The following is a 141,913-nucleotide window of genomic DNA, read 5'->3' as shown; positions in this document are numbered from 1 at the left end:
GTGTTGTGAAAAACACTGCTGGGGCTTGGGCACATTTAAAGATGCATTTGATGTTGAATATGGGGTTAATGCATAAATACATACATCAGCCTCCTGCACTGAAGGGCACCGCTGCTTTCGGCATCATCGCATTGTTCTGAATACTTAATTCTTCTGAAAATATATACATATGTATTTATGGTTTCGTGGTAAATGTTGCATTGTGGCACGGCGCGCTCAATTTGCATCTGTGTCCTTAACCCCTGCTCACTGTCGAATCTGGAACACAATAGACTGTGAACTGGAAATGGAGGATGGGTGAATCTGGATGCAAATAACCTCCGAGTTAAATCAAAGCCATCCTGGAATCAAACCGCCAGCAAGGCTTTTTCCTTTCTCTGTCAATCCGCTGTGACATTTGTGATATGGGCAACACTTTCAATCCGCGGCTGCCTACTCCATTGGCCACGTAAAGTTTAATGAGCACCTTTTGTGGAGTGATATGAATAATGTATACATTACAGAGCTTTAAAGCGCCTATGGTGCATCTGTCTCCAGGATGGACGGAAGCCACAGAGAAGAAGGACTGGGGAAAATTAAAAAGCCTGGGGGTAAAGGAGAGAGATAGAAAAAGGGAAAAGTTGAAGGCGGCCACATTAATTTGAATGCCTCAGTGTGCTGCTACCAATGCAAAATAGAACTCATCAGCAATCGCATAGAAATTCAGCACCCCCCACCCCCCATTACTCATCTGTGTCAACCTGCTCTCCTTTTGGTTCTGAGCATGCGGTGACAAGAAAAATGCTCACTTGGAAGCTCTGCAGCATTTGAGGGATCCTAAGCACAAATAACCACCATCAGGCTGGTGTTCCAGGAACGGAGAAGATGGATATAGAGTTTATTTTAAAAGAAAAGCTCCCTTTTGTGACTTTAATGTCTTCAGAATCTACTTTTGCCAGCATCCGGGACAGGATCTGGTATCACCTTTTCATGAATGTATCTCATCTTGATGATCAGAGCCTCCCGTTGGTGTTAACGGTCATTAAAATGCATATAATGGGGTGAGAAAACTTCCACAGAATTGAGGGCATCTTATTACGATTTATCTCTTCTGACTGCACATAAATTACCTGTTGGTACTTTTAACATATATTCCCAGTGGAAACAAGTCGTATCTGTAGTGCAATCAGGGTGTAGAGGCACAAAGGTCAAATACGATGTCTCCAAGGTCATTTTTTAGTATTATGACACACCTATATGCTGATCTTTGGTGTATTCGGGGCATTACTTGTACAATATTGAAATCTAAACAACAACAATGTAAAGAATAATCTCGTGTCAGGGTGAGGAGGAGGTCAACTGTTGCATGCAGGACGTACTAGCCTCGGGGGCTTTACCGCCACAGCTCTTCCTGCATCATCACAAGCCCCTCAGTCCACAGCGCCTTGGCCACCCCAGGCAGCAGCTTCCTGCTCCAGACCCTCCCCACCCTAATTCCAATGATTGGTGGGCTTCTATCGTCTCAGAGATCTGCTCCCCTGTTGAATAAGCAATGGAACCTCCCCACCTCACTTGTCTAAGCCGAGCAGGCCTGAGCGACCGGTCCCTCCTTTACCCCCCACCACACACACACGTCCCTCCCGCCCCTAACCCCAGTATCCATCTGCGCAGATTGACCCCCCTACCCACCACCACCCTCACGCTCCCCTCTCAGCCCTCGTTCCCAGCCGGCTCCAGCACACAAAAGAAGGCTCTGGCTTAGTGGCCTTGTGATGGATGCATTTTCATAGGCCAATCTCTGTTATCTTGGTGAAACAGGTCTCAGCCTCCATTCTCTCAGGGCTTTACAGTTTTTTCTCTGCCACTCACCCCACCCACGCCTTTCCTTCATTTTTTTCCCACCTCCTCCCTCCATCCCTCCATCCTCCTTCCCCATTTTCCGAAGGTCACGCATTAATACTCCTGAGCATTGACGCTGACCCCGTGACCCTGGGCTTGAAAGCCTAGCCCTCTCATATTGAGCATCCAAGCCCACGTCCCAGCATTCTCGCCCAGGTCTGAGCGAGGCAGCGTGGATCCCCCCCCACCCCCCACCCCACCAAGGTCAAGGACTGGCTGACATAGGGCCCCAAAACAATGGGAGACCCTTCCTCTTCACATCCACATGGACGCCCCCTGGGATCTTCGCTCTTTAGATTGATTGGCTACGCGGAACATCTCCGAGTCAATCAATTTCATTTGTTTAATGCAGATGAGACAAACTTGAGAATTTACCCAGAGATCTCAATATCTGCCAGAAAATTGAAAAACCTGACAAATAATGATTCTGTCAATCACAATCCAGGTGTAAACAAGCGCTCTGTTTTCCTGTAGCTCTTATCAAATATTGCCCGTTATCTTTAAATGAAGTCTTGAAGAAAACTGGCTGCCATTCCATCTGTTTAATGAATTTACCCTGTTTCTATCCCGACGTTATCTTTTTATTTACTTGTAGATGAATGAGAGCCAGGAAGGTGCAAATTATATGTAAAGCTAGCGGCAGACGGTCTCGCTTTCGGCTTATTTGGATTTGGATTACAATGACAACATTTCTTGAGTAAATAAAACCATCTATCAAAACTTGCCTTCAGTCCCGATGAAGCAACCGTGGCTCACCCCGGGTAGAAACTGTGGTGTTAAAACACACTCCGCCATGAGCTCCATCATTTTTTTTTTCGCTCACTCGGCAGTTTGCTGCCTCCTCATTTCCCTGCTGTGGCCTCCATGTATCATATATCTCTCTGTTTTTCCTGCGTGGCTCTTTTTGAGCCTGGGGTCATGGGGTGAAATAAAGCAGACCCCCATTTTGAAGCTGACAGGGTCTCCAAAGTCTGAACCCGAGGGCAGCACCTCCCCTCCCCTCCCCTCCCAGCCCCAGCCTGACAGAGGCCGCGTCCGACAAAGGTGCAGTTTGTTACAAGCTTCTAGGGGAAAAAAAAAAGAAACACTACAGGGAGGGTTATTTGGTGTTCCTTTGACCCTTTAAGCCCTCTGAGATGAAAAGGCTTTCAGTTTTTACCAGACAAGGAAGACCACTTCAGCACGGAACCACTAAAGGCTTCAAAGCTCAGCAGAATTTTTAATCGGAGACAAATTACTGTATATTGTGGTGTTTGCTGCGCTCGGTCCAAGCGGGCAAAGGGGCAAAAATAGCATTATCCTCGCGGTGGGGGGGTGAAGCTTCCATATCTGCTGTCTTTTTAAATCAGGAAAAGGCACCACTCAATTATGACCAGAGCAGTGTTGTGCAGGAAAGTAAAAACGCAGTGAGTGTACCATCTTAAATCACACGGTAAATATCAGAACCACTATGCTGTTTAAGGGCATATTCAGTCTTATAAAAACATATCGATCATTTACAGCACAAGGGTAAGAGGGAGCCCATGAGCACGATGTGCCTTCTGCCATTTACTAAACATTTTATCAAATTTTACAAAGGCTGCTTAATATTTAAAGCCTCGGTCATGCAGCCTAATGGTGCAGGGCAGGAATAAGCTATTCAGGGGTCAATTGTTTTATTAAGATTAATGAAGGGGAGCAAGGGGGGACATCATATCTGCACTGCCTTCCCTCTTTCTCTGAGCGCCGGTGAGGCATATTAAAAGAAGCGAGTGAGGTTTTGCCACTTAGCTAATCTACATAAGTGGCTTACGGATGTATTTGTCCAGGACGTTTGGGGTGATTTTTTTTTCCCTCCCCACCATCTATTCATTTTTCATCAAGCAAAGAACTCACTTCCTCGCAGAATATATCAAGAAAAGCCTCAGTTCGTTTTACACCTCGCCAACATTCAAGAGCGCGAGATTAGCATTGAGGGGAAAAGGCAGACTGTGCAGTTTTTGATGTTATTATATGCTGTAAAGCCTTGTAAAATGTGCAAGTAATCTTTTTTAATGCCACGCTTTTCTTTATTGCATGAAAAAATGAGCAACTGTCCTTTTTTTCTCATCTGGAAATGGCAACCTGATGGAATTAGAGACCTGTGTAGGATTAAAAAAAGAAAAAAAGATATTGATAGACAGAAAAATAGATATTCCAAATAAAGTGTTAAATGATTTAATTCCCTCTCTTTTGCTGATTTGACATTATGGTGGAAATGTTTCTGGTTGAGAGTGGAATGATGTAACGTGCTGGGGAGCAGTCTCCTGACACATGCAGATGTTATGCCGGGGTAACTGCGAGAAAACGCAGAGCGTGCATTAGCGTGCTGATCCACAGCTGCACAGTACCTGTGATTAATTACCTTACATGCTACTGCAACAGTCAAACATAGATCAGAGGAAGATATTGGATTCATGGGCGTTGAAAATTGTTGGGTGGCAGGCTTGAAAAACAGAGACGTCACATGACAGCAGGTCCAGCGGGGTCATTTCCTTTCCAATAAAGTGCCTTTTCTTCTTTAGACGGAGCAGAATGCGGACAGTGTTTTCGAGGGCCATCTTCAGCCGCCATCCTTGCAGATTGCGAGCCTTTCATGTGTCAGTCACTCTCCTCTTCATGCGCCTCACATGTTGAGCTGCCTGGGAGTGAGTCAAGGCTGTGGCTGACCTGGAACGGCCAGGTTGGAGAGGTTTGCCGCACACTGTGAGGGCTGCAAAACAACCTACAGCTGAAAAGTTGGTGGGGTACTTGAGAAAATTTCAGAGTTTAGAGGCCCTGAAAGCAGGTGACTATCCAATAAACCGATCTCTGGAGTCACATTAGACCTGCTGACGTTACAGGTATGGTTTCATATCAATGTGAGGCTTATGTTGTAGCTCATCTGCATTAACAAATAGCAGATGATGTAGATGTCAGGAGAATAGAATATGTGCCTCAACATGCTCTATATTTGACAAGTAAGGGCGGGCTAAGTCCACCGTGTGGATAACAAACTAAAAACTTCCTGCATAACATTGATAAGCACCTTGTACTTTACACTAATCCTCTCTGTTCCTAAGGATCGGGGTGGTTTATATCAAAGAATGTTGCTCTGGATTGTACGAATACCCAGAAGACGCAAACCTTGATGGATCTTGATGTGATCATACTGGTTGAGGATGGAGAATGACCAGTAGAGAACTGTACAGGCGGGTTTAATGCTGTGGTTGGACTTCACGGGGAGATGCTTTCGTCTGCGTTGCTTTCACCGATGAGTGAAACAGTCTTGGACCATTCACAGGCAAATGATCAATAATTCTGATTGCAGAGGGGGAATATTGTCGTTGCGATGTCGCCTCTAATGAGCCCACCTGTTGGCATCACGAAGAAAACAATTTTCCACTTGATCGCGTATGTAAACTCACATTAAACGTAAAACCACATGTGAAATGTGAGGCAGCTGCAGCCCAGAATTATGCAGCATCTGGTAAAGTTGAGCAAACGTACAAAACAACCCGTTTCCTCCAAAGAAATAGCAACTTGTCTCTTCTCACAAAAGAGGAAAAAGTTGAAAGCCTGGAGCATCATTTTCTATTGCTGTGAACTTATTGAAATTTGAAACTGGAGCTCAGACCGAGACGCCCAGAGTAACTGATGTTGCATTTATTAGATGTGTTTGGCTCACTGTTGGGAATATAAAAACCTGTGAAGTTTGAACTATGCGGAGCACCACAAAAATGGAATATGGGGTGTTTTGTTTCTGCACTGCAGCTCACTTCAAAGGCTTGTCCTGAAAATGAGGAGGACAGTTATTGATCCAATCCTTCAGTAAATCAGGAACTGATAACTGGACACTGCAGAATGCACTTTTATGTCTTCTCACTTTGAAGCTGTCCAACCTCAGAGAGGCGAGGTTTTTTCACCACAGTGCTTCTTAAAAGTTTAAAACGCACACTTTCACTGATATTTTCTTTATCGGCCTGTGGCTCCAGTTCCAGGAACTTTTATTACCAAGAATTTTTTTTCCTGGGTTAAAAAAAAAATCCTGGTAATTTGTGCGGTTTGTATTTCCACCGCACTGTTCAGGAAAAGGGATTCAAATCAGGCTGACGAGGAGTAGTGCAGCTGTTGGGCCCAATATTGTTCATAATATTGCTCAATACCGTTTTATTGTTTATTGTATCATTGTTTACTTTTCTTTGACTTTTCCTGAAACTTGTTGTGAACAAACGGGCTTTTCGGCTCGGTTGTTTGGAGTTGCTGAAACACTCGAGAGCCTGGACCCCATCGCCTCTCCACCGGCTTCTTTTCTTTCACTCAGTTTCCAAATAATCGCAACACAAATAAAGTGAAGCTTGTATAAATAGCAATAAAGGCACCAACTGTGTTCCACCAATGAGCATTCTTCAGTACACAGCCCTCAAGAATCTAAAAAGTCCTATTTTTTGGTCAAGGAAAGTTTGGAGTTGGCGGGGGGGAATTTCTTTCCTGTGAATATGCGCTGAGGTTTTTCTAAATTGCGGCTAAACAATTAAAGGCGCTGCGGTGGAAAAGGGGCTATTATTTGTTCTCAAAGGGCTTGTTGGGAATCAGTTTTCCGAGTGTAAATATAAATTAGTGGGGACGACCAAAACGCTCCTGTCTTTGTTCTGGATGAGGCTGAACAGGTTCCAGGACAGGTCAGGTGTAACTGAAAGGAGAAGCCTGTCCGTTTGGTCTCCGCGCTCCCCTCGCTCCCACCGGGGCCTCTTTAAACCTCAACATCTGTCCCGCTTTACCACTCAATTGGTGGAGAAACCCCTCGCATGACGGACACACCGCGGCGCAGGCCAGCGTTTAGAAACTGCTTCCAGACATCTCCGAGCGCTGTCACGTGTAATTGTGTGCGTTCGCCTTCCCGTTTATTTGCCTACGATTTTCCACAACTGATCGCAGGTGTGTTTGCGCGATCGCTACGAGAATATTTATACGGACAAAGCCCACAAAGAACCAAAGCACGATGCAGTTCGGAGGAAAATATTTACAGAGGCATAAACTGTTGTCGCTGCTCTGAAAGCCATTTGTTTCCAAGCGTCACGGTGAGACGCAGCAAGTTAAATTTAGATGACGAGCTTTTTCACAGTTTTATTTATGTAGCCTTCGTACGTGGGACCAAACCAAGCAGACAGGGTCCAAACAGGAAGCCGAGTGATTCTGCAACACCATTTCAGACATAAACTCATGCTAATCCGAAACGGGATGCTATATATTTTGCAAAGGATGTTTGGAGCAGCTAGCACATAGTAACCAAATGCCAGTCTTCCATGTGGGAGAGAAAACCCGTCTCCGTGTGTTTGATTGGTAAGTGTAGGCCTCTGCTGTCTGCTGCACAGCCGATTTCTACCCTCTAACTAGACAAGAGGGACCAGAGCAAAGAGAGAGACAGACACGAAGCGTCAACACGTCTGCACAGTCGGTGGGTCCGGAGTGTGTGAACGGGGGAAAGGACGGAGCTCCATCTACACCAGCTGTGTGGAATGAAAAGCAGCTTTGGTTTGTCAGTTTTCTGACTCGCGTCGTGAACCGGGAGATGCCCATGGCTGCTCGTTCTACTCCGGCGCGGTCCACTACCTGCCATTTCTCCCCCCGTCTACTAGGCAAAAGATGGGGAAGACACACAAATCCATACATGCATACGCAAACTGGGGGTCCCTCAGGTGTGTTTGTGTTTGTGAGCATTTGTTCCGAATCAGGCACCTGGCACCTTCTGGGGGAGGGGGGGCTTTACCAATAGGCCCCCCTGGACTGTCACATGTCTGGATGCAGACCGGTGCCCATCATGGCAATCCCATCACCCCCTCGAACCTCACGGCCCAATAGGCATTTCACTTTTTTATACACACACACACACACACACACACACATCATGAAAGCTTGTGAATACTTCTCCACTGATTGAATATTCCAGACAGGGTTGGAATTTAAATTCACCGCTGGTTAAGTTGGACCCTCTCTGCCGACTGCTGTAATACCCCATAGCAGGTATAATCAAAGTAATTACAACAACACACAGGTGTTCCACGCCGCACGCCACTGCACATGCAACACAAGTCGATGACAGTACACGGAATAAACGGGGGAAAAATCAAATCATGTCCCATTATAGCTACTTTATAAGCAAACATGAAATGCACAAACAAATTGCTTTTTTTACATATTTTTTTTTAATCATGGACACTTTATGCTCCGTCACTTCAAGATGCTTTGCTCCCACTTTGCCGTTATTATAATTTAAATCTGTAAGAGTGAATTATAGAGGAATGGCATGATTTTTTCCACGCTCAGCGCCGAAGGAGAAGCAGATGGAGCTACGAGTGCTGCCAATGGGGCTCTCTCAAAATAAAAGTCCATCATTATTCTGTCTACAAGGGTTTTTGTTTTTTTTACTTTTCACTAAAATGGACCAAAACACCTAGAATTGTAGTCCGCCAGCGGTACCGCTGGTTTAGTTGGCTCGGATCAGGCAGCAGAGAAAAAAGGCATACAATCACATTAAAAGCTCCCCATCTGCATCCTCCAAATCTCATTTCTTTGAGAAAAAAAAAGAGGGTGGGGGGAGTGTCAAAGAAAAGAGAAGGTGCAATTACCACAAGCATCGTCTGAGGGATCAACTTCACTTCAAAGAGACCCGGGCCCTGTGTCCCAGGCTCCACACAGCCCCGAGTATCAGCGCCGTGCGAGTGGGTAAACATGAGCAGATCACAAGACTTTTAATAGCAGCCAGATCTGAAGAGGTCTCCACCTTGCTCCTGCCTGGAAGGAACAGCCTCTCCCCTGCACATTCAGCTACTTCATTGAAAAGCACGAGTGCTCAAGAGCTTTATCTCAACAGCGCTTCCTGCTCCCGAGGACCAGCGCACAACGCTAAACCGCCACGCAACAGCATAAACACACATTTTGCAACTGTGCGAGTCCTTGTGCGGTAGTTGCCGTGTGGACACAGCGGTCGCGGACACCACTGCATCTGTCTGTGCTGCTGAATTATTGCAGCGCTCACTTTGAGACTTATTGCCAAGAATTATCTTGTTCCAGTATGTGGTCGACTTCGTGAGCAGGATTTCATTCATCTTTTTTTTGGGGTAAAAAAAAAAAAGCTCCATGTCTGAGCCCTCCCTCCCCGAAACAGGCTGTACCAATCCGAAGCTATGTCTACTGTATGTGAAGTGCATTTAACGCCCACTAATCTGTCAGCACTGGATAAATACGATAAGGATAGCTAAGAGTCCCTTGACGGTATCGCAGGCCTGACGGCTAAACAGGATTAAACAGCTTTATGCAAAGACTGAATAGCAATATTTTACAGCGCTGACCCCCCCTCCTCCCCTCGCCAAATACGTAAACACAGCATACATTAGTAGTGGGTAAAGCTGATTGTTTTCCATTATCCATAGGCTATTTTCAATCACATGACAGGGTTCAGAACCCCTTGTCAGGACGCATTCATTCTGTTCAGATGTCATTGAACAAGACGCTGGGTCCCTACCAGCTCTGGCTGTGTGTGTGTGTGTGTGTGTGTGGTGTGTGTGTGTGTGTGTGTGGGTGGGTGGGTGGGGGTTATGCGGTGTATGACCCCCGCACTCTGACCTCCCCCACTGGGACAGCAGGGCAGGAAAAAAAGAAGCTTTCCCTGGAGGGATCAATAAAGAATTACATTAGCATACATGATGTATATCAAAGTAAATCTTGGACCGACATGTCTTCTGCATTGCTAATTCTCTAAGTCTCGGCACACTGTGGATTGAGGCAGGACCGGTGGTTGTCTTTTAAACCCATAAGATTGGTGAAGCAATCAACTGGGAAGGCTGACATCTGTTGGCCGAGACCAGTAACTGCAGCAGCGTGGATCGTGTAGAACGTGAAGGGGGCAGATGTGAGCGGGGTGTTGCTGCAGGACCGTTGCCCTGGTAGAACAGTGCAGAAAACACTTAAAGAGACACAACGGGTGAAACTCTCAAGTCCCGAACAAGATGAAAAGATGCCTCCAGGCTAACCTCACAGCTGAGGCAGAATCATCCGGAGTGCTTTTAGTGTGTCTCTCTCCTCGGATGTCGTTTGTTAAGAGACTACACCCCTTCATGCCTGTGTGAAACTTAATTCCCCGCTCTGTCCTTGAGCAGTAAACTCTCACCCCTTCCCTGGCGGCTGAGAGTGACCCCCCCCACCCTCTCCGTTTACAAAAAAACCCACACACAAGCATAGCTCCGCTCACCTCTCTGACTGCCTCCACACCAGATGTTACTTTTCCGTCTGTGATTTATCACACGGTTTAGATAAGGGCAAACAAATAGTCATTGCAGTTATAACTGCAAACACCGCTTTTCTGCCAAGCTTATCACAGGTCAAATACAAAGTTAGCCAGAGACGGGACGAGGGAGCAGGGAGAGCAGGGAGAGCAACCTTCCCCCCCCCCCAAAGAAAAGTCAAAATAGCATTTTTCTAAACACAACTGTCCTTCTGCCCACATGCAACTGCGACATAACACGTAACCCCGAGCCCTGACCTGTAGGAATGTGTGCTCTCTGTGGAGGGCGATTAGCCGGCTAGCCCTTTGGCTCCCCTAACACAGAAAGCTCATTGTGATAAAGCCCAGTCAATGTTTGCTGACACACGTTATCGCCCGTCCCCTCTCCCTGGGCCTCGGGTCGGATCGAGCCGCCGCCACTCTTTGCGACGATTTAAGGGAGCTGTTTGAACAGTGACCACCTTACCACACAAGGGACGGCAGGGGGGTTGGACTCGTTTGACATATGAATCTCAACGTCGGCAGGTTTTATCTGCAACGACGACCGTTTGTTTTTTTGTTTTTGTCTTCGAATCTCCGATTATCACGGGACAGGACGATAGGAAGGAAGAAGGTGGGGTTTTGTCAGTGGCCCTTGATACGTCTGTGAGAGAAGGAAAAGAAACACTTATCTTGTTTGTGTGCATTCAGAGGAGGTGAGGTGATAAAGGAGAATATTCCTCAAGGAGGATCAATAATTGTTATTCAGCCCCGCGCGGGTCCCTCTATAGGAAGCACCGACACTGTCCTAAGAGTCTGCTGGCCGTATTGATTTTAATTTATTTTTTACTTAGTGATGGATATGGGACATGTCACGAAAGAGAGGCATTGGTCAAATAATTACCAACATCTATTCATTAATTGGGAGGCAAAAGAGATAGACCACTCAATATTCATTAAGGCCTGCAAAGACTTTGCAAACGTGCTGTCTGACACAAGGGTGTCAGAAAGATATGTCGATGCCGTAATCACGGCATGCAGATTTGGCTCCTGTGAAGTGGACCCGGCACGAAGGTTTCGGTGAAAAAGAGAAAAGAAAGCTTCTTAAATCCTGATTTTATTGCATTGATCAACCAGGACTGGAAAACATAAAGTTTTCTCATTTCCAAATGTTTGTTCCAAATGCCAGGACAGGACATTTCAACGCCCGAGACAGTCAGCACTTTCTGAAAGGCTTACAAATTGGATCCTTGCTTAATCCTTTCACAAGTTATGGAAATCAACCTCAAAATAATGAGCGGCGATTGGATTCAAAGGCTGTAAGAGCGGCCTAATTAACTGAGCATGTAAAAGTGATCAGACCACAGTGTTTTGGAGTTGCAACCCTGGAAATTTTGGCCTCTGCAGAATACAAATGAGTATGGAGCAGTTCCAGAATCAGCGCCCTTGTCATCATATATACTTTGTTAATATACAGCATCAAAACACGTGCAGTATTTTTTTTCTGCGCCTGAAGGCAAACTGACTAAGTCCCTGCTGGGCTCTCTCAGACAGACACCTGTGGTTATTGAGTACATGACAAAAAAAAGTAATTATCTTGAATTCAAGCTAACCCTTTGAGAGAACCAAACAGCTGACGAAAGGCTGAATAATCACACGGAGAAAATTAGCCTGGCCTAGTTGTTTGCAATTTGGTTGAAGACTTTTGAGACGTCCGAAGTGCTCAACTGCGTGGCCAATCTCGTGTTTTGTGCGTGATTTACAATGTAAAGCTGCTGCTGTCTGTGTGAGTGAGCACATCCAAGAGGAGCTTTTGTGAGCTTTGTTGGCCATACTGTAAATGGCAAAGGGGTAACCCCCCCCCCCCCCCCCCATCCCTCCTTCCACAGTTGAGTAACTGGAGAGTGGAGAGGGAGAGTTATTGCTCACTGCAGGAGGGCCAGGCCAACAGCATTAAACATTAAGATAGAGTAGATTTGGTTTTCTCCATGCCACAGTGGCTATGTTTACTATCCTTTTCTGTCCATATAAATTATCCCCACCAAAGTAAGCTGAGTCGAATCTTTCGTTTCTCAATTATGGCATTTATATTGGTCACATTTTGGCCACTGAAGCTAGCCATAATTTAAATAAAGATGTCACCAAGTGTTACCTGTATTCGGACACTCTGATAATATAAAGCCGCAGGATATAAGTACCAAACTTTACCTGAGGAGAGCATCATTATACATGAATACAAAAAGAATCTGATGGATGCAAGCACACAACCTGGTGGGTCCCCATAACTACAACTGCTGTCCATGGAGGACCTTTTCGGAGTTCCCATGATGCTAATTAAATGATTTAATCTTAGGACAAGATGCGATCATTGATAGTATTAAATGGAGACCTGTGATCTACGTGCTGAGATAAGACCCTCATCTCATTTCATCCGAAGATCATCTGTAACCTTGACTGATGCCGTCTCATCGCCGCCGAAGGTGGTCGGATGACGCCTGATTGATGTCGGCGCGCTTATGTAATTGTGAAAGGCAAGTTTTGCCTCTGCTCAAGTAGGCTGGCGTTTACACGTCTGCGGGGTGGGGAAGAGGCAGCGACTTCCAGAAGCTTTCTGTGTGTGTCTCTGTGTGTTTGTGTGTCTGTGTGTGTGTGTGTCTGTGTGTGTGTGTGTGTGTGTGTGTGTGTGTGGTGTGTGTGTGTGTGTGTGTGTGTGTGTGTGTGTGTGTGTTGTGTGTTTCACATCACATGCCACATCGCAGCCTCCTTTTCCCACACAGTCTGGGCCAAGGTCGTGGTTAAGTTATGATTACACTATGATGCACTCAGCAGAGACACGTAATAAAGAGGTCTCTGCTGAACCGTAAAACTGTCAAGATATATCACAAAAGTGTCAGATTCACCACGCATAACATCGCAACAGATAAATAAATAAGACTCCCTTTCTTCCACTCTCCTCTTTAAGCTATAAAGCCTCTCCACTTGACAACAGCTGAGTGTTGCATTTAATGAATATACAACGAGGTATACATGCGCGGATGGGGAAGAAATGTACAATGGCTTTAAAATCCTGGCTCTGCTGTTCTGCTGTGCTCAGTAATGATCAATTATTTGGCCTCAAACTGGCATTTCTTTGCTGCGCAACATCACCAAAGGGAAGGAACCGCTTTCATCCGCAGCCGTTGGGCTGCACCACTTATTCACTGATGCACCAAACCGAGGGAGGGCCTCTTTCTCGAGGATTACCAGGACTGAACCTGTGGCACGGTACAATTTTCTGTTGAAAATGTGCATTAAGCTGTGGAAATACGAGCTCTAAAATGATAATCTAATGCCTTATGATGTAATCCGCTCTCAATAAATGTATATTTTTCCTTCTATGTTCACATAAAATATATATTTATATATATTTTTTTATTTATATATATATAAATGTCTCCCTTTCCTTACGGTCGCTATGGGGACAAAGACATGTGACGTGTTGCCACACTCTGTTTGAAAGCACGACAATCAATCGCACTTCACTACAAGGAAGCTGCACTTTGGTCCAATCTTTAAGCCTACAAGCCCCCCGCACACACACGCACACACACACACACACACACACACCATCAACCAAACTCGCACCACAATCCACTGGACCGACATGGGGAGGCGGCCTGAATGCACCATCAGCGCTGAGGTTTGGCTGGGCCGGTACGCTGTGGGTATTATGTTTCAAAGAGGAGCGCAGGGGTCCTTTTTTTCTCCCCTAACAACCCCAAAAGTCCCCTTTTTCCCCTTGTGCTTCAAGGTTTGCAATCAGACAACTAGAGTTGTCGCATCTTAAGTTTGGGGGACGGCAGAAGAGGTCATTTGAGCAATGACAAGAAAAAAAAGTTGTGGGGGTGGAGGGGGGTGGAGGCGGTGAGTGAAAGAGCAGAAAGGAGAGAGGTGCCGGGGGCAGGTGAAAGCTGTCGCCATACAAGGTGGCGATTAGGAGAAAGTGGCCCGGTGTGAGGCAAGAGGAACATCTGTGCCTATTACCACAGCACACAAAAGACCAGGAGGGGGGGGCTGGAGAATATCCATGGTCTCCTACATGTGCAGGGCCCCACTAAACACCACACGCTTGATTTCAATGGTCCAATTTGAGGCTTTCAGAGCCGCCTGTCATTAGCATTTGAAAAAGCGAGGCAGAAGCCGGCTCACTGAGTAACTCGTGGGATGGAGGAGAGAGACTTAAGAGGGTATAAAAGAAGACCCCCCCACACACACACACACACACTTACAGGCACATGCCTGTTCAGCGGGTGATGCTGTGGAGTCACGTTGAATGTTTATTCCAACCTCCCTAATAAAACAGGGGAGAACTGAGCACAAGTCCGGCTGATTCCTGATTCCTGTCTGAATGAAAAGAAACGGCATCCATGAATCCGCAAATTATTCAGCACCAAGAAACTATTTTATTTGGACAAACTGACCTAAGAGTCTATAGGTCACCAGGTGTAGGCTTCGATAAATGGAGTAAAAGCAGCCTTGCAGGTCCGAGCGACACAAAAGTGAATCCTAACTACCGGTTTGAAATGGGTAAATCCATTCTTGGCCATTTTGGAGGCCAAACTATAAACTAGATCATATAAACCTCGATTGGAATCACAAGTTTGTAGACTCCTAAAAAAGCTTCCTGGTTAGCTCAGGAAAATATATGGGGGGGACAAACGATGGACATTCCTGCAGGGCTTTCAGGCAAGAGCACAAGAGTCCTTTGGTTCCTCTGATGGGGGCAGGGTCAAGAAGCTGACCGAATAGTATTACATCACCTGCAGGCATCTTAAGGCTTCAGTGTCTGAGAAATTCAGGGTTCCTCCCAGAGACGTCACTACAGTGGCCGTCTTATCCGCTCAGAGCCTGTAGACGCCCTCTGCTGCTGTGATGACTCAAAATCTGTTCATGCCTTTCAAGAAAAAGAGCTTTCTGTTGCTGCGGAGGTGTTTCCATTGTGTCTGACATGCTGCCCCGGTGTGTCACTACATGGGCAACAAGTCGGTGCGGTGGGAGGTGCAGTCTGTTCCGTCCTCTTAAAACACCTGACTGTGAGAGGAAGGGAGGAAGTCCATCCTAGAAGGTAAAAACAGGATTCTCACCGCCAGAACTTTTCCTTTAACTCCCGTCAAGTGCACGCTGCCGGAGAGAGACGCACGACAGTTAGCAAGGCGCCACGGACTCATTTTCCCGTTGCATCCATATGCATCAGCGACTCTGGCGTCTCAGGGCGGCAGATGAATGTGACTGGACCATTTTGAATTTAGAAAAAAAAAAACTGTGTCAACCTGGTTCAAAAACGGCTAATGGGAGGCCAAGGCATGAAAAATAAAACACTGGTTCTGGTGAGCAGAGCATCAGACCTGGGTACTAGATTGCACTCAGTATCCAGGTTTTTTTTAGTATTCTGGAATTGAAAACACTTGGGAGGAAGATGTATTACTTATTTAAATGCCACAAGGCATATATCTGTTTACTTAAATATTCCAATTTATTCCAAGACGGTAAGTGCCTTGCTGAAGTGAATTATGGATGGTAAATCAAGACACTGAGTTATTAGTTATGACACCATAATGTTCTGTCTTTGTCAACATCTCTCTCTCTGAGATTGCTATAATTTAGCTAGGGAGTCATGAGCGAGGCTAACTGATCTTGGCGCCGAGACTTTCTTACTTCCGACTTGTCAAATAAAGAAGCTCGGGTGACACATCAGCTTTAACTAATTGACACAATAGGATTTCCTTTCAGCATCACTTTAGGACAAACGGGCTGCTCGATGAATAACGATTCATCAATATTCCGCTAATCCTGTTGCTGGACGGCGTTTTACTGGGCGATTCACCTGAGTCATTCCCATGATTCCAGTCATGGCCAGGTCCACGCTAAGCCACCTGGACCCTGACAGGAAGTGACACATTACTGTCTCGTTTTTGCACGTTATTATTCAAGGCCCAGGGAGCGGGAACAGACAAGTTTGCACCTCCTGCTAACCCGTGGGGATCTGCGAGGGTACGAGTACAGCACAAAACAGGAAGTGCAAACTTGGCATCGACAGACAAATTCCCAGTGAAACTGGTGCATTCTGGCTGTTTGTAAAATTGATTTCACAGCAAAGCGAATGGGAATAATTCATAAGACTGGGATTTACAGTTGACTGAAACCCAGGGTCACTTCAGAGACAGCTCGATGTGCTAGACAGCAACAGGGATGCTTCAAATTTGTTTGAAATCATAGTTTTTTCAAGCCACGATAACCTTGTCTGTGAGAAACATCTGTGTGAGCAGCAGCGCCGCAGGGTGGGATCTATTTAGCAGAAGCGAGGAACTTTTGTTCTTTAACCACAACAAGAACTAACAAGAACTTTTGAATCCAATTCAGTGCAACCGTGTTCCCCTCTGAGCCCACGTGATTAAAAACACGCATCTTTAAATGCTGCACAGCTGCAAGTATCTCTATGTTACAGATGGGATCACAATAGGTGACAGCCAGTGGGAAATAACCACCCCTCCTCCCTTTTATTTACCATAAGCTTGAGGTAAATGTGCGGAGGCATAACAATACATTATGCATGTCAGAGAAGTAATTTGGTCCTATCTGATGAAATCCTGCATTAGTGAACATTAAAGCAGGTAGGTTCAAAGGCAGGGACGCAACGACGGGGGGGCAAATGTGAATCTATGAAGATCAACAGGGAAGAGCAAGCGGCACGTTAACTTGTGCTCTTGCAGGCCTTCCAACAGCTTGTCTTCACTAGCGTTAGCCGTAAAGTGAGTTTTGAAAGGAATATTGAGATCCGTCCCATTTTCCAAGGGTTTCAGGACACATGAATGTTTGAGACACCACTGAGGTGATGCAAGTGGGTCCCATTGTGCCGCAGAAGCGTGCGGTCTGAAGGTCATCAGATCCGTCCATCAGCCAGTCCGAGGCACTGCCCCAGTTGACCACAGGAAGCCCCGTGTGAAAAAAACACTGTCAGCATGTTCATCTTTCCAGCACAGAGCAAATAGGGAGCATTTGAGTCAAGACTGGTTGGCCTGGGGGGTCACAACATGGGCAAAGGCGCTCTGAAGAGACACGTGTGCTTTGACAGACTGTATCTGCGCTTCACTGTCCAGACTTACAGGATAATGGTTATTTGCATCCTCACAGATTGTGATCAGTGCACGCAGCTCACCCCTCCACGAGTGCAGCAGTGCAGGCGGCGGCTCAATTCCCTCGCAGCGCATGACGTAAATCCTCCACGGTGCACATTTAATGTGATGCCATTGTACTATCGACATCCAGGGATGGACTGGAGGCCGATGCTGATTTGTTTAATATCTAGCTGAGAGAATTCTATTGACTTTCCTTTATTTCCTCATCTGTTCACAAGATGAAAACATATCTTCCCACCCAGAAGCTTTGACCCACTATGCCTTTGAATGTTTTTCAGAAGGACACGGTCTACCTCGCATGGGTGTGCACGTCTCTGTGCCGTATATGTTTGTAGGGGTGTGTGTGTGTGTTTAGCTCCATTCAAGACTTATATCGATATAAGCCAGGCTTAATCCTTTCACTCTGATGGCTTCAATGACAGCAGCACGCCATCAGATAAGAGGTCATTGAACTGCAGCAGACAACTCTTCATTCAGAATAAATGGGGTGCACCCAGAGTGCACCTGACTATGTGCCACATTGCTCCGGTCATAATGAAAATGTAATGCATTTTGGAATCCAGCCGCCATCACGGCCACCCTGAGCTGCACCGATTCTGTTGATAATACTTGTCCAACTTGTTCAATTTGTTCCCAGACACGGTACAAAAGAGGAATTTCAAGACTCCGTATGTACGAAGCGGTTCGTCGGATCCCTTCAAATTCAAACGATTCAATTTATCCCTTTTCTGTTATTCTTTGCTCTGCATCATGAGGGGAAACATATGGTGGGGTGTTTTTTGTGGGGCTGTTTTGCTGTTGACTGCAGGGATTTGCAGCCTGAAATTGGAGGGAAACATACAGTAGGTGCACCTTCTACATTCCAAATGTATCAACCTTGAGGCCAGTATGTGGTACGGTATCTATCAAAGTCGATGTCAGACTAATGTTCTTTCCTGCATCTTGGGCACAGCATGACCATATGGAAGTGGAGATGTTTCCTTTTTCTTTTTTTCCCCCTTGCTAACCAGTTGCGTTGAAAGGAGCCCATATTGTGAAGTAAGATTTATTATTTTCCTGCAAAAGGAAGGGAGGAGAAAAGCATGTAATATCCACATGGCTTTGAGATTTTTCTGCTTCCAATCCTGCCGAGCAACATGAAAACCAGCGACCACGGTCGTGCTTTGATTGAAGGTGGGCTGACACATGCTAATGCCCCGATTGTGTTTTCATTCGGAGCTGCTACTTGGCGGCGCCTTGTCGTTTGATTTCCTCATGCATCGAATCGCTCCGTGTGAACCGCCGCGGTGTGCGTTTCTGCCTTCTGATGCCTCACCAAGCACCTATCTTTGAGCAATCATCTGGGGACGAGGCTGGATGTTTATTTTGGCAGAAATCCCATCATGCATTCATGCCTATTTCCTTTGGTCTGAGAAGTGGCCCTGAGTGTCATGTTATACAAGAATGAAAAGAGCGGGCATGCATATACAACACACAAGATGTCCACAGCTTTCACTTCAGCAATTTGTACTTTTACTCATATGTGCTCTTGTAGAAACCTTTTTGGTTCCGTTCTATACAATCTTGATGGCTCAAAGCCGTTAAAACCACCTCTTTTTAATGGCAGCATGCTAATGTATCACAAGAGAGCAGTCCTTTGAATTTCATTGATTTAAATTCAATCCTAACTTAATGACAGTTTGAGAATAATAGCGAGGGGCACATGATGAAGGTGTGCGGTGGCTGTGTGGTGACATCTTTTGTTCATTTTTTTGTTTCTTCTTTCCCTTCCCAGATTGGCAAGATAATGGCAAGGGCTGCTGCTAAAGAGGGGGGGGGGGGTCAGAAAAAGTGGAGCTTAGTGCACAGGTTATCTTTCATAGTGTACAGGATAATCACAGAGTGGTGAGAGCTCGGCAGCAGCCGAGACATATCTTCTTCGAGATCAAGGTCAAAACAACTCAAAGGAAGGTGGAAATTCAGTTTCAAAAACACTCACAGCTGCCTGAAACATATTGATCTAGCTCCTCGCCCCCTCTACCTCTAAACTCATTCCTCTGATAGACTATGGTAGAAATACATTATTTTCTTGTCATGGGCACCACAATGGATCACGGTTAAGAATATATTGCACTTAAAGGGGAGAGGAGAGGGAGCGATGTTAAGAGCCTGGTGTGCTCTATGTGGAGGAGCAATCTAAGAAGTGACCTCTGCAGCCAACCCCCCCCCCCCCACACACACACACACACACACACACACACACACACACTCTCTGAGATTTCCATCACTCACAAAACGCGTGGCCGCCAATTAGGCGCATGAAGAGCCGAGACATCGGAGATCGCCGATAGGTGAGGTGGTTCTCAGAAAATGACAATTTGTCAACGGTGCAATAGCTATAATTAGAGTTTGGAGTATGGATGAGTGCCGCCCGTCCAGCCTGGACTCCAGCACGTCTTTAAAAATGCATGGCTGTTTCATACAACAGAATCACTCTGCAGAAACTTTACACAGAGATCAATAACCGTGCAGACTAGCGTTGAGCCCTCCGAGGCGCTGCAGTAAGCTCAGTCACTGATGTATCTGAGCCGAGTGGCCTTTGCAACAAAGAAACAGCAACTGCCTCTTATTCCTTTGAATTATGCCCTTGGAGCGCGGAGCAGATTCCCACCAAAGAGCATCTAACCATTTGATTGAAGTGCTTGATGTGAAGCAAAATTGTTATTCTTAATTCACAAAGATTTCCAGATGAAGTCATATAAGGCAGGATTTGGCCAGTGGCCCATTTTGCATTTGAATTAAATCCTCTCAAAATGATAAAAGTCCATTTTGGTGCTTAGCAGGCCAGTAATGGACAGTGAGCATGTTTATGAGGCTCCACATTAGAAGCACTGTCAATAACAAGCACTATAAACCCATTTATAGTCACGTATTGAATTTGAGTCTTCTCCAGCTGGCCTCCTGCTGGATTTCGCTCAGACATGGACGCTCCCAAGTCTCCCACCTCTCCTCCTTTGTTCTGAGCACAAATCCTTCTTTTATTACCCAGACAGCAGCATAAGGTCCTGACCCCACTTCCCCGCCGTGCCTTCCTCCATGTTTGATGCCTTCCTCTTCCAATCCTGGATTATTGTAATACTCTATGCACTTGCTTTGATGTAATAACTATGTGCAACTTGCTGCCAGGGTGGAATTTGATGGAAGGATGACCCGACAGATGCAAACGTGAGAGAAGACAGCTCGTGTCAAACGCATCGGTGTCTTGAAGCATCTTTAAGAGACTCGTGGAATTTGTGGCATTGTTTTTCTCTTTATGGATTTTAGAGGATACTACATGAAGCAATTTCAATCTAATTTATCAGTTTACATTAAAATATTGAAGATAAGTGTGTAGAACACCACAAATATTCCACTGCAGCCTGTTTTGTGACGATAATAATGAGAAACTTTCCAAAAAATAAAACAAAACCAAAAGCCACAGCAGACTTGCCTGTCTAAATGCATGGATTGAGCAATATAATCAATTTGCCAATGTCAAATTAAGGAATAAGTGGCAGCTCTGTAGTGTATGCAGTACAGTCCCGCTTATTATTTTCTGCCAGTTTAATTTATTGACCAGGGACTTAATTGATTTAGTGACAGTGTTCTCAAAGTCACCTCAGCTGCAACGTTTCAGAAGAGCACCATCAGTGAGCAGCTCATCCAGGTAATTAAATGTTCATCAGATAAGGATGAATCACGGAATTATTCCCAGGCAGGAAAAGAGCTAAAACATTTTGGATGATGGAAATTCTGATTACTCATGTAGATTCTTTCCATGTCTCAGCTCTTGATCTGAGCTGAGACATGGATCCAGAACATGTCAGTCTCTGCAAAGTTGCCTTTTATTTTCTGAGAACAACCCAACAGCGTTGTCCCCTCTGCTTTGCTTTGGACTCATCCGTCCCGGGCGTGCACGTTCCCAGCCTCCATCTTCACCTGTGCGCACGCTAACACGGGCCTGCGGTTGCCGTTTGGTGTCATAATTGAGTGCCGCCCACGGTTGTCGAGCTGTGTCAGTGTCATGTTAGCTGGCGTATCGGCGAGTCGAAGCTGGTGGGATCAGGAAAGGTCAGAGTGGCGGCGTCTGCCCTTTCACATGTCCACAGGACACAAACAGCCCCTCATGACTCAAAATAACTGATCTGCACCTCCAATTTGAGCCTTTAGAACATTAATTTCACAGACTAGTTGCAAGGTCTCCTTTGTGAACCGCTGCTGAACGCGCACGGTGGGTCAAAAATGTTTGCCCAAGTGCTCCTGAGGCCGAGTGCAGCTCCACAGCAGCAAACTCCCGACAAGTCCTCCAAATTAAACAACCTAATATGTCACTTGTCTGTGCCCTCAAGGACAACACATGAAAGCATTTCCAGCCGGCCAGCGGTGGGACAACATAATTTATTACACACCTTCCAAAATCAATGTTGAAAAATAAATCACTGTTGCCAACATGACAACACTGTAGCTAATAGCATTTTAGTCGAACGCCCCACAAAAGCACCTTTTCCACACATCTGCAAACTTGATTTCCCTGGATATTTCCCTTTTTCGTGTGTGTGTGTTTATACATCTGAACGTCACTTGGCACAACAATCGCCCTTCTTGCAAATGTGAAAATGAAGAACGCGAGTCGTGATGCATGTTAATCCGTAGCGAGGGTCCGGCACCTTGACACATCAACGCGGATCGCCGCGTTCCTCCGCACTTCCCACCTGAATCCACCTGAATCCAGCGGCCCTTCGTGTGTGAAAGTTCCTGAAGCCGCAGTGATAACAGTGTTGGGGAAAGGGATGAAGGCTGACAGGTGGAGAGACACAAACAGGAAACGGCGCTGATCCTCTGTCTGCCAAACCCTTCTGATACGTGTCCAAACTGACGGGGCTGAGACAAAAAAAGAGGTGTGTGGGGGGGGGGAGCAAGTCCCAATTTATTTCACTCAGCTGCGAGCCTTTCATTTTCGTGACTGGCGCCGGTGCGCTTATCAACTGCATAACTATTAGCCGCCTCAAATCAATGTGTTCATTGCTCTCTCTTGCCTCCATCACTCTCCTCTCATCCCCCCCCCCCCCCTCCCCTCTCATTCTCTCCCTTTCTACCAGACAGGTCAGATATTAGAAACCTGTATTATCAGGTCTTCCCAGGATGCTGGTGGAAAAGTTGATTTGCAACGCCCGATTGAATCTACTTATCCTTCATCCCTTTCCAGCCCCCAACCAGCTGCCCCAGCAGACAGGAGCCCAATAGCCTATCTATACCGAGGTGCCAAGGAATAAAAATATCTATCTGCAGAAAGAGGGGGAGGGAAGAGGAGGCCGAGAGAGGGAAAAGAGGAGAGCGACAGTGAGTGTCAGCCCACCTGTCACGGCTTTGGACATCTAGGTGTTGGCAGAGAGGGGTATAAATGTTCACTTTGGTTCTCTCCCATCCCAACCCAGACCCCATCCCCTTTGCAAAGCTTTATCTACTAGCATTATACAGCCATTTATCAGCAGCAAACAAAACATGTCACCCCCCACCCCTCCTGAATACCACCACCTCTGCACACACACGCAAATGGAAAAAGCTTTCAGGCGATGTTGGTCAAAGACGGTGCACAGAGGAAAGGTCACAGAGGGAATTCATTAAAAGACTGTAACGTGTGCTAATTGAGGCTTTAGTCACAATAAAGAGAGCGACCAGAAATATTCATCTGCCGACCCGGCTGTCAGGGCCACAAAGGGAGACATTTGGGCTTTATCTGGGTAAATAGAGTGAAGATGAGGGATCAAGAGGAGAAAGAGGTGAGTGGGCGAGGTGATTGCCAGGGAGGCAAAACAGTGGCAGCAGATGGGGGCCAGTAGCCGACGGGAGGACGTGTGGGCCGGAGTGCTGCTTAATTTGTGAATGCAATTACTGTAGACCTCCCAAGTCTGAATGATGAATCAAATCGACGCTGCGGTGGCCTGCGATCATTCAGCATGCTTCCCATTCAAAGCACAGAGTAATGGAGAGCAAGGCAGGTGTCCCCGGTGAAAGAGGTGCATCACTACTGAGGGCGCCGGACCACAGGTCCTGCTGCAGCGTCTCTGCCCCCATAAGCGGAAATGGAGACGTCACTGGACAAATATCGAGGGGATTCTGTGAGGACAGAATGAACGCTATCTCTGTAAATTCGACCCGGTCCTGTTTCTCTCAGCAAATTCCCAGAGCCTCCTCCAGTTGGCAATTAAAACCTACCAAAGGAAGCGCCATTAGCGCCTCAATGACTTTTGTGGACGCTTTCTGACATCTGAGCCAAACAATGTTTGACATCCGGGTCTTGGAAATTTTTAATGGAGTTCAGTTCGCAATCAACCTGGCCGAGGGGAGCAGCGTGAACTCTGACTCTGCAGTATTGATCCCCGCGCTGTGTTTACTGGCTGAGGTCACCAGAATCCCTTCTCCAGCCTGTAGAGGGGTCAATAATGTCAATACAGTAAATTAGGTAATTCTGCTGTAAAACATCCCTGGATGGTCAATTTCCATTTTAGCTAACTTTATATGGCCGAGACACAATTACGGCCACATGTCAACGTGTCAAAGTGTCACGTACTGTCACGGGACGGAGAGCCGGAGTGAAGGGTGGGGGGGGTGCAGGGTGCATGGCTAAAGGGGGCGGGTCTATGAGTAAACAAATCAGCCTTTTGTCAAGTCCAGTGATAAATCACTTGTCTATAGAAGATGGGGCATTAATGGCAGTTAACCCTTTACTGGCCTTTAAAGGCGTGAAATAATGCAAGTTACATTAAAGAGATCCATATCAATCATATTAGTTATTGTCGAGTGTTTTAAACCTGAAATGGGCCACAGTATCCTCAATGGCAGATGAAGATTCCAGGACTTTTTAAATCCTTAACAGTGTCCAGACACTCTGACATTCCACATCCTCGATTCCCACGAACCAGCGCCTCGTGTTTCCGCTGCTCTCATTTCAGTTTCAAAGTAGAGAGCATCATCTTTGGCAGCGTTTCTGATTTTTTTCTTTTTTTCCAGAAGTTAAACTGTTACAAGAATTTTCCAGTAAATAATCAAATCAAATCGAGGAAGCAAAAGAACGACATGACAATATTTCGTCCAGCAACAAGTGAACTACCTAATTATACGGAGGCTGCGTCATAATAAGCACTCAGTTATTCGTTCATAAACACTTGTTCCTGAGGAAAAAAAAGATTATTAAACCAGCGTTCATGAGAGATTTTATGCGTAAAGGAAACATCCAATCAACATTGAGAAGCAGGAGAGGGGAAATGGAGGCTGTAAGTTGACATATTTCCTGAAATACAACCCACAGTAAAAAATACTTCTCTCAGACATAAATTTCATTCTTTTTTTTTTAAGCCTGTCAGCAGAGTTTTATACGTCAATAAATCTGAGAATCATCCTGGAGGAGATGGATGTGTATTATATCTGTGCCATTTCCTCCTGATTTTCTGCAAGACAGGCCTTAAATTGAGTGTTAAAAAAAAGAAAAGAAAGAAAAGGTGCTCCAATTTTCCAAAAGCTGCTCCCATTCTAGTTCGGACACAAAAGACCGAGCCACTGGTGGATGTCGGTGAAGTTAATGGTAGACGGTGAGGCTTGTATAATCACTGGGAATTGGAGGGGGGGCTTCAAACTCTTGTAAAGCACTCCAGACAGACGCGCATCACACCAGGCCTTCAGAGATGGGAGCCTGGGTCGGGCCTATTGCCTGATGCCACAGGGGAAATAAACGGCCTAAAATAGGCATGGGGGCAGGAAATGGATTTTATTGGAGAACTAATCAAGGGGGCCATTTTAGTGGGGCACAATTTAGTTTTTGATTGGATTCCTACTGACATCGGGGTTATCAATGTGTCTCATACTGAGAGGTGTAATTTGATCTTTGATGTCCACACGGTGGTCTTGATGTATGTCCTGCTGCATGGGCAATGACTGCTGTGCATGTCTGTTGCTGCGGCGAGTACATGCGTTTGTGTGTGTGTGTGGGGGGGGGGGGCAGATGCCAGCGTGCAAACTGGGGTTTCATGGATGTGAGGGGAGGAGGTGTGGATTAAAGTGGCCGCCGTTTGACTGGAGTCCCCCCCCAGAGTTCAGAAAGAGTAAAAATTTCCATTAACTACGAGTAATGGTGTTGGAGGAGAGCCCAGCGTGCGCTAGAGCCCAAAAGAGAGCACTGGAGAGGGCCGAGAGTTTGGGGAAAACCACAAGCGGTGACGTCTTCCTCTTTGTGTCAGCACTTATTTCCTACAAAGGCCTGAAACGATTCTTCCAGTGAGTGAACGATGCTACCTGCTTCCTTTATTAAACATCCTCCAACTCGAATGGACTGTTGGATTATTTATGTTCTCCAGCCATAACATGTAACCAGTGTCCATGTGCTCCTGATTTCAGGTTATTGTTTTTCTGATCCTTTGATCAGAATGTGTCATCATGGTTACTGTGATATTGCACAGAACTCAAATTTCATGATTTTCTGTTTGGATGAACAAATAATCAGCCAAATCCACCAATAAATGAAGCTGCACAGTGTAAAGATTCCATTTTGAGCCGTCAAAAATGGGAAAGCTTTCCCCCTTTTACACTACATTGTCGTCTCTGTGGGATACAGCTCACTCTCTTATCTGCTCTCCTGGGCAAAAAACGTATACCTGACAGGATATGTTAGACATAGAGAAGAAATTCAGCACCATTTATTTATTTATTTTAAATCTGATAGATCGGGTTTATGCGGGGGTTGGAGTCTGTCTCTGCAGGTACTGAAAGAGAGGCACGAATACACCTTGGACAGGTCATCAGCCCATCACAGGACCCACTTGCCTTTCTCTCACACCTGCAGGTAATGTAGGATCTCCAATATTCAAACCTGCGTGTTTCTGGACTGTGGAAGGAAAGTGGAGCATAAAAACTAAAAAAAAATAATAAGACAAGCACATCATTTCTTGCAGTGGAAAAACAAGGCAGGATTTTATGGCAGGAGCTTCGTTCAGCTGTCAAACCATGGAAGGATTCCTCCCAATAACAAAAACAGATGTTGGCATTAACATGTGCATTCATAAAGGGACACCTTACTTGTTAGGGACTAGAATAAAATGTTAGTGGGGGTTCAGTCCACAGAATAACTACAAATATAAAACAAAGACACAGCAGCAAGAAGCAAGCAGAAAAGCTTTAGAATGAAGGAACAATGCAAAACCGTACAACCTTGCATCAGTATTTTATATTGTTATATTGTAAACTAATTGCACAGTGATTACTAAGAAATAATTCAATTTCTTCCAAATATAACTGTGACCACCTAACAAAAGCCTATACATTCTATACATTTTAGTCATGCACTCTTTCCTTCAAGGCTTTTTATTTATGCAGGTGCATGATCTGTGTTTGCAGCAGCAGGAGCATGAATAATACATGTTGTCTTCCAGCCATTCCATTGATTTTTTTTCTTTTTTTTTCATTAAAAACTTGATAAGTTGCAAGTACCGGCATAAGTCTGGTGATCACTTTGCATCCTCACATTATTATAAAGATGAAATTGTGTTCAGAGTCAATTAAAGGAGAGAAAGGGAGGTATAAGAGCAAAAAACAATAAAATATTAAGTGTAGCAATTAAATACATTTTTACTCATAAAATTAGATAAAAATATTGTTTTTTTGCAGTGTGACTCGACGTGCTGATCCTGCCTGTTTCAGAGAGGAAACCCCTACAGTAAATATACATATTAATCACAGCTCTAGCTGGAGCCGTTCACGCTGCCACGCCGCTCCAGTCTCGATGCGAGTGGATGAAGGCCAGAAATGCAGCACAGCTTGGCAGCTACCGACGATGATTAAAGCAGCGAATTGGTAGTAACTCACAATATGAACGTGCATCTGTGAACAGCGTGTACCGAATTAGCTTCCATTTGAATACTGGCTTCTAACCCCAGCCTGGTGGTTCCATCCGTGCCAGCAGAGCGCCGAGCAAGCGTCGGAGTTGAATCTGACATCTGGAAAACTACAAAGTTGTTCTAATTTCTAATATTGTTGGCTGGCTGTCTCAGGGTTACACTTGACACTATAGTGAAAGCTTTATTGACCGACTGCAGCCGCCGAAGGTGGAGGAAGTGATGACAGGCTCCTGAAGATGCACCTTCTCTTTTCCAGCACCCATTATTGCTCCCTCCGAGTTCTGACATTGAAAAGAACTTCTAATATCCTGTTACTGTCCTGTTTGCAGCGTGCAGCACTCTAATCCCATTTAAGCTGTAGCCAAGGCAGACCAGTGCCAACCCGTCGTCAAATCCAGGCCGCTTTGAACCTCCAGCCAAGCCTTTAAAGACAGAGGAATGTGGCAATGGGGGCTCGTGCCAGGTGTACGCCACGGTGTAATTAGGCCTGAGCTGAATTATACAACAGCATATAAAATACAATGTCACTTATTAGCAACACATTTGAGGGTGTTACAGCTACGCCGGTTGCAGATATGGAGGAATGACATGGAGAAACACCGGCTAGCAATTAAGTACAAAAGGTTCAAACGAGCCGGGGAGGGGGAAAAGGCAACTTGAGCGTTCCTGTGAGCAAGAAACACATGTTCCGAAGTAGGTGTCAACAATTTCTAAGAGGAGATCGGTCAGAAATCTGCCTCTAGAAGTACAGAAAAACCCAAACGGCCTCTATATGCAACTATTTTCGTACGCGAGGCATTGTGATTAAAAGCACTCAGATGCAATGCTCCGTGTTTGCATGTGAAAGAAAGTTGATGTCACATCACTTATCTATTGTGGAAAACTGTGCTGCTCCTCTTGTCAGCTGCAAATAAGCCCATCGTATCCCGCTGATAAAAGGCAATCAAACAAAGTATATAATAGTGGAGTCAGGCATTAATAGCCTGTATAACTACCGCCTAATGCTGAAATAATTAAGAATGTCTCTTACTGGGAACTGGCAATGCAATTATCACCTTGATAACTGTGCGGCACAAAGAGATTCAGAGGAGAAAGACTGAGAGCGCCAGAGAAGCAAATAGCTAAAATGACGAGGATAATGCAATTAGAACACGGCCAAGAGGGGAAGGAAACAAAAGAGGGAGCGCCTCAAGGCTTTTTTCCAACAGGCTTCACATGTCTACACACTCCATTTGCATTCTTATAATGTCACACAATTATGCTAGATTAGCATCCAAAACTGGGAGCTTGAAGCAGCACTCACATTTGGTGCCACACTTGTGGCACCATTACCGCCATCTCTCCGCGAGCAGCTACCTCAGTAATTCCGACGGAACACTGTGTCACTTCCATCAGTCGGCGTCCACCTTCCACAGAACGGCAGGACCCACGCCTTAAGCTGTGGGTCGACATTTTTAGCAACACCTATATTACGTAGAGCAGCACTTGGAATGTGATATGTGATATATACAGCTGGACAAAATCATCATCTATAGGAGAAGGGGGCAAATGTTCTATTTCTCACTTTGCATTATTAAAGGTAAAGATCAAATGAAATATTCAGCCGCTGATATGCTGCTTTAATATTCATAGAATTGAACTTTATATTAGAGAACACATTTTTATGAGAAGCAGACCAGAGGCCACTGATTAAATTTCATTGTTTGATCACTACGCGGGGACATTACGGCGCATTAAGAGGTCCAGTCTGTGGATCCCCTTCAGCAAACATTTAGCGCGAAGTCCTCAAGGCCAGGGGCAAGGATGGAGTGCAAATCTAACATATTCAAATGTGTTTCAAAACTGCAAAAGACATATTTCACAAGTGCAGATTTAGAGGGGGATTCTCTGAATCGATTAAAAGGGACACGTATGAGAAATGGACGGAACACAGGGAGGCATCTTCATATGTTTACTGATGATTTGAGAAGGAAGTCAGGGCTCTATAAATATGAATAAATCAGACTGGTCCCTGGAGAGTACTTTTACATGGATCTTGTCTTTTGTTTTACTCCCTTTTTAGTTGTTTACATAAGAGTATCAAAGAGTTAAAGTTTGAATACTAGCAGACGCTCCATTACATAACCACCAGGAGAGAACCTTCAACAAAGATGTAGCCTACAGTTGAAAACAATCAGATCATTCATCTCTTTTTTCCCCTCAACACACAGAAACTCTGCCCTGTGACTAAGGAGATCAAGAGCAACGGACGGGCGTCCCCGCTGTGACTCAAAATGGCAGCCTGTAAGGTCAAGGAGGTTGCTAGAGTTCCCCTCTACCTTAAAGGTGGATGAAACTCTGCTCAAGGTTTTCTAACAGTTATCTAATTGGATTAGGCCTCAAAGGAAGGCCCCCTTTTCATCCCTGGCTTTTGTCCATTCGTCTTAGCACTGAATGGAGCTCAGAGGGCTCCAGACACTGAGGAGGACAGGCGATGGATTAGGTGAGGTATCCTGACTAATTAAGACGAGGCCAGGTGTCATGCTGATTGCGGGAAAATTGAGACCTCATGCCGCCATGTGTCTCAATCCCCCTCCCCCCTTTCTCAACAACCACTCATTTCACTGTACACCACCCGCTGCTGTCCTCTTCTCCCTCCCTTCCCTTACTGCTGAGGTAACCTGAGCTGCCTTTCCTTGACCCCTCTCTTCCTTGGAGAGCTAATCAGACCCACCTGGAGCTCCCCGGGGCTCCGTTAGCTGCTGGTTCATCCAGCAACAGCTGATCCAACCTGAGTCCCCCGGGCCAACGCTGCAGGTCTGGCACCCAACACACACCGGCTTGGCATCATCCGGGGAGATTTTGGTAACTGATGGTTCACTGAAGCCCCGAGCGCAATCACCGCTTAGCAATGACAAGTGTGCGTGTGTGCGTGTGTGTGCATCCAACTGGGCCCACATGGGGCTGGGGTGCACCATGTGTCAGCAAAAATCGACAACTCTTTTACAATTGCAGTTCCAATTAAAACGGTGGGGTGATGACACGGAGAGGCCAATCTGGCAGGTACCGCTCTTACATTTCAGATGACAAGCAATGTCACCATAGCAACAGAGGCAAGACCGACACACAGAAAGCAGACTTTTAGGAAAATATGCAATATAAAATACAAGGAGATCAATTACAGACGTGGATGTAAGTAAAAGCATGGCTCCACAGTTACAATAAGGATGTTTGGCTGTATCTACCAGGATTGGAACTTTGTCATTAGTGTTTCAAGTCCATTCAGAGACATGTTTGTTTTTCTTATAAACATGTTCAACTGCTAACATATATGTATTCTCTTTCAGTTGTGAAGTGCAGCTGAAGGTAGAACAGGTGTTCTAGCTTGAGGAACAATGCTACTGCAGTGTTCCTGTGGTTTCGAATGTCCCGAGCTGAAATCCAAGCTTCCTGATTACCTTGCTTTATTGTTGTTTCAAGGTTTCACTGCGGCATTCACTTTTGGAGTGTCCACAGCTCAAGTTGACGAGGACGTGCACAAATATGCCAAAACCATTAAGGGGGAAAAAAGGCACACCGCTGCACATCAAAGTTGGACTTTCCTTCTGACCTTCGGATCATGGTGAGGTTTTTAAATATTTTCTTTGGTCCGCTGAGGCTAAACTGAAGTTGTATTGGCACATTTTGCTTTTAGTTGGCAAACGAAGCGAAATGCCTTCAGCGTTAAAACGACATCCCCCGCAGCTGGGAGGTAAACGCTGGGGGCCAATTCTGCCGCTGGTGCGCGAGGTCACAAAGATCACGGATGCCATTTCACAGTACGGTTTAAAGGGGATTCAAATGAGAATAACAATAAAACAAAGATGATCCAAAATGTGAAAAAAAATCAATCTCGCTCCTCTTAACCCTTGATGGGGGACTCACTTAGATACTTGGAGGTTCCAAATTAAAAACCAAGACCATCACTTGTGGATAGTCACTGGCCACTGCTGATCGGTTAGAATTTATCCTCTTCTGCGATTGGCTGGCAGAAGTCTTGCGGTTCTGCTGCCTCACAAAGGCGGGAATGTCTCTTTTTGGCCATCTGCAGCAGTCACCAAGCACGATCACTTGCCTCATAAAGGGTTAAGAATTTGGGTGGTTTAAGGTAACGGTCCATGCACAAATATCCTCTGGATGAGCTGGAATAGGTCACGGAGTCTGCATGAGGTCACGGCCAGCTGTGGTTCACGCCACGGGCAGCCAGTCAGCTAATATTTTCCTCCGTTTGGTATAATTTCTCTTTTGATTCAGCTCAACTTCACTTCAGTTCCTGGTTTCCTTGGACAAATAAAGACATTCGCTCTGTTTCACAAAGGCGACATAAGTGCAGAAGCTGTAATAAGCATGACTTACCCATCAAGAAAGAGCTTAAGCATCGAAGAGGTGGCCAGAAATGCAATATGGTAATGTTATTCTGCATCTAATGGGCATGTAAATAGAAGAAAAGCAGCCTCCAACTCTGCCAAATGACGAATAAATAATTTTTCCCATCAAATCTTTTACAGTATGTGTTCAAATTCTTCACATGGAACAAACAGGATATGCAAATGCACCAAATGAACAGCATATTACCATGAAACAAAATCCTTATATGCTGCGTATAACCAGTAAAAACAATGTTTGCTTCATTATGCAGTGTTGTACACAAGCATATATAAATCAAAGAAAATGATTCATCCATAGTTAATATATGTGCGTCTGCTTTACACTGTTTTTGTTACAGCTCCGTTTCTTCAGAGCAAATTGACAGTCGCGAGCAAACAACCTTGCATTTTATAATACACGTGACGCTGTTTGCCTTAACTATTCATCAAAAAAAGCAATAGTATCAACGTTTTTTTTCGTTTTTCATATTATCCTGAGCATAAAATTATTCTAATATAGCCAAAGGCCAACTGAAATGGGACTGGTACATGCAGATCCAGTCCATTATGCATTGTTAAACATTGATCTATGGTTTAATATTTGCTTCCCAACAGCAATGACAATGTGTTATTACCTTGACGGAGAGCCATAATGTGTGTTGACATGATGGTGATTATTTAAATAAGCCGAGGCAATAAATACGGCTCCACGCGAGATCCGGAACATGAGAGAGAGGAGGGAGGGGTGGCCTTGAAGTTTTGGGGCTGTTGTGACGTCTGACAGTCAGAGACATAAAACATCAGAGAAATTGTTGAATTTTGGACTTAGATTAGTTCCCAGAGCAAAGCTGGAATGGAAAAGTGATTTATATTAATGTATTAAGACTTTAGGTGTTATAGAAAGCCAAAAATTTGATTATTCTTGTGGAACTAGCGAAACTCCACAGCCTCAGGAGCTGGTGATTCCGGTGAGGCTGGCTATGCACCATCTCATCAGAAGTTTCTTGTAGTTACACAAACTTCTAAATCAATATCTAACAGACGTGGCGGTATCTCCGCGGCGCTTCTGGGAGCAGTTGGCATCCCCGGCCAAGAGGGGTCACGCGCATTTCTGTTCGAACCCGTGGATGCAGAAAAATTCACACTGATGGAGTCGTGAGGCTTGGCAAATCATCAGCTTAGACAAACACTCGAGCCTCCTGGCAAACACCAACTGTCGCGAACAGCAGCGCGCAAACTGGCATCCACGGCAATTAGGGGAGAAGAGTTGGCGAGGGCTCGGCCTGTCCCAGACACCTGTTCCACAGAGAGCGGCAGGCTACTTTGTCGAGGCGACACCTTAGCGGAGCATTAACTAATGAGATTAGAAGGGTCACTAATGAGCTCTGAGGTATAAAAAAAAAAGAAAAGTCAACTGCTAAGTGCTGAAGCCAAGGTCAGAAATTCAGATTAATAACAAAACAAGTGCTTGGAACGAAGCGCCCATCGTATTTTTGTTGGACTCTGGAAACTTTGTGTCTGAGCATCTCAAATCCAAATCACCGATCCAATCACTTGGTGTTGGGTCTATCATTATCATCACGGTCGGGAGAGGCTGAAACATTGCCCCAAAAATGCAGCTTTTGCCCATCCTTTATTTGCTCCATGACCTCGTGGTGAGATAAGCTTCGGAGCCGCAGCAGAGGCACCTTTAATAATGTGCTGACAGGAAGTCATACATGTTTAACCAGGTAATAGCATGCTGAGGAATAATGATACATATTGGGTTTTAGGACAAGGTATTAATCTCTAGCATCCTTCTGCAACCACTCTCTCCCCCTACTTTATTCACTGGGGGTTAAAAGAGATTGACCTCCCTTCAAGTAAAATTAATTGCTTTAGTTATTCCTTTTATTTTCCTGCAGATAAAAGCTGCAGAGCTGCCCCATATGGCTTTATTGGCACACAACCACGCTATTCTCCCCCCCATATACTGGTGAAAGATTTCACGTTATGTATAATACACTGTCAACCAATGACAAAAACAAATTCCAGTTTTGTTTAAGTGGGAGATGTAATCAACGCGCAATAAGCTTAAGTGCACAAAAATATCTCTTTTCTTGTTAGCGCTGCATGTTTGCTGAAGAAATATTACATGCCAAAGTGTATTAACGGGGAAGGACGCCATGCATCTTCGCATCAGACCTGAGAGATCCTTGTCACCGCCATCCGCTGTAATCTGTTTAATACTGTTTATGTCCATCCAAATCGAGCACATGCATGGAATGACTGATGCCGCCATCATAATTTAGTCATAACAGCCCCGCTCCCTATAGTAGCCATCCACGGATGCTCAGTCCAGGAGAGTGCCGCATGAATAGTGATCCATTCACCCCTCACCTTTAAAAGCCCTTATGGCGAGCGCTCCATTCGACTCCAACTGCACTGTCTGGCTCAAACCATCCTTCAGATGAGACAATAAAGATCTGATGCAGACATGTGCAGGTTTGTGCGTCTCCGTCGGTGCGCGTGTGTTGAGAAAGCTCGCTCCTGTGCGGGAATGATCTCACTGACCCGCATGCTGAAGGAGAAAGGGGAAGAGAGTGCTTGAGGTGACGACTTCTCCACTCACTTAGGGAACTTTGACTTATGAGGTGCACTGCATTTAGCCAAGCTAATGCAAGCGAGGGCCGTGCCATTAACCTCGGGAAGAGAGGCAGGCCTCGGCAGTATGATGCATTCAGATTGGCAGAGGACAATATTTCACCATGACAGGCATTACCAATGAATAATTAAGTGTTTAATATAATGATCTTGGGAGAGGAAGAGAGAGAGGGCAAAGAAAGAAAGAGAGACAGAGACAAAGAGAGGAGAAAATGGTAATTCCACAATTCATTGCCCTTAAAACCTATCTGGCATTATTACCCAGCACCATTGCTTTTTTTTTTTTTTTTTTTTGTTGAAACAAATAGGTTTTTGATGGCTCTGCCAGAGTAGTAACGGTTATTAGGTTTGAGAACTCTTTCATGATGGAAGTGGTACCCTGCCGCGCAGAGATCATGAAATTTTAAGCGGGGAATTTACAGCAGAAAGACTGTGGGGCAGCGGGGCCATGCCTAGGGACACATGTGTTTCAGAGAGGGATAATGCTAGTCTAATGCTGCTGCAAATAAATTGTTAACAAGCTGGAGATAGTTGCGCAGCCTGGCGCACAAAGAGGTTTTATTTATTCAGTCTTTACGAGGGAAAATTTGGGTTCGAAAACGGAGCGACGAGTCATTTGGGAGTGATGAAGCGACGGCAGTCGAGCAGGATCTTACTTTTACAAAACCGTGTCAAGCTGCAGCGCCCAGGAGAGGGGTCGCTCAATCAAATGGAGGGTGGGGGGGGTGAAAAATAAATAAAGAATTAAAGGAAATGCTGAGATTAAGCAAAACTACTCAGACCTCTTCAGCGTGACTGGCATAACATCAATACAGTTATTTAGTGCAAGTTTGTTTCAGAGGAGAAGCTATAAATGTTTTATTGTTTTTCTATTGATCAAATATCTCGGATGAGTGAGTGATGACAATACACTTCCAGTTGTCCTTTTCATAAAGCATCAACTCTGCCAGTACTGACGTTCTGAGCTGATGAACGGTGACACAAACATGATACTTCTATTTTTTTGTCTTTTATCACAGATTAACCGGCATCCTATCACTTTCCAACATGGCCGCATTAAAATATGACATGCAGAGGTCCTATGAACACATGCAACCAAGTAAAAAATGAAATAAATCAATAAATGTGAAGTTCGTGAACGATTATTTTCGGTTCATTCGGTTCACTCTTGTACATTTAAACTTAGTTCAGCGAGTGTTGACTCTGTAGTGGCTGCAAGCAGAATTACAATTAAATTTGAATGAAGCAAAGACGTCCGCGTCAATATGATACAATATATACAATTGACTTATGAGATTTCAGAATTGGCGGCCGATAAAAATCAGAAAACACCAAGTGGTCCAGCTTTTCAATCAATGTTGTCCTCTACAAGTGCGCCAAGGACTCACGCGTCTGCATGATTCCCAGTCAGCCCACGCCTTCGAAACACAGCCGCACATCCTCCCAAAGCCCAACAGAGCGCTAATGCTTCACTCCTCACACTGCTGACCTTTGGCATTCTAGATGCTGCTTGTTGCCTGTGTGACAGATTCACATGCATATTCATACCTACATATGGCCCACCCGAATGAAGTCAGCCTACATGAGGAAGTTCATTACCCAGTATTCTCAGCTGGGTCCGGTCAAACTCCGCGGATTTGCCTGTGAGCTGTGTTTCGGTGGGATAATTGCGGGTTGCGCGACGAAGTGGGACTGCGCTGGAAAACGTGCTTATGCCCGTGTGTGGCATAAGAACGGTGGCAGCAGGCGGGCGTGTGCGGTGGGGGTGGTGCGTCCCCGCATCCGTGCATCCACTTGTGTCAATGAGTGATGTGTAGGTGTGTGTCGGCTGCGAGTGCGCGCCACGGCTTGTTTGTGAGGTGAGAAGAGAGAAACGTGGAGTCCCTCAGCATGCCTCCACCTCCTCTCGCTCCATCTGCCCATTTCGCTCACTCCTCCATAAATTAAAAACGCTGTACATCTGCTTTGGGGTACATTGTTAGTTGTGTGCATTCGCCGGTTCTTATGTTTATAAAAAATTAAACACTTTTCCACATTCAATTATAGCCCAACTTCTGAAATCCCACCATAGCAAGCATGATGGAGGCCTCCTTTCCAGCCAACATGTGGAAAGGACCTGGCCTTTCCGGCTTTCTGACCGAAGCATGTCGGGAGTAGAAAAACTGTAATTAACAGCTGTTTGTGGTGAGACGAAACAAAGCCTGTAAATGTCATTTGGCCTCGGCATAAAAATGTGCTTTTGCAGCAGTAATCCACCACAGCAAAGAGGAGTTTGAGTCTCGGTGACAACAAAATCGAGCGATCCAGGTGAGAAATGTACTGTATCTGCGCCGCGTTTTCACGCGCAAGAACTGTTTCAGTGAAAGAACTTCTGCCATCATTTCACTTCAGCTGTTAATTATACGGTACCCCTGTGCTGTAAAAGGTCCCAAATGTGCACTTGTTTCCTTTCCTAAATGGGTTCATTGATGAAAGGACTGACCGGGCAAAACGATCTCCCCAGCAGACCATCTGTATGCAAGAAGATGTGTGTCTGAAGACAAAACACCAGTACAAGGGACAGTGAAGTTAATTGGGACAAAAGGGACAGCCCAACACCTCTGTACATTGGCCAGCATTGAGCAGAATAATTAGTGCAATCAGAGGTTGTGGTCACAAAGTTGCCCTATATGGAACACCCAGGCCACTGGGGGGACCCGTGTTTGCCTTTGACATGGACACGCGGGGCTCCGGGGCAGTCATATTTGGCCATGGTTTGGTAACTGTGAGCCTTGCAGCAGAGCAGGTGTAGCAGACCGATGAGGCCATCAATCTCTCCCTGGCCTGTCTCTGTAGGATTCAGGGTTAATTATCATCAAATAAGCCATTAAGGAGAAAGATGGAAGCATAGAGGACGAGAGGATGCAAAAAGGGGGACAGCTGGATGGTTGAGTTAGCTGTGTGTGTTGCTAAGAAACTAAAAGCAGCTTGTTTTTATACAAAAGAGTTCCACGACTGTAGCTTCCTATTTACTTGTCTACTTTAAGCTAACAGCTAACTAGATTGTAGCCAGATCTTTACTCTTTAATGTTACGTTTGTCGGGTATAAGTAACTGATATAATTTTATTCACGTTAATTCATGCTCAACAAGTCTTAGCAGGTCAAACGAGACCAAGAATATATAATATTCTAATAGAATTTACACTTATTTTGAATCTTTTTCGCAGCGATTGCTTTTGTCCAACTGTCTTCTGATATAGTGCAAAATAATTTGACCACTGCACTCTTCTCTCACAAGGGTACACATGTTCAGGTAAAAAGTAATGACTAGAAGCATCAAAGGTTTGAGTCTATGTTAAAATTATATAGATTCATACGTACATTAAATACCCTCATAAAGTGCTTCTTTTTATTACACTGCACCTTTAGTCTTGACAGTATCCATCTCAGCGTAGATTACTTCATAATGCATAAATGGAAAATGCCATTAGGGCTTCTTTTCATGCTCTTAACATATTAATTGGCATTACGGCGAATGTCAGATCACGCAGTAAATTGTATCCGGAGAAGTCAGTGACATCTGACCTATTGAAAATTTCACAGTGTTCTTATACCTTCATTTATCTACTCGATGTGCCCATGAATATTTAAGGTTGACAATTAAACCCCAGCTGACCTGCGGGATGGAGGCAGCCCGGCGCTGTCAAGGCGTGGAGGCAGAAACCAGCGCTAACCCTCTCCTCAAACACCTTAAAACTCCCTCCACCTCTCCCCCCATCCTCCCCCCTTCCAAATACACAGAACGCTCAATGCCATGCTGTCACGGTGACACAGCTCGATGTATGACAGCCACATTACAAATGTGTCATGTTTATGGGGGCACCAACAGACGCGGTTAATGTTTCTCCAGTGTAAATGTTTTGGCGGGGTCAGAGTTGATGTGTGCCAGTGTCCCACCTCACCTTGGTCACATTTTATTTTTGTGTGCGCAGTGTCTGCTGCAACGAGGGGCTGCTAACTGCATGCTTTCATGCACGAGTGGAGTTTCTGATAACACAAATGTGGACCCAGAGTTTTGAGTATTGTGACAGAGGGGTCCATTGTGTCTGTGTCGCAGGGGTAGCAGCCTCAGACACTTCTCTCATTAGCCCATTCCACCAGTTCCTTCAAGGGAATACTGAGGTGTTCCCAGGCCGGCCGAGAGATATGATCTCTCTAACCTGTCCTAGGTCTGCCCCAGGGTCTCTTCCCGGATGGACATGCCCAGAACACTTACTCCAGGGAGCCGTCCAAGACCCCAGCGACCCCAGTCCGGATAAGCGGTTTTAAGACGGACAGGCAGAGGGGTCATCAGCTCCATCGTCAATGGAAACCTGTTGCCACTATTTGACGTTCTTGTCCATTGTTTGGTCTGCGAGGTTAAAGGTCAACCAGAAGAAGAATCAGGATGAACAAACTGAAAGAAATCATGTCCGGTCTGCTCTAGTGCGTTTGGACACATGCGGAACAAGGGCAAAGGTCTTGTAAAATTGCTTCTAACCAGATTGAACCGGGCACGGACTGATGTGAGAAGAGTCTACTATATTGTAGTAGCTGAACTTTTTTTTTTTAATCATTCAAGAATCCACAATCATGAGCATACTCCTCACACCACCAAAAGATTTCAGACATCTTCAAGGCTTCATATGAGTGTGAAATTGGGAAAAATTCAATTCGAAGAACCAATGGTACTCCAGTGAACTACTGTAAGGAGTTCAGCCTGTCAATCAACCTAAATCTGATGTGATCTAAAACTAACAGCATGCCTTATTTCCAGACAGACAGATCCATATGTACAGTCTGAATGTAATAACCATCACATTACGGTAGACCGAGCAGGCTGACTTAAGACATCGCTGTGCAGAGAGCTGACGCTGTCAGCTTATTTCCATCCCTGTATTAATGCATTTGTTCACTCCGCGTGGGTTACACTGTAGTCCTGGATTTTAATCATGTAAATAATGCAGTCATTTCCATTGAAATTAAAATATGTCTGCCTTTTTACTTATAAGGCACTAACCAGTGACTATACATCAGATTATTTTTTCAAAGGGTATGTAATATTAATGGACCAAAGCTTTTTCCCACCCATAGAATGGGTCCATGAGAATGGAGGGGAATGACTTCACTTTGTAATTATTTTGCCGAGCCCTCAGGTCAAACCTTCTGATTCACAGCCAGAGCCTTGATATGAAATAAGATTTCATATCAAGAAAAAACAGAAAGGGACCTTCTGCTTTCCCTCAGTTAGCATCACACAACTGAATCTCCAAAAAAGGATTTCTCTAGCGTCTCAAACTCTGATGAACTCTCCAGGAATCCTTAATCGATGGAGCATTCGGGTATGAAAGTGATTTCTCAAAATGTGTTCCTTACCCCGTTTTTGATTCTTTCTGAGCGTACGCAAGGGCTCGTACACGACAAACGGGCGGTTAGAGCTGTATCATTATGTCGATCAATCCCTCGCAGTTGATGCAATTTTACCTGGAACACACGTTTCATCCGAAGGTCCGCAGTCTGTCCCAGAGCCCGCATTTCAACACACACTGTTATTTTGAACAAACTGCGAGCTCCACAGGCAATCTACATCTTGCTGTGGTGTAAATTTGCTGTGGGAATAGAAATGAGCCAACTGTCTGTGCGGTTGGGGTTTTTTTCTTTAAAAACCAACTCCTACCAAGCAGTGTGCCATACCAATGAGCGAAAATACTTGCTTGTAGAGTAAGAGGGACTCAGGTTATAAAATAGGAAAGGTATTACTGCTGTCAGGCATCGGGGACTAATACAACTCACCTCCTTGTCGCCTCTATCAGCACTGACATCTGGGCCGGTAATCATACTTTAAATGGAATCCCCATAATGATAGTTTTGTGGATTTATCATTTGGTCTAAATACATCTGCAATAGATTACTTTTTCTTCTTCAGGTCCAATTTTCCATCACACGTTGCAATCACATCTGTGAAACCGTGGAAGCAGAAAGAGCTGTCCGTGTTTCCAAAATACTGACTTACAAGGGGGAAAACAACCTAAAGCCCAAAAAGATGACTTGAACGATCAGTTGTCTTCATTTAAAAGTCCGTTGAAAGCAGCGTCGTTAACAATGAGGTGCAATTTAGAGCAGTCTGGTGTCTCAACGTTTCCCCGGAGGATGATTTCTACTGGGTGATGTCAGGTCCTCTGGGAAATGACAGCAGTTGAGAATGCCATATTAACAATTGTTCCTTTTCCCTCAATGTAGGATTAGCATCAACTGCAGATCCACAGGTAGATCTTTATAAACTAGGAAATGACTTAAAGAGAAACTATTGTATATTTGTTGGGACGCTGAGACTCGCTGAAACTGTGGGATGGAAGAAAGTCAAGTCTGATTGTATCGGTCCATCTTATTTCTTGATCCAGGATTTGATTCAAGGCAAAAAAAGCTGGTGCTGAAGATGCAGGAGCACTATTCTCAGGCTAACCTGTAAGCAAAGGTAATGTAAGCAGACCTTCTGATTAGAGTCTGCGTGTTCATCCAAACAGACACATGAATTAATGAAGGGGCTTCATGTGTTTCACTGCACACTACAGGAGCGTGGAGGGAGGGGCAGAGAGGGACACCCCAGGCACAACATTGCAAAAGTGGGTTTGGACAGCCTGCAATACGATCCCTTCCATCTCACACTTCGAGTATGCCCCACTGGCTCTGACCCGTGTCTGCTTTCTTCCACTGTTGTCAGACCTACAAGTACACACATTTGACACAAGTCAACACCAGCAGAGACACCCTCACACTGGCATTCTGTTAAAATGAAAGGAGGCGGGCCTGTATATTCTTCTCTGGACTCTCCCGACCGCAAAGACCGCCATTATTCAGATGCAAAACCTTTGTCTTTTTTTGAATGAAATGGTATTGATTTCTGTTAAACACCCTGTGTAATTTCAGCTCTTGTATTCACAGCTTCATTAATCTGTGGCTGAATCCATCTCAGCCTTCCTCGCGATCACGCGGTGCCTCAATACTCTTCATTAATTGAACCTTTTTTTTTTTTTCCAGGAAATATTCAGTCTGCACGTGAGCCGGGTCAAGCAGGACCACACAGCCAGGGATTGTGATTCTAATCATGTGGAGGACAGCATACGGCCAGGCTTTTAATTGGCTCATATACACATGTTCGGCTGATTGCATCCCACATGTACCGGTTTTCATAAGATGGATAACACACTCCCCATGGTCTGCAGAAGTGTAGGGGCAAGCCAACTGGTAGTGCACTTGAGATACCTTGACAGTAATTTTACCATGTACATCTGAGCCTTTATATGGGCTTCATTGGGCCGGGCCTATATCGAAAACATTAATATGCACTAGAAATGACTAAGAAGAGAAGGAGAGGGTTGATGTAGTGAGATAGATGCCCCTTAAATCTGTCTTCAATTAGTCCCTACTAGCTTACATCTTCCAGTTGAATTCTGATTAGCTAATTTGGCCAGAGAGCACTTGGTCTCTTAAGTGCAACCTCGCTTCTTTTGAGTATTAAAAACCTTTGATCAGCATCCCTTATTACCTATAAAAGCCAACATGATTACGTTTTGTGTTGCATCAGCTCCTCATCCGCAGCACTTTTACACTCGGCATATGGAAGATCACAGGCTCCAGTAAGGTCCAAAAAATGTATTCAGTTAAGAAGAGCAATTGACAGAAGAGATATGTTAATGTCACCCATATCTCCCCTGTGTGCCTTTGAACACATGGCCTGACTTCTATCTCTGTAGCTAGCTACTTCCCTCTTGTGGCCAAATGGAACACAGAACATGTGTTTGGCATGTTTGCTTCTCTGCTTCCTGCAAGTTTTTTTTTTATTTTTTGCATCAAGGAGACAGAGATCAGAAATGTGTAAAACACAACAGTGTGCTAACACTCCTCCATATGCCCATCCCCCACTCCTTCTGCTCTTCAGAAAGTGGATCACCAGGGAAGCTAACCCCCCCTGCCCATTAACATATAGACTCTTTATTTAAATCCCATTCACTTTTCCATTCATTTAGAAGAGTGATGCCAGCAGGTTACAGTGATGGCATTGCGTGAAGCCCTGATTGAGCCTCAATTTGATCATTTTATCAGATTGTGAGGTAAACAGTACCATGATGGATAAGATCTCATTACAACAGGAAAGTGAGAGTTTAATTTCCTGTACATGTTCCATCTTTATTAATGTCAAAGGCAGCAAGTCGTCAATTGGATTACAGGTCTTGATACTCTGGCTAGGCACAGTATTTGACACAAATGAGGCCAGTGAGCTAGCTTAAAGGAATTACATCTGACATACTTTCCAATTTATTGTGGCATAAATACATGTTATGGTACAGAATGTTTTAGAACCAATGAGTGTAAAAACATGCTGGAAACAATACAGTATAATGAATGCGCACAAAACAGTAGGAGGCTGCCTATCAAGAGAGAAACTACAGCACAAGACAATGGTCATCACAAACTGACACTACCTGTCCAAAGACAAGGAAAACAAACTTCAATAATAAAGCTGTCAACACCCCAGCTTGAATACCCAGGAGCAATGACCGTCTTAACTCTCATCCCCTGGTGATAGCCATCATCATGGACCCTCTCCTGAGAGACAGCATCTCATCTATCAATCAGCCACACGCATACCCACACACGGGCTCACTGCCCCCTCACCACATCATCTCTATTTGTCCCATTATATCCTTAACACGGTCTAAAAAACCTCTGCTAAAGGGAAAACTGTGGAGGTTTGGCGCCGGTCAAGACAGTGTGTGCAGAGGTGCGTGTGGTCAGCAGGTTCTTTGCTATTGCCCATCTATGGTGCTAAGACACCGCCATAACGCTGTTTACTTGTTTTTCCCGCTTTAATCCTCAGTTGAAGTTTGCCGTGCAGCGTGCAGATTTACCCGTGTTACCCAAAACCCTCAGGGAACCGAAGCATCCTGGCGTGAGCCCGGAAATGAGAAAGAGGCAGCAGTGTAGATGTACCTGATCATTACCATTCTAAATTTATATTGATTGTTGAAGCTTAAGACCTAAATGCGAGTTATTCCCCAGGCACAGTGTGTGTTTGTGTGATTTGTGGGGCTTGGACGGAGGCTAATCCACAGGAACCGCAAAATGTGTGCAGTGCGTGTGGCCACAGATATGGCAGCACACGTTATATACTGGCAGGTTATCTTTGCACGCTGCTTAAAATAAATAAGAACAACAGGAACACCTAATCATTACAATTTAATGCATCAGTCTCTTCAGGGACATCAATCTGTTTAGTTAGATAGTTTTACCTACTGTTGTGTAAATGAGGCAAAAATCAAACTAAAAGTAATTGGCAAGACAATACCTATCAAGCAACGGTGTTGCAGGTGGTGGACGCTGACTGTTTCACTCATCTTTTCTGACCCATTCTTGGCTACTTGTCCAACTTTACAGAGTCCTCAGTAGCATGCGATGGTACCTGTAGCCCATATGAGTGGCTCAGGCAGTGCATCTTGCCCAGGCTTATGAGTAGTCTTAAGGAAAGTCACAGGAGCTGGATCAGTGGGCATTATATAACCAAGCTATTTTCACAGTTCGCGAATGTGATTTAGTCTATCCCAGCAGGACCTTTGATGCACAGCTCTTGGATTTCACCTTACATGCAGTCCTGTTGTGGCGGGTTGCACAGGGATGGTGAAGTGCTGATACAGAGGGCAGGACGTGGATGAAGAATTGGAGTTGTCAAGAGGTTTCTAGTTTCTCCTGCCGTTGCACCGTGGGACAAAGTTGTGTGTTTGTGAGGCGTCTCCATCTCTAGGCAGCTTCCATCACTCACATGCATATGTGCTTGCCCTTGACATTATCATCAGCAGATTTGCACGAGGAGCCCCGAGGTAAGGTTGAAATACTGCTGAGGCTTTTGAGGCACTTTAGAGAGCGTCTAAGGGCTAAATACACACCAGGAGACAGACAGAGGAAGGGGAGAAAGCTCAGTAACTGAACCTAACAGAGCACGCCTCAGGGGACAGCAGTAATTAAACAGTGATTAAATTAAGGGGCAATGCGGGCAAAATCTAGACTGATTGACACTCTGCTGGCTTCTCTTTCCTCTCCTCCCTCTCTCTCTCTATCAAACCAGATCTCTGCTGCTCTTTGGGTTCAACTCTGTGACAGAGCGCCGCCTTTTCACCGACCTCCAATTACTCACCCATGCTGCATTTCTGATGCAATATGGGCCACACAAGAAAAATATCTGCACAAAGAGCACCTTTTGTCAATTATTAGTTGGCTCCAGGACTGTAACACTGGTGCATACTCCCGTACTGTTATTGTTTGTCTCAGAAAAACTACTCTTGCTCTCGAATTGCACCGGTCCTAAAGATAAACTCACAACAGCACAATCACGTGGAGCGATCTGTGATTTACAAAACTGCACTCGTATTGAGTTTCTCCTCCTTTTCAAAACTGTGGTTGAGCTTTCAAAGCGCCTTATCAAATACTCTCCTGCGGTGGGGAAATACAATAAATTATCTGTGATGCCTCCTTATACCCAGGGTAAATAGACAGACATAAGAGCTGAGCAACAGCAATAAAACCAGCTTTAACAAAACAATCAGAAAAACCACGGCGGCGAAATTGCCTTCCTCCAAATCGGAAATTCTCCACGCGTTCCAGGCTCACCCCGCTCACCACTGTGCCCCCGGTCCTCAGCTCCCCGTATAGATTTTCATGAACCGGGTCTTGCGTTCATGAAAATATGAGGGTCCTTAAACAATCTGTTAAGTCTCCCGATGGTGAATAAGGTCTTTCCGGTGTGTAATACAAATTCAAATGGCTGTATGGAGATGGATTATGGCGCAGATAAAGAACAGGGGCCCACTTTAGAGGATGAGTTCAAGCTGACAGGTATTGATTAAGTGCTCAATGAGAACACGCCTATGAAAGGCCAGGCAGCATACGGCTCATGAAAGAATCATATACCTCAAATGCTATACGCTTCTGCAAACATGCAGACTTGGGAATGATGCGCAAGCTTGTCATACCACAGGCCAAACAGTTGACAACCTGCTTGCCCGTGTGGGTAAAGTCATTAAAAAAATATATCAAACTTTTTATTTTGAAAGCCTATTAATACCTATATCCTCCTGTTAAGAAGTGAAGAAAGATGTGTTCTTTTGCAAGATGCCCCCCCGCCCCCAACCCCGCTGAGACCAGCATAATCACATATGCCAGCGTGCATTATTCTTTTATATGACACCGCACACTCCCTTACTCACACTGGCGATGTATGGGAAAGTGGCAGGATGTTCTTTAAAACAACACATGGACTTTCTGGGTAAAACAGCAACACGTAACCATTTCAAGCGTAAAATGTGCAGTTGTCGAAATGCACGAGGATGCCATCCGCACTCTGTCTGATCCTCCTCATCATTCCCGGCAGTTGGCAAGCAGCCGCCTCTCTACCTCCTCTCTGCACCATAAACAAATGTTTGAACTTGGAGAAAGAGGGCACGTAGTCATACTAAACATAAAGCGTTCACCGTGGGAGGAGGGAGAGGGAAGAGAACCTGGAAAATGAATGAGCTGAATAAACAAGCAAGATAAAGGCAGCGGAAAGAAAAATACAAGAAAGCGTGTGCGGACCAGCGGGGAGGGTGTTCTGAACGGACCACCGCCTCACAGGGTATCTCAAGTTATCTGAGGGAAACCGTCTCTCCCTGCCAGTCGCACTCTGATGGAAAGTAGGCAATAAATGCTTCCATAAGCCATCGTAAATATGCAGCTTTCTGCTCCACACACACAGCTCAGACCTGGGTACGAGCTCATTATCCGTCATCGGCACTGGCGGATTCGCACGCTAAGTTAAGGACAGGGATCGCTTAAAAGCCCCTTAACTTCAACAGCGGTTGGATTTGCGGCTCACTTCTGGGACCAGGATGCATGGTGGTCAAACTGTAATATTTTTCTCTTAAAGAATGATTTGTGTCAAAAAGTGTATACCCAAGCCTGACATTTGAGGTTTGGTTAAATGTTAGATGCACTCAAACAACCCGTAATTGTTCAATGAGCTGAAAAACTTTCAGCCTGGAACCACAGAAATTAGCTATGCATGGGTAATGTTTTTTCCACCATGTATAAAAACTATATTTAGTTTAAATGCAGATTATATGAATAATCGAATGGCTTGGAGACGTCTCCTGTTCAGTCATATATGTCAAAAACGTAGGCATTAGGGTCTTATCGCCCAAATACTTTCAATATACAATTTGCGATCTATGAATAGCATTGACAAAAGACACATTTGACTTGATTACCTCTTGACATTTCTCTCCATGAATGACAGCAGTGGTAGATAAAGCAATCACAGCACTGACACAGTGTAAGTATATAAATATCTTTATTTATTCTGCCCTCCAGATAAAGATATAAAGGCACATTAACGCATGAATGACCATGGTTAGTAGTTCCCAGCCTACCTGCCCATCTGTGGAGGCTGACAGTACAGCAGCGTGCCCTTCATTATCGCTGGGTAATGCTCATCACAACAGCCGTGGCTTTTCTCCATAAAAAGACCCCAAGTCTCACTCACAATGAGGAAAAAGGCGAGATAAGGTGCCGGAGACCATTTCTCTTGACATTCATGACGGCAACTCATCAGTCATGCTGTCAAAGGCTCTGGTCTGGGCTAGTTTGGGATTTATGAGAAATAATGATGGCTTGAAAATAGCCAGTGAGGGCTTGTCTTTTACCTTTGGTTTGGGAGTGCTGTGAATTGAGGCACGCTCTGCATAAAACCCAATTTCTTTTGTCAGTGACCCTTGCACTGCTTTTGCATTCAATCTCAGCATGTTTGGGAGGGTTTGGCTGAGCCTGTTTGAGTGGCCGCTGACATTTCTGCCTCACGTGATGAGATAAGTTTATTTAAAAAGAAGGCTGCATCTCCGTGAGTGTCAAGGCTGCCGACCATTCACTGCGTGTCATTCAAACGATGGTCGGCGCAGCTCTGTTGTTAATTGTGTTTAAATGCACACTCAAAAGAGAAAAAACGCCAACTGTCCTCCTGTCCTCACCTGGATCCTGTATAAAAAGGGGACAGCAAGAGGACTGTAATAGAATCTGTCAAATACTCACTTCACACCGGTGACAAGCAGTGACAGATGCTCCCATCGCAATTCTCTTTGTAAACATGCAGGGACACATCGCAGGGACCCGTCTCCGGTCTCAAAAACCAAAAGAAAATGATTCAGTCCAAAGTCATTTGAAAGTGGATTTCAATTCCAATGCAAGGGCGACACGTCTGAATGTTAGCACAACTGTACAACTAAAGATTATAGTCAGGAGGACTTCTAATGGGCTCCCGATGGGACCGCGCTACAGGGATGTCCTCCAGCACCAAATTATTAGTCAATTTCAGATTATGAAGTTAATTAATTACTATTCTTAATATATCTTAGCAGAAGTTCCTTGAGCTATAGCCTAACTACCTAAACTCAGCAAATGAAATGTTCCACATATATTAAATATATTAATGGAATTCTAGATTGGTTGTACCTGAAGTTCACCTTTTTAGAATTATAAAGGCAAATCAAAGCAGCCAAGCCAGTTTAACATTGCTTGTGACCAAAGCGTTGTGAAATTAGGGGACAAGAGTCTTTGGGGTATTTTTCCCCCACATTCAAGTGTGGATAAGACCTCTCCAGGCTCGAGGGTGCTTGGATCTGTGGCAGAAATTAAGCTCAGAGAATTGTGGGTTATGGGATGGTGGATTGACAGTAACATTAGCCCCTCGGCACCTCTGCTGGAGCACGCCGCCAACGTGCAAAATGAATGGTAAATTAAGTCTTCTTAATAGTAGGAAGGGATGTGGAGATGTGGAGTCTGGTTGGTTGGAACTACTTGGACCTTGCGAGAGAAAGATAAAAAGGGCGGCGCTTTTAGCTGGATAAAATCAAGTGGCTATGGAGTGTTTTGGTTAATAGGCCTGCTCAACTTCACGCCATCATATTTATACCAATTGGGGAAGAGCTCATTCAGGCTCTTCAGACAAGTTCACACGTCGTACTCTGCCCTTTGCTATTCATCTCAACGCATTCATGAAAGTCACTATAGTATTAGTGGGAAAAGAGTTCACAGCAAAGAGTTCTCAGCATGATGGAGTAAACATTTGTAGCAGCTGGCTTTTGCTGTGGCTGTTGTTTGTTTTTCCCCACCTTCTTTCGAGGTTCAGTGACATCTCATTGTTGTTCCACAAAGCCTAACCTTAATGTAGATAAAGCCAAGTCGGCAAATCTTTGCAAAAGCAACATGCATGGACGCGCACACTTTTAAGAGTAGGGAGGTACACAGAGGGAGCAAGGCGTTTTCAATGCATTTAGATGAGACCTTTAACAAAGGTCCCTAATGCAGATATCAATGAACCAGGGGCCCAGGCTATCGAAGCGAAATTGGCTGACGGAGGGATGTCACCCCTGCGCATGAAAAATGATGGATCCCATTTGTAAACTTCTCCTCTGTCCCCCTGCCCTCTACCTCCGCTGCCACTGGTTATTCAGCAAGATAGAAATCCCACAACCGCTCAAAAATAACAAGAGGTTCGGTAAAATTGGCACTCTGCCGGGCCATTTCATCGGACCGCGCGGGGACCCACAGAGGCTCTGTGGGATTTCAGTGATGACAGGCTTGATTATTATAAGGGACTTTGTTTTTCCATCTACCTTTCAGTTCATCTCCACGGACATCAACAAGATGAAATCAATATCTGCGAATCTTGAAAAATAGATATACACTTCTAAAACATTAGCTTTTGCATGTTGGACGGACAATATCCTGTTTCTTGCCGTTGTTATGCTTGGTTGGCCTGGCAAAGGCACTCATCGTGAAGGGATGGAGCAGATAAATAGAAAGATCCCCTCCAATACGAACAAAGAAGCAGTCAAGAGCACCAGTTTGGGTTTATCTTAGCTCGTGGTGGTGGTGAATGAAAAAAACCTACAGCAAATATTTCGACAAATAACAACTTTTTAGAATAACCCTCATTAGAGGTTAATGTTTGTTTTAACTGAGCTGGTCCTGCAGGAATAAAGCTCTGCATATCAAATATAAGCAACATTATATGCATAGTAAGCATATCAAAGGAGAGGTAAAAGACATAATCACTAACCTTTTTCTTAATCATTGTGGCTTTTGCGTTAAGACAAAGACGCAGAGGTGATTGTGGGCCAACAAGCATCTCTGTTGGGAAAAATGGAAACTTCCTCATTGATGACGGCTGACTGCTGACATTGTGGTTTCAGTGGCAGAGTGACTTTGGGATGGCTTGTGGTCTGCCGCTGTTCAAAGCTGTGCCTTGAGGGTAAGGGGTAAATTTGCCAAGTTAATCACATAATGAGGCCAATTAAACATAGAGGAGCCCAGGTGAAAAGGGAGCTGCCGCAGAGCCTCCGATAAATGAGGCCCGGATGATTTTCCTCTCTGGATGGATCGGACAACCTAGTTTCAGCCCCCTTCCAATCAATTCATCGGAAATGTAAAAACCTATGTTACCAATTTTTCAAGTGTAAAAATGTGGGTTTAATGTAAATTGGTGTGGTAAAAGTGTTGCTCAATTTTCAACAGTGAATCACTGCAAAAAAATACTGCCGGTTATCTAGTCAGCCCCATTTTCACAGGCCTTTAATCAAAAAGCGACATGAACTACACTCCACCTATTTAGCCTTACCTTATCTCAACGCTGGTGACTTTACACCTGTTCATCCCAAAAATCATTTCAGTGTTTTTCTTCATTAATCCAGATAGTAAGAGCGTGGACGCGGTGATGGTGGGAGTATCTGGGTGTTTAAGTGCTCTTTGGGGGTCTGTAGGAGGAGGGGGGATGATAAATCACTCCAGCAGCAATTAGACTTCCAAGTGCTTCCTGCCTCCATGTACCTCCTGGCACAGCGGGCCTGGGGTCAACAATGGTGAGGCGTACACACGGAACTCAACTGAAACGGTGTATCCCTGTGCCTTCCTCTTAAGAGTGTCACCCTCCTCTCAGCCATTTCTGGTGCACACACAGTTCAGAAGGATTGCAACATTATGGTGTGTTGTATTATCACATCTCTGTTATGTGGTTTCCCCCCTCCCACTCAGCACGGAGCCAAAAGCCCGTGGCTGTGGAGGCTAATTTCGAAAGGCAGAACTTCAGCCGAGGAGAGAAAATGCTGCTAGCTCGCTACAGGGCAACCACAAATGGAAATCTGTAGCGCTGTCAAACACAACACAAAGTAATAAGGTACAGCGGAATGAGCAGCATGTTAAAACCTGGAAATACGGAGCGAGACGCTGAAGATGATGAGAGAGTATTTCATCAGCATCTGTAAAAAGGCCGGCCGCCCTGCCCATCACGAGCAACTAAGGCCGACGTGGAAGATTTGGACCAGGGAAATTAAGGCCGGCACAGTTTACCCGCTCATATTGTGATGATTTGTTAATAAAATCCAAACCGACAGACTAGATGTGAGTCAGTGGCCAAAACGCGCCGGTGATTTAGACTTAATCCGTCATTATCCTGCCTTTGAAGTGACCTCGCGGTGTACGTTCCCACTGTGACCCAGAAGCACACTCGCAGCTTCTTCATTAGCCAGGATGAAATAGAGCCACAGAACACTTTGATGTCCCATCTTGTCCACACACTCACATACACACGATACCTTCACACTCACACATTACTGTTATCCTTATCATTCTCTTTGCTGGGGCATGGAAAAACATTATGGTTTTTAATCAATTATGGCTCCCACCTTTGGGGCAGCACATTCATTACATATGATAGGAGCAGCAAAGGGACAATATTCCAATTGCATGCCGAGATAGAAATGAAAGAAATTGTATGGTTAGAGGCTAGACAAAGACTGCAATTTCATACTGCAGGACATCCTTGACTGGATTTACATATGTGTGCGCAGAAGGCTTATACCACATGCAATTTCACCGATATAATTTATGTACACTGCGTGATTTATCGTCCTTATATCGTAGCAGGAATCAAGCTCAGATCTCCTGAAGAGGCCTGTACATGGTGCCGGCAAATTATGGGCATTGTAAAAGTTTATTGCGGTAATGAAATGGAAAGAATCATTTGAAAATGCACATGTTACCATAATGCTAAACGGTATCCAATCAGAGGGAGATATCATTAGGAGGCAAACACGTGTCGAACATAAATCCAGAGGACATTTTGTTTACATCTCTGCAGTTCCGTTGCACAGATGTTGACAGGAACTGTGATATTGGAGTTTTAAATACAGTATGCAGTGGAAATTGTACATATATTGTACAAGGTTATGATGGATGAAGAATATGATGCAACCGTTGTTTTAAAACATTCCCTGAATTTTGCCAGAAAAGGCAGAAATTATCAAGTAGAATTATGGTTTGGCACTAATTTATTACGTCACAGCCTATTTGAAAGGCGCATGCGTCATCTAAAGCTTTTGTTTTTTACAAATTTGATGGGTTCTTTGGAGATTTTTCTTGCTTTGTGTACAGTTCCTCTATACTCTTGTACACAGCTTGCTTAGAACTAGGCCTATGTTTTAATGATATGCTGCTAATTAATAGTTTAAAATCATCTCAATCCATCTATAATTTAATAATAACAAAATAAATTATCCATGTAAATTAATGTATATCCAAGCAGTTCTACAAAAGAAGTGCGATCCCTTCGGAAACGGTCCATCTGTCTCCTTGGCAGGCAGACTGCTGCGGCCTATACTTCACAAAAGAAGAAGAAAGCGTGAGCACCTGTGCGCTTCACATCACAACACTCAACCTTTGCCGCCCGCCGTAAAAGCCACATCCTTGCCCCAGGCGGTGGCCCGTCGAGAAGGAGGAGAAGAAGAAGAAGAAGAATTTTAATGTTCCCATAAGAAGAAATTCAGCTTTTACATGCTCTGGGGGGTGTTGTTTGTTTGTTTGTTTCTATAAACAAATGAAGTTTTGAACTTACAAATGAATGGGAGATAAAGCGAGAGCCGGGTACAAAGAACAACACTAACAGAGCCATCTGCCTGAGAACACACATCCATCTTACCGAGGACAACCTGCCTCAGACAAGATGGGGAATGAAAAAATGTTTGTGTAACAGTGAAAGTAAAATAAATAAAAAGCAGATCACAGCGTGAGATAGCGCCACAATAATCTGGACTTGCAGCATCAACAAATGAATACATTACAGAAACACCAAACACACACACGCTAAATGAAGTGTTACTGTTAAATGGACTGTGTTTCTATGGCGCTTTCCTGCTCAGCCTTGGGGACGACCTTCTCGTTAGGAGCAATGATCACCAACCCGCATTCAGATGCCAGCCATTCAGGAGCCAGTTGCTCAAGGTCGCTTCCTGACAAGTAGATGGCTGAGATCAAACCAACAACCTTTGTATCACTACAGCTGTCCTCTGTCCAAGGTGACCCTCCAAAGCTTCTGACAGTGGACACAGAGGGTATGTTGATACTTCTGCCCGGGATCAACTATTTACTGGAAATATTCCTTTCATACGCAGAAAATAGGACTATTTTAATCACTGGATTCTTATAGTGAATAATTTATAGGGTCCAAACTGCCAGTAATGCAGCAGTAACCCAGCAGCAATGTATTTGGTTGGCTGAAAACAGGCCAGAAGACAGACCACCTCACACTCTTGGTGTAGTCTCATAACCACAGAAGCACCTGTTACTTTTAAAAGCATGATGAAAATATTAGCACAGATTTAATATTGAATTTCAAGACACACACAGTTCGATACACACCTCTGTCAAACAGGGCATTAGGGAAGTAAATGCAGTTAGTGGTTCCACCATCTTTGCATCATAACCAGCTGGATAGAAGTGCAGTCAGCAATCTGGGACGGTGATGTAATTAAAGATTTGTTTTATTTTTAGACCGTTTTCTCATCACTTTAATCAGTATATATGGTCCCAGTGATACAGCGCTCTTATCCGCTCACTGTCTGACACTGCATTACCTTATCACGCTGAGAGCTTTTAGCTGTGTTTCCAGTCATTACCTTCATACACTGGGCAGCTAGCAGCCCGGATCAGAGCGAGGGATAGTGGCTGAGCCTTTGCATGAAAAACATTTTTGTTCTATTTCTAGTCTGTACTCATTGGCTTTATTTATTCCTGTGACTTAAAAACTGAGAGCACTCCTGGCACTTAGAAGTATCACATCACCATCACTTCAGCGCTGCAGTATAATGACCAGATGGATATATTGTGGATAATTTCATGTGGATTTAATGACACCTTCATGCAAAAGTAGATTTTTCTTACTCTTAGAGTCACGTATTAGATGGAACATGAATCACATTGAATGACTCTTGAATGCAGTAACCCACCTGCTACCAGCAGGGAGAGCAGTGGCGCTGATCCTCAGGCTGCGTGTGCGTGTGTGTGCGCGTGTGTGTGAGAGAGAGAGAAACACTGACATTTGGTGTACAGGTACAGTGTTTGCTTAAAACATCAAGATAGTAAAAACTAAATCTACTTACAATTCAAGCAGGTTCCCACACAGAGCAATCTGACCACTGGTAACACTGGAGCCAGTGACAACAGCAGCACACAGGAAGCACATTAACAGAAGCGGTGCCGTTCCAACACAGGACAGGAAGTAAACTGGAGAACTAAACCAGGGGGAATCAGTCATCCCCAGAGCCTGACAACGGCAGAAGGACCCAGCGTAAACATGAGAAGAATAATATGAGAAAACATGTCAAATCAGACCACAACAAATACATGTAAACAGAGCAGCATATGGATCTCCATAACTTCATATAAATTTCCTAAAAAATTACATTTTACACAAAATTGAATGTTGAATGTCGCAGCTCATAAAGATCAAATATTAAAGCATTAATAAGGCAGAGATTTTTTTTAAAAAAAACAATGTTGTGAGTGATTTATTCTGGCATTGGAGGAGGAATTAAATAATTAAAAAGTGGCAAATAATGGAGTTCGTGAGGTCCTGTCCCAGAATGGCGCCCCTCTGGCCAGAGCCAGACTGATTAGCCACCATCAGGACATGGACCTGGATGCCACTCTGCAGCTAAGTACACAGAATTAGTATTCCCACCACTTCCAGACAGCTTTGTGAATCAAACCCTGCAACACTTAAGCTTTAATCCTCTTTTTTGAAAGCAAAACAGCCAATTTAACATCACATTAAGACCAGTTGTTCAGCCGCACGCTGAAGCCTTAGAGCTGGCCACAGAACCCACAGCACGCAGCGGCCGACGCATTATCGACACACAGCTGCACTCTGACCCTCCACTACAGGAGACTTCTACACCAAACAAGCCCTGGATACCTTAGCGTCCTCCCATTGACATGGATCAATAATTTACATATTTGTGGTGGCTACCAGAAAGCGGCCTAAGTGCGCTTTGCGAGCGCCAGACTCACATGCATTTTACAGGAGGGCAGCGGGAGGAGCCCGGCTATTAGCCCGCATTTGATCCTGCAGTAAGGACATGCTAACTTTGCGCCCAGTGGCTGTGGGTCAGCAGTTCTGATTGTCAGCCTTGCGCTTTTATTGAAGAATTTATCGTGGGTGCTGGTCCTATATTTGAAGCAACACGCTGGAAGCCTGTTTTATTCATCGGACGACACAAAACTGAGGTCAAGCCTTAAACCTTTCTGCATAGAGTGCATTTTCAACTGAACATAACGATACTCCGTTAGGGTCCGCGCTTATACTGTGTCGCTCTGTGCAGGGGGGGATCTAGTTTACCATTCCTTGTTTAGTCGGCCGCTCTGGACTCTTTCCTTGAAGTGGCTCGCGTGAAGTATAAAGTGAAGCACTGCTTCACTCTGTGTAATCTGAAGCGCTCTGGTTTGCTGCAGCGGGTAACATCACTCGCCGCTCCCTCCAGTCCCTCCCACACCTCCCACCTCCCCCGTGTCGTGCAGAAATATTAAAGACGTGCCCCGGGGTCAGCGGCAATAGCCTTCGCTCTACCATCACGGCGCCCTTGTGTTCTTCATAGCCACCGCTGCGAGAGGGAGTGATTCATTCTTCTGATCCACTCCATTAAGGTATTAGTTGATTCCAGTGGATTTAATCAGCATAGTAATTCCTCTCCATGGGAAGATAAGTCTCTCTCAAGAGCAGTTATGCCATCCACTATGCCTGCTGATTAGACACAAGGCTCCAAAATAATTCATCAGAAAACTGCAAAAAATAATTTATCAAAAGTGCTTTGCACAAAACCCGCTCAGGACCTTTGCTTCTTAATAATTAAACTCTGCAATTAGGCGTCTTACCATGCACTCAGTGTGAGGCTCCATGTAATATTCATAACCATACATAATTATGCAATATATCCACTGAAATAGGAGGCTATATATTCACGGTGGGGCTGTCAAGCGGCAAGACGTTTATATTTGGTTTATAACACAGCTTCATCTCATACAGGAGCAGCTGGCATTTTGGTGACGGAGGAGAAAGAAATGTTCTCTGGTCCGGCGTCTCCGGGGAAAGTGAAGTGAGAAGGGGAGAAAAACAAGCACTAAGTGGTGTGATTCTCACCGCAGGAGCCGCTAAATATCAAAGTGTAACTGCTGGACTCAACAAAGACTCACCTTTGCAGGATCAAACATTGACCATACTCACATGCAGAAAGAAAAAAAAGAGGCATTGGATTAAAATGGAGTTGAGAAGGGGTGGTGTCTTGGGATGTATTGTATGATAAATTATACATAATGCTCAGTCCAGCATGGTTCAGATCTATAGAATAAATAATAGTCTGGCAGCCCTTGATGGTGCCTGAAGCAAATAAGCAACAGCAGCGGTCGGCAGTGGACACACTGTGGACAAGGTTGGCTTTCATCTCGAGAAGCAATTCAAAGCAACGGCCCGCGCACACAACAAACCGGCAATCAAAGCTAATGTGCAACTGGGCAGTGGTGTACTTCAGAGAGCCCGCCGTCTCGAGTGCAGGGGGAGATCACACGCCAGCGCCTCGCTCGCGTCACATTGTCTGATTTTCAACTTGCTGTCTTCAGAACTTATTATATTTCACTATCTGAATGCATTAAAAAGGCCCGCTGCTGTCGGGAGCATCCGGAATTCTGAGGGCCTTTCATGACACATACTGTGCTTAATGAAGAAGGAGAAAAACATACATTTGTCTCTGTTGCATCACAGTCGCTCTCAAAGGCTCGTTCTCCCTTAGCGGGGTCCCTGAAACATAAAGAAATATCAAACAAATGTTCTATTTTGTAGTTATTGTAGTAGATGATGACATATACAACATGCATTGGGAGGATTAATGAGAATTTAATATTTGGAAGAGTCCCATTTAACGTAAAATGATGCATGATGACCCCATAGAACACATACTGTGTTGTATATGGAGCTTGAAACGGTGCACTTTTATATGAGATTCTTACTTAGATTAATGACATGTGACAAAGTTTGTGATATTACACAATGCTGACCTAAAATCAGGATTTTATGGTGCTGGTGGTGGAAATGATACACATATGTTCCGAAAAACTCAGATGGTGCTGCAATCTGGATCATTGTCTTTATAAATTTAAAGTTGCCTTCAAGTATTTCATTTAAGTTCACTTTGTTTCGGCAAATTTCAGGGTGAAACATTTGTCACTGGTCCAGAAAACTTGGATGGACTTCAACACGGAAGCTGCTTTTTTTCTGCAGGAGAGAGACTATCCAGCTGACGTCGTGTATTGGTTGTTTGGTTTTTTCAAGTAACACAGGGAAATTGTAATGGGCATAGCGAACATTGAGAACATTTAAGAAAGTATTTCGTACACAACAGGTCAAGAGTCCAAACACTTGGCTGTTTTGCCTTCCTTTTCCTTTCCCGGTCTGCTGCAAAACAATGACCTTTTGGGATACGGCACAATTTTATTGGCTGTATAATACGGATATGATTAACATAAATAAGACCTAAAGTCAAATAGGCGTAAAGGTCGTCACTCAGGACCAGGCCCGGGTCTGTGAGGTGATTTACAACAACTTAATTTGACTGTGCGGAGTAATTTATCTGTGACAGAGCCAAGCCACGCGACTCGCCGCATATCGCGCGCACAAGCAGGCGACAGCACGCCGTGACGGCACACGTCTCACTGATCTACCCAATCAGTCAAGATGCTTTACAACTTCTGTCAAAGGCCCTAACAGTTCTCATAAATTACAAAGCCATTGTGTATGGTGCCAATAACTTTTGAAGGAGAATCTCATCTAAACCGAGCAGAGGAGCTTCTCCCTCCTTCAGACGTGGAAGGCAGAATGGGATACTGCAGTAAAAGTACATGAAAGAAGCAGGACGAGCCCATTGATGATGGATTGCCATCAGAAACGGGCCTCCAAGTTTCCCTCCAGCTGGTTTCAAAGAATAAATCTGGCTCAGGTATTGACATTTTTGGTTCAAAGCAGGTTTAAGCGAGTGCGTTGGATTCCCTTGCAGATCACTCGTTTTCACATCTGGCTTCCTTCCGCTGCAGCCTCCAGCCTCCTGTTGCCTCGCATCTGTGTCATCTCCATGTCTAAGCTGACAGTTAGGGAATGGGAGGCATAACCTATTCATAAACAGCAACAGTAATGTGATGGAGGGGGGGGGGGGGGGGGGTAGAGAATTGAGTATGTAGGTCTGGAGTCTGCAAACAATAATGTGCCACCATTTATTTCAAATGCCCGGCGTAGCCCCTGCAGGGAAATCACAGCCAGAGCTCCAAGCCAACCTGTAGTGCTGTCAATATGTGGATAATTGAACGGTTTCACATGTGCTGCATCTCTGTTCGGGTGGATCAGGGAAAACGTGCACGTTGAAAAAACACGCGCTCCCTTGTTCAACAAATTGTGTAGCTGTGTAGTCGTATTATAGTGCGGGTGGAAACCCCGGCTGGGGTTGGGAGCATGCTGCAAACAGGAAGCAGCGAATTTCCTGGTGTCACGCCGACAGGGTGAGCTTTAAATTGAAGAAAAAAGATAACCATGTGTAGGGATTTACAGTTTTTCATTTCCCATTCAGCCCGCTTTGGAGTTTTGACCAGAAAGGACCGACCGCACCCGGGGTAACGGTGAACGGGCTCAGCTTTGAAACACCACAATGGTCAATTAGAATGAAACTGCCCAAGCATGCCTTATCATGATCAGATGTGTGACAGCCCGGCATCAAGGCATTTATCTCTTTGTGAAATAAAATCTTGGCATGGATTTCGGTTCGCTAGCAGGTAAAACCTGGCGCAGGTCCCTTACGTTGTTCATGCGAACAGACTCTCCAGTGAACTAAAGAGAGGAAGTGATGTAGCGTAATCCTAGCAGTCAAGCAGAGGTGGTTGGAGAATGTCTTATTATATATAGTGAGTTCCCTGGACTAAAGGGGCTATCGGGTAACAAGCAGGGGCTTAAGTTAGACAACATCGGTTCTAAACCCTAATGTTGCAGCTTCTGTGTATGAAAGTATTTGGTTGGGTGATTACCCCGGTGATGTGACCAGTGCCATTAATGTGTTAATCTACGTGACTTGTAATGTCTGACTGGTCGGAGATGACTAGAAATGTTCTATAAACCATCTACATAAATTAGTTTGGCTGGATGTTAAAATGTGGTTGATCTGGTGATAGAAGGAACTAGTAATGCAAAGTGTATTATTGGTCTATTTATGAGCATATTAGGTGCTATGGAGGGGAACGCCAGGGCCGCCACTTCTGCCAGTGAGCTGCAACCACTTTTTATGCTTTGATGAACCTACCCTTGAGAAACCAGGACATCCGTGACTGCGTTCTGCAGAGCACGCGAGACGCCTTCCTCCCCTCAGCCTTCTCAAACACATAAATCAGTTTCTCATATCATCATCTAGTCATATTCAATGCATAAGCGGCTCTGATCGGTAAATCTGTCAGCTTTGTCCCTTTTCAGTGATATATCAGATTCGTAATACTCTCCCACACATGCAGTAAATCTCTGATGACTGTGTTTTTTAAAATTCAGAGCCGGAGCTGCTCGAAACAGATAACTTTACTTGCAGACAGGCCGCTCGGAGTGGTGCGTTCAGGCGGCCCCTCGGCCGTTCATGTCAGCTGAAAACAGCGACCCAGACGGGAGGACCGGGATGCATTTCTCGAATTCATTGTCCCCGCTGTGAAGGAGCAGAACATCGCCGTCTGATTAATGGCCGTACACCGTCTAATGAACAGTAATTGAATGGTATAATTCAGTAGGTCCTTAAAAGCCCAGAGGAGCCGTCTTCCTCTGCAAGGCGGTGACATTGTCTAGAGTTGATTATAGTTGACCTTGCATGGGGAGAATCCGGCCTTTGAAATGCCGGGCCTAAGCTTCGGGGAATAGAAGCACAGAAAAACAAGTGCAGAGACAAATGAAATGAGGCCGCATTGGAAAAAGAAAAGGGATGGATCGATGCACCGGTCAATAACGATTTGATTTTTTTATCACCAAATTCTTAGGGAGAGGAAGACGATTGATCAAACATCTTGGGTTGTATTGGCATTTCTAACAATATTAATTAAGAAAAATGCTTAGCTGACTGGTTGATAAATCAGCCAATGTGGTTTAATCAAAACAAATGATAGTTGTAAACACAATTCCGCAACGGTGCGTCCAAATCCACCCTTGTCTGTGTTTCCGTAAAGTGTATGACATCCACGACGCAGACCTCACCGCCCCGCGAAATCAATCAGCTCTTTAACAGAGTGCACTCTAAAGGAAAACCCAACCTTCAGAGAGCCCAACAAAAGTCAGGCGTGTGATTATAAGAAAGGCTTTGATAAATGCGCATCAGACTCCGGCCTCGCCATCCTCCACCCTCTCCCACCGAGATCGCCCGCCTTCGCTCCCAGCGGACATTTCCACTTGGCAGAGATGCTGAATCTCGTTATTCTTTATTTGGCCTGCGGACCGCACGGGTCAATAACGCCGGCGTGCGGCCACCTCGCCGCTGTACTGTCTGCAGATGTGTTCTCCATCCAAATGCATTCCAATAAATCATTTAAAGCTTCGGCTGAAAATGTAATCATGTAATTGAATTCGGTCATCAATATCTACTGTATGCATACGCGCCCTGCGTGTGTGATTTCATAAGCGCGCCCGAGCGCAGGAGTGGGAGGAAATGCGTCCAAACTCCCGTTGAGGTATGACTCATACCGGCGCCTCGTTATCATCTCGCCATCCGATTGATGAGGGCGCCGAGACTGAAGCCGTTGCCTTTCCAGCCTGTTTTGTCCATCACGATGACGCAATGATGCCTAAAAGTTCATCATAACAGTTCTGGTCTTAGCGAACTAGTCTAGGGAATCATGTCGGTATTTGTTAGCAAACAACTTTGACATAAAAAATAGCTGACTCTGTTCGAGGAAATATTATTTTTTCATTATCTAATGGTCTTCAATCTATAGCGACTCTGAATCAGCAACAGTCATGTATGACTAAAAGCAATAAGTAATGAATTAGGCTATTGATGGGGTCTTTAGCCGGGGTCGGAACTGGCCCCAGAAGTCAATAATTACCTCAGCAAGAATATCTTTATTGCAAAAGTGCACACGGCAGCAAAATCATCGCCACACCAAAACATTCCCCTCTGGTGTAATTGCCACTCCTTAGAAATTATAGTTTTCATTAAAACAAAATGTTCAAGATTATTGATTGCTTAAATAAGACTCAATATCCTTTTATTTCAGAGCTGAACGAAATTGCCCGGAATAGTAATATCACCTCAACTATTGTCTGCATCCATCACACGTGCACGCGCGGCCTCGTTGTTGTCGTCCCTGGAGGATTATTAGAGCAAACGAAGTGTATTTAAATGAGTGCAGCTACTAGGTAGCACGGCTCCATGCAGAGGCACCGGCATGCACGTCGCCACAGCACATGGAAAAGACAGATGTCGCACACAAGCGTGCGCTGCGATGGGCCTCCAACGCCTGTTGTGGATCTGGAACAAACACGTGGTTAAATACGAAGACCTCACATCTGCACATGGGCCAGGACGGTGATCCAAACTGCTCAGTGCCTTTCCAGGAGAGTTGGACTGGTAAATAACACACAGAGGAGACACCCACACACACCTTATACACAAAGTGTCGTTGCTGCGAGCAGGTCTGCGCGATACCCGCATAATTATGAAAACGGTGATTACTGTAATTGGTGGTTGGACCATTTTCCTGGCAGCTGATGTAAAGGCGTATGAAAAAGACCGGACTTGATAATAAAGTAAAACTGAACCAAGCGTGAAATAGTAACTACCTGGAACATTCATGGGGAGACCACTTATGTGCCTTTTTCCTGGTCGCCGCGCACAAAGGACCTTTCATCCCGACACTCGTCATCAGCTGTCTTGGCCTCAACTTTCAGTGGGGGAGGAAACACCATCCAGCTGGGATGCGCCAATTTTTAATGGATGTTTCTTTGTTCATCTTATTTTCATTTCTGGGGCTCATTCCGAGTAATTTTATTTTTCTGAGGCCACAGAGGGCCCCTTTGCCAAATTATTTTAGATTATTAGCGGCTTCAAAATTGAATTTTAACAAGAATGATTGTGTGGTAACACCTTCTCTTGGGCTGCGCTACTTGGCAAGGTAGAGAAAATCTCTAATGAATGTCTGTATTACTAAATTACACCTCTGAAACTTGTTTAATTTAGAAAATGTTTTCTTGGTTCTCTCTCAAACACTTAAATTAATCGGGTTTTCCTGTAAGACCAACCTCAGTTGTTGCTGCTCTACAAATGTAATGCTGGTCTGGTAAACTGGACCCAGAACAGGTAAATGGAGTCAGTCCATCACCACCACAAAAGTTACAAAGGCACTGCTGGGATTTGAACCCAGGATCTCCTGTTTACTAGACAGGCACTTTAACCAACTAAGCCACAGCGCCTGTGGCAGCCTTATATGATGGTGAGTAGAAAATGGCAGCAGAAAAGAAGAAGCGACGCATCGTTGCATTGTAGATATGTCAGATCTTCGCCCACAGAGATGCTGTTGGTGTGTATCTGAGAGTGACGGGACGCGGTGAAAATAAACCCTCTGAAAGTGACCGTTGGTGATCAGATCCCCTGAGACACACGCAGAGACAGGGCGACATCAGCTCCTCAGAGTGGCCGGGAACCACGTACGGATGTGAGGTGAGGAGGCCCGGGCGGTGGTGAGATCAGGTGGTGGACGGGAGCTGGTTTGCTTTGAGTCGCATCAGGCTTGTTGTGAGTTTGAGCTCTGCCTGATCAAAGGTCCACCCTCAGCTGCCGGCCCTGACGCTGCCCTTCGGCTCCTGTCAGTCTGCGTTGAACACGGTGCCCTCTGAGAAGAGCGATTAATCACAATTACAAGTCCGGCCTGGCAGTCTCTTATTCTCCCTCTCTGAGGAGCCCTCCGTTCTTTACCGCCCTCCCGTCCTCTCCCGCTGCCGATCCTGTTCAGGAGATCAATGTTGCTGTCGAGGCTTTTATTTATTTAGCGTAGAGCCTCGGCCGCTCTGCCACAACTACGTCCGGCCGGCGTGAACTTTTGGTCCCGGGGTCCTGAGCTGACAGTGACGGCTGCTTTCACCAGCACCAGATGACAACGGCGTCTTCTCACAAACCCACTTTTGTCTTTGGCTGCGGAATGAGACACAGAATATAAAGCGAATGATAAAATACAGCTGCCGGTGATTTAAGTGACAGCAGCGGCAGTCTCCAAAACACAAATTCAGACTGTGAAGGGCTTTCAGAAAGAAAAATGATCGTGCGCTGTCAACCCGCGGCTGATGTTTAATGTTGTAAAAGCAACATAAAATGAATAAATGACCCTACTGACCATTCTGATTCATCAAGCCGTGGCTGCGGACAACAGTCTCTTCCTTCGAGCGCGTCGCAGCTGATCAATCATGTGGTAGGTGGGGAGGAGAGCCATTGATATGGAGATTAGGACTTAAGGTCAGACACACAGGAGAGGAACCTCAACACAGAGGTCAAAGGTCACCACGTGCAGGATGGAGAAACTTTAAAACTATGTGTTTTGAATGCTACTTTAATGTGTTTGTGATTAAAATACCCCCAGAGGCACACACATTCACACATAGACCCCACACACACACACACACACACACGTCACAGTTAACAAGGCTTTTCCAACAAGATGACCAGACTGAATTCATCCATGATTCAAGACCCCTCAATGGTGTTTGATATTTCCTTCTGTTTAACATTCACTGAAAATAACTAACTACCCCCCCCCCCCACCCCCGCCCCCCGCCCTTCCCCGACAACACAGACACACACACCCCCATCACACCCACACACCGCCAGCAGCGCAGGCTTAGCTCATACGAGGCATGTAGAACAAACACACACACACACATGTATATATACCTAGAAATGTGTCTTTTGGCAACAACAGATTTCTTAGTGATAATGGAGGTCTTGGAGAGAATGGGGGAGGGAGGAGAGATGCAGGAGCCCCCCCTGTAGGGAGGAGAGATGCAGGAGCCCCCCCTGTAGGGAGAAGAGGGCAGGGATTCTGGACACCTGCCTGTTTGTTGTTTGGTCATCTCCAGCTCAGATGTGCGTTTCTTCTGGCCCCTGGCTGCGCACGCGAGCCCACGCGGGGGGAGCGGAGGGAAAGGGGCACTGATGAAGGCACTTCCCCGCTTCCTCTCTGCTTCCTTATTGACTGTTTTTTCTGCTTTTTTGCAAGGAAGAAGACAAGAAACGACGGGGCGTCACTTGTATTTGCAACGCTTTTATTTTTTTTCCTGTCTTTCATTTTACATTTTCCTTTGACCTCAATTTTTCATGACTGTGGTTCCCCTGCGATTCCCACTGTATCGAATTCATCTGCTTCCAATACATACCCGGCACAACCTATCAATCACCGGGGAGCGTGGCAAACTAATCATTTATTGATGAAAACGGAGGCCACCATGAATTTCTAACAGCATTTGTCTTATTTATCAGGCTAGATCAAACAAAGAGAATCCAAACAAGCTTAAAGGGGAAAGGGAAGAAGTCACAGGGAACAAGTTATTCTTCAGACAGCAGCAGGTTGTGGATGGACGGAAGAAGGTCGGGAATACGGAAGGAGGAGCGGAGGAGAATTCCGAGGGATGTTCAGCAGGGTACACATCTGGATTAATGCTTCCGCATAAGGCAATTTTCTCCTCGCAGGCTCCTGGTCCCCTCTGCAGGAGAGCAAGGTGAGGGACGGCTCCCACGCTGAGATGAGATTTGATGTTTCCCCTCAGCCGCAGCTGCCCGTCTGGATTCCCGAGCTGGCTCTGGGGGTGGTGCAGAGACCTCGGGCTTCCACCAGAACACACGTCTGGTGGCGGCGCTCGCGAGCTCGCTAACATGGACTCTGGGGAAATGGCAGTGTTTTCTTCAATTGTTTGCTTTCTTTAATGCAGAGGCACAGCCTGTTGGTATTCTTTTGAACATTCTGCAGCCATTGCTGGGCTGGGGGGGGGGGGGGTAGTTGGGGGGGGGGGGGGGGGGGTAGATAAAAAACAACAAAAGAGAAGCGAAGTTTGTTCGATTCGTACGACACGAGGGGAGTTGAAACAGAGTTCAGGCCTGCCGCTGAGGTGTCCACGTAGCCGCTCCAGATCAAAAAGGAAGGTGCGGCGGTGGCGTAGCAGCGGGTGGCGGTTAATTTGGTCCCGCACCCCACGATTCGTCTTGGAGTGACGGGGAAGGGGCTTGGCGGGGAAGTTCGGAATCAAAGTACAGCTGGGCGATCAAAAATTGAGCAGCTTGTTTTGCGTGTTTACAGTCTGACAGTGAGATGTAAACAGATCTTATTTAAATCCACACAGCGAAATCAGGGCCGCGTCACTCGGGGAGGAGAAATCAGAGGACGAGGGGCTGCCGGGGAGCCAGGAGAGGGAGCACAAGCAGCAGGAGGACTGGGAAAACAGGCAGCGGAGAAGCTGAGGTCAGTCTGCCTCCTGCATATCTCCAGCACGGCGTCCTGTGGGAGCAGCCGGCTGCCTGCGTGGGGGGGGAGAGAGGTGGAGCTGGTGTGAAAGAGGCTCAAGGGGACGGAGCGACGGGTAATCTGTGTCCCTCTGAAGGAGCGGGGAGCAGGAGTCAACAAGAGGACACTGTGATATGATAGCCAGGGGGCCAGAAAGTGGAGCCCGAGCGGCCTGTAGCCACCGTGGCTGCAGGAGACACTCCGGGGGCCTGTGAGGGCGGGCTGTTTTTCCGTGGGGCTGGGAGGGGGAACGCTACCAGTGAGCTCATCCAGAAGGGAGTCATCAGTGATGTCACTCAGCGTGGTTAATAAAAGCTTCAGTCGGCCTTCTGGGGTGCTCCTGAGTCGACCCGGGCCACGTCGGCGCTGCTCACTATCAGAACCCGCGGCATGAAATTACTTTGAGTCATAACTCTGTTCTCCCTTTCACTCGTTTGCAGCCCCACCACCAATTCACCCGCTCTTCAGGTCCATGAAGCCCCTAACTCAGCACATCCACGAGCGTTTGACAGGAACACGGCGTGCTGGGGAGCTTCAGTTCAGGCTTCAGCGGTCGCCCCAGACCAGATGTCCCAATCAGTAGTGCAGAAACTGCTGGGTGCTCTGTTACCCCCTCCCTCCCTCCCTCCCTCCCCTGTAGCACAGGCCTGCAGGAACAAGGTTATGTTTTACACAGCCTCAGTGGGCGTGTTCCCTGCAGATTTTTACAGGGATTTTAGACCAGATCTCTCCTATTTTGTGAGTCTGGACAGGAATTAATGGCAGACACGACCCTATAAATGCGCCCGCAATCAGTAATCTAAACAGCTGTCAGAGGAGACGGAGTGGGCAGATTTTGTCACATGTGTCACCCCACCCCCCAAAGGTTGCTTAATGGTCAGACGGTGATTATGAATTCATGTGGATCAGAGACAGAGTTGGAGGGAGTCAAATCCAGCAGTGAATGTCTGATCCTGGACTGAAACTGCTGGATGCGGAACCCAGTCAAGGGTCTGTCTCTGTCTCCCCTTAATGGCCATGTGTGGAACTGCAATTGCTGCCATTTAAACAGAATTCATTCATGTTTTCTCAAACCTGAGCATCAATTGAGAAGATTGTTGTTGTTGTTGTTGTTGTGTTAATAGTTTCTGAGCGTAGAATCGTTTTCAGCATCTCATTTAGCCTCAGATATGCTGGCAATAAATATTCATGCTCCTCAATTGGAGACAACAGAAAAACGGGCCGGGACATTTTTCTCCATCTGAAAAAAAATTGGCACCTGCCACGGCGTTGTCATCCTTCATGGTTAGAACTATCAGATGTAAGACGCGGCGCTCACCCGGGGAGGGGGGCCGCCATCTCCCACCTCAGCCTGCTGACTGGGCATGTTCTCATTGTCACAGGCTGATTTGGTGTTCATCTGCAGCCCTCGGAGGCCCCATCCTCCCATGGATTCAAAGCACTCCACCGTCTACTTAATCACAATACAAATGCTCCCAGTTCTGGTTTGAAGAGACCTTTTTTTTTTCATTTTAGTCACTGAAGCCACCCCACCACACCCCTCCCCACCCTACTCTGCATATGATGTGTCTACGAGGCTCGCCGCGCTTGATCAAGTGGGCCAGCCCCGTCTCTGCTGGGATTAGCCATCAAAGTGAGAGGCAAAGGTAACTTGATGTTGCTCGCAGACAGTGATTGATGATAGCGCCGTTTCATAACGAATTGTGCACGCCCCCCCCATCCCCCCCAACGACTTTTGCACATGGGAAATGTTAATTGAAATGCTGCGTGTGCAGAGATGTGCTTTTCAGCTGTTACACTCGGCGTCGCGATGGCAGGAATTTAGCATGTCGACAGACCAAAACCACTCTCGCCTGTCTTGTGTGTCGGTAAACTGGCACAAATGTGTTGGCAGGAGGCGAATAAGATGCCACCTGAGCGCATCTCCGCAGATACTTACTCTGCTGTTAAATGAGTGCACGTTTTCCCCGATCAGATTACACGTTTCCGCGGCAACAGCAGCACGCTCGACACGTAAAAACAGTCAGGTGAATTGAACTGTTTGGGAAACAGATTATTTTAATGCCTCGGAAACACGAGGAAGGCTCATACGCACAACTCCAAAGGGGTTTCAGAGAATTTTGTACTATATCAAGCGGCCTGGTGACCTCAGACCAGCCCAGGACCTCCTCATCCAGCGTCTTCACCTCCGAGGTGGTTTGGGAGCGGCCACCCGGACAGCTGCTGCAACAGTCGGTTTGCATAAACAAAGAATTTCTGCCAGAAAGTGTCGTCTGCAGGCTCCTGGTCCTCATCAGGGTCTCCACCTGACGGCAGTCGGATCATTCAGTCATCCACCACCTTCACCTCATGCTGTAGCATGATCGTGCACGTCCCCACGTTGCCAGGATCTCAACACAATTCCTGGAAGCTGAAAACATCCCAGTTCTTAACCGGACATGTCAGCCATTCAGCATGTTTGGGAAGCTCTGGGTTGGAGGAGCAGAGCAACATTCCACAGGCCACATTACCAACCTGCTCAACTCAGTGAGGAGGAGATGTGTTGCACCGCTTCAGACAGTTGTTCTTTATTTCAGCAGCAAACATGCAGACAAACCCAGACGCAATATGATATTTTCAGTTTAAACATGCCTCCCTTATTCGTTCATGGACCTTTTTCTCATCAAAATCAGCTCGTCTTTAAACAAGACTTTGTGAATAGAGTCTTTTCATTACAGTAGAGGGATGGACCACGGCTAGAGTGGTACAAAATTAAACTTCCATTTGGAGTGGAGGTTTGGGGGAGGGGGTGTTTTATCCCCAGCGATTCTGCTCACATTTATCATTAACAAGACTTTTCTGCCCCTCCGATTATCTGCCTGTCCACCGACGGACAGAGCTGTCCGGGTTGTTTACCACAGTGGTAACCAGAGATTGCACCAACAATGGCACCTAATTGGTTTATGCCAGACAAGTCCTGGTCAATTAAATGCATAATTCATCTCCGCATTAATTATTCATTTCTTAAGGGACTCCGGGCTTGCATTATTAGGAGAACCGCATCATGCATATTCAAATTCCCCTTTTTAGAGCGACTCGGTCGGTTATCATCTCAGCTGGGATGCCCATCCTAAATACAATAGCAGCCAGGGGTGGAAGACAGCCGCTATTAATCACACGACAAAAAAAACTGCAGAGGTTTCCCAAAAGATAAAAATGTCATAAACTTAAAATATGTCTTTTTTTCTCCTGCTGTCATGTTGTTACCTGGTGCGTCGGATGCTGAAACGCCCCCTGTCTTTAGATGCTTCATGTTCTACATGATGTCAGCCTGTTCAGCTCCAACCCGCCGTCTCGGGGTAATTTCAGCCTCTTTTGCTGCATCTGCCCAATCAGCGTCGTCAACATCAGATAAATACTCAGCTTCCAAAACTAATACTTTCACGCAGTGTGAGGCCGCTACGGACGGGTTGGATCCGTAGGGGGGGGCGCTGCGTGGCGGTGATGTAATCACTTTGTTGTTGACGCCCCTTGTGGCTTTTTTTCGCCCAATAAACAAAGTTGTGTTTACGTTCAGTGGGATGCATTTCAATTATGAGAGGATTAACCGACGTGATTGCTGGTTGTTTTTCCTACTTTCTTTGTTGACGTCTGTCGTACTCTCCACGCTAAATATCCGGGGCTGGTTTACACTTTTAAACGTTGCATAAAACTGTAGCAGTTATTTACTAATTTTACACGCGGACTACGGTTCAAATAGTTTAAATTTTATTTCCAGCCTTCCTATATGTTTGTAGTCTTATTTAATCGTTTTAAATGAAACTTGCAGACCTTTGCACCTATTCGTGACGTTTTCCTGCAGTACAGGTTTTAACCACTAGATGGCACGTGTCTGACAGCTGGATCTAATTCAGCATAAACAGAACTATAAAATGAATGCCGTCGGCCATATTTCCCTGATTGAAGGCAGCCAAGTGGAACTAATATGACATTTTAATGTGATATTCTGTGCCAAATCTCATCTTTTTCATTTGTCCTGTTTGTTGGTAAAATGTAATACTTCCATCTGAGTGCACAGTTTGCATAATGTCACTCATACAGCTGTCTGAGACGCTAATGAATCGCAGCGTGAGATTAACGGCGTTGGTAGTTAAAGTTAAGTTGGCAATAAAGTTCTGTTTTATTTACAGACTGTGGCCCCAAACACACACAGGTTTGTTTATTTCCCCAGTGGTTTATTTGTTGTTTTTCTCATATCAGATTCTGTCCTTGTCAAACTCACAAATGAAGTACATCGTGGGCTGACACGCCACATCTGTCCACTCCCCAGACGCCAGCATCTCTACACAGTCCTCGGCGTTGTTGGGCTCACCGTTCCTCCACTTGCTGAACGCGGTCACGGGGGAGAGGTCCACGTAGGTGAAGACCCCCTCCTGGCTCAGGTCGTGGATGCCGATATAGACTCTGCTCAGGCCCGCGGTGGTTATGTACTCGCCAAGGGCCGCGTTAGCCCCCTCGTCCTTGGGCATGGCCAGGTGGCCCCCCCTCGCTTGGCAGTAGAGCTCGGCGTCGGCGTGGCGCTTCTCCTCCTTCACCAACAGATAGACCTTGGTGTCTGTCTCCTTAATGCCAGCAACAGCTGCAGGGAGGGCAGTGCTGAAAAATGAGCACTTGTATTTCTATAAATCTCACACCGATGACGCCGGCGTTCGCAGAACAACAGGTGGAGCAGAAACACCGACGCCGGGACTTAACGACACCGACAACCGACTGTGGAAATTTGTGTCCGACCGCACACGGTGGAGTCGATAAATAGTGCTGGGAACATACCGTTCTTAATGAACTTCAGCTCGGAGGAGAGGTGGGCCAGGAGGAGATCCATCTCTCCGATCACATTCCTCCGTGGCGTGCACTCGCACGGAGCTCCTGGTAAAGCAAATATGCCAGGATTACAGCACATTTCTGCCTATTCTCCCAAATGGATTCATCTCTCTGGCAGTGATCTGCTGGATAAACTGGGTATCCCACCTGGATCTCCCCTTGGACCAGGATCCCCCATGTCTCCCTTCACCCCTGAGATATAAACCGGAGCAAATCATTAAATCCAATCTTTGCTTTGAAACAGAAATCTTTGATTACCTTTGATTCCACTTGGGCCCACTTTTCCATAACGGCCCATTATACCTTTCTGACCTTTAGGCCCGGGTTGACCTTGGAAATAGGAAAAGCTTGCAGGTTAAAGAAAGAAAAGTTACCAATTTTCCACTGAGGTGAAAATGCGCCGAATGTGTGTAATCTCAAATATGTGAGTGACCTCCCCTCCTCATTAGGGCCTTCAGTAAACACTTGACCACTTCTCCTCCCATCTCCCACCCTAATGTAAACACTCTCTCGGCCTGGTGGTGCTGCAAGAGCGCGCTATCAGCTGGAGCAGCACAAACGTTGCCCCCGGATTGAGACGGAACGAAAACAATAAACAAACAAACAAGAAATTATTGTTGTTCATAATAGAGAGAAAGAAACTACACCAGTCTCTCCCGTTGGGCCGACTCTTCCCGGCCTCCCCGGTGCCCCTTTCTCCCCTTTTTCACCCGGGTCTCCTTTAAAAGAATATAAATAGCCATTAAGCCATTTTCCTTGTTTTCTGTCTCTAATGGTCACTGTTGTCGTACCTTTGAGTCCAGGAACCAGGATCTGAACAGTGCAGGACTCTTCTGTCAGCTGCTCTGCACATACGGTGTGTCGGGTCAGTGAACTCAGCACGGACATCAGCATCAGGGACAATAACACCTTCTCTCTGCTCATCCTCAACACCGGTGACGCTCGGCAACCACCTACTTCACACCAGAATAAAGGGGTTAAATAAAGTTAGGTTAGGTCTTTCTTTTGCTCTATTATTTTAAAAGCAATTGTCAAAGAATGAAAAGGAAAAGCAGCTTTGGTGATTGATTTGAGGGTACCTAAAGTAGAAGTCCAGCAAATAAAAAACATTTATATGAATGGGTCAAGATCTGAATCACCTACCTGCAGAGTGTGTTTTTACCCCAAACAGACAGAAGAAAATGATCCCCGGTTTACAAAGCTTGAAGCGTTGGTGGACCTACAGAAGCATTTCATGTTCCTCTGCACACGCACTGCAGAATGTGTGCACGATTGGACTTTTATAAACAGTTCACAGATAAAGTCCCAAACAGCTGCAGCCCGCCAGATAATTGGCTGGGAAAGCAGCGGCGTGATTGACGGTGGAAGGTTCCTGAGAAACCCGAGGACCCGACTTCATCACAACACAGCAAAAATGTGTTTCAGCTGTTTCATAAAATCACAATTTATTCAGTGGTTGGAACAGATCAGTTTTTATTCATTCTTAAAACTCAACAGAAGCTAAATAGGGAAATGATCATCTTTTTTAATATTATCGGTAGTAGTAGAACAGCAGTGGAGGATACACAGTTGAGTCTCCTTTTTCTAAATTGAACCACAAATATGTGACTGTATCTAAATGCATATTTAATTTCATATATTTTCCTATGTTTCTGCTACTTTGATTTCCCCATAGTCTGCATGTTTCTCTGGTGATCCTCTCCAGTGCACCCTGTCTTCCTCTCCACACTTCATTGCTTCCATCTTAATTGCTTTGAGTTTGGGATCCTGCGACTTCTTCTCTGTGGCCACCCGGGGGCGCTATTGCCCACGCAAGGAGGCAGGGGCGACCAGAAGTTCTCTGAGCTCACACGAACAAGAAACATAAGTGCCATTACAATAGGGGAAAAATACGTTTTCATTTTCAAACTGACTCAAGTCCAAACTATTTGCAATATTGCTTTTTAAATGACTCAAGAAAATGTGATGTTCACATGCTTTCATGAGGAGTGAGTAATAAGATATGGTCTAATAGAGGAGTGTCCGATATCCTAATTAGATTTACAAACCCAGTGGCAGCTTTCAAGAGTGGATCGGGTGTCTCCTTCAACCCCCCCCCCCAAAAAAAAGTTTTACATTACCTCCGTTTCAAATATTCATGGCCCTCAAGGCAACATTTGGTGCCTCTCCCATCCAGTCAGTAAAGCAGTTGCGCGTTGGCTAATGTGTAGTTTAGCAAAAACTGTGGATTAAATGTAATACAAGACTACGTAGAGTATTTGTGTTCATGTAAGTACAGGTATGTGTTTGGCTGAAAAGGAAAGAAATCACAAAGGAAAAGGAAAAGAAAACCCGAATACAGGATATTACGAGCAGTCCGCCAACGCGCCTTCATGTGTGTGACGTCACTGGTGCCCACCGGACCGTGAGCTGTCATCCTGCACCTCCCGGTCCAGGACGGAGCCGCCGGCTGCACCTTTGCTGCATCCGCACAGCCGCATGAAGGCTTTCAACTCCCCGCAGTCGCCCTGAACGCACATTTGAACCTCTGGAGGATCCTTTAAATCGTAAGCGCCGATGCTCTTATATAACTCTTACACTTTTTTTTCAAACTTGTAACTGGATGATGACGGACTTTCTTGAATGAATGGTGTTGATGCTAATATCTGTGTATGCTAATTATTAAGGTTAGAATTAATTTAAAAAAATAGTAATGTTGGTCTGAGCCTGCACTGTGAGAAATGCGTCAAACTTAAGTGAGACATAAACACAGTAAAAAGGCAGTAAATATGTCTTTTTGCAACACTGCCTTCACAAGAATAACTGTGTTCATAGGAAGTCGTGTTATAATAATCCCTAACCTTCACAATAGTTTAAACACTCTTTGGCACGGTTTCTTTAACTTGATTGGTATAAGCGTCGTGGCTGTGGCCCCCTTTAGAGGCTTTTATGGACTTTATTTTGATTTCTCTCTCTTCTAATTCCTGTTCTGTGTTCCTTTACATTTGGTGGCCGGACAGGAAACAAGAGACAGGATGTGTGTGTGTGTGTGTGTGTGTGTGGTGTGTGTGTGTGTGTGTGTGTGTGTGTGTGTGTGTGTGTGTGTGTGTCTTGGCCTACACGCAGCACCCCTCTGTTTTGCATTGCCTTGCAAATTATTGGTGAGGTTTATTTGCCAGATTTGAATCTGCCGGAGCGTCTCACCGTGTCCATCTGGATTAGGGTCAAACACTAAGAGGATTTAGTCAAAGTTACCTATGTGAAACTGCTTTGGGCTGTCATGGAGAGGCCTCAGTGATGGTTCTATTGCGTGTAAGGCTGCGTTTTGACTTGATGTAAGAAGAGCCGGAGGATCCCGAAGGTCTCCAATGAGCAGAAGTCAGAGACCTGAAGAGCAGCACCAATATTTCTACCACATTTCCCAATCAAAGGCGGCACCCTTGTCATTTTGAACATGAATTTCCTGCATTGAGGCACTTTAATTAAACTTGGATTGAAGGGAGGAAGTGTAGCTTTGTGATTATCTGGCATCTGAGGACAGTCTTTAGGATGCCCCCCCACCCCCCAGCGCCTCCCTGTGAAGGCTGAAGTTAACGCATTGTGAAGCTAATCTTATCCTGTGTCCTTCCACATTTTGTAAAGTCCTTGTTATGTCAGAAAGTCGACTCAAGTTATTTGTTCAATCTGCTGTGCGACAAGTTTGTTTTCTCTGGAACGACGAGCTCGCCTCTGGTGTAAAGGCCTGTGTTGACAGCAGGGTAACGAGTGGACTTCCAAACACTGATTAAAAATGCAAATAAGGCATCGCAATAATCACAGATGCAGGCTTGTCTTCCCGTCTTATCGGAGTCATAACATTCAGTAGCAGACACACACATTCCCCAAACATTCTGGGGTTTTCTGTGCTGGTGCTTTTTTTTTAAACAAGCATGAGGTGATCTATGAAGAATGTCAGATCATAACTGGTTGCGTGTTTCCAGTTCTCCTGTTTGCTGAGTCGCTGTACCTGATCAACGGTGAGTCCCAATTAAAGGATGCGTCAGCAGTTTCCAGGACCTGCACTATTCTCTCTGGTGTTTGACCTTAATCCTGAAAAGAGGATACCGAAGCGTCGCGTCAGCACTTTTCCCAGAAGATGCTCGGTTGTTTGTTTGATTCTGTCAGGCGTGCAGCACGGCTTTAACCTCCGACCCGATGGTATCGGAAGACGCTGTTGTCTGAATGTGCTCGTCGGATGTGTAACTAAAAATGTTCAAGGCCGTGCACTTAATTCAAACAACCCTTGACCTTTTTTCTGAGGGCAGTTGGTTCCTTTCAGGTTTCCCTCTTTGGTTTCATAAATCATTTCAGATTCTGTAGTAGCGGGCAGCTTTTACACGTCTAAACAAGCAGCGCTGAGCCGAGAGCCTCCAGTTTACATGCAAAGGCGCAGCGTGTAATTTGGATTTCTATTTTCGGGCTGCGTGTTTTTTTGTTTTTTCCTTCCCCTCTAACTTCATTGTGTCCGTCTTTCTGTCACTCTCTCACCCAGTTGTGTTGCCGTGCCGACCAGAAGTGAGTCATGGAGGATGGGAGGCCAGTGTGGGCGCCCCACCCCGCCGATGGGTTCCAGCTGGGCATGATCGTTGACATCGGAGCTGACGCGCTCACCATAGAGCCGCTGAACCAGAAGGGCAAGGTGGGTCACACACACACACACAGGTACACACACACACACGCAGGTGAACACGCCCCAGAGGTCCATTTCCAGATGGAGCTACACACACCTGTTCGCAGTCACGTATGAAACCATTTCAACTATTTTTAACGTTGCCACACAGTCCAAAGAGGCAGTTTAGGAAGGTGCTAAACGCCAATGTGGGAAATCCGAGCGCACGCCGGTATAAATAAGTAAAGAAGCGGCAGCAGCAGGCGTGCTGATAGTGTTGCCCGGAGGGTGAGCTGCTCATTAGGAGGTAAAGGCCACATGTTACACCTGAGCCGTCTCTTGTCCCCAGCAAGCCACTCGTGACACACGTGCGGTGCGCCGCGCTCAAGCGTGTGAAGCGTTCCCATCGCAGTTAATGCGGAGAATTTTCCCAGCTGAGATGAGAACACATGTTCACATGTGTTGCTAATCCTGTTAATGACAGCTCTGCTCTGTTCAGGTGTCCCAGGAAGTCTTCACTCTGGACACTTAGTTATATATGAAGGTGGTTCTTTGGGACTTAATAACAATCCTTGTTGTAACGTATTCTTTTATATATGTTTTTAAAGAGATATTTTAGAAACTAGTAATGCTAACTACATGCATAGCACCAGTACCCCCCCATCAGTGTTGTGGTTTCCTACAATTTGCACAAATACACAGATAGCATCTTTATTTCTTCTTTTAACTTACATGTGAACAATCAGAATGTCCAGGCTGTAGTTTCAGAGTAAAAAAAACAAACAGAATGAGCCAGAGTGAATCTCATGTTTTGATCTCTGGATGCCCCTCATCATTTATCCCAAGCATAAATGCCTCAAAATTCCATTCACTGAGAGAATAAAAGGCCCATTGAGGGTCATTTCTTTCACCGCGTTGCTCATTAGCGCTGCAGGCTCCGTGTTCGAACCTCATACCAGCTTCCACTTCTTCTCTGTAGGTTGCTTTGGTCCAACTTTTGTCACGTGGGTTGTTGTGGACAGGCACACAGAGCAGATTGTGTTTATGCTTACTGCCTGTTCATAAACCGAGAGTGGTGTTGATGAGGGGACTTCATGTTACCGTTACCAACCACTGGTGTGCTTTCATCATGTCACATGACTCACAACAGTGGCTGCTGCATGCACGTACTCACTCAGGTGTTCAGATCTGGTTGCTCTACATCCAAATTATTCATCACTCTGCCATGTCTGCGGCCTTGTTTCTCTCACAGCCGGCTTGTTCCATTGAGTTTATTTCCATTAACTCAGACTCTTAAACAATAGAGCGAGAACATCGCCGGCTAATTTAGCCCGCGAACGCATCTGCAGAACATCATTACTGGGATCTTTAAGTGTGATGAATGATTCATGTTTAATCTTGTCTGTTAATCTATTTATGATCTCTAATATACATTTTCGGAGGGGGGAGGGGTTGGCGAACAATTGTTTTGTGGAGCAGTTTTCAGAGGAACCAGTAAACCTGGGCAATAATCTCAGGTTTGACTGGTTCGTTTGTTTTCCAGACCTTTCTCGCTCCCATGAGCCAAGTCTTCCCAGCTGAGGACGACGTCAACAAACACGTAGATGACAACTGTAAGTGAACGCACCGGTGGCTGTCTAAGTATTGAACAAAAATCCCGATAATGAGCTCATTTATCTGACGTCACTATCACCCTCAGGTTCCCTTATGTACTTGAATGAGGCTACGCTGCTCAACAACGTCAGAGTGCGATACAATAAAGACCACATCTACGTATGTGCTTCTCCTTCCTCTCATTTAGCCTTTTTCCCTTCGGTAATCTGCAGTACCTGAGGTCTTATAGAGGAGTTAAACTCTTCAGGGAACCAACATTGCATTTGGATCTCTTATGGTGTTATCTGTCGCTATGGGCTAACGCTATACTGGTTCCTGTATGTTTCCTGCATCCCTTCTGTTGTGGTGCATCGTAAGCAGATAGAGTAACAGGTTGCAGGACAGACGGAGAGAGGGATCCTTACCCTTGCTTCCCAGTGGGGAAAAGCTGCAGGTGGTAAAGAGGGAAGGGTCAAACTGTCAGACTAGCAAACTCAATCTGACCCCAGTCACCCAATTAGGATATAAGGGACAGATGGTAGATGGGTGGGTGTGTCCCAGTCGGCTCATTTTCACCTGTTGGCTCTCATTATTTAATCATTTATTCAGTTGTTGACTTTCTCCATGTGAAGTGGATTATTTTCTGTTCCAGACTTATGTAGCCAATATCCTGATAGCTGTCAATCCGTACTACGACGTCCCTGGTTTGTATGGGCCTGATGCCATCAAGCAGTACCGGGGGAAGTCGCTGGGAACGCTTTCGCCTCATGTATACGCGATAGGTAAGAGCTTTACCTGCCACCGTACCCGTAGTGGGAAGCTTGAGTCACTCATTTAATATTAGGTAATAACACAATTATGCAGTACAGCTAAAGGTCTTTTCTACATTCATTTGTTTTGCGTGTTTAGCTGACAAAGCCTATCGGGACATGAAGGTCCTGAAGATGAGCCAGTCCATCATCGTCTCGGGGGAATCCGGCGCCGGGAAAACGGAAAATACCAAGTTTGTGCTCAGGTTAGTGTGAGGTCATCTTTCCCAGACGGCAACACGCTGCAGGTCTGTCTCCCAGCAGAGGGACAACATTTGTATTTGCTCTTCATCTTCTGTTGCTTCATCCTCACCGCTGCTTGGCTCTCACGCCTGTTGCACAGATATCTCACCACAACGTATGGGAGCGGTCAAGATATCGACGAGAGGATTGTTGAAGGTGAATTAACAACAGAGCAAAACTATTCCCTATTCCCGTATGTGGGGGCAGTGGGGCAATGAATGGGCGTTTTCTGTCTTGAACATCAGCTAACCCTCTTCTGGAGGCCTTCGGAAATGCAAAGACGGTCAGGAATAACAACAGCAGTCGCTTTGGGAAGTTTGTGGAAATACACTTCAATGAGAAGGTAACGCACGCTGAGAAATGGAACATTTGGCTCCGGGTAGTGCGTGCGTTGTTGACGGCGACTCCTGTCCTCAGAACGCAGTGGTGGGCGGGTTCGTCTCTCACTACCTGCTGGAGAAGTCCAGGATTTGCGTGCAGAGCAACGACGAGAGAAACTACCACATCTTCTACAGGCTGTGTGCCGGAGCGTCCGAGGAGCTGAAGCAGAAGCTGCACCTGGACTCTCCTGACAGCTTCAGGGTCAGTGTGTGGGAGACACAGCCGTACGTGCGACCGTTCTAAATATTAATAATCCCGCCATTTCTGCCATCCAGGCGTCACATGAGCTTATTTTTAGTGTCGATGAGGAGTTCCCTCCGGAGAAGAGAAAGTCTTACACAGATAAATTCCTTCCTGTTTGGATGTGATTATAAAGTCAATCCGGGCGCGTGCAAAGGTGTTTTTCCCTACATGCCCTACAAAACAACACTTAACGGAACAGCAAGCAGCTCCAGTTGTTGCTTTGAATGTTTTTCACAGAGTCGTTATCGGGTCCCTGAAGTGACACCCACATCAACAGAGCCAATTACCCGACGCCGTTCGCTGTTAGTCAGCTGTGAAGCAGCACTGGAACAGAGCAAAGCAGATCTTTCAGAGGCTGGAAATCAATAACGCGTCCCCCCTGCGAGAAATATTAGCGCAGCCTCTGATTGTCATTTGTCAAACGCATCGTTTTTCTCGTCAGTGTTTCAATGAATTCCTCTCGTTCGCAGTACCTGAACAGAGGATGCACCAGGTTCTTCGCCAGTTTGGACTCCGATAAGCAGATCATGCAGAACCGGAAGAGTCCCGAGGTAACGTCACATCCCATTTCACTTGAATCGCCCCAGTGGATAATTGTTTCGGACAGCTGTGGTCCGGTCTCTGAGGCAACATCTGCACTCACCACTGGCCGCTAACAATATTTAATGCTTTAAGCAATAGAGAACGGACGGGTTTGGATGGATCGTATAGAATAATGTATCCGGATAGAGAACGTCAGCCTGTGCTCCAGCCTTTAGGGCAGGGAGCTCAGAGCCCAGTCCGCCGGGGACCACAGCCCAACCGGGTTTTCTACACTACCAGGTAGGCGATGGTTCACCTGGGTCCAACTTGCCTTGATGAAAGCGGTTTTTGCCCAAGAGGGACAGAAAACCCGGCTGGATTGCAGCATTCGAGGACTGGGTTCTGACACCCCCTTATTAATATCATAAAACAATTAGCCGAGTAAGTGTGACGCGCTGCTCTCTCAGGGGCTAATTATGTGTTTCACTTCGCCTTTTCTCAGCTGGAATAATATTTTATGTTAATTAAAGCTTCGGGAAAATTGGGTGCTGGTAAATAAAGCTGATATCGTGGCATCCTTGTTAGAACGGTTATATTTAAATTTGCGAGATACAAGGGAGGCAGGAATTTAAATGCACGCATCCATTTATGTTTCCGAGCTCAGAGAGCGTTGGATTTACATTTATTTATTTTGAAATAGTCTCCTCGTTTTGGCAGGAGCAAAACTGAAATTTCCTCTTGAATTAAGGATTTCTCAGGGCAAATATGAGCTCAACTCTGTTGTCTTGCATGTTGTTCCTGTGGTTTGAATTCCTTTGGAAGCACTGATACTGTTGTCACTATATTGCAGATTATGAACATGCACTAACTTTATTGTTTTCCACCTGTCTGTCCATCCCTGTACCATAGGACAACAAGGTGATCCTTCCTTCCTCATCAGCTGTGTTCCTCCTGCTCTCTTTCTCACCCTGAGACCCTCAGGTGTTGCTTAGCTGCCTTTTCTCTAAAGCAAACAGGAAGCAAGAATGCACGTTTCTGCCTCCTTCTTGCATGCTCGTTGGTGTGTCGCCTTAGTGGGAAAAGACAATGTTTGCCGATTTATCGTTTTCACGGCACTCGGCTCCACAGTAGAATATTTTCATTGATATTTACGTGGATCTTTGCAGTCGGTGGTCTGTCCCCATGTTAGCTTACGTGTCTGTGTTGACGCTTGCATCATTTCACCAGCTGATAGGATGTGAATTATTTGGGTAAATGCTGGATTTTTGAAGATAAATCTTTAACATCTTTATTGTGTGCTTGGTTAGATGAAGGAGATCTGTTGTACAGCCTTTACATGAATTGCATGTTTGATGTACTCTTTAAATATCTTCTTTTATTTCCCGTTTAAATCTTGACTGATTCTGACTTGTTGGGCAGCATCTTAAGGTCGGCGCTCTGAAAGACCCTCTGCTGGACGACAAGGGCGACTTTAACAGGATGTGTGTGGCCATGAAGAGGATTGGTCTGGATGACACGGAGAAGCTGGACCTGTTCAGGGTGGTCGCGGGTGTTCTCCATCTGGGGAATGTCGGCTTCGAAGAAACGGGAAGCTCCTCAGGTAGGGCTCTTTTAGCTTAATAACTCCAGCTAATAGAGAAATCTGGGAGATTGTTCAGTTTGTACTTGACCTTTTGTGTCGTTCTGATAACCCTCGCATTTTTAGTTGCTTTGAAAATCTATTATATAATCTTTTCTAAGCCAGTTCTGAATAAGCAATGAAGCCACAGTGATATAAGACTGTAATTGTATGACAAATGTTTGCAGTGGGGCCACGTTTTTAAACTCTTCTATGCTTTAGGTGGTTGCATTCTGAAGAATCAGTCAAGTCAGACTCTGCAGTACTGTGCAGAGCTGCTGGGTTTGGACCAGGATGATCTGCGTGTGAGCCTCACAACGAGAGTCATGCTCACGACAGCAGGGGGCGCCAAAGGAACAGTTATCAAGTGAGAACCGCAGCACTCTGCCACGAAGTGTTCTGCATTTGTGTGTGTGTGTGTGTGTGTGTGTGTGTGTGTGTGTGTGTGTGTGTGTGTGTTGTTTTCTAACACATTTTTAACACACAGTAACACATTGTTCTGTGGAAAAGTTAAACCAACACAGAGACAAACATCAGGATTGAACGAACGCAGCAGCGGGTGAATACTGGGGGTGTGTTTATCAAGCTGATTATATTCAGTCTAGACACTGAATATTTATACAGCCTTATTGTCAAGTATTACACCGATGGAAATGTCAACTTTAGCGAATTATATGCAAGTGTATTCCTGCATGTTTTAATAAAATATCTGCACTTTTTATGTACTTTGGTGATGATGTGGTGTTTGAGGGATAGAGCCGGGTCTGACAGATTAATATTGCAGGAGGGCCAGATGCTTGTCTGGCCTCAAAGTGTTTTCTCCACATAAATAATGCAACCTGTATCTGAAGAGGCAGAGGGAGTGTGGCGCAGTACAGTAAAGGCTCAGTGTCTGGGGAGCAGGTGCAGCAGGGGGGGGGTGGAGCTGGCTTTGTCATTATGCCCCAGACAGATCCACCCTACCCCTGGGAGGTTAAGTAGAGAGGAGGGGTGTGTGGGGGATCACTGAGTCTCTAACTCATGTGCATATGATATCAGCTAGATGAATTTTAACACTTTACAGCATGACGTGTGTTTAAAACGATCAGGTCTTCTTCTATTCTTAGGAGGACAGCTTGAATATCAAAGAAGGGGTTGCTTAGTATCTGCCTGCAAAGGGCAGACCTTTTTGATTTCACATTCACCATCCTCCCTGTTGGGACAGCCTACTTGATCTCTGGGTCACGCTGTAGCTGCGCTTTGTGCATACAGATAATCCTTCCCGATAATTTAATGGTGAATTGTTTTCAAGCGCCACTGAAGTATTTATCAGAGGTTAAAGTTCAGCGTGTAGTTTTAATAAACCTCCGCTATAGAGGCCAGAGAGGAACATCCCTGTGGGCGACCACGCCGCATCCAGACAACAGCAGCCGCGGAAATGGGGCTGTTGACGAGAGAAACTGGCGAGATTGCAACAATCTACTTTAAGACAGTTTCTCACTGTCCCACTTTGCCTCCGTTTAGGGTGCCTCTCAAGGTGGAGCAAGCAAATAACGCCCGCGATGCTCTGGCCAAGACCGTCTACAGCCGCCTGTTTGATCACGTGGTGAAACGAGTGAACCAATGCTTCCCCTTCAAGGAATCTTCCAACTTCATCGGAGTGTTGGACATCGCTGGGTTTGGTAATAAAACCCGATCACGTTTGGCCCGTAGCTTCCTCCCAATCAGATATACACGCCTGTTAAGTTTATGCTTAGGAACAAACTTCCCCTGCTGCCCTAATTAGCCGCGTTGCATATTGTTATTTATTTTCCTCCCGTTTCAGAGTACTTTGAGCACAACAGCTTTGAACAGTTCTGCATCAACTACTGCAACGAGAAGCTGCAGCAGTTCTTCAACGAGCGCATCCTGAAGGAGGTGGGTGGGCAGCCTGGGGATTAAGGTGATTTGCTGTGGCTTTATTAATTATCCCAGGAAAACCCGCAGCGACACGTCACTGGCAACGCAAACTTGCTGATTCTTTCACAAGCTGGGAGAAAACTGGCACGCAAGGCCTCCCTTTCTTCATTCCCTCTGCTTTTTTCAGGGTTTTTGCACTTAAATTGTTCCTCGCAGACTGTCTCATTAGAATGATAATTTCTCCTGGGACATGACGAGGCTTATCTCTCTGTGATCTTATAACTTCATTCTTTTCCAAGTTCTCCATTTAAAGTGGAACTGCTCTGCTTCAGACACCCTAATCATCTTGAATTTTGTTCTTTCTGCATCTAGTTTTCATCGCGGTGGTTCTCTAGCCATGAAAATATGAAGGAATGGTTTCATAACGCTGCGTTAACATTAGCTTTTCCTATTTGTGCCTTATTTAGGAGCAAGAACTGTATCAAAAGGAAGGCCTGGGCGTGAACGAGGTGCATTACGTTGACAACCAGGACTGTATAGGTGAGCAAATGTCAGCTCCAGCCTTGAATGCATAAAGATATTCTAGAATACAAGTGTACGCTGTTCTGGTTGAGGAAGGGAGAAATTGATTATGTCTCCACCTGGAGCTAACGACCCATCTCACGCATGGCGACTGTCGCCAGTCAAACATGTCTGGATTCACTGTACGATGCAGGAGGTGCACTGACATCGACAAGCAAGGCCCCGGAACGACACTTTGGAACATCATTAGGCTGATGTGTTGCATGTGTTGCATCTTCCCGACAGCGAGGCGGCTGCCTGTCGAACCCACACGCAGCCGCACGCGCGCACGACGGTTGTTTCAAGTGCAACAAGAGCTCACCCACGTGGATTTCAATTTGGGCCCCATTTCCCGTGCTGCGAGCTCAACTTCAGAGCAACTGAAGGACACTGCAGGGTGACAATAACGCCGCCGTCTCATTATGAGGCGCGCCGTCGCCTCCACGCATACCGCGGGAGCCGGGCTAACGAGCGGCGGAGGGGGCCGACGGGCCCACTCGATGCGGCGGGAAGATCGCGCTCGTTTCTGTCGTCTTTGTTTTCAAACGGATGCTCGTGTTAGTCGCATGAAGGAGCCAGCGTTCCCATTTGTATTTCAAAGGCTGCGGCTGTTCAGGTGTGGGGTTAACTGACAGCCTCTGATAACATTTATGACTTGCAAATGACCACTCGGCCTGTCGATTAATTCACCCATCAAGACGGATGATTTATGCACAGGTGCCTTTTTTATGCAGATCTTCTCCTCTACTGGGTAGCATGTTGCAAACAAGGCATGAGATAATTAATACTGGAGCATACAGTAGTAAAAATGATCCAGAGGTTTGTGACATCATCGCGCCAGCTGTGGTCTCGTTGGCTTCCGGCTCCATGTACCTGCTTATTATTTCACATGGCATTTTCATAAATGTCCATTTTAGAATTCAGGTTCTAATGAAGCGTCACTGCTGGTTCCAGATCTAGTGGAGGCAAAGATGGTGGGAGTCTTGGATATTTTGGATGAGGAGAACCGTCTCCCCCAGCCCAGCGACCAGCACTTCACTGTAGCTGTTCACAGCCAGCACAAAGACCACTTCAGGCTGACAGTGAGGCCTCGTCTTACTCTCCCTTCTTCGTTTTATTCTCACTTGATCCCTCTAGAAGTTATTTTATGAGGGAAACGGACTGGTAATTGCACTAGCGTTGACATCATTTGCTGAGGTTTGCTTGTTTTAAAAGCCTTTATTTAAGTGACACCCAGTCCCACCCCATCCTCTGTCCCTTGTCAGTGTCACTATTGTTCCCCGCGCTGCCTGTATCTGTGTGAGCATGAAATCCCTTTAGATCTCTAGCCTTGACATCAATTCAATCTTAAGATTAGAGGTTGCTGGTTGCCTCAGCTCTCCGCTGCAGGAAAAGTTATTACATAGATAAAGGCCGGTCCTCCGGTTGTCAAACCTTTTTACATTAGTGAAACAAAAATGACACAGATTATACAATGAACCCATTTGATGTGATTTTGTTTCCCAGCTGATAAAACATCGCATTTTTAGATAATAACATGCTTGAAACTGTTACATGTTGCCGCTAAGGTAAAGATTCGATCCATAATTCCCGTACGATTGCATATTTTCACATATATTCCACTTTTATCCCAAAGAATACTCTCGGCTCCACCGATTTGTTTCATTTTCCAGCTGGGGTGGATAAACAGCTCTGCTAGAAAGATCCTGACGATGGCATTTGTTTGTTTTGCTCCCCTTCTCCACACTCAGGTCCCCAGGAAGTCCAAGTTGGCCGTTCACAGAAATCTGAGGGACGATGAGGGTTTTATCATCAGGCATTTTGCTGGAGCCGTCTGCTACGAAACAGTAGATATTTGTTTATGAAGTGGAATCAAGTTCTTAGTCACCTTTTGAGTTTTGATTTGAACGGCCGCGTGAAATCGCTGCTGCATAACCCTCTGTTCGTGTCTACAGACTCGGTTTGTGGAGAAGAATAACGACGCCCTCCACATGTCCTTGGAAAGCTTAGTGTGTGAATCCAAAGACAAATTTGTTCAAGAGCTGTTTGAGAACTCCAACAGCACAAAGGATTCCAAACAGAAGTCGGGCAAGCTTGGTTTCATCAGCGTTGGCAACAAGTTTAAGGTGACGGATGAAAGTTTCCTTCTCTTGTTCTGTCACCTTGACTTTGTGAATAAAAAGGGGCATTTTGGATTATAATTTCCTGCTGTGGCTCTGGTTATCTCCTTTAGACGGCCTTTATGTCAGACTGAAGCTTTGATTTGCTTTGACTTTGTCCTTTTAAGTCAAATGGCTCCATTTCAAATGTTTCTTCAGGCCATTTTTCTTCTTCTTCTTCACACAGATGCAGCTGAACCTGCTGCTGGAAAAGCTCCGGAGTACAGTGAGTATTTAGCTGCGATTACGCCTCAGCGTCAGATGGGCAGACGTCTACGCGTATGTGCTGCTCTGAGGTCAGTCCTTTGCACTCTCAGGGCTCAAGCTTCATCCGATGCGTTAAACCCAACCTGAAGATGGTCAGCCACCAGTTCGAAGGAGCTCTGATTCTGTCACAGCTGCAGTGCTCAGGTGGGACAAAAACGCTGCGTTTATGGTTTTTAAGCCACTATTTCTTCACATCGGTTCCCACGGAATGCCGTGTATTCTTGTATTAAATGGAAGCTGAAGTGTGCTCCTGGCAGGGATGAAGCAGAGGCGTGTGTGACGTGCTGCGTGTGTGTCTTTGCTCAGGCATGGTGTCGGTGTTGGACCTGATGCAGGGGGGCTTCCCCTCCAGAGCTCCCTTCCACGCGCTCTACAACATGTACAAACAGTACATGCCTGACAAGCTGACGCGCCTCAATCCCAGACTCTTCTGCAAGGTGCAGCAGCAGTGAATCCGCCAAGCTTCTTTCTTATTCTTACTTACTCTGCTCATGCTCCATCCCCTGTAGGCCCTGTTCAAAGCTCTGGGACTGAATGACAATGACTTCAAGTTTGGGTTGACCAGAGTGTTCTTCCGCCCCGGGAAGGTAAGGGTGGCACCGAGGTCAGGAAATCCCCGAAAGCTCCACTCGCCAATGGTCCCGTGTCTCCTCGCAGTTCGCAGAGTTCGACCAGATCATGAAGTCTGACCCGGACCACCTCGCGGAGCTGCTGAAGAAGGTCAACACCTGGTTGGTGTGCAGCTGCTGGAAGAAGGTGCAGTGGTGCAGCCTGTCTGTCATCAAACGTAGGTGCAGCACACTGGAACCTTCATGGTTTTATCAGAAACCCTTTTTTTAATTTATCTTTTTAAAATCAGGCCTCACTCACCACAAATGTACCACTTACTGTGCACATTTGGAATGGAGCAACTTGCAAACAAGCTGCACTATTTTCTAATTTCTTTCATCACTGATTTAAGCCCCAGGCTCGTGACAGACTTTAAAAAGAGATGAACAACTATTTAAAATAAGTCACCACTCTGCAGCCTCTTCAGCGCACCGTCGTGATAAACAGCCTCTTCCATCAGGCGCCGGATGAGTGGAGGATTTAGCTGACATGAATCATATTCACATCACATCTACTCGCGTAATTTAAAACTACAGCCTCCAGCAGATCGCACCAGTATTTTAGAGCAGATGCCAAAGCCATTACGCTCTATGGGAACTTATTGGTTTTATCATATGCAGACGCGCGGGCTGGATTCTGCTGATTTGTTTTATGAGCAGCCGAGGTGATTACATTACCCGCTGCCCCTGCGTGAACACGTGCCTCTCAGGTGTCCAAAGGAACTCGATGCACCTTCACAACTACTTAAACGTTGAAAATGGTTTTAGATGGCGTTATCGTGCAGTCATGGCTTTTCTCCTTTCTTTTTTAGTTCGGAACAAGATGAGCTACAGAGCTTTGGCCTGCATTAAGATTCAGAAGACGGTCCGCATGTGGCTGTGCAGACGGAAGCACAAGCCGCGGTGAGTGTCCCCTGTGTCTCCATCCTTTACTGGACAATGGGCCTTTTGGTTTTGGGGCTTTTCTGTGAATTGGAGACCTCAAATCAATGCGGAAGGTTATCTGTGGGAAAGTGATACATCACTGTTCTGTTTAGAGGAAAATATACAGCCCTGCTGCACCGGAGGGTGTTTTTAATGGCTCTGGGGAATGCAGCCATCCAGATGATTGTTTTCAGATAGCTTTTTAGGAACACGTTTGGATCGTGAGCGGCAGTGTGTATCTATGGCTGTGAGGGAAATCTTACATAGCAGCATGTACACGTACTGTCTGGTGCTAGCTGATATGTCATATACCTGTTTTTAATGCAAACAAAACAGAATGGGGTGTATTCCGTGTAGAATGAATAATAGTAATGATGATTAAGAGCAGCTGCTAATTGTTCAGTTTTTGGTAGGCTGTTGTGCCTTTTGCTCGTCTAAATCTATGTTAAAGTTGTTTCTGGTGCTTTACAGCATCGATGGCATGGTAAAGGTCAAAAACCTGAAGAAGCACATGGAGCAGTTCAACGAGGTGGTGAACGGGCTGAAGGAGGGCAAGCCGGAGATGGCCAGACAGGTTCAGGAGCTGGCCACCGCTATTGACACCCTGTTAGCAAAGATAAAGGTGAGCCATCGATCAGACCGCGAGCAGCTCCGTCCTTCTTCACCTCTTTTATAAACAGAGGATGTCAGCAGGGTGAATAACTTTTTTTTTTTACCTTTTCTCAGAATCAAATGCATCGACTTAGTTTTAAAACACAGACACATTCAGAGAAAAAAGGGATCGATAAGAATTTAGCATGGCTGTTTGCTCCATTATATCAGCTCTTTTTTCTTGGACTATTTTGCTGTCGTCTCTGTCCAACCAACAGGTACCTGTACCTGAGGCACCTGTGACTCATGACCCCTCTCACCCAGTCCACCTCCCACGTCGCCCATGGATCTTAGCGTATTAGCATATTAGCATCTCTAGTGTCGGCTGTTATGGCAGTAGCGCTCCCAACTGCTCAATTGCGATGGTGTGTCGGGGTGAATAATGCATGAGCTGCATCAGTTGCCATCCAGGCCTCAGTACCTCGGGGACGGGACCTTGTCATTATTCCACCCGGCTCAACTGTTAGGGAGCCCACTAATGAATCGTTCCATCGCGGTGACCTCTCATCTGCCTGCTGATTGTCTAACAAGCATGGTGGGGAATCAGCCTCAGAGTGTCAGTCAGCACCGCCACATGGGAAAGCTGATGCAGAAGACGCCGAGTCACGGTGAAAGACCCACTAGCAAGGTGTTGGAAAAGAGAAGCAATAAAATGAAGATCCCTATCCCGCCATTTTTTAGCCACTGAAATCTTACACAATGGATACAGTAGGTATGGAAAGTATTAGACTTCCCTGTTTATGGTGAAGTCTCAGGTCACAATCACTGGGGGTCCTGGGAGTCTTCCACTCTGCCATAAACCCCAGTTTTTTGGTTGTCGGACTGAAACCTTCTCCACCCCCACACAGGATCAGACATCCAGCTGTAGGAAGAACCCTGGAAGAGTCCTACATGTCTTTCGTATGGGAATGATGGAGCCCACCGTGCTCTTAGAAACAATAAATAAAGCAGATCTTTTTTCTAGGCTGGTCCAGATCTGTCTACAGCTCCCTCCCTGAGCTCTCCAGGCAGTTCTTTTGACCCCATGGATCTTATTTTTCCTCTGATCTGCACTATCAACCCTATTTAGACAGCTGTAAGCCTTAAAATCCGGCTCTAATCGAAACAATAGTGAGTCTGTTTAGAGATTCAGTGTATTCCCTGATTTTCTAACATCATCTCTTCTTCCTCTTGACTCACTCCAGGCCACACTGACCATCACCTGGAAAGAGATCGACACAGAGTACCAGGGGCTGGTGAAGCGCTCAGAGCAGCTCCTCACCTCCATGCAGAAGAAAAAGCAAGAGGAGGAAGAGCGAGAGAGGCTGAAAAAAATTGAGGGGGAGATGGAGAAAGAGAGGAAGAGGAGGGAGGCCGAAGAGCAGCGACGCAAGCAAGAGGAAGATGACAGAAGAGTGTAAGCTAAGGACACGGAGGGGTCAGCGGAGGGGGGAGTGAATGTAATGGTGTCACACTGAGCCTTTTTCCTCTGTCCACAATTTAGTAAAGCGGAGATGGAGATGAAGAGGAAGCAGGAGGAGGAAGATCGGAAAAAGAGAGCGGAGGAGGAGAAAGCGATGCAGGTCGGATGTTACTTATCATCCCTCAAATTGTCGCACGGGCCGGACTCCCTCCCGTCATCAGTGCGATGGCGAGCGAGTGGTGAACTATGTGGTGCCTGATTCATTTCATTAGTAATCACAATCACGTCTGAATAATTGGGAATTCTTTTTCCTTCTTTGGCCAAGAAAATACGAGGACTCTTCAGTTGCATCGACTCGATTTAAAAGTTTCTCCTCGGCCCAAAGGGAAGCTTTTTCTCATATTCACCTTATCAATATCTGATATCTTTCATCTACGTTAACCCACAGCTGTCGCACATCGACCTTCCTCTGTCCTCCACGGACGCCACCGCGGTCTTTGTTGTCCCCAGATCCATTTGTCATTCCGGTATCTGGGCAGTTTGCTCTAAGCTGCCATAATGTGCATGACTCCAGAGATACCCTGCAAAATCTGCCTCTGCGGCGTGCGTGGATCCCATCTGCAACGGGGAACATTTGGGACCCAGACGTACCCCGTTCTGACTGCTTTCTAACACGTCCACTCCCGCGATTCACCAGACCCTCATCAGTTTGTTTTATGGCTGCAGCACATCCAGTAATCATCTCTCTCACAGTCGTGTGATGAATGTACTTCAGATGTGAGCGATCGGTCTCATGAGATGTTCGGGGGGGGGGGCTACCATTATTCTGAGAGAACGGTGACTTCTGTTTCAGCATTTAGATGAGCTGTTCTGGAATATAATGCTATATAATGACGCCACTTATCCGCTGCAGTAAAGAGCCAACACTATGAATAATATATATTCCTAACTGGGGAGGCGTCGGTATATAAACCTCCTCCATTCTGGACTTTATTTGGGCCGTTCTACATCATTTCACATGTGTGCTGCCACTGTCTGAAACTGCATATAACTGAATAGGCTGGAAGCTGCTGACTGCTCTTGACCCGCGCTGTGTCGGATCCCTTGTTTTGTCTAGACAAATGCCCAACAGAGCTTTATTAGCAGCATAAAACCTGGATAAAAATGTCTTAATCGGGATTGGGAAAGCAGCAGGGCTGCAGAGTTCTCTGAGGATCAGGCAGGAAGCCGGAAAGGAGGTTTATGTGGAGTTTAAGAGCAGAAATGTTGTTTTTGTTTCCCAGGCGGAGCTGGAGGTTCAGCTGGCTCTGGAGCGGGAAGAGCAGGCCCAGCAGGCCACCATGCTGGAGCAGGAGAGGAGGGACCGGGAGTTAGCCATGAGGATCGCTCAGAGTGAGGCGGAGCTCATCAGCGAGGAGGGGCAGACGGACGCCAGCCTGCGCAGGTGGGCGGCGCCAGCGTCAGAACACCTCCGGGTCACACAACGCTGTCGCTCTGACGTCAGCTTGACTGTGTAACCGCCTGTTTCCTTCTTGCTGTCTTTTGCCGCAGCGCTGAGTCTTTTTCAGAGCTTCCTATCTCGTCATCCTCAGCCAGAGCCATGTAAGATCCCAGCTCAGCCTAACCGTTGTCCCGAGCACGCCGAACACGAGCAGCACCGTAGTCCTGAACACATCCGCTCATTAAAATTGATAAAGCAGTCATAATAACGCAGCGATTCAATGACCCGGCGGGCGTTATCTGCACCGTCTGCGTGGATTTATGTGTACTTAGTGCTTAGAGAACAGTCATAATTTAGAGTCTAATTACTAACATTCATTAGCTGTGTAGAATTATAGGGTGCCTTCAGGTCCATACAATCCTCATCTATAGTTTATAATCAAATGCTGTTGATGGTTAATTCATGAAATTCACTTGGATTTATTTCGCTGGGGTAACATTGAATTTTTAAGGTTCCCCTCCAATGGAGACAAATTCCTGTAGCTCGTCCCCGTCCATTCGGTCCTGTCCTGTAGTTTTGGTCTAATCCTTTTAATAACAACATCACCAACCAAAGGCGAGGTGAATATGTAACACTAATTATTACTTATGGACTGATTGATGCCTAAATGCCTTCTAAAACTGGACTCCTCACCAAAAGGTGAGGTCTCGAGATCTATCGCATTATCTCGCTGGCATCACCTGAACGCCACCTGAACGCCACCACGAGCAGCTCTGCTGCCAAGAACCCTCCGAGCCTCACGTGTGTTTCACGGCCACGAGCGCGTGCAGCCAGCAGCAGCATTCACACACCCCTCTCGCTGAAGCTTCTCTTTCCCGCTCACCTCCTGCCACATCATCGGCACACGCTTGATCCAGAATAATCCTGAATCCGCTTCATCTTTCCAGTCCATAGGAATTATAAATGCTCATTGTAATCTGGCTAACCGTTGAAGGATCAGTAATCCTGCACCCTGAGACATTAGCAGCTACACGGACTGTAAATAGAGGAGCTAAATCCTTTTGTATTATTGAATTAGCAGACTCAGCTCAGCAGGGGAGCTGGACACCTGGCTGGCCAACAAAGTTTGGCAGCGGATTCCTGCTGCCTCATTTTTCCATTTTTCCGTGTGACTTTGCCTGTGGTCATAATTCTGGGGGTAAAAGGCATTTTACAATTAAAAGATCACGGTGTGAGACCACAATCAGCTCCCCGCTGAGCTCCTTTAATGTTCATTTAATCGGACGACTCGAGCAGAAGGACAGACAGACAACATGATGCAGTCGAAGCATAATTATACCTGGTTTTTCCTCTTCATGCTCGTGGCTTCTGCCTGGAAATGGACCTCCTCCTCTCAGCCAGATCCAGGAAGGTGACATAACAGATTTGTTTTAGCTGGGGGGGGGGTTCTCGGCGCTGTAACTCCGACGAACTCCCGTGTGCATTAAGAAACGACCTCCCACCAGAGTGTCCGAACAGGATCAGATTTATAGTCGGAGGAAGGCGGAAGCCCTCAATCCACTCACTCGTCTTTGTCTGCTCCTCGCCACAGGGGTCCTCAGGTGCAGGCAACCAAAGCCGCCGCCGGTGTGAAAAAGCACGACCTCAGCAAGTGGAAATACGCTGAGCTGCGCGATGTCATCAACACTTCCTGCGGTGAGAAATTCCCAACACGCCCACATCCAGCATGACTCCGCCTTATTAAAAGAAATGGCCTGTGTGTGTGTCTGTGTGTGTTTGTGCGCTGCTCTTCCGCCACATTTATTGGGACAACTGATAACGGCTTTCTGCGGCGTGCAAATTTCGGCCCCCACCTTCTCGTCTGTGTGCGTAATCTGAGGATGCAGCTGCATCAAGAGCGTGCCCAGAAAGTCAAAAGACCAATCTGGACGCTGCAACAGCTGTTAGCTGCTCATCAGCAGGCAGTTAAATGTCGGAGAGGGGAAATTATCGCCATTACGGACAATGACAGGCCCCTGCCCTTCCTGGCCGTTCCACGCCAGTCATCTCAGGCGGCACAAAAAGCACCGCCAACATGGCGGCGTGCTCGTGGCCCTTTGATAGCTGTGAAGGCGATCTGGTCAGCGAGGGTCCCGTTGTGATTCCAGGAACATCTGGCTCATTTGTTTTGGTGGGACTGGGGTTGATTAAAGTGGAAAACAGTGCAAGCGCCAGAACCCACAACCAAGCTGCTGCAGGGTTCGCTTGAACGCAGCACCGCTACCGCTAAAACGCTCAGCGACGTATTTGATGCAGTCGCTGATGTTTGGAGATGTGATCATTTGTGTCCTCACAGACATCGAGCTGCTGGCGGCCTGCCGAGAGGAGTTCCACCGGCGCCTCAAGGTCTACCACGCGTGGAAGTCCAAGAACAGGAAGCGTAACGATGACGGAAGCGATCAGAGGGCTCCGAAATCGGTCACCGATTATGGTTGGTCTTATATTTGATGTCCTGTGCGTGTTTCCTGCTCCACTGACGTGACCTACCTGCACACAGATCAGCTACTTGGGAGCGGATGAACCGCAGCCTCCCTCCTGTCTGGTTCTGCCAGAAATATTTGTTCTAATTAGGAAATAACTGGGAGCCATGCCCTGTCAGGTTTGCTAGCTGCTAGCGTGACAGCCTCGCCACTTTGCTAAGTTAATGCAGGGCGCAACCAAGCATGGTCACCGGCACCAACACATGCACGCCCACGTGCAAATGTTATTTAGCCGCCCGAGAGCTCAGCGGTGCTCTGCATTTCCCTTCTTTTTCCATCTCATCAACAAATATTAAATTTGACGGGGAACGGGGACATTAGATCCGCCGGTGCTCCCGCTATATTTACTCCCCTCTCTCCTTTGATGTGATGGCTCCTGAAAGCCTCTCCGCGTGATGTTTGGATCCTGTTCTGGGTTCTTCCCGTTCTTAGCCTGGTGCAGCAAAGGTCTCAAAAAGGCCATTTTTAAAGAGGCTTAAAGCTGTTTTCATCCTGTCACCGCTGTTCTTTGATGGTGTATGTACGGAAGGCTTTGAAGTGAAACAACACTATTTCCATTTCTTCGCTGCAGCTGAGCAGAACCCAGCTCCCCCAACCACGGGGCAGCATCAGGAAGTGACAATGAACCGCCAGCAGCGCTATTTCCGCATTCCCTTCATCAGGCCCGCGGACCAGTACAAAGACCCCCACAATAAGAAGAAGGGCTGGTGGTACGCCCACTTTGACGGACCCTGGATAGCCAGACAGATGGAGCTTCACCCGGACAAGCAACCCATCGTGCTGGTCGCAGGTGACTCGGCAGTCCACCCATGGAGAGCAAGAACAGAATCCCCACGTATTTACTCATTTGTCACCTCCTCAGGCAAAGACGACATGGAGATGTGCGAGCTGAGTCTGGAGGAGACGGGTCTGACCAGGAAGAGGGGTGCCGAAATCCTCCCCAGGCAGTTTGAAGAGATCTGGGAGCGCTGTGACGGCATGCAGTACCTAAAGAAAGCCATCGAGAACAAGCAGGCCCGGCCCACGTACGCCACCGCCATGCTCCAGAGCCTCCTCAAGTGAAACCAGCGCGGCGGTCAGATATGAGCACAGACTTTGCCCGGCACCCAAATCGTGACGCTGATGCAGCACGGTGTCACCTGAATCCCCTCTCTCGCTCTCTCTCTCTTAGATACCTGTATTTTATACTTTTTTGCCGTGTAACTCGTGTTGAATCAGCCTGTGTTTGAATGTGAAACACCACAGCGGTGCCTTAACTCCCCATAGAGGCCTCATATTCCTGGGTTACGCTGAGAAAAGCCTTAACAGGAACGTAGCCTTAATGCTAACCTCAATGCTATGCAATAAGCTAGAATGTTACACTGTACGTAGGAACACTTGAGATAGCTTTTGGTCTATGCAGATAATTCAGAATGTTTGAATTAATGATGGGGATTTGTCATCGGCCCAGCCGTGACATCAGTACTGGAGATCGAGGAATTAGCATTTCACTGTCATAGCTTAAGTTTTTCCTCATTTTGTGCGGCGTATGCATTCTGGATTAGTATTGTTTAGCAATCAGCCAGGTGACAACAACATAGAGGTTTTCATGTTTGCTTGGTTTCTCTCAATTGGATTTGCCTCAACGGTGTAATCTGCGTGTGACGTGCTGGTGCGTGTGAGATAGTTTTAAGCTGATTATTCGCCTCCATCGTCGATCTTTAAACTTTTTCCTCGTCGGAAAAAGTCATGCGGTACCTTAATTTTGAGTTGAGTTGCATTTCTGGAGGACAAACGGCGACACAGTCGCTGTATCAAGACCCCACTTAATTCACGCAACCCGCGATGCTCCGTGATGCCCTAACAGCAGCTAACAGGATTAGCGCAGCTTACTGTGACATCCAGGCTGCCGTACCACTGAGGTCATCCCTGAGCCGAGGCTCCCACCCATTAAGTAATCAGCTTGATTAAAATAGAATTAAGGCCCACTGGTGTAGATATTTGCTTCAATGTTAATTAACGGCAGCGCATGTTTTGCTTCCACTTTGAATGTGTTTTGTACTTTGCTTCCTGTCGCATCTCCTTTGTGTTGTTTTTTTTAGCTAAAACATTAATAAACACCAGGTAGGACCCAGACTACTGCTTGTCTGCCCATTCTTCCAATAAAGTGTTTGACAAATCCCTTTTATTGGAAAAGAACATTTATTTCCTTTCAAATGTGTAAAAAAAATAAATGACAGCGATAAGTGGGAGGATTTCTATACTGTCTAAACTTAAAACATTTGTACATAATAAATACCTCATTGTGAGGGAAACAACCACCTTTGCCAAGCAGGAAATGTTCCTACTGTATAATACGGGAAATAAATATCAGGTTCCACTTCGAGACCACCTAAGTTCGCTGTCACGCCTGCAGCTGTCTGGCTAACGAGACATAATCACTATCAACGGTAGTGAGCACCACTCTGGGATGGCCGAGGTCACCGGGCCCCCTCCCACACGTCGGCTCCTCACACCACCGTCACGTCAGAGGAGTCGTCTGACGGCCGCAAGACGCAGCACCTGTGTCTGTGTTCACTTGGTCGTCGCCACGTCTGGAAAGAAAAGACGGGAGGGGTGTGTGTGTGTGTGGGAGGGGGGGGTGAAAAAGGATCATTTCAGTTGGAATCACCCCAGAAATGTGGGAAAAGTAAGATCATTTCCCAGAGATCAGTCCCGAGATTCCTATCAAATCAAAACGGCGGCAAAGTATTGGAGACTGAGCAGCGATTATTAGAGGTCATTTCAAGGTCTTTTTTTTTTTACCTTCCACGCATAGAATTTGTCAAAACTGATTTGCTTAGTATGAGAGACAAGAGTTAAAGAGCTCTTTTTTTACCTTTGGAAACATCATAGAGCTGAAAAATATCGACGTGAATGTCAGTAAACACAGAGTGGGCTCCTCGAAACTGTCTCGCTGAGAACAAAAGGGGGTCCTCACCTCGTTGTGTGGGATAAAGTGGTGGAAGTCCACCATCTCCGACATTAACCTTTCGGATCTGGTGGTGTAGAGCTGCCGGGGGATCTGTGGAGACGACAGGCACAGAGTGATTGGCATTTGAACGAAAGAGCGTATCGCAGGAGCAGAGGCGACTCGGGGATGCTGGAGGGAACGCTAGAAGAGCGTGCAATGATGGCGGCCACGCCGTGGTGTTAGGCGGCTACGCAGCTTGAGGTTAGTCGTTAGTCTTTTGAGCCGCGCGGCAGCACAAAGTACCTCGATGCTCAGACGGATATTTTCAATTTCATAATGTTCCGGCTCGGAGCGTTGGGATTGGGAGGAGGCGGGACTGGGCGCGTAAGGCAAAGTGGACACCTGAGTCAAAACACCGTCATCGTTCTCAAACACGGGGTTGACCCTCAGGGTGTTTTCAAAGGCATAAGGCGCCAGAGTCTGCCTACAACGTAAAGGAGACGACGTCACGGGGAAATGGCGACACAAAAACCTGAAAAGGTGAAGGTGGGGGTGGGTGGGGGGTGGGTGGGGGGTGTCGTACTCACACCACGGCGACGGTCTTTCTGGTGCTTGAGCACTTCTTGTTGATGAAGATTAAAACGCCGATGACGGCGCAGACCAGACAGAGGCTGCCCACGAGGCAGGCTGTGATCAGCGGGGGGTCCACGGGCAGCGACACCAGCTCGTTGCAGCGCTCGCCGTGGAAGTGCCAGTATCTGCCGACGGGACACCTGAGAGGACACGGAGGAAAATGTCACACGCCTCAAAAGGGCAGAACTAATAAACTCAGCCTGAAAACTAGCATAAATGAGCATCTCGGGCTTTTTAAAGGGCTGGTGATGAGTTCAGGGGGGGTTTAATCTGTTTCAAATGTCCTTAACGTCCACACTCTTTTTCACATGAGTCAGCTTTTGGTCCGATCTCGACAGATTTTACTGAAGAATTTGGTAAAAAGGACAGTTTATCATCATCTCAGTATTTTATCTGAAAATCTGGTTCTGCGTTTTCTTTGAACGCACCATCGAGTGAGCGCTACAGCCCAAACCAACACACACAGGCTCTCTTTTACGGTCCAGATGTGCTCAACACATCCTGTCAGCCCCACGGAGAAGAGTACCGGCTGCAATTTTTCTTTTAACAGGAAGAAACCTTGAGCAGGACCAGGCTCATGGGGGGAGGTAAGGTAGGTGGGAAGGAGCGACACAAGAGAACAGACATGTGGTGTATGTTGGAGTCGTCTAGAGAGAGAGTCCGTATCACATCTGGATTATTCCACATCTAATCTAGGTCTAAACGAGTCTCCTCCCATCAAAGATCCGGTTCTCCTGTTCTGTTTAACCTCATCAGCACCATCGGCTGCTTGTGCTCCTGCCTGTCTCCTCGCGTGTTCTGGAGGTTCTGGATACCTGCAGGTGGCTCCGTGCCCGGGGATGATCTCACACAGGCCTCCATTCAGGCAGTAGTCGGGCTGCACCTCGCAGGTGCTCTGGCAGGGCAGCCCCCCCACGGTGCTGTAGCCCGGGTCACACAGACACTCTGCCTGCGCCGTCCAGCTGTTCACCACGCAGCGGGAGAACTCGTTGCACGCCAGGAACTTGCAGGGGTCCGCCTGGTCGGCTGGGGGGGGCAGGAGAGCAACAATGACACCATGAGCACCTCCCAGCGGGTTCAGAGGAAGGCCGGAACCAGCGCCTCACCTGGTTCGACTTCCAAAGACCGACTGTCGATCTCAATGTCGAGCCGCTTGGAGGCGGCGCTGCAGAAGTCCTCCAGTACACAGTGGACCGCCTGGGTGACGTTATACGGAACCGGCTTGTCCAGCTTCATCCTGCTGTTCACCACCACGCTGCCGTTCCTGAAGTTGAGGATTTCCAGCTGCTTGAATCCGGTCAGATTGGACTGCAGATACGGCAGAAGCTGTTGGGGGGGGGTCAGACGACAAAAGCAGATCAATTTCTCTTGCGTCAGTTTGACCATTTCTTGTCTAACGTACTAAAAAAATAAATAAGACAGTGGGGAGAAAGACGGAGTCTACGGGGACATGAAGTTTCCACTTGGGCGATTAGGTTAATGAAATGTTGTTGGTGTCAGTCAGAGAGACCTGAATCCTCCTGAGAGGAGCGCAGAAGACTCAGGGTCTGACCTCCCCAGTCAAGCTGAGGTCATCGTTCCCCTTCAAAAGGTCTATACATTTTCATGAATTTCCTGGAAACCTAAAACCACCGCCCTGACCATGCCGTCCACAGGCAGCCGGCACACCGCAACCACCATCAAGAGGATCTGTATTGGACACTGGACGGCGCTAATTTAGCATCACGCGTCACATCTGGTGCCACCCACATCAGCACGTTCAAGATCAGTCGTTACTCACTAATCACACGAAAATGTATTTATTGTCCAGATATGACAGATTTTTCACTGGTTAGAAGCTTACGGACATCCCGCAGGGCAACAAAGACACGTCAAATCCAAAATAAATCCTGGGAATGAAGCGACAGCGACCATCCAGTGACTTTACGTTAAGTGCTGATGCGCAGAACGCATACAAACTTTGTTTGAACTGCAGCTTCCCTACAAAGAAAATGTACTGGAATGGCAGCTTTAATCTTATTTATAAATTATCCCCATGGAGATGTTGGGTGCCTCTTCAAAGTTAATAAGCTAGCATTGAATAATGCTAATTTAGTACTCTGTTCTTCCTAGTTCCTATGGCTAGAAGTTAAGATCTATTTTCATTCTTCATACAGTACAATTAGTCGCTGAGCTCATTAAGCTAAACTAACAAGGCAGTAAAGATCATAAAAAATAATGTCATTACAAGTAAAATGTAGAGAAAATAGCCACTGTACTTTTATCCATTCCAGCGCTAAGCTAATGCACTATATAATGATGCTGATCCAGAAATAAGGTTGGGCTCAACTCTGTAACCCAAAGTAAATTTGGGGGAGCACGTCGTTTCTACTTGCAGGAGTCCTGCACCTTCGGGTAACTGATGATTGCAGTGAAACTGAGGATGTCAACCAGCTTAAGTAATGCTTATCGATCTGGACCGCACACCTCCTGGCCATTCCACCTTCCTCACAAACGAGGTAAACATCAAACGGCTGCAGCGCCAGAGGGAGGAGATTACGATACTTTAGCTGGCCCCGGTTGACGAGCGGGAGATTAGAGACCTTAAAGAGCTCTTCTCTGATCAGGTTACTTCACCTTATCACCAGCAGACAGCGCACAGAGGGTTAGCTCCATATAGCTAATAGCCTCTGAAAAAAAAGAGGGGCCAGCCAGAGGGGTCATACATCCTGAACAAATGGCTGCGAGCCAACAGCTGGACAAGGCTCGTGGTTTGGTCAGCCATTTGTCTCAATGCACGAATGTCAATTACAACAAGCTCACTGCAGATTGAATACAAATCTGGAGCGCTATTGCCTTCCACGCAAGGTCAAAGTCAAACCCCCAGCAACCCTCGGTTCAGCCTCTAGAGTGGATGGTAGCACAACAACATTTCTGCTCAAAGAGCTTTTGTAAGAGGCAGAGACGCCACCGACAGCCACATTAACGCCACGTCAGGGCTCATCTGTATCTACTGGTTCATGTCTTTGGAAACATCTGTTCTCTCATGTCAAGAAGAAGAAATCTGACCGGCATGCTATTATGCTAAATCAGTTCCAAACTCCATGTCCAATTTTTACAGGTTGCTTCACAAACCAGTAGGTACAGGAGTGAGAGAAGGGGGTGGGGAACATTGGGGACTGCAAGCCAGTGGAAGCTAACAGTTCATATATAGCGTATATATGAGGAAATATCTGAGTAATATACGAGGGAAGAAGCGTAGAGCATTACAAATGGGGCCTCCTCCCCTGCTAGACATTATGTCCGTTTAAATGGGCTGCAGAATAGATACAATTTGACAATTCATCCATTGCATATTTTTCTGCTTTTTCAGTAACCAGACTGAACCGGTTCGGAATATCTGCTCCCAACTGTCCCTAAAAGCCCATTTAAAGGATAACTGGTTGGAATAGCAGAGAGCAGATGCAAATACTTACCATTCCAAACATCTGGCCACATTACTTTTGCCGAGGGACTAAATATATTGATTAATAGGGAGAATTGCAGAGACCACAGTTTGGGCAACCATTAAAGATTGGAGATGGAGTGTTACTTTCAAGTGGCAGTGTGGGAAATGAACAACTAAAATGGATAATAAATTACTCTGAAAGCATACATTCAGCTATAGATCTAAATCTGGAACATTTGTTCCTCACATGCTCCCGTAGCTCACATTTCCTCCGTGACAGAAAATGCACAAATCCAATATCCATCAATCCTTTATGTAGCGTTGTGAATCTAAGCAAGTCTAAAAATATGCCCATGCCCTTGGGGTAATCTGAAACTGAGACCACTCTTCCTGCTGTGACCCTTGCTGAAAGGTGCTGGGTTGGTGTCACACCTGTAAGACCGCGGCTAAGGCCAACTTCCAACGTTGAGGAGAGATAAAGGATGTATTGCCACATGATAGGGAAGAGGAAAAATGGCAACAATAGTAGCAGTTTTCACATGAATGTGTGATCAGAAAATGTCTCCAAACTGTCGGCTGTTGCTTTTTATTTGAGTTTTGTTGCATAGTGTAAACCAGCGCATTATAGCAGCCATTGATGCAACATGCATGCTAACGTCCAAGCAAAACTGACTGTGGCTTAAGCAGATTGGCTCCGTTTATAGGGCAGAATGTGTGTGTGTGTGTGTGTGTGTGTGTGTGTGTGTGTGTGTGTGTGTGTGTGTGTGTGTGTGTTACCAGAATTACATAAAGCTTCTTAGCACAAGTCAAAAACCTCTGAGTCCTACAATGACTAAGGGAGACCCAAGTCTCATGATTCCAAACTTCCCTGGCTAGTTTGTACTGTAACATCTACAAAATTGATCCAGTTTCCTGATATACAAATTTCACAAAGCTGCCCAACTCTCGCTCGTCACGTTGTTCTGCTGTACGCCGATTTATTTACACTGCAGATTTGTTTTTAAGGCTTCCAACAAACAGGTTAGTCTTCTTGAGAACAGACAAAAATACAAAAATAAATTCTGGATTTTCTAAAATAAAACATATGATAATATCCATGGTTGCTAGTACAAAACACCTTCAACAAGGAGCATCTATAGCTTCGCATGAGCACATCAAAATCAGATTAATGTTAAAAGCCCAACATCGGGATATTGCTCAGATTTCCACCCAGTCCACAGACAATGTTGGAAGTCTTTGTCCACTTGGGTGCACTGGAATCACGATTTGAGTTCCCAACTTTTAGCACATTTGTAAACATTAAGGCAAAACACAGAACAAAAGAGCCACAAAGTGGGTTGATGCTAAAGCAGACCCTAAAGCCAAGGGTGTCAGTAATGTTAGCGACGATCTGATTGTTAGATACTGTGGTGCAGGAAGGTTAGTGAAGGTATCAAAAGCTCTCTGAGGCATCGGAGAGGTAGTTCCAACATGGAAAGCGAAAATACCGGTATGGAGGCTAAAGTTGTCTGTCTCCTAGGCCCCGATTTACTGGAAGCTCCAGGGTTTGGCGAGTTTCTCGACCCAGAGTGCTGTGTCTGAGTGAAACACAATAACTATATAGCTTAGTTTGTAATATTACTGCACATTCATGAAGAATTTGGCGACGGATTACCACGTTTTTTTTAAACCATGCAAATATACGTATATTAATGTATAATTGTTTACCGTAGCATAAGGCTTCCTATAAGGTGCACTCTCCCGTGTGCAGAACAACATTTTGATTAAACATCAACTAAACAACACAAAGATTGTCCTAAACTAAAATGTAAAGTAGCAAAAGTTTCCTTCAAACTTTTCCCACACTTTAACGTTAACCTATAACACAAACAAATATGACAATGTAGCATGCATGAGCCAAAGATCCAGCACAAATGCTAGTGTACCTACCAGCTCCAGAAAGGTATTCTCCAGTGATTTATATTCTGGCGAGCTCTTGTTGAACAGGTCATCAGAAAACATTATGTTAGTGACCCTTAAGCTAAAGAAAACCACTAACTCTTGGTTGTTATCCACTATGTTGGTCAGAGGAGTGCTGGCTTGTCGCAAAGATGGAGGAGCGGTGGATTCATAGGGACCCTCGTCAGACTCCGAGGCCAAGCCGCTACCACTCCCTTCTTCCTGAAGTTCGTTCACGTTTGCCTCCATCACGTTGGGATTGGAAGCAACGTCCTCCTGAATGTCTGAGTTCTCCAGCGATACGTCAGGGTTAACTCCACTCTGCCCTCCATGGCCTCGGCCCTCGGAGTCCTCGCCATCCTCTGAAGGCGGCGGCAGAGGCTCCACTTCTGTTTCTGGGTCAATGCCTTGGACAGCGTCTTCATGAGATGGTGCCTTCGAAGAGGGGGCTGCTGGGGCTGGAGCTGTTGGAGCTGGAGCTGCCAAGGCCGGGGGTATTGAGGCTGGTGCTGTAGATCCTGCGACTGACATCTCAGTAATGGTAAAAACCGCAGCCTCGGTCTCAGCAAGCGTGGACGGAGTTTCATCTTTTGGTTGGGTGGCTGGAGTCGCCGAGTCCTCAGTTTGCCCCACAGGAGCTCCAAGATCAGGTTCTGTAAGTACAACACATGAGAAAATTGAAAGAAAATATTGATAATGTCAAATTGGTATGATGTCATTTTTATGGTGTTTTTAGCGTGAGGCCAACAGAAATAGAATGTCACTGATTTTACATTCTAGAGTCCATTAATTAACTATTTTTAGACATTTTATACACAAGCAATGCTAATATAAAAGACAGTGTTTCTACTCTCAGTCCAGAAAGCCTAGCTAATGTGTAGGATCTCAGGTGGTTCCATCCCGCTAATTGTTCGGTTCTTTGAAATCAAGTACAATAGCTGAGCTGTACCAGCGCCACTAAGCAGATTTGTGAACTTTGGAAAATTCCAGGCTAAGTATTTCCTCCTGCTTCACTCTGTGTTTAATCAAATTACACCAGTCTTCATCGTGATCATAAATGCCACCTAAAAACACCATTTCTCATAATCTTTTAGCTTTTTCACAGGTCTCCCGTCATACTGATGATATAATTCCACATGATTCTGGTTTGGAAAAGTGAGTAAATTACTCCAAAATATTTTTGCTGTTTGTTATCACCACACAGATTCTTCCCTCTTTTGCAAGTGTCTCATCACTGGGTAACTACGTCTCCACCTCCTTTGAGAAATGCCCCATGCAGGTATGGCGCGTCTGGGTATCGATCATTCAGTGACTAGGGTCACTCGGGAGCTCGTGGTTTTAAAGAGAGCTAAATGAGACATGGATTTATACATAAAAAGAAATTACTTTTTTGCTTCCCAGGTTTGAGTGAATACACAAATGACTGAGCTGGTTTGCTGAGCACTTTCCAACCATCTTCATTGTGTCGCCTTTCCATTCTGTCCAATCATTGCAGTCTTTTTTATAGATCAAAGGGTGCTAAATATGGGTAGACTTTCTCCTGTTTTAGAGGTTCTAAATATCTCCGCATCACAATCATACACACAGCTAATCAATAAACTTTGGCTCCTTCAATTCGATTCGATTAACTTATTGCACCCTTGTTTTAAATAAAGCCAAATGATGGGGTTTTACCTGCAGTCAGGTGCTCTTCCTGTTCAGTCTCACCTCCGGGACCCCGTCCTGTGACAGTTTCCAGTGTTCTTACATCAGCTGGTTCCTCTGCAGTCCCCTCGGGCTGTTCCCACAGTCCCGATAAAGAAGCCTCTGTGGCAGCAGGGGTGACCTCTGGGAGGATGTTCGGGATGTAAGGCAAAAAAGTGTGTGTTTCCAGTTTGTGGAGACTTTCTAAAGAGTTCTGTATCGCCGCCACAGTGGGTAAGAAACTTTGAGTGGGCGGAACAATCTCCCCGAGTGTTTCTACAATGGTGTCCTCAGATATGATGTCCTCCCGACCAAACTGATCCGCAGGATAGATTGTGGCTACTGAAGAAGAGCAGTTAAACATTTAGCTTTAACCTTATATGTCAAGAAGTCTTTAAACTTGTGTGGAGATGATGCTCACCGGTCTCAAAGCTGAGCGTCTGAATGTCCAACGGCAGCAGCGGATCCTGTTTCAAGGCCTTGACAATGATGTATTTCAGTTTTGGGGCATTAGCGTCCTCGTCCCTTTCCTTGTCTGGCCCCTGCGGAATGTCGGGATCATCGCCAAGCTCGGTCTCTCCGTTAAAGACCACAGCATAACGTACAGACACGTCCTCCAAGCTGATGGACCGAGCAAACCGCAGTCAAGAAAGTGAGATTTCTGATATCCCAACCAGGAATACTCGGATCTAATCCTGAATGGCAGGTCTAATGGAAAAATGTGTGTCTCACGATCAGCTCACCGAAATCCCAAAACACGGATCTCCTTGAAGCCTGGGACTTTTTCGAGTACACGACTTAGCTGTTGAGAAAAAGCAAGAAAATATAATTCATGTGTCAGAAAACAGTCCTGAGCTTTATTTGGCTCTCACCTAAAAAGAACCCCTGATGTTGTTGCATTTCTCCTTAGAAAATACCTAAAAATCTTTAAAGCGATAAACTACACAAGAAATTCTCTCACGTATGTATCAGACCCAGAAACGAGACCCAAGCACACACGTGTTTGCTGCATTATTTTCTTGAGCGCACTGGCTGTCAACATGAGATGGATTTTATCTTATAATACCTTTAATACTGCTGCAAGATTGAAATGTTATCTGAGTCCTTACAGGCAACATTCAGCTCTTTAATAACAAAGGAACTTTAATCAGGGGTGAGTTTTACAATAAAGCCCATTAGCGTCATCTCCCAAAATATTACTACAGTGTCTTCTAGCCCTCTGAAGTCGAAGGTCACCTTGGCAGTGAGTTCTTCCTTAATGTCGTTGTATTGCGGACCATCGGGGTCACGAAGCAGCTTGCTGTACTCGGGGTCCACGATGGTGACCCTGAATTCAACAATGTACTCCTCGTTTTTCTCTTTTTTGGCGTCGGGGTCTTCCATGATCTGTCAGGTAGAAGGAACCGTTTTTAAGGATATTACAGTTGCAGTAAGTTGGATGGAGTTCGGAAACTTACTGCAGCAGCGTTGGTTGTAAGCTCTGTTTGCATCCAGTTGCCTGAGAGAGAACAACGACTTTAGCTCATCACTGCCGAAGTCATAAAGTTGAATTAGTGTTCCATTAACTCACATTCTCTTCCTGGCCCTGAAGTAGCAAACCTAAAAAGCAGGATTTAATCGCAGTTTAGCTGAGGGACAGTCAAGTAAATGAGATCATTTCGGGAGCTTGGCACGTACCCTTCGAGGCCGCCTCCTTCGGCTACTCTCTGCAGGTCAGAAACAGACGGTAAGCTGCTGCAGGTTTACAGCAGAACATGAACATGGGCTGTGGACTCACTCTGGCCACCACGTCCTGGTGCTCCTGGGAGCTACTGAAGTTCTGCGCCAGGTCATCCATGCACAGGTTCTGGTGCTGGCAGGCGTAGACCCAAGCTCTGTATTCCTCAGAATTCGGGACCCTGTCGAAGAAAATTCTAAATGCTTCCCAAATCGCCTCCTGACAAACTGCAAAGACGTAAAGAAAGGCAAAAATAGGAGATTTGAGTGTGTCTCCTTGGAAAAACATTTTAATTCACCTTTATTGCGACATGAACGCCCTAAAATTCATTAAAACATTCATTAATTCGCCAACTGCTTCAACCCGATGTGATTTAAATGGAGCGGCAGCAGCGTCTGTTCCGGTAAAGGTCAAACTGTGCATCCAACAGGAAGAAATATTAAAAGGCTGAGCTCAAAGACGCCACCTGAAATTACAGTGCCCTGCGTTTTATTTGCATCAGTGCGAGAAACTAAATACACATTGTCCAATATCCCCAAGCCTGTGGGAAATTTGTGCGAAACTAATTTAGGAAACGATTTGATTACCGCCAGCAAATGAAACCAACCTTGTTTGGAAATTGCCTGCTGCCGCAGCTGTCGCAGCCGTATTTTAATGGCTAACCGCCTCCGACGGCGGCGGCAGAAGTCGCCGACAAACCATCCTCTCTGAACAAAGCGCACCACCAATTTTCTTCAAATGCATCAGAGCAACAGTTTCAAAAAGCCTAATTGTGGAAGGGAAACATCTGTTTCCTAAACAGTTAGCATGTTTACACATGTGCTGTCTGTGCACCGAGGAGATCTACAGGAACGTTGACACCTTCGGGGAAATTCGGAGTTGAATTCACCTCTCAGCTTGTAATATGTGCGATGGCTGCTGATGACCTCCTTCATCGTGTCCTGGGGACACACTTTGACCCCTGAGCCAAACACTGGCGACCTCTTCGGCCGGTGGTTAAAGCGTGCCGCCACGTGCCTCGCTGGTTTGGAGACATCCAAGAAATGTCGGTACTTTACATCCCGGAGTCCCGGTAAACCGTGGTTGGAGACGTCTGTGAATCAGAATCAAAAAATTTGTAAGGAAGGCCTCGATGGCTGTGATCCTGGGGGTCCAGTTTCACTCCAGAGAGAAAAAAAATACTGTTTACTGTCTGTTTAGTACATACGCCGGATCATATGGAGAACACGGGCTGTCAGGGAGGAAGTTGCCCTCAAGAGGTGGGCTGAACATTGGGGGGATGGTAACTTGCTTAAGTTAGCTTTAAGGTGCTCTGAAAATGTCTCAGCACCACTTCTACTCCCAGCCCACTTTCTCTCTTTTTGGTCCATAACTGGGATTTTGATGTATTTTGCCCATGTCCTTGGTCAATGGTGGAGCTAATTATGTTCTGCTAGTGTAATAAATACGATGCATCAACTGGATGCGGAGCTGTTGCCATGGGGAGCGCTAGCATGATAAGAGCCTCTGTGGAAAGACTGATTGAACACTGATGAACTCAACAAAGATCAATTTAGGTGTGGTCACAACCCATCCCTGTGCTGGGAGAGGGCTCTTCAAGGTGAAGGTCTGTGGACATCTCCAAGGATTCGGGCGTCCAGACCTTGTTTTGCACGCCAGAACCGTTGCCCCGTCACAACATTTGCATTCATCACAATTTACACTATAACTGATCTGTTTACCAGTTTATCAGTGAATTTAAGATCCATCTGCGCTTGTTGGCTTTAAAACCCTGCTGGGTTGTTTTGAAAAACATCACAGAGTAACTCTTGCTGCGGCGGAGAGGCAGCGGTGATGGCTGCATAAATAATAAACATCCAATCACTCCCTTTTGATTCTTCCAAACTGGTCACAGTGTCACACGGACGTGCACTATGAATAATTTTATCCAGTTTTTACCGCAATGCCTCGGCTCTCTCGTGTTCCTGAACCTTAAATGTCACTGTTTTTTTTTAAAAAAACTGAGATGCTCATTTCTCACTGGGAAGAAGAAAACACCCACGGTGGCAAAGAGCCAAGAGGTGTGAAGAGGAGTGCGTGAAGAACACTCTCGTGTCTCAAAGGAACCGTTGCCGCGGTGCCTTTGGGTGCCTTTGGGTGCCTCTGTTGCACCGAGGCTCTGAAACAAGGCGAGTTATAAACGGCAGAGCCCAAAAGAACCAAAATAAACATCCAGGTGAGCAACAGCATGTGAAAAATCAGGTTACAAAAGACCTCAGCGACGTGTTGCAAACGTTACAAAAGCTGACCTCATTTCCTGATCACCTCAGTCAAGAGAATGAATTAGTCATTACAGGGAGGCGTTTCTATACTATTGTGCAAGTCAGAGCGACAAACAACACAGTTAGCAACCGGTGTGGAAGAAAGGAACTCATTGTAGTGTCAGGTGGAAGCCTTCAGGGCGCTTTTTATAATAAAGCAGCCCTTATATTGACACACAACTTCTGAGAGCCAGGGTGCACATAATTTGAGCAAAACCTTCTTGAGTGGTGAGATCTGACTCAATTCACACTGAATTTGAATGACAAAGAAGTAATTACGAACAGTTTCTCTTTTGCTTTTCGGTGCAGGGGAAGACAAAAAACTCTGACAATCAGCGTTACACTTGGACATCAACAACGAGCTCTATTGTTTTTCTTCATTCCAAATGTTGGCCTGACACCAGTGACACGCACTGGGGCAAATATCTCCCAGTTTGGCCTTGCGAGGCAGAACTCATTCTCTCCGCACACCTTCCAATTATAAACCACGTCCACACGTTAGCCTGAAATGTAGCCAAATCATCAGTGCCGACGCGGCGCTTTGAATGGGTTCTCGGGAAGCCCGACCCGCACATGCGGAAATAGAAAGGGAGGCCTGAGCGAGGGGGGGGTCATGGTGGGTCATAATTTCCAATGCGGCCACAGAAAGACCGCGCTGTAGGGCCAGGAGAGATTAGCATCCAGCAACACTGGGAACAGAATGGCTTTTGTTTCATTCAGGATAATGAGCTCACCCACGCACACAAAGTGACCGTAGGCGCAAGTATTACTGCTGTCGCTATCACCTGCTCCCCCTTTTACAGTGAATATCTGTGGCCTTTAAAGGCTCCCTGGTTGTTTGAGGTGCTTGCAAAAGTCAAATGTTTGCATCAGCCAGCACGAGAGAGACCTTAATTCGATATAGCAGAGGATGACGTTACCATCACTTAAGTTGCCGATGCCTTAATTAGACCCCTGCCAGTATAATCTCACAGGTAGAAGAGCAAGAGAGAGGAAAGCTCTGTGAATCTACCTACATGAAACAAACAGTTCAGATATGGAACTTTTTTTTTCTGATCAAGACTCAGACTAGATTAAAAACTCTCAAATAAGTTTGGAGCCCAGAAAGTCTGCAGGATTCTTACCTTTGGCTTGACTTGATTGGAGCACAAACACACACAAGGTGAGGAACAGTCCAACCTTCAGGAGCATGGTGGGCTAATTCGAGAGGTTTCCCAAGTCCTGAGCTGTCATTTGTAAAGAGAAGTTCTGCAAACCTAATAAACCTGAGACAGACTGAAAAAGTCCCCTCACAAGGGTGACCACAAAGTCTTCAGGTTGTCCTGTCCACTTCTGTCCCAGCTCCAGCTCAGTCCTGCAGGGATTTAGGCTCGTGGACACCGTTGAGTCCCTGTGACGGTGGTTGCATGGATGGATGAGCAGAACAAACAAAGGAGGGAATAGAAAAAGAGGAATGAGAGATGGCGAACCGGTGGAATTTTGGCTCGGGAGTCTCCTTCTGCATGGTGTGACAACAGTTGCGAGGTTAAAAAAGCTGCTCTGTGGAGTTTAATCTCTTTACCTTCTTCTCGCTGCTTGTAATCCGTATTGGGCCACGTGGCCGCCCAGCCTCATCCTGTTAGGCACCTGCTGGTCCCTCATCTGTCAGCTGAGCTGAACTTGGAGATCTAAACCAGCCCAGACCAGCAAACCACTCCCAACAGTGGCCACTGGGCGTGATCGCTGACACCCGGCCCCTTCTGAGCGTCCGTCTGAATAAATTCAAATTCCTCCCTGGGAGCAGCAAAGTTGGGTCAGGATCGTAATCAGTCATGACATTCAACCGTTTGAGCTTTCTGCATGGCTTCACCCCTTTTATCACCGTTTCCCCGAGGAAACCCTCACATCAGTGGCGGGAATAATCGTTAGATCACACATTGAAAATAACAGGGAGCTCTCCTTGGATGCCACCTGTGAAGAATCAAGGGTCAGAGGTCAAGATCATTGTGCTGTGTTCAGACAGGTGGGATCAAATCATTCTCAGCTGCAGGTGACACGTCTACTTAGGCAAACAACAGCATTGAATGTTGACAGAGAGTTGGGCTTTTCTATCAGCACAGATATCGACCTGTTTGCTGACTTTAACCAGTTCAGTTAGCCCGCCTGGTCTTAAAGTCTTTAAAGAAGCAGAAAGATCCGACGGGAGGCCAAGGTTTATAAATAGCATAGCACATTTTGGTTTTAGCATGTCGCTGCTTAGCTTTGAGAGTTGCCCAAATAAATGTCAGTCACAATTGTTATTTAACTCATTACACCCCCAAGTGAAGTACACCAACAGTGTGGCAATCAGGTGACAGTCATGTGACTGGGACAGGAAGTAACCTGTAAAAATGGTGTGATCATCTGTATACAAAAGAATTTTGATAAGCTTGTTGGGGTTTTTTGCAGCAAACAGAATTCTAAGCACACACACACAGTTCAAGAACTTTAAAAACATGTCCTAACATGTAACTTGCTCTTGTTAAGTTTGAGCTCAATGTTAGACCCCAGTATGCAGGGGCGGAAAACACTGGCTTTATTGCCGAAAGTCAAGCAAAACAATAATCCCAGCAACATTCCTCTCCAGAGTCGAAATCAACAACAATAAAAAGAAAAAAATCAACACAGCTTGCAGGCAAAACAGCACAGTAGACTAACTGGAGTAGAATTTACTGGAAAACTGTGAAGCCGATTGGACGGCGCTTGGCTGAACCAGAGAGTACGACGGGTATTTGAAGCCCTTGTGATTGGGATGGAAACCAAGCGCGCCTCATTGCCAGGATCACTCTCATGGTTCTTATGATTGAAGGTATAATTTAGTATGCTACGCTAACTAACTCATCCACAGATGTTGGGATGAACATAATTAGCTTTTAATAATAATTATCTTATGTAAAACAAAACAGTAAAAAAAAATCATTATTTTAAAACTCATTTTTTTGGTGGATTCATGCTCATAATTTCCCCCAGCATAAACAAATCCTCGTCAGAACCTAATAGGATTTCACTGAGATAAGTTTGACCTTCCCTGGCTGATAACATGAATCACTGTCCAATTAGAGGGATCAGTTTAAATTATGTAACAGAAGGAAAGTGGTACTTGCCATCTGTCGGGAGGAGTTATTTCATTAGGGACAGAACCGGGGTGTCTCTGGCTGGCAGCGCGTTTTTTCGGTTTTGTTTCGAGGTTTTTTGGGTTTTTTCGCAAGGCGGCCTCTGCTGGTTCATCCATCATCTGGAGCTCCGGAGGCAAAGTTCCCCCGCAAAATATATTGAGCATTTGATTGCATGAGACAAATTATTTATTTTATGTGCTGCGAATTAGGCTGGTGATACTTTGTCACTTTGAAAAATGCCACTGAGTTGTCGGGCCTCAAGTATCTTGTCGGTCGTCTGTGCTGAAACATCTGCCCCAATGCCAAAGATCACTCAAGAGGTTTGAGCTTCAATAATATTTCATTTATTTAGTTTTTTTTCCCCAGAAATGCAGACAGATAAAACTTTGGTTTTTGATTTTTTTTTTAATTAAGCCACCCACAGAAACGTACCAAGGCATGAATGACCTCTGACCTCTGTGTTCTACTGCAGGCACAGGGTCTCTGGCCGCCTCTTGTGGCTCCAATTTGCTGTTCTCTCACATTTTGTTTGCTCCTCACACACGTTGAGGGAGGGAAAAGCCTGTGTTTCCAGTGAGATCTTAGCTTTTATCCCTGCACTAAAAGGCTGAGGAGTTCTGCAGGGCTGATGTCTAATATTAGCTGCATTTGTCCACTCGGGTTTGGGAAAATCCTGCGTGTTGTGATCTCTGCTGTGCCTGCTGCAGCCGCGGTGGCATCTACGGTGTGAAAAAGCTCCAACACGAATCTGACCAGTTAATCGTAAAGTCTAGTGATGTTGTGCTTTGATGTTATTGTTAAATTATTTTCAAAATGTGGCATTGCTCATTAGTTTTTGGTTTTTTTTATTTACAAATAAAATATCTACAAATATTGCGGACAGTGCCCAGCAAATAAAGGATATCCATCCTTTGATACCACAACTGGAAGTCCAATAAAGGTTTAGGATACATATAGGATTTAAAGTTAACTGAAATCCATCATAAATTCTGGCGTCTGTGCCTGATCCTTGTTTAAAGACAACACCACCGCTAGAGGGCAGCACAGACGTCTGTCCTACAGGAGGCAAGTTGGTAATAAAGAATCTATGAATCCTGAAAGAAATCTAAAGCTAAAAGTAAATCCACATGATTTAAGGATGAAAGGAAATGTTTTCAGGAGATGAGGGGAGCCAAAAACTTAGGAAGATACCGAACTAATGTGAGAAGTGGAGCAACATGCAGATATAGACAGGGAGCACTTGAATTTAAGTGACCAGATTTTCTGTGTACACAGTTTAAAGCAGTAATGAATCTGGACATGACAGGAAGTTCTGATTCAACATTATTTGCTGCAACAACGTTGTCGAGGTTTAACAAATGTTTTTCCAACTCCAGACCTCTGCAAGCTTCAGAAAGGAAGGGGAAAAAAGACAGCGTGGGGAAAAAATCCCAACATATCGAGTGAGACAAAACCATCAGGAGAGATTTGTCCCTAAATGAGTCCCTCAGGAGATCCTTCAGGGTTGAAGGAAGAGAAACGTGATCACCGATTGTCTGACATATCTACAGTATAATGAACTCATACATCCTCTTGTGTGCAGTAAAAAATGACTGAGTCGTCTGCATACGACAGAAGACCAGAGGTGGATCGAGACGTCCACTAAAGCTGAGACTTTGAAAAAAAGACAAGTGTTCATGAGGAATTATATCCAAAGCTCTGTCTGGCAGGTGGAAGTCTGGAGATTAATAACTCTTGTCTTTCTTCTCCGTATGAGGTGCCAGTTTAGATGCCTCAGAGCTGTTGGAGCTGCAGATGAGTTAAAAGCCACAGTTCCCAGGGTGGCGCAAGATAGATGGACCCGCGGCGGCGAGAATCTGATGAAGTGATTCCCACTTCATCCCGTTTCCCTCGGGCAGGCTTCATTGTATGCAGAGTGAGCAAGACCAGGTAGGCAGATGACACAGAAAAGCAAGAGGGGAACGAGGAGGAAGAGCGCGAGAGGCCTGATGTTGGAGGAGGAAGAGGAAGAGGAGGAGGAGGAGAGAGGGAGGCGAAAGGAGGGAGTGCTGGAAAAGGAGGTCAGGTCAATTGACAGCCCTTCAGGGATGCGTTTGAGTTGCGGCATATTAATCCGCACCTGATTGCAGCGGAGTAAATCCGCTGCATAATGTAGGACCCGTGGAAGCTGCGCGAGTCCGGTGGCGAAGCTGTGAAGAAGCTGAGATGGAAGCGGAGGGCTGAGGCGCATGAGTCCACTCTGAGCTACTGTAGAAACAGAAGCATCATTTATTCATAAAGCTGTTTTCAACATCAAAACGGCAGTGTGTCCGCCGTGGTCACGATACCGAAATCTCTGACTTGGTTTCCGTAGCTCGCGTGGTTTCCTTTCTAAATTGAAAGTTTGTTGGAGGATGTTTTACAGTGAAATTGTAAAGGAGGGAGCTCTTGTTTAATTTCACAAAGGGGATGGAGTCATCGCAGGGGGCACGTGAAGAAAAGGAAGTTATTAAAGCAACAAAGAGGCTGGAGGCCTTACTGGATATGAGTGTGTCAGGAACATTCCGTGCTAATATATGTGGCATTTGGGGCTGTTATTATAGGCAAAATGTCAGAATTAGGAACATGTTGGTCCTTTTGAGGCTTAATCTAAAAAGGTCAATAGACGGTATGTTAATGAATCCCGAGGTGAAGGAAAGCCTTCATTTAAATCCCTCCAGGCTCTCGACAAAACTGAAATCCATCTGTGTTTGATGAGTTTAAAAAGAAATAAATCTTGCAAATATGCAACATTCAGTGGGAAAATGAAAGGTGGTGAGTGGGATGGGGGGTGGGGGATGTGGCGTCGTGCGGCGACCTGCCATCTCCTCTGTTGTACTGCTCTTGATTTTAAAAAAAGAGGACTCTTGACCTCTGAGCGGAGGGTTCAGCGCATCAGACGAGAACAAGACATCCAGATCCCATGAGCTCTATTTTAAAACAGTCACTTACTTTTCCTGCATCTCATTTGCTGCCTCTCGGTAATGAGAGCCAGATTCAGAGGATGGACAAAATTGCTGAGCTGGACCCGCTGACTCGTGCCGCAGGTTCCTAAGGTGCACACTGGAGTCAAATACCTGAAACAGAAACCGGACCTGATCTTTGAAAGATTTTTTTCTTTCAGGTTTCAAATCAATCAGAGAAAATAGGCAGGGTTTGGGAGGAGGACAACCGTCTTAGGGCGCCGCCACCGGGTCCCTCCTCTATCTCACTTAACCTGTACTCATTACAGAAGCCCTCCGACATCAATGTAGATAAGATAAAATTTAGATTCTTCACTTAACAACACCGTTTTGTTGGGAGTTTAACAAAATCCTCCGCTTACAAAGGTGAATTTAATCTGCTGACTGGTTAAAACCGTTAAAACCACCCTCTAATTGGGGCTATAAGGCTCTGTGAATGATGCTGGTAAATTGTCACTGTTCATTGAGCACCGATACACAAAGCTTAAGGATGCATCCTACTGCACGCTCAGCAGTATCCATCCCTCCTGACCGCCGCTGCATCGTTGCCTCATATATTTCATGTCAGGCCCAAGTGGTCGCGCTGGCTAATTGAGACAGATTCATTGCGTTGCAGGACTGCTGGTGTCACACATGTAAGCAGAGCCAATTCATTACCACTGCGGGGACGTTATTTTACACGAGGCCTCATTTTTTCCTCATTTTTCCTCATTTTTTTAATCCAGGCTGGTATGGTGGATCATCTGCACTCTGCAGCAGATGGAAGGCAAAAATCTGTGTCCTGTGCAACATCGCTGGAAAAACTCCTGTAAATAACTGAGTTAGCCAGTTAGCCTGGTTTTTGCACGCCAGCCGCCTTCAAACTCTCATCCAAGCGCATCTGTCCTTGCAGCATGTAGGCAAAACTCTCCAATCCCTTTGAGTGACAAAAGATCTTTGATTAATACAAACCGTTGTCTTCTTTTCCTTCTTCTGACTTGCTTTTCTTCCACTCAAGGTCGAAGGTTGTCCCCTTGGAAAGGCGCATTATTAAAGGCAGCTCGGCTCTTGTTGAAATGATGAACCTGTACACCCAAACTCCATTCATTAAAAGCATATTTTATAGGTTCATTATACATGTGTTCTGCCCCACTGGCTTGCCATCGCCTCAGCAGTGTCCTTCGCTCCTGTGCCGAGCCGGCGTGTTCACCTTACAGGAGAGGAAGAATCATTGCACGTCAAGAAAATAATCATGTGTTCTGTGATGCACCTGAAGGGAAGGGAACAGCATCAGTTGCATAAATCCACCATTGTGTGCAAACACCGCATCTAATTTCTACCGGGCTGAATGTGTTTATTCACCAGGGTGTATTCAAATGCATGCCGTCCTGCTGATATGGATTCAAATATCCAATATGTTACAGAGGAGCTTTGCAGATTTTATGCATTAGAGCATCTCCCGTCATACGTGCGTGTACGGCTGCGTGGCCGAATCTCCTTGATATACCTGCAGCAAAAGAGATTTGTGTGATTTGAGGTTTAGACTGGCCTTGGATGATCACAGGCTGTTATTTCGAGGTAACAATGTGTGTGTGTGTGGGGGGGGGGGGGGGTTATTTTGTAGTTTAGTTCTATTCAAATCGGTCTTTTTAGTTGCAACAGTGAGTTCGTTATGACCTTGAAACAGTGACCTTGCCGCCCGTGACACAGCAGGCCACATCATTTAATTGTGGTTTTTCTTTCGTATAAAGGAAGAGGGAGAATGCCCGATTAAAGATGTGCTTGTGTGGTATCAGATCGCCTGATTAATCTTTACTACTTGGGTAATCTGTGGACGTCTGCTGAGTGCTTTCCCCTAACCTACAGCAGTGAAAGCATTAGAATCATAAATACACTGCATCGACTGACTGCCCGCTTATTTTACACGCATGAAACTGTACATGTGAAAGGCTGAAGGGACTCTGCAGGATACATGTGTGATGACACGGGAGTTTCCCCGCGTGTGTGTGGAAACATTGCCCACAGTCACTCCTGGCCGTGACAGCCTCTGACTGCTCACATCCTCCTTCCCTGCAAGATGGCAGACATTGGCTGTCGCTTGATAAAGCTGACATAAATCTGACATTTCTGACCACCATTGCGACTTAAAGCTGCATTGAAACTCGCACCCAAGTTAAGGAAATACTTCTTTATTGCACTGCATCTGCGAATGGAACATCATGCCTTTATATAACACAATGCTGACAAATCCACAGCATTTTATAGCTCTCCTTTATAGCTGGCTTCAGCTCCTTTAACCATTAGATGGCAAACATGAAAATAACGTCCTGTAGATAAAAACTGTAGCAGCGCAGGTTAGATGTTCAGCAACATTCTGGGGGTGGGGGGGTGGTTTCAATTCTAAAACTGACATTTCCGTTTTGCGCAAAGACTGTAAATGAAATGATAGTTGATAGATTTGTACTCGTCGCACATGAACTGAGGCTCCCTTTTGCCTTATCTTTATTCTGATATGCGTTATCAGTATGCTGCTTCTGCATTAATGGCTTTTCGTCGCATAGAAACACAGAGCATCGACGTATGATCCAGAAATGCTTACAAGATACGAACACCACAGCAATAAATTCACCTATTGACGATGGAGCATATTTACCCACGGGGGGCGTTTTATGTAACCAGATTAAGGGATTTGCGCCATGCGTAAAAGTTGGGATTTCGCTCGAAATTGAAGGTTTGTGCTGAACAAAGGCTTTCTTTTTCTGGATGAAAGCAAGCTCTGGGCGGTGGGAACAAGTGCAGCAGTTCGTTTATTTGACATTTATTGACCACATGCTTTTTCTTCGGGTGTTGATGCCGCTACCTGTCTATGCGCATGGTAGGGCGTCGTTAGGTCTCCTATATACGTTTTTTTTTTTTTTAAATACAATTCAAAACTTTTATGCCAAAGAATAAATATGATAATAAATTACATCTGATTCGTTCTTGACCTGCAGTTAAAGCGCACAAGTTTATGGAAGGCTTTCTTGAAGTCCTCGTTTGACATTGTGTAGATGATCGGGTTGATGAGCGAGTTCAGGTATCCCAGCCACGTGAAAAAGTCGAATAACTCGGGAATGAAACACGTCTCGCACGTCGCGACCACCAGGGTGTAAATGAAAAACGGTAGCCAGCAAACGATGTAAGCACCGAGGATAATTCCCAAAGTTTTCGTGGCTTTTCTCTCTCTGGCTGCCGAAATGCGCTTTTTCTCCAAAAGCGCGTCCGACACCGTCACTTTCACTTGGTTCTCACTGGCCGAAGAGCCGGTGTCGCTGGACAGAGTGTCGTGCCTCCCGCACTGCAGAGAGTTAGTGGACGCGACGGATCCCGGGGAGTTGGTGACCAGGTGCGCGGAGGTGAGCCGCTTCCCCACCCTTTTGGGGGACTGCTTCAGGATTATTTTCCGAGCTTCGACGTAAATCCGTCCATAGAGGACAATAAGGAGCAGGGTGGGGATGTAGAAAGCTCCAAAAGTTGAGTATATGGTATAGAAAATATGGTCCGTATTGACGCTGCAGCTGGTCAGTTCCTCCGCCTTTACCTGCCTCCAGAAGAGAGGGGGCAGGGAGATGGAGATGGCGATGACCCAGGCGATGGCCACCATCCCGGCCGCACGTCCTGGGGTGCGCTTCTTCGAGTACTCCACCGCGTCCGTGATGGCCCAATACCTATCCAAGGCGATTACGCACAGGTGGAGGATGGACGCCGTGCAACACGTTATGTCTGAGGAGAGCCAGATGTCGCACACGATCTGTCCCAGCGTCCAGGTGTGGATGACCGTGTAGAGGACGCAGATGGGCATCACCAGGATGGACACCAGCAGGTCAGTCACGGCCAGGGAAGCGATCAGAAAGTTCGCGGGTGTTTGCAGCTTCTTGGAGTGGGAGATGGTTGCTATGACGAAGGCGTTGGACAGAGTGGTGGCCAGAGTGATGAGGGACAGGATGACGGCCAGACTTATTTGATAGGCGACGCTCTCCGCGCTGATGGCCGCTGTGGATGAATCTGCGAGGCTGAGAATGCTGTCGTTTGAAGTGTTGACAGGCTGGGTCGGTTCGACTTGACCCGAGCGCTCCATGACTCTCAGTCACTTGGTGTCATATATTATGTCGCATTTATGTTGTCAGCTGTCCCGGTGAACGTCACCTTCCATAGAATGAACAGCAGACCATTGTAAACGGGCCTTTTCTTCCTCATTTTCGATGGGGATCCAAATATCCACCTCGCTCAACTTTTCTCATTCGTAATTAAGTCTGTGCGTAAAAAAGACTACGAGTGGAGCGTCCTGGTGCAGTAGTCCAACATCTGGTAATGGGATCGGGGATAATCCGCATGCGTGGCAGAAGTTCTCCAGAACTGTTCAGTCTCATCGGGCCCCCTGTGGTCGAATGCCAAAACCAACCCAAACTCTCAGTTTTATACAGACTCTGACATCGAATAAGCGCCACAGATCACAGCCTTTTTTTTTTCCTCGAAGAGAAGACTATCTGCTGGGTCATAGTGCCCAGTGTTTCCTCCCCGCTCCCTTATCTGGTATTTAATTAGCTCTCTCAAATGACTGTTATACTGTTTCCTATACGAATAAAAATAATGAGTTTATTTATAGGTGCCCTTGGGAAACACTCAAGGACACGAAATGGACATAAAAAAGAAAAAAGGGAACATCTAACAGAAGAGCAGAACAATACAAAACACTAAAAGCTACAAGAAATCTAAATAAGGCTTTAAAATGGTGTTAAAAGTGGCAAAAATGGTGGCTAGGCTAGAGGTGGGGACAGTGAGGCACTGATGTAGAGGAGGTCAGACAGGTAAGGAGGTTGTGGATGGACTCGAATGAAAATCAGAGGATTTCGGGACTATACAGAGATTAACTGGGAGGTGGTAAAGCTGCTGCAGGACGGGGGTGATGGGGAACAGAGGGAGCTTGGGAAGCTCTCGGATGGACGAGACAAAAGAAGAAGGGAGTTGCAATAATCAGGACAAGAGGTGACGAGGCCGCGGTATCAAGGTGAGGGAGGGCTGGAGGCCATTGATGTTGAAGGGGTGGAAACGTGTTTAGGGGGGTTATTGATGGGAATGAAAGTGGACTTGTCGGGGGGCTGTGAGCCGGTGAAGAGGAGGAAACAGAGGGCTCAGAGAACCGTGAGCTGGGTGTTTGCCCTGCAGCAGTGAGGTGTGGATCTTTACTTCATGTGTCCTCTCGTTTCACCAAACAGCACCCTCCATCTAGTAGCTTGATAAAGCTTCTCATATTCAAAAACCAACTCATGGTTTCAGTTTGACCAGTGGAGGCGGAGCTTGTGGTCTGTTACTGCAGTCAACCAACTGAGATGCTTTCCAGTTTTATCCCGGGAAGGAAACGTAAAAACTCATAAGGCTTTTAAAGGCGATTAAAAAAATAAATCCACTGCCATGCTTTCACAGAAGATCCAACACTGGCGAGGGTCTAATGACAGACTTAATATTTAACATCCTCCATCTTGAAATATCAACAATAATTTCATTGTAAACGATTTCTGGAGCTACTTCCGACATTCTAGAAGCGCTTCACCTGATGAAGAGCAACTTGGCAGCAGCTGAAATCAGCCGCCACCGTTGTTAACACTGGGTCAGCGCCAGCAGAGCTGTAAAACTGATTCATTGTTTTAGCTCCCAAGTTTAGCCAGGCTGCACTGGGCCCATTGAAATGCTTTAATATTAAATATTAATCTTCAGCCTTGTGAATCAGGATCCAAACCACTTGTCAGGAAGTAGATCTAGTGTTGGTGTGTGCTCCTTGTTCTTGACACATCATTTATAATTTAACTCCAGCTCGGCCTTGGTGTTCTGTGGATCAGGTTAAAAGATGGTTTAATCACTTTAGAAGTTTCAGCTGCAGCCCTCAACATGAAGGACACTCCTCTGTAGCTCTGGAAACCAGTCAAACGCAAAGTTGTTACCACCAAAAACCATAAATATGAAGAATGCGGAGATTATTCATCCGAGACTTTGTTTAAAGTTGCTCACTGGTGACAGAACCAACCTTTGGCGGTCCCAAAAGTCGGTAAGTGTTTGATGTGGTCCGAGGTCGGCATCACGAATCCTCTGATCCTCGGCCCTCGGGCGACCAGACGAACGTTGCCGCCGTCCCACCGGGAGCACATTGATTGTGTTTGGTAAGTGCTCATGTCATGCGCATTAAGCTGAATTTACAAGAAACGGTAAAAGCTTTTCACATCGAGGCGCGGGCGCGGTGCCTGCACGGTGCTCGGGTAAATATTTGAAAAAGTGCATTTATACCAGCAGTGCTTTATGTCTTCCGTCGCGGTGCACTTTGTTCTGAGTGAACTGGATTTCCGTTGCAGTGGAACCTCCTGATTGATGAAACGTCACTTAACGTTGCTTTAAAGGTTCCTTTCCTTTCAGGCTATGACAAACGCAGGAATTCCTTCCTTCAGAGAGTCGGTTTTCAGTCACCGCAGTAACCTCTGATGCCATTCTTGGTCAAGGCCCGGTGCTTTTGGGTGTCCACTCAAAATAAATGCTGCTCTGGCTGAAAATGAAGCGGTTTACAAGCCAGAAGCAAAGGGCTTTGTGAGCGACCCAGTTCAGCAGCAGCAGCATCCGGGGCAGCTTCTCCGTTATCTCCCCTCATCACGCTGCACAGCGCCTCAGCCGCCTACATCCAATTTCATACTGCTGCTAAAAAAACTATTTTTGGGTGGGTAATAAGGTATCGAGCTAGGTTAAGTCAACACGCTGCATCACGTCCAATCACAGGTGTGCCGATGTGGATCCTTAATCGTTTTTTCTTTTCTGTTTGCTGAACGTGAATGATAAAATAAAGAGGAAGTAAAATATTCAGAGAGGTTTTGATGAAAGTCATCTTTGATGTAACGATAAAAACTGATAATAGTGAATAAAAAGGCTGGCTCCAGAGCTCAACCAGATCCCACCCTAAACCTAAAGATGTTAACGTTAAAAAGACACAAAGCAATCCTTTAGCGGCTTTTTATTCTGACGCTGGCCACGGGCCGAGTTCCATTACAGATGAATTTTTATTTTCTCTGTTTAATTGGCTCCGTGCTGAAGTGGCTTGAGAGGCTTTTTGTTGCCGCTGTGAAGTGTGAGCCAAACAGGAAAGGTGAAATTACCTCGCTGGGAAATTAGGAGGTGGTTTAATTACACTTCATCAAGAACACTTTTAACACTTTTACTTTTTATTTCAGGGTGACCTTTCAGTTATTGTGGCCGTTTATTTCTGTCCTTGTTCACTGACAGCTGTAGCGAACCAAATAGGGCAACTGTAAATCAGGGCAGATCCCTTGTTGTTATGAGATTAGACCCTCCCTGTCCACCTACTCAAAACTCCTTATCTTATCTGAGCGTTTATGGCCCGAGCTGAGAGGCCATGTTTGTAACCCAAATCCTAAAAGTATCTCAGGCATCGCAGCCACGTCGCTGCTGGGATTTTAATCAGGAGAGTCCACGTTACAGCCTGTTGCCTGATGGGTATGTTTAAAAATGTGCATTTAACTAGAAATGTTAAGATGTCTTCAGTGGTCTAAGGTCTAGTTTTTAATAATCCTGTCATAAAATTAAATATACAGCACTTAGATAGGATTTTATAGCCCAATAAATTTAATCAGCAATAAATATTAACTAGAACGTTACATCTGTGGAGGGCCAGAACAGAAAACGCACGTAAATCTGTGGTTTGTTTGTCCATCTGTGGCCCATAAAGATGGTAAAATATTAAATCATCACTGAAGTTTGCCTTTGCACCACTATCAAAATATTATTGGAAGATAAAATGATCATTGGAATTTCAAGCCCAAATAAAACCTTTTTTGTATCCAGATTAGATTTTGTACTGTTAGCTCCATAGTAATAAACTCAAATTTCTGAGGCTGTTTGAAGGTCAGAAAGGTCGTTGTGACCCCTGCTACATCTATGAGTAGTTTCATTGCACTGTGAAACTAATACAAGACATCACACAAATTGAGCATGGCTCTGATGGAGATCTGAGAGGAGTCTGGGAAAAGAAACTATTCACCAAATGCCAAAATTCAGGAGTCACTGAGACGTTGAGGTAGAAATTTAGAAAAACAAAACCGTTTGAGGAAAACACACACACAAGAACCATGAAACCCAACTAGTGGTGTCGACCATCTGGTGTCAATCACCCAACTGACTCTGAGGAATGAGAGTCCCTATAGATTAGCAGCTGATTAGCTACAGTTCTGCCCTGCGGGTGCAGCTGATCAACAACCTCCAGACCCAGACAGGGTTAATAGATGCCCCTGGCTCGTGTTGATGGTAAAGTCATTGTTGATTGGACATCAATAAGGTTGGAATTCTGTGGAGTTAAGAAAAAGAAAAGAGCCCCTTGAAACCCCTGCTTGCCCTTTTCTCCGGCTCTCAGAGGGCATTATGGGTAATGTGGGCACTCTGGGTTTGCTCGCACGACCAATAAATGACTTGTTACATTGAAATAGAGCAACTCTAACAATGTGTCAGTGCACAAAGGAACACTCAAATTTAGGACACCTTAAATTGCAGGACCCCTCCCCACTGAAGTTGTCCCAGTCTGCCCAGTCTGATAACATATGGTCTCTTCTGCTGCGCCAGTCAGCTCTCTGAGGCTTACAGCTGGTTCTTTCTGCTCTAGTGATGATTTGGGGGGGGGGGGGGTGGCATCATGGAGAGAAGTTATTGCAGGACTTGGACCCTCACACAGAACATGCACGTGTGTGTGGGCTCGCGCATGTGTGTGTGTGTCTTCCATGTTGGGAAAGAGGAGAATGAATTCAGAGCGAAGCGCAGAATCGTATTTGGAGCAGAAAAAGAAAAAAAACACGGGTTTGAGAAAACACGCTTAGTGGTCAGTAAAAAGTGCTGACTGGTCCTTTTTGGGCACCAGTTGGAGTCTCCAGTTCCACTGAGTGACACCAGGGTCAGAAGCTGACTGCAGGCAGCAGTGAGGCTTATCAGCACTTCTGAGAACTCCCAGTATTTAGAGTGGAATACTGCAAATATCCGGTACTACTGTATCTCACACTGACATATGGTTTATATATTTACTGTAGCAGAATCATCACAGGCCTGAGAGATTATTATAAAGATTGGGGTGGACCACCCAATAGGTGCGGGAATCTTGTGCCACAAATACAGTAGCTCACAATGGACAAAATAAGATAGGAGATTTTGTCTTCATTCATTAAGACTTAACTATGCTTGCTACATATTGCATAGTTTATCAACTCAACTTTATTGATATAGCATCTGTTGGAGGGGTTCTAGTAGAGGAAGAGAAGAGCGATGCCTACTGCAGGATACTATCGACGTATAAGTAAATTCTATAAAACACGGGTCTCAACCCAGTCCAGCTGGGTTTTATGTCCCACCCAGGTTTATATGAAACTAGGATCCCAGGTGAACGGAGGTTCCTGCCTGGTTGGGCTAAAAACCCCGGTGGATTGTGGCCCGTACTGGGTTGAAGACCACAACTGTGAAACATAAACGGCTGCACTTCCTGACATCTGGATTTTGGTTTCTTTTTACAGCTCACAGTTAATGATGCAGTGTGAAGTGTGAGGCGAGACCTGAGCCTGGAGGTGTGAAGCGTGGGCATTTCTGGGTTGAATGGTGGATGTGTGAAGATTGAGAGTGAGGAGGTGCCTCTGATCTTCAGTGGGCAAATGTGCGAACACACACACACACACAATCACCTACAGGACACACCTACATCACTGCTGGTGGTGCAAAAGCCTTCTCACGTCACCGGAAGGAGCATCCCCGACGCCCCTGTCAACACCAGGTTGTGGATCAATGATGAGAAACATCATTAGTTGTGTAATGAAAACCTTAAATCCGCAGCTGCTGTTTCAGGGAGGCCATTTCTTTGATGAAAGGTGATGTTATGACAGCAAGGGTCTGCAGAGTAAAACCCTTCGCGCCCCCCCAGCGGGGCACTAAACAGGAGGAGGCAGAGGACAAGGAGATCAGTACAACACCATCTGTCTAAGTGTGTCAACCTCCGTGTCAGACTGCACCCCGCGCACCCATTAGCAGCCTCCCCGGCTCTAAAGATAAACGCTGCCAGCTAATAACAATCTACTGTTGGTTCTCTGGATGGGGACACCAAACAGCGTTTTACAGCTTCATAAGAGAGACCGAGAAGTTCAGAAAGTTGTGAAGAAACTAGACTTAGATTTAAATATGGGGACACCTTTTTCTACAAATGCCAGCTTTTATATTAGGTTTTTTTTCCTGTTCCAGATCACGCGAGGAAATATTACAAAGGTTTGGCCTGAAAATAACCCCTGCTGCCTTTAAATCTAAACGTGTTCTTTATATAGTTGATCTTTAGCACCAGGTTTATATAACTCATGTCTCGTTTTTTTCCCCGACGTTTGTACCAGTAGTTTAAAATGATTCTGTCCGCAGATGTAACAGTGAAGAATTCACCTGAAATTAGTGACATATTCACAGTAACGAGTCGCCATATAAATGAATTTATTATAGCATTTAGAGGAAGGACTGGAAAGAGACTTGGAGTCATTATTGCAAAAGTTCATGCATAAAATGTGTCTTTGAGATGTTATAAATAAATAAACAAACCCACTATGTATAAAGGAACTACCATTTAAGTGTTCTTGTGCTTTTGAGTGCAGGTATTCCAGTGATTTATGTTTTTAATATCTGTATGCGAGGATGGTGATGAAGCTAAAGAAGAATCAGCTATTTGGGGTATTTTTTGAGCCAGAACCCCCCCAAAACGCATCACGAAAGCACTGCTAAGCATCATTCATTTCAGTGCCAGCTCCCCAGGGCAACCACAACACCGCCATTGATCCGTTTGGGTTCTGTGTATTATTTGGTCATTTTTCAGTTGCGTGTGTCAATCTGCCCATCTCTGTGGTCTCTTTACCTCCCTCTCTCCCTCTCTGGACTTCCAAACAGGTCAGATATTTTTAGCTGCATCTCCTTTAAAGTTTAAACCGAAAAATAAATAAATAAATAAAGCCACTCCCGTGAAACTTTAAAATAAGGGGTGAAAGGTTTTATTTCTGATGGATTTGTTGCAGCAGTACAGCTCAGGACAAACACGACTCCCTGGGGAGTAACGGCATCTTTCGGCTGCCGCAGCTTTTGAATAACTTGCTTTATCGTGTCACCGCTGAGAGGTGCTGCAGGGAGAGGAACCAGATCAGGAGAGAGCAGCGCTTCATCGGGGACCGTCCAATGCATCTCTCTGGTTAGACCTTTAGCTTCCACTTTTATAAGTTAAGAATGATATATCTCCAAAGTTAAACCCTTTACTGCGATCAACATTCCATTTTGGGCGATAATGACTCGCGTATTGAAATAATAATCTCATTTTATGACAGTTTTATTCATATGGGAGAACGGATTCCTTGTATTTGATATTAGTGTCCCAGTGTGTGATTATTTTATTAGTGTTGCTGTTAAAGGCAACAACAAGAATATGATTCTAATGGCGTGAACGCGCTGAGCTCCTTCTGGCTCCAAACGTTGTTTCCCGGGACGGTTTTTATGCCAGTGTAAAGTTGCTAACATAAAAACTTCCATGGAATCTTGATTCGACCCCAGTGTATAGCGCCGCGCATCACCGGAGCAAAAGCCCACGCCTCCTTCGTCTCCACACAGTCCTCAGGACCCCAGTGCGTTTTTACGCGCAGCGTCGAGATGAGCGTGTGGTCGCGCCGGTGCGCTCTCTGGGTCTGCATCTCTCTACTGGCGGGGCCAGTTTGGACCTTCGAGCTGACGCTGCTTCACACCAACGACAACCATGCGCGGATCGAGGAGACCAGCGAGGACTCGGGAAAGTGCTCATCCAGGGGTCCCTGTTTCGCGGGGGTCGCCCGGAGGTTCACCAAAGTGTCGGAGATCCGCAAAAAGGAAAAGAACGTTTTGTTCCTGGACGCTGGGGACCAATTTCAGGGGACGGTTTGGTTTAACTACTACAAAGGCGCAGAAGCCGCGCACTTTATGAATAAACTTGGTTATAATGCGATGGTAAACGACTATTTAAGTGTCTTTGTGTGTCTTTTTAAGGGTTATTAGGCTCTTCTCAGTTTAGAATCTGTCTGATTTGATTCTTCTGTGTTTAAGGCTTTAGGGAACCATGAGTTTGATAATGGGGTGGAGGGACTCCTGCCTTTCCTCCAGAATGTGAACTGTTCTGTGGTGAGTGCGAACATCCAACCTGACCAGAGTCTGGCTGCAAAGCTCAGCGGTTTCCTCCAGCCCTACACGGTCCTCAACGTGGGCTCAGAGAAGGTGGCCGTGGTGGGCTACACCACCGCCGAGACCCCCTTCCTATCTATGCCAGGTAAACCCTTAATTCCCCTTGAGGCAGAGGTGGATTTTATTTCTACTTTTTTCGTGTTTCAGGCCCACATCTTAAATTTAACGAGGAAGTGGAGGCGCTCCAGGTCCAGGTGGACAAACTGGAAACCCTGGGTTATGATAAGATCATCGCCTTGGGTCACTCCGGCTTTGATGTGGATCAGCAGATCGCCAAGCGAGTGAGAGGGGTTGACGTCGTCATCGGAGGACACACCAACACCTTCCTTTATACTGGTATTTGTGTAAAAACCTGTCAGATGGAAGTCAAAAGCTGAATTTTAGATAAGATGAAATGCTCGGCAGCACTACACAGGCACATGTGTCTCTGCAGGAAAAGCCCCGTCCACTGAAGTGCCTGTAGGTCCTTATCCTTTTATAGTGAGGTCTGATGATGGGAGAAACGTCCCGGTGGTCCAAGCTTTTGCCTTTGGAAAATACCTCGGTTACTTGAGGGTCACATTTGACGATGCTGGAAAAGTAATCAAGGCTGCAGGAAACCCAATCCTACTGGACAGCAGCGTCCCTCAGGGTGGGCCCATCTGCTCCGCTCAATTCATCAACAGTGTAATCACGAGTTCTTCTTGTGTTTTCATAACCCTCATTCTGACTCTCAGATCCGGACATCCTGGCTGAGGTCAACAGGTGGAAGAAAGACCTGGCTCAGTACTCCTCACAGTATGTCGGGCAAACCTTAGTTTATCTCAACGGCACGTTTGAAGAGTGCCGATTTCGGGAGTGTAACCTCGGCAACCTGATCTGCGATGGCATGGTAACGACAATCAGAGTTCATCCTTTACCGTAGTCAGAAAACCTTGCTCTTCAGATGGTTTAGCTGGGAAAACTAGGGTAGCCATTAACCTGCCAAGGTCAGGTTCACTGTTTTCCTTGTTGCAGATCGACCACAACATCAAATTCTCCAGCGAGCTGCAGTGGAACCACGTGAGCCTTTGTATGCTGAACAGCGGAGCCATACGGGCTCCCATCGATGAGCGCTACAAGAACGGTAAATGTTTGTCCACGACTGCAAGACAAGTCCCTGCTTCTCGTCATCGTGGTATTTGCCATTATCTTTAGGCTCCATAACTATGGAGGACATCCTCACTGTCTTGCCGTTCGGAGGGACTGTTGACTTGGTGCAGATAAAAGGGTCAACGGTGAAGAAGGCGTTCGAACATGCCGTCCACAGATTTGGAAGCATGTCAGGAGAGTTTCTGCAAGTCTCAGGTCTGTTTTCTGGCTCCCTCTTCATCCTGCCAAGTTTTTCCTTTTATTCTTGGGTCTTCCACAGTAACACTCTTTAGCTTAATTGCCAATACATTTGCAACCAGTTAGCTTAGAGTTACATAAAGAAAGACTTGGCCGAGCCTATAACCAGCATTACATTATCATCTACATAGAAAAAACCTTGGTTATTTTATTTTTGGACTTTTGCAGGCTTCCATGTCAAGTACGACCTGTCCAAACCAGTGAACCAACGCGTCACGTCTCTGTCGGCACTTTGCACTGAGTGCCGCGTACCCAAATATGAGCCCATAGACCCGGAGAGGACGTACAAGGTGACCATGCCGTCATATCTGGTGGACGGTGGTGACGGTTTCAGCATGATCAAGGAGGAGTTACTGAAGCATAACACAGGTGAGCAGTGGTGTTTAACAAATTCTAATCTAATGGTCTGAAATAACTCCAGAGTTAATGCTCATTGTCATGACGATAGAATCAGGAGCAACAGCCAGGAGCAAATCAATCAGTTTGACTTATTTTGAAATTTCCTATGAAGTCAGAGCTGGCCCTCATTCACATTACAGCACAGCAAAATAACGTCACATTCAATTATTTATTTATCTGAGCATTTTTAGGGACTTTTAACATTATTAAATATAAAAATATAGAAAAAAATGATCACTTATAATTTGATTTTTGCTCTATTGCCTGCAGTTTTCATAAATGGAGCCATACCTCAACATAAAAACCACACAAACATTTCACCTCCAGATTCACTCCAGCTGCAAATGTCACATAAGCATGTGAGGATTAGGGCATATTCATAGAGAAACTCACCCCTGACCCCAACACATCTGTTAACAGAAAGGATGTGTCACCCAGACAGAGCTTTTTGTCTGGATCAGGTTCAAGGGTCATCAAAAAAAAAATAAAGAAAACAATTGAAAAGTCAGCCTTTGGAAAAGAGAGAAGCAACAATAATGAATAAGGAAGGAAGGAAGAGAAGAAGCAGCAGAGAAAAACTCAGACTGGGGGTTGTTTATTCAGGATTCACGTTTCAGATGCTGCTCCTGTAATTTGCTCTCTAAACTCAAGCTCCATCAGTGCAGCCATCTCTGGTCAATAACCGCGCAGTTATGTCAGCCTGTGCTGCTCCGAAAAGCTGTCAGCATGACCCACCACAAAAAATAACCATGTGGGAGTTGCCTGTGCAAGCCAGTTTTAGATTGTAGTTCCTGTAGATGGGAAGTAAAAACCAGGATGGTTAATTGCTCTAAGTTGTGTCTTTAATGAAACGGACGCACTTTGGAGAAGTAAATCGCGGGAGATTTTATCGAGAGCAGAAAAGAGACGTTTGAAGGACAATAGGGTCATTCCAGGATCGATTTGGGAATTTCAAACAGTGTTTTGTTTGAAATCAGTGAAGATGGTTTAAATCTTGGCATTTACACCCTGGAAGTACAGATTTGCCTAAAATAATAATTAATGACACTGACTTCAAGAGGGCCGAGGTCAAAAAGACACAAACACAAGGGGATATCAGCCTAAAGTGATGCCAAGTCTTTATAGAACAGCATCACTTTCAGCAGCGTATCCTGGAAAACGCCAAGATTCTTACGCTCTGACTCCTCTTTCAGGTGACTTGGACATTTCTGTGTTCTCTAAATATATCTCGCAGCAGAAGCGCGTATATCCAGCAGTGGAGGGCCGGATCACAGTCAGGGGCTCGGCCTCCTCTGCAGCCCACAGCCTCGGCGTGCTGCTGCTGCTGCCGCTCTTATGTCTGTCTCTGATCCTCTAAAGCTCGTCCAAGACTGATAAAACTGAAACCTCCTCCAGAACATGGACAGATGCCCACATACCTTCAGAACTAGAGGGCAGGCTGGTGTTAGAGACACTTTCTAAAGCTCAAATTGAATTTCCATATATGTGTGTGTGTGTATATATTAGGAAGGTTTGCACTGAATTACCACAAACACACTGCAAATGTTTTATACATATATTTGTTACAGAATGAATCCAGTTGCCAATCATTTATGTACACATTTTAAAAAGTGGTTGGCACGAAACAAGAGAAGCACAGGTGTTAGCTAGGCTTTAATCACAGAGCAACACTTCAGGCTGCTGTAATGGGCTGTTTCACATCCACGGAGCCACGGCAGCGGCAGCCTCCTTCTGCCCCTGAAGAAGAACAACAAAAGCCTTATGCGCTCTAACAATCATCCACCTGGTTTCCCTCGAATGAATCCTTGCGCTATTTAAGTTCATAAGGTTCAGAACGATAAGCTAAAAATAACTACACAGGAACGTCGGGTGAAGGGTGGAAGAAGCAGGCGTAAAGATGCACAATCCCTGTCCATTTCCTACCATTGTTACGCAAAAAAAAATAGATCTAATCCTTCATTTTAGCCCAATGGAAACGCAGAGGGCGTCAGTGTTACCCTGTTCAGCTCGGGGAAAAGCTCTTGAATGGCGATGTCCAACAGCACATACGTCAACTGCGTGAGAGGAGGGAGAACAAAAAAGCAAAGTGCTGTTTAGTATCTTTGTCCTCCCTTTCCCAGCAGGGGGTCAGAGGTGAACAAACATCCGCGAGTTTGTCCTTGTACCTTCGTACCTGTTTGTTCAGAATCGGCTGCTGCAATCCATCAAAGAGGAGACGTATTCCTTCATACTTGGCCTCTTCTCCCATACATTTCCCCAGGAAGTCTGAAAGATAAATGGCTATAGAAATCTCCCGCTGACGTGCGCTGCGCGGCTTGATTCTCGGGTGGGAGGCGGACAGTAATCTGGGGTAGGAACAGCAGACTTGTATACCTGGAATGTAAGACATCATCTCCTCAAACGTCCTCTTCGCCCTCATCTGCTTCTCTTCGAGCGAACGCGGCGGACTGCTCTCACAGAAGACGTTGTCTGGGGGCATAAAGATGCAGAGCGACGATCGTTTCCGTGGCCATTTCAGAGGCAGCGTTCTTTATTTCCTAACGCTTTTCTTTTTACCTCTGAGCAGGGTGATGAGGGACACCAGCCGGTGCTCCTGCACCACCTGGTTGAGTTTGTAGTGCAGGCAGTGGTCTGTGTAGGCTTCCAGGGTGTTTTTGAACAGGATCCTGCCCGTCATCAACAGGTGGTGCAGCCAGTCAGGGATGTGGAAGACGACTCTGGCTGCAGACAGCGAGAGGGGGAAAGAGTCATTATATATGTAATGGATCTGGAGAAGTGATCACGATGACGGGGATCCATTGGGGGAAAAAAAACAGAGTCCTGGAGGGAGTGGGAAAAATACAGGAAACGAGCCTGAGGACATGAAGAGCTTCAGTGATTTCATAAAAACGTATGCACGCTTAAAGAATGTATTTTACAAGTTCATTTTACAGCCACATGTAACTCAAATGCGCAGTAAAAATGTCTGGAGACTTTCTTATTCCCTGCCTGTTTCCACCACGCATTCAAGGTCTCTGCCAGCAGTGGAATGATGGGATTAAAAGATACTCCCTGTTTAAATGGGTTAGGACAAACAAGAGCTGGGGCGCGGTATGGATTCAGTGAGGAAGTTCTTCTGTGTTAAAAAAATAAATCAATCAATCTTAAATTCTGAATAAATGTCAGACTGATTCTTGACTGCAGTGGTTTTAGCATCACAGGACACTGAATAAGAAAGAGAACATCTACCGGTGGTGAGTAGAATAGTGCATAAGCAGTGGGCGGGACTTACCCACATACATCAAGTAGTCGTACACCCCGTCCACTGTGGCCATTTCCATGAAGTAATTCTGGTTGTGTCTCTTCTCGGCCATTTCTGACCGGTTGGCGTTGTTTTTGAAGAGCTCATTGAAGAGCTGGGAGACAAGGACGGAGCACCGTGTCATTTTCTTCTCATATTTGATGGTTTAAAAACACACTCGGGTTATTGCGAATGAGTGGAGTTTATGTCTCGTGCAGAGAGTTTAAATGGTTTTTGTAAATGCAGGACAGAAAGTCGACCCCCCTGTGTGGAACAGATGTCCTGAAGCCCATAAGGTGACTCCTTTTAAAGTCCTTTTACTTCCCAGAAAGGTTCCGGCCAGATGAGATCTGTGTGCGAAGAACCATGCCACAAACCTCGTTTTACACCTAAGTTTTACTGGCAACAGGATGTCCTGTTACACAACACGAGCCTGATGAGTCCCGCCTGGGTGAGGACTTACTGATTTAATTACCGAGACCTTTGACACGGATGGGACTTATCCAGGAACAGATAGAGAGCCTAGCTGCTCGTTCCATTTATCACTGTCAGGGACTGTGGGACGGTGATTCAGGTCGAGTGCATCTAAGGTCCCTGCAGATGTGTGAGTAATACTTGAAGACATCAGTTTTAAAAGAGTGATAAAGCAGTGAGTGCGCACAGCAAAAACTGGTTTATGTTCTGCGTACGTTATGTACTGTGTATAATTGTGTATAATTTGCTTAATACTTTTTAATTAAACCAGAATTATTAGTGTTAAGTAGAAAGTGTCGTGCAGACGTCAATAATCAAGTTAAAAGAAACAGAAGGCTGAATAAACCTTGCAGATACGTTTCTGTTGCTGTAGGAAACGTAAAGTCTGTATTTAAAGTCCGCAGTGGTGCCGTTAGGGGGCGCTGTTCGCGCTGCCGGAACAAATTTGCGAAACGGCTTTTTCGCCGTTTCACAATTTAAAAATTTAAAATAAAATGCAGATCATTTCACTGGAACTCTTTTGAAAGAAAACAGTCATCAGATCACTCATTTTCTTCTTTGACCTGGAAAGCATGACTGGCCGCCCTCCAGCGTAAATAAATGCCAAACTAAATTTTGAGCTTCTGATGGGAAGCCAGGCAGCGGAGGAAAAGCCCCGGAGAGTCTGATGACCATGAGAAAGAACCCCTAACCTTTTTGTCATTTTCCGAGGTAGGGCTGAGGATGGTGAGCTCAGGGCGGCTGGGCTTGGGTTTGGGGGATTCGCAGGAGTTGAAGAATGACTGGATGAAAGGCTCCAGATGTTGCCCTTTCTGATGAAGGAAAAGCATTACTTGGAAACGCTAATAAAACATTGCACTGTTGCTAAGACACCACCCACAAGGCCCTGCATGCACACACACCCCAGCAGTGCATGACTCACCTCTTTTATCAGTTTGCTGGGCACCGATTTAATGATTTTCCCTGCAAAACATAAATATTTTATCTCATTGATTTATTGCTTCCCAACAACTCACCATCACCATCTTTTCACTCAAACCCAAGGTCGGGCTGCGCAAACATCTCTGCACCCCGCTGGAGAGGTTTGGCCGCCCCCGACCCAATCCATCACATCAATCCGACACACTCTTACTGTACCCAGGTTCACGTCAGGCAGCATCCTGTCCAGGAACTGAGACTCGGTGCTGTTGGGGGACAGAAAGTCGGCCAGCAGCTGGCTGTTGCTCAGCTCCGGGTGCTGCAGAAGTTTCTGGAGAGGAAATGCATTTCAGCATGTCTTGACTCAAACAAGTGGCCTTGAACAACTCCCGAGCTGCCCTTTGTTTTCCATGTTCCGCCTCATAATTACCAAATGGATAGAATTTGTCAGAGTCTTTTGCGACCCCTCCTGAACAAAATTCCTTTAACAATTGGCAATTTTATGGAAGCGGTCCCTCCGTCCTCTGAGAATAAATGCGCCACATTCGAGACTGTACCAAGGAGCCCTACCTGAAGATACTCCTGGAACTCCTCGCGCTTCGACGTCAGGAACTCGTAATTCTTGGGGCCAATGATTCTCTTTGATGGCAGCTGCGTGTCTGGAAACGAGCCTGCAGAGGGTGATAGGATGAGGAAAAAAAAGGCCCTGAGAAAATAATTCACTGGCCCCTACACACACCCCCACCACACACACACATTGTGTGACTCCTATATAAGCCATAAAAACGGCATGACGTATGGAGGTAATGTTCTGCTGGTGAGTCCGGATGTTGCTCCCTTCTGTGTGAACTGGGATTTTAAAAACGGAAATTTAAAAAACTGCTGACGTAGAGAACTTACCATGAAACTCTGTCAGCTTTGACTCGAGGACATAGAACTCCAGGTACCTCCTGTAGACCGACCAGTGCTCGGTCTCGTGCCCCACTGCAGACACACAAAAGCAATAGTTCGTCTCAAATTAACGGCATCAGTGAGACGTATTTGCAGCCCGTTTTCACTTTACGTAAGAGACACGTTGAAACGCTGCAGCACTCCAGCAGAGTTTACTCCTTTATTCAGATTTATATGTTTTTGAATCCTCCCCAAAGTATCTGCTTAGCTCCAGAATATCACCAGGGACACATTTGTGAGTTCTCACTTGCTGGCATTAAACCAGTCCCATCTCCTGAAGTTCTTTTTCCATTACTGAAATAATTGCGCGTTTTCAGAAAGAAGCAGGAAACAGTTTGGTATCGGTAACTCATGGAGCAAAACAAGGGAGAGGAAATATGTATTCTGTTGCTGGGAGGAGCGTTTGGAGAAACGGAAAAGACGGGAAAAGCTCTTCCAGTTAAAAACCCCTGGACAGGACTAATTATACGTGGAGTCACTTCTTTTGATGTCTGGGGTCAGTTTTTTCTAACCTAAATTAGCTTAGAATGAACACAGCTGAGAAGGAAACAGACGACGACGCGTATTCAGGTTCATTTCAACAACTCTGGCATGTTTACGCTTTTCCATCTGTTTCTCGTCTGTCCAAATATTCCCAGAGATGTCTGCCAATCATTACCACTCCTACAGTATTATGTAAAACCATCAGGCAGCGAAGCAGAAGAACCTCTTCCTGCCTCTGATGGCAGCAGGTCGGGTCCTTCACCTCACCTGCTTTCCGGTCGTTGCGCTCTACATCGATGCAGAACACGGGGATCCTCTCCCGCTTCACGTCGTCGTCGAAGAAATCGATGTATGGGATGGTGATGTTCCAGGCCAACAGGTTTCGTGGAGTGGTGGGGCTGGATGCTGCCTCCATGGGGGAATCATCCTCCAGCACCATCATGGCTTCCTCCACCTTGAATAGCAGGCGAGACAGCTTACATTTGAGTGGAGTTAGTTTTTTTCTCCCAAAGTTAAAGCATTCTTATTCACAACAGTTTAAAATAAAAGTCCTAAACTCTGCTGAACACCATGGATGATGAGCATGTACAAGTATTCTTTTCAGACAAAAATAGCTAAAAAAATACACTTTTTCCCCTTAAGAATAATAAATACTGACTTGAGAACCACATATGCTTCTGGATATATTCCCAGTGTTGTCTGACTGTACGGAACATCTGAGTTCAACATTCTGGGAACCAATGGAAGGTTTTATTCCTCTGTGTGTGGAGACGCTCATCGAGGGTCACTCTGCGCGGCAACGCCCCCATGTGGTGACTAAGAGGAGTGCTTCAGATTTCAACAGGTTGCGCGACAGTCCCTCTCACCAAGTCATCCTCTCCCTCCACCAGGCCGGAGGACGGCAGCATCGCACCCTCCATGGTCGTGCTCTTGAACACTCCTTTGATTTTGCTGCCGATGCGGCTGATCCCGAAGGACTCGCCCCTCTTCGACGTGTTCCTGCGGGCAAAGAGCCGGACAATGACGTGGATGCGCGACGGAACATATAAGACTTCTAAAGGAACGTGACAAACAGGAACCGCGGGGGAATGAGCAGGAGGGGGGCTGAGGAAATAACCAAGCATCTGTATGAAAACTGCTGGAGGAGAAGCAAAAAGCAGACACACTGTCACATCACAGCCATCTCACACTGAAATGCCTGGGTTCAACACTGAGCTCAAACGAAGCGATGGTCTTCGGCGTAAGAAAGAATGTGCCGTGAAGTACTTGTGTACGTGACGTCACAATGTTTTTTACTTTGGAGGAAAATATTAGACTGAGCGCGAGGGATATCAGCTAATACGTTTTGATATTGTTCCGGTACAAAAGCAACAAAATTCCAGAATAGAGTGATGTCATTACTGGTGCACCATCACCGGTGCATGGCAACATGAAATAAATCAATGACTGACGGCAATGTTGCTGAGCCCCAAATTAAACACACCAGTGAATGCAACAGATGGGGCTTTAGCTCTCACGACATGAGGGACAGAAAAAAGGGATCCATGCATCAGGGCCCATCATGCAGGTGTCTGGGCTGGACTGGGGGGTAGGGAATACAGCATGACATCACACTGGGTGAGCGGTGACACGTGAATGGACCCTGACTTACTTGGGTGATGAGTGGCGGTGGGATAGTGAGCCGTATGGGAAAGTTGTGAGCGTGGGCTGGGCATGGAGGGAGCTAAAAGATGCAGGTGAAGAGCTGCCACAGGCGGTGAACAGCGAGGATGGGGACTCGGGGCTCCAGTCGCAGGAACTAAAGGCAGAATGGGGGTCACATGGCCCCCCCGCAGGCAAGAGGAGGAAGCGAACCGTGGATCATACCAGGACGGGCAGTATGGTGGTCATTGAATCGGACAAACACAGCACGGTGGAGGCGTGACAGAGATGAAGGGAAGGGTGGAGACACGGGCAGAGTGGGAAGGGAAGTTACTGGTTTGACTAAATGGAAGGAGCTGAGGCTCGCTGTTGGTCACTTGTCACAAAATGGACTGTCAGTAGAAGCGCGGATATCTGTGTTGCTCGACCTCAACCTCAAAACAATTTCTTCTAAGAAGTTTCCCCTCATGCCTAACCCTCAGAAACTATACGTGGAAAAACTTGCACAACGAAAAGTTGCTTTGTTCCTTTGATTAACATTTGATTAATGAAGACATGCGCTTCAATTTTAAAATTGGTTATCATTGCTTGTCTAATCCTCATTTGCATCTGCGGCGCCAGCAGATTAAAACCCCAACTGGAGCTGAATTAGCATCCGAATGCTACGCCATCGTCACAGCCCTGATTGCGGGGGCTGTGAGCGTTTTAAAAAAGGCAGCGTCACGTTCCCTCATAAGACCAGTCAGCGAAGGATGGCGTTTGAATCGGCGTGCAGTGGCACTGCTCAGTCAGGCACCGGTTGGATCAGTACACTGATGCCATATACTCACCGAATGTCATCCAGACTGAGGCTATTTCTGGAACAATATGCACAAGGAGTTAGTGGCAGGGCCCCGTGGCCACAGACGCACCACACCCCGTGACAGAAAACATCACAGTTCGGTCCTAACCAAACTTTTTTTAGGCCGGGTTTCATGAAACAAATGCTAGTCTTAATGCTAATGTAGATTATTCTCAACTCCATTAAGACAAACATGAACTTTATATCATGAAAAACATTAAAAAACATTGTTACATTATCAAATTTTGGCCCCAGCATTCAATATTAATGGATCAATGCAGCTTTTATTTGGCACAGAACCTACCTGCTCATCCTGGAGCTCCTGGCGGGGGACTCTGCCCCTCGGAGAAGCTGGCGGAAGTACTGTAAAAACACAGAATAAATGAATGCAAACGCAGCAGGAACAGAAACCAGAGGCAGGCACGTACAGAAGACAGACGGACGGCGCTGCATGGGTCTTTTTGTCTTAAATCACTCACTAGATCACATCACGGCTCACATCTAAGAGAGGCAAACTGACCTCGTCGCTGTGACAAAACATGGGCGCAAAAACATTCTCCAGGAGGGAGAGGACGTGCTCGTAGGCCTCGAACAAACACCTCATGGTCTGCAGCCTCACCACCTGTGGATACGGCCCCTCCGCAACTGCAAAGTCAAGCAAGAATCAGCCTCTTCAAGCACACGCAGCAAAGGCAGAGAAGGCGCCTGCCGCGTACTGTTGCGGATTTCTTCCACTATGAAAGGATCGAAGCGGATCTTGTCGATGCTCTCGTCCAAGCAGTAGGTCTCATAGATCTTCCTCAGTTCTTCGTGGAGCATCATCTTCTGGGAGTCGGACAGCTCCGGGCACAGGATCCGATCGTTGAACTCCTCTGGGAAGACAAAGGTCACACGGGGCGCCCGTTTCTTTATTGATAATTAACAGCTTCTCCATCATGGGTTCACACTCTACATTTACAGGACACTTGAAAAAAGGAACAGTTGATTGAAATCAGTTTATTTTGGGATGTATATGATTTAATCGGAGTGAAACTAGACAACGCAAGTGTGTCTGTCGCACTCCCCGCGTGCTGGCGTATGACCCCGGAACGATTATCCATCTTCCTGCAAATACCCGTCTGCCCCCTAACGGGTGTCGTTTATTAGGCAATGGCATAAGTCAACCAGAAGACTTATTAACCCGCTGAGCAGACGCATGTCGCCACCTAGTGTTGAGGAGGGGGATATCTTCCTGTCAGTTATGCGATTTTCTCTGTTGCATGTAAACTGGGACAAGAAACAAATTCCAAAGAGGCGCCAAAATCTAGTTTTAAGCATAGCTTGATTAATCTGTGCATGTAAACCTACCGAGTGGCTGTCGCGTAGCTGCAACAAACGTGGTTAAACTTCAGAACGTGCAGATTTATACGGGGCATTTTATGAAGCCAAGGTTTGTGTTCAAGAAATGCAAATGTTTGGGCCGCCCTTACCGACTGCCAGGCAGAACTGAAGCACGTGGACGGCCCCTTCCTGCTTCAGGAAGTTCATGAAACGGAACAGAAGGTCCTGCTGTTCCCTGATTTCCTTCAATTCCAGCTTCAGCACCTGAAGAAAGAAGACAGGGTGCAGATTTACAAAGAAGCTACGGAGGGACTCCAGGGACAGAACCTGAAAACACTTACAGACGGCTTTTTGCTGCGCGTGTCAGAGTACTTTTGCAGGAAAGGAACCAAGGCTGAGGAGGGTTCTGTCGCTTCTTCAGGCTGGAGGAACAAACATCGCTTCAGTCATACGTTTAAACCCGAGGGAACGTGCACATCAGGTGCAGTTTTATCATAGACTTACAGGCGAGTTGTCCATGAATATCAAGAGTAAATGATTGACAGTGTCCTGAAAGTTCAGCAGAGTAGTCAGACAAACACACAGAGGACATAAGGACTGCACTTCAATAAGAATAATACGTGCAGTTATAAAATTCAAATTTCTAACAACTCTGCCTGTACAGAGGGCAGAGTTTACCCATCAAGGTGCGGCCTGATGCTCAGAAGCAACAGCCAATCACACTTAGGGGGTCAGAAATCTGAAGATTAACGTTGACTTGAACGCGTCTACACTCACAGGATCAGCCAAGTAGTCCAGTGAAGGAAGAAAGACAGAACCAGCCAAGACTTCTCTTATCAGGAGAGTAAGAGATCTAAGAGGAGTGAGGAGATAAAGCAGCAGGAAATGAGAGTGATGCTTATCTACGAATGCTGTCAGAACTCTTCCCAGAGGAGGGGAGGAGGGGAGGAGGGGAGGAGGGGAGGAGGGGAGGAGGGGAGGAGGGGGGGAAGGGCTAAAGATGGCGAGCCATAAGGAGCAGAAGTCCCTTACCTGCAGTCTGTAGCCTTCGGGGGCAGAATGTGGGGGAAGAGCATCTCGGTCAGCTTCCTGAGGTAGAGGAGCTCATCTCTGCGACTGCGCAGGGCGATGTGGAGGTCGGGGCCATATTCCTCCAGGGCAGCTTGTTGGAGCTGCTCTGCGTTCTTTACTATAGAAAGAAAGTCTTGTTGGGCTTCCTTTTTTTTTAAGCAAAAACGTTTTAAAAAGGGAGTCCGTACCTTTTTGTCTTGCTTTGCTAATGATTTCAATGTGCTTCATGGAAACTTTAAGAAGCTTTTTAGTGATGAGGGACGCCACATCCACCTGAGACAGAGATAGAAGAATGTAACAACAATCTAATGTGACCCCAGATATTCTGACTTATCACCTTCTGGGTTCGGCGGACTAAAACAGCAGCAAAGAATCGCAGCGTCACCCTCAGTTCATCCACAAACGCCTCGTCATCGGTGATGTCTCTGAGAACAAAAACACACTTCTGTCATCCTTTATTCTACACTACCCAAATAAAAATACAGGAAAGCATGCTTACCTGTACCAGGGATACACAAAATTTTCCAAAACCAGCTCCAGAATCTTTAGAAAAATGGAGAGCACAGTAAAAATCAATGATACTGCTGTTATTGTCGTGTTGGTGTGTGCATATTACCTCTGAAAGAGATGCATCCACTTTAGAAGGGATTTTTAGGTCAAGCCAGGGTTGGTACTTTTCCAGTAGTAATGTTGGTCTACAAAGTGGGGAAAGAGAGTCAAATACAAACGCTAGGTGGCGCTGTGGAAACCTGTGTTATTCTATAACAGGGATGGGCAAATCTAGTCCTCGAGGGCCGTATCCAAGCCAGACTTTCTGTCCTACAGGTAAACACTCACCTGGGGTTCTGTTTACCTGGTGAAAGCGGTTTCTCCCTGGTAGGATGCAAAACCTGGCTGGATTCCAGCCTTCATGGATTGGACTTGCCCATCAGAGGAGGTCAAATCCATTCGTGGAGGGTTGCATTCAAGCCGGGATTTACATCCTACCAGGCAGGAAACGCTTTCACCAAGGTAAATGGAAGCCCAGGTGAGTGTTTACCTGTAGGACAGAACGTCTGGCTTGGATACGGCCCTCGAGGACTGGATTTGCCCATCCCTGTTCTATAACAACTACCCATGTGTTAGTAGGAGAGGGAGCATATGTTGAATCAAACAGAGCAGATCTATGAGGCTTTTTTATTTTAAACCCTTTCAATTTGAAACATTTAAGATATTACAGTGTTTAATTCACAAAGAATATGCTGATGCAGTATATACACTTGTCTCTCTCCTCCTTTAAATGGAGGGCACTTAAAAAGAGTAAGGAGAAAAAAGTATGATAAAAAACAAAACAAAGATCAGTTGACAGAGAAGCTGTTGCAGATTAGGAATTCGGAAGAACTGTGTATAAATACTAAACTACCACCTGTAAATAAAGGGATACATTGTGTGAATTTACATTATAGACACAGAAAGGTTTCAACTCTGCAAGGAAATGGTAGTAAAATGAATATTAAAAGGGAAGGTTTTTCTCAGCCGGTGTATCACTTATACTGAACAAAGTTCCCTTTTTGTAAATAGGTGGGAAAACTGGACATTTGGACACAACTGGACACAACGCTGGGGCTTCCTGCAGCGCTGCTCATACTGAGATGAGCAGGAGTCTCACCTGTGTCTTTTGCACTTGATCTTTCCACAGACGGCACAGCTGTGGCCCAGTGGAAACAGCTCCTGCTGGTATGACTACAGGGCAAAGGAAATAAGTTACCCTGAGCTTTTAGATATATCGCCATTGTTGCAAATGCATTCAGCAGCACCACACCTACCTTCGGCTTTGGTTTGATGGAGACAAAGATGTTTGGAAGCAGAGACTCGGGACCCAGAGAGCAGTAGAAGGTGACCACTCCAGCCAGGAAGGACCAAAACACCATTATGATGTGGATATATCTGTGGAAATAAATATGCTGTAAGACAATTTAAAAACTCAGGCAGGCACATTGTGTGTATGTGTGTGTGTGTGTATGTGTGTGTGTGGGGGGGACCTGTTTAAAAGCACGGTGGAGAGCAGCAGGACCAGCAGGAGAAAGCAGAAGACTGGATACTGTCTCCCCAGCTCTCTGAAGCGTTCGAGCCTCATTCTGCGCCGTATTTTCTGAAAACACACCCAGATCCATCCCATTTCAGGCGCCGTGGCGGGGAACAAGCGCGGTCATCTTAGTGTAAAACACGGACACCCCCAATAACAGCCCGAAGGCCACTGAAGTAAAACGCCCTAATGCTACTGCTGCCTCCCCGAGCAGCTGCGCTGTTATGATTCCACACTACGGAGGGTGAAATGGGTCATTTTTCGCGTTAGCGCGCAAGCGAAATTTGAAATGTATTTTCAAGAGGAAAGAGGGATTGCGTGAAGGATCGGAGCGGACGGCGTGGCTCACAGCTGCGGGATTACAGGTGAAACCACGACAGCTGTCTCCCAACGCGGGGAACGTCCGGCTAATGGCCGCGGTGTTCTGGCATCTCTGCCGGCTGAGGGAGGCTTCTGTCCGGGTAGAGGCGTGATGTCACCTCCGCTGTGCGGCGGCGCCGTGGATGGCAACCAATCCCCTAATTTCATTTTTATATATGACCCATTGCCGAATAATAACCAAGAAAATGCGGCCCGGCTGTAGAACAATGCGATGATTAAAGTGGTTTTCCCTCAGATTGGACCGCTCGTAACCGGAAGTGCATCGACAAGGTGTTGAACTCGCGACCTTTGAGATGCACAGATGTGAGTTAAGTTACTTTTGAACTTTTGTACAGGGGAGAAATGCAATCAGTACTCCGAATGCTTCTAATGCAATGGTGACCAATTTAGAAGAAATATTTAGATTCTACCAAAATGTATATTCATCAATGGGATTTAAAAGTAGGAGAGATGATACAGCTGAAAAGAAAATGGCATTGGGTAAATCACCAGCCCCGGAGGGACTTAGAACTGACTTCTGTCAGTTCTGAGATGATATTAGAGAATTGCTCTTGTGTATGGCAACACACTTGTAACAACGAAGCAAGGTATAATTACCTTAATACCAAAACCAAACAGGGATAGAGCAATTATTGATCATTTCAGGTCAATTGCACTTTTTATTATAGATTCTAAAATCTCTACTCATGCATTGGCCAGTTGACTTGAGATTATGAATTGTCAGCTATGATTTTTTTTTTTACACAGTAAATGTAATAAAGATTTGAGAGTATTAGTAACACAGGAATGTTGTCTCTTCCCAACTTTTTTTAAAGACTGATGCTCTCAAAATTAGAAGCCAATATTTGTTAACTTTGTTCACTAAAATTTTTGAGGACGAGATTTGATTTGGAGGATAAAAAAAGGCTATTTTGTCAAGACGTTATTGAAGCTTAAGAACATCTATTCTACAGCTGCACTATGGTCAGAAGGTTTTCTGAACAGTCATGTTACCTGGGTTTGAATAGTTCTGTCAAGTTTGTCTTCATGCAAAACACTGTAAAATTTGTAGTTTAGGTTTAATAATATTGTGATTATTGGACAATTTTATATACACAAATGTAGATTCTTAAAGTTACTTCAAGTTTTATTGCTTTTAAGAATGACTTAAACATTGTCTATGAGTTCAAGTGCCTTGAGAC

General features: G+C 45.9%; 6 protein-coding genes and 1 non-coding gene across 21 annotated transcripts; 2 read left to right on the top strand and 5 right to left on the bottom strand.

The window, feature by feature from the left end:
• Window positions 1-62,071: 62,071 nt before the first annotated feature.
• On the bottom strand, window positions 62,072-62,145 carry trnat-agu (transfer RNA threonine (anticodon AGU)). Its single transcript has one exon. It is a non-coding gene; the product is annotated as a tRNA-Thr (tRNA).
• A 7,267-nt stretch (window positions 62,146-69,412) lies between these two features.
• Window positions 69,413-71,361, bottom strand: colec11 (collectin sub-family member 11). Of its 2 annotated transcripts, none has more exons than XM_057059283.1 (7): window positions 71,223-71,361; window positions 70,871-71,035; window positions 70,727-70,798; window positions 70,338-70,409; window positions 70,227-70,271; window positions 70,029-70,124; window positions 69,413-69,837 (listed from the first exon to the last, which is right to left on the bottom strand). In XM_057059283.1, exons 2-7 carry the CDS (start codon window positions 71,001-71,003, stop codon window positions 69,455-69,457), a joined length of 801 nt encoding a protein of 266 aa, XP_056915263.1. In that variant the 5' UTR covers window positions 71,004-71,035; window positions 71,223-71,361; the 3' UTR covers window positions 69,413-69,454. The 2 variants fall into 2 exon arrangements, with proteins under 2 accessions (XP_056915263.1, XP_056915264.1); XM_057059284.1 differs by having other exon boundaries at window positions 70,871-71,032; window positions 71,223-71,357.
• A 1,105-nt stretch (window positions 71,362-72,466) lies between these two features.
• myo6b (myosin VIb) lies at window positions 72,467-94,687 on the top strand. Of its 4 annotated transcripts, XM_057059272.1 has the most exons (34): window positions 72,467-72,625; window positions 74,590-74,736; window positions 76,250-76,319; window positions 76,406-76,479; window positions 76,952-77,081; window positions 77,209-77,314; window positions 77,452-77,507; window positions 77,597-77,694; window positions 77,769-77,933; window positions 78,446-78,526; window positions 79,407-79,415; window positions 79,917-80,097; window positions 80,338-80,482; window positions 81,619-81,776; window positions 81,920-82,011; window positions 82,461-82,533; window positions 83,509-83,636; window positions 84,306-84,401; window positions 84,510-84,680; window positions 84,901-84,939; window positions 85,031-85,124; window positions 85,287-85,417; window positions 85,490-85,567; window positions 85,638-85,767; window positions 86,401-86,491; window positions 86,984-87,134; window positions 88,348-88,559; window positions 88,647-88,725; window positions 89,849-90,009; window positions 90,117-90,167; window positions 91,598-91,701; window positions 92,342-92,476; window positions 93,097-93,315; window positions 93,388-94,687. In XM_057059272.1, the coding sequence occupies exons 2-34, from the start codon at window positions 74,620-74,622 to the stop codon at window positions 93,585-93,587; spliced, it is 3,825 nt and encodes a 1,274-aa protein (XP_056915252.1). In that variant the 5' UTR covers window positions 72,467-72,625; window positions 74,590-74,619; the 3' UTR covers window positions 93,588-94,687. The 4 variants fall into 4 exon arrangements, with proteins under 4 accessions (XP_056915252.1, XP_056915253.1, XP_056915254.1 ...); XM_057059273.1 differs by lacking the exon at window positions 79,407-79,415; XM_057059274.1 differs by lacking the exon at window positions 90,117-90,167.
• Window positions 94,688-94,693: 6 nt separating this feature from the next.
• On the bottom strand, window positions 94,694-109,282 carry impg1b (interphotoreceptor matrix proteoglycan 1b). 7 transcript variants are annotated; one of them, XM_057059280.1, is made up of 19 exons: window positions 108,280-109,282; window positions 105,745-105,948; window positions 104,916-105,082; window positions 104,816-104,844; window positions 104,709-104,737; window positions 104,596-104,636; window positions 104,375-104,524; window positions 103,882-103,940; window positions 103,560-103,759; window positions 103,130-103,480; window positions 101,447-102,108; window positions 101,005-101,094; window positions 97,197-97,416; window positions 96,906-97,116; window positions 96,045-96,230; window positions 95,761-95,941; window positions 95,485-95,568; window positions 95,383-95,401; window positions 94,694-95,098 (listed from the first exon to the last, which is right to left on the bottom strand). In XM_057059280.1, exons 1-19 carry the CDS (start codon window positions 108,344-108,346, stop codon window positions 95,079-95,081), a joined length of 2,970 nt encoding a protein of 989 aa, XP_056915260.1. In that variant the 5' UTR covers window positions 108,347-109,282; the 3' UTR covers window positions 94,694-95,078. The 7 variants fall into 7 exon arrangements, 6 of the variants coding, with proteins under 6 accessions (XP_056915260.1, XP_056915257.1, XP_056915259.1 ...); XR_008954342.1 differs by lacking the exon at window positions 95,761-95,941; XM_057059277.1 differs by having other exon boundaries at window positions 95,383-95,568.
• Window positions 109,283-115,422: 6,140 nt separating this feature from the next.
• htr1b (5-hydroxytryptamine (serotonin) receptor 1B) lies at window positions 115,423-117,696 on the bottom strand. The gene has a single exon (XM_057011582.1). The coding sequence runs from the start codon at window positions 117,364-117,366 to the stop codon at window positions 116,215-116,217; it is 1,152 nt and encodes a 383-aa protein (XP_056867562.1). The 5' UTR covers window positions 117,367-117,696; the 3' UTR covers window positions 115,423-116,214.
• A 6,939-nt stretch (window positions 117,697-124,635) lies between these two features.
• On the top strand, window positions 124,636-129,159 carry LOC130513272 (snake venom 5'-nucleotidase-like). Its single transcript, XM_057011982.1, has 9 exons — window positions 124,636-125,309; window positions 125,406-125,625; window positions 125,688-125,876; window positions 125,974-126,171; window positions 126,257-126,411; window positions 126,537-126,645; window positions 126,717-126,866; window positions 127,077-127,277; window positions 128,501-129,159. Exons 1-9 carry the CDS (start codon window positions 124,980-124,982, stop codon window positions 128,662-128,664), a joined length of 1,716 nt encoding a protein of 571 aa, XP_056867962.1. The 5' UTR covers window positions 124,636-124,979; the 3' UTR covers window positions 128,665-129,159.
• Window positions 128,849-140,886, bottom strand: LOC130513270 (sorting nexin-14-like). 5 transcript variants are annotated; one of them, XM_057011977.1, is made up of 30 exons: window positions 140,308-140,846; window positions 140,092-140,212; window positions 139,935-140,008; window positions 138,903-138,981; window positions 138,786-138,829; window positions 138,624-138,711; window positions 138,475-138,559; window positions 138,248-138,404; window positions 137,993-138,068; window positions 137,720-137,764; window positions 137,557-137,637; window positions 137,365-137,479; window positions 136,612-136,767; window positions 136,416-136,540; window positions 136,200-136,258; window positions 135,885-135,911; window positions 135,065-135,211; window positions 134,280-134,412; window positions 133,681-133,867; window positions 132,880-132,963; window positions 132,550-132,650; window positions 132,199-132,310; window positions 131,984-132,024; window positions 131,754-131,873; window positions 130,579-130,702; window positions 129,864-130,028; window positions 129,681-129,776; window positions 129,481-129,572; window positions 129,305-129,361; window positions 128,849-129,044 (listed from the first exon to the last, which is right to left on the bottom strand). In XM_057011977.1, the coding sequence occupies exons 1-30, from the start codon at window positions 140,442-140,444 to the stop codon at window positions 129,003-129,005; spliced, it is 2,970 nt and encodes a 989-aa protein (XP_056867957.1). In that variant the 5' UTR covers window positions 140,445-140,846; the 3' UTR covers window positions 128,849-129,002. The 5 variants fall into 5 exon arrangements, with proteins under 5 accessions (XP_056867957.1, XP_056867958.1, XP_056867959.1 ...); XM_057011978.1 differs by lacking the exon at window positions 135,885-135,911 and having other exon boundaries at window positions 140,308-140,844; XM_057011979.1 differs by lacking the exon at window positions 135,065-135,211 and having other exon boundaries at window positions 140,308-140,838.
• Window positions 140,887-141,913: the final 1,027 nt, after the last annotated feature.

Source organism: Takifugu flavidus, chromosome 16, assembly GCF_003711565.1.
Source record: "Takifugu flavidus isolate HTHZ2018 chromosome 16, ASM371156v2, whole genome shotgun sequence".
Taxonomy (NCBI): domain Eukaryota; kingdom Metazoa; phylum Chordata; class Actinopteri; order Tetraodontiformes; family Tetraodontidae; genus Takifugu; species Takifugu flavidus.
This window is presented reverse-complemented; position numbering and strand designations above follow the sequence as displayed.

Coding starts and splice junctions, on each gene's coding strand:
- colec11 (XM_057059283.1), bottom strand. CDS start 71,003: ATGAGCAGAGAGAAGGTGTTATTGTCCCTGATGCTGATGTCCGTGCTG. Junction 70,125..70,226: donor TGGTCCAAGGGGAGATCCAG/GTGGGATACCCA, acceptor TTGCTTTACCAG/GAGCTCCGTGCGAGTGCACG. Junction 69,838..70,028: donor GCTGAAGTTCATTAAGAACG/GTATGTTCCCAG, acceptor CCCTCCCTGCAG/CTGTTGCTGGCATTAAGGAG.
- myo6b (XM_057059272.1), top strand. CDS start 74,620: ATGGAGGATGGGAGGCCAGTGTGGGCGCCCCACCCCGCCGATGGGTTC. Junction 80,483..81,618: donor GCCAAAGGAACAGTTATCAA/GTGAGAACCGCA, acceptor GCCTCCGTTTAG/GGTGCCTCTCAAGGTGGAGC. Junction 82,012..82,460: donor ACGAGCGCATCCTGAAGGAG/GTGGGTGGGCAG, acceptor TGCCTTATTTAG/GAGCAAGAACTGTATCAAAA.
- impg1b (XM_057059277.1), bottom strand. CDS start 108,346: ATGCTCCTGAAGGTTGGACTGTTCCTCACCTTGTGTGTGTTTGTGCTC. Junction 104,525..104,595: donor TTACAACCAACGCTGCTGCA/GTAAGTTTCCGA, acceptor TCTACCTGACAG/ATCATGGAAGACCCCGACGC. Junction 95,569..95,760: donor ATATCCGTCTGAGCATCGAG/GTACTTTGTGCT, acceptor TCGTCTCCACAG/ATCCCCCGGCAGCTCTACAC.
- htr1b (XM_057011582.1), bottom strand. CDS start 117,366: ATGGAGCGCTCGGGTCAAGTCGAACCGACCCAGCCTGTCAACACTTCA.
- LOC130513272 (XM_057011982.1), top strand. CDS start 124,980: ATGAGCGTGTGGTCGCGCCGGTGCGCTCTCTGGGTCTGCATCTCTCTA. Junction 125,626..125,687: donor CCCCTTCCTATCTATGCCAG/GTAAACCCTTAA, acceptor TTCGTGTTTCAG/GCCCACATCTTAAATTTAAC. Junction 126,172..126,256: donor GGACAGCAGCGTCCCTCAGG/GTGGGCCCATCT, acceptor TCTGACTCTCAG/ATCCGGACATCCTGGCTGAG.
- LOC130513270 (XM_057011977.1), bottom strand. CDS start 140,444: ATGGGATGGATCTGGGTGTGTTTTCAGAAAATACGGCGCAGAATGAGG. Junction 138,560..138,623: donor TAGTCCGCCGAACCCAGAAG/GTGATAAGTCAG, acceptor TCTCTGTCTCAG/GTGGATGTGGCGTCCCTCAT. Junction 132,025..132,198: donor GCTGCCTGACGTGAACCTGG/GTACAGTAAGAG, acceptor TATGTTTTGCAG/GGAAAATCATTAAATCGGTG.